Source organism: Phytophthora cinnamomi (genome assembly GCF_018691715.1).
Source record: "Phytophthora cinnamomi strain GKB4 chromosome Unknown Contig50, whole genome shotgun sequence".
In the NCBI taxonomy this organism is placed as follows: domain Eukaryota; phylum Oomycota; class Peronosporomycetes; order Peronosporales; family Peronosporaceae; genus Phytophthora; species Phytophthora cinnamomi.
Window position 1 is genome coordinate 384,551 of NW_027150983.1, and position 139,182 is coordinate 523,732.

A 139,182-nucleotide genomic window follows, 5' to 3' on the forward strand; every position below is an offset into this window, starting at 1 on the left:
TCGATGAGCTGTCCCCTCGTGGTACGTACATTGCCAAAGGCGGACAGGTCATTGAGGGAACCCTCCAGAGCTTACTAGCCAGGGATGGAAAAAAAAATTATTCGTAGCACAAACAGATTAAAAAAATGCTACGCTTGGAACACCCACAATATGTAGAAGCGAATGTTTGGTACCTAGGTGAGCAGCACTTGCGTGATGCTTTAGGGGCGATCGCCCAAAATTGTGTACTAAACACAATTGGGGCGAACCCCCCCCCCCCCCCCCCCCCCCCGACCTTTCATTATTGATTTCGAAATGGCTAAGATAAAGACGAGCACGGCCGCGACGACAAAACAGCGGACAAGTAGAGGTAGCTGTGACCTGCGCCGTGAGCATTGTCGAGCCACAATACTAATTTCCTGGTATGGCGCTATGTGTTCAGCGCGTGTTGAATACGCCATGCACTTCACAACTATACAAAACGGTATGTAGGGTGTACTCCCTGAGTATATTCGTGGTCTATCTGGATCTGTGTGTTCTGACGTTTTGCTGGGAGAAAAAGATACCAGTAATGGTGTTGTTGAAGCATCATTGCCATGTCGAAACATCGATTCTACGATGGAAGGCGATCCAGTCATAGAGGCGCTGACGCCAATGGAACCGATGGCGGATCGCCCTGCTCGAGCCCGAGCAGTAAAGCTGGCAAAGCATCTCCGCCGTAAGTAAGAAAGGGGGTATAAAGATGGCTAAATCTTACACATTAAAAATGCTTGCTAATAGGTAAAGAGGTGCATTCTCTGCGTGTCCTTCAAGCCGCATATGCACGCAGCTTTAAGAAAAGCAAGATGTGCGGGGACGAAGACGAGTAGTGGATGTTGTACTTGTCAACGATTGGGGGTGTATTTTCATAATAATCTAACTGCTAATAAAAATGTTGTGGTTGTGGACGTGCAGCCACTGACCGCAATCTCAAACAGTGTTTCACTCGATTTCCATGAGGCGGTCTGCGTTGAGTCCGATTGCTATCTTCGAGCGTGACCGCTTACTCCATGTTGCCCATAAAGAGCTGCCGACAGCGTATTGTCCTGGCGTAGCGTGTGATCTCACCTGAGATCAGATAGCCCTCTTGACTTGCATCGCTGGTGGTGCTGTGTTCTTCAGTAGCGGCCAATTTAGAGCCGGGTCGCCAATTACCTGGCACCCAACTTGTTTACATCTTCGCTATCGTTTTAGTGATTGTCAAAGATCTGAAAGGGAAGTAAACATATCGTCGGCGCGCTCAGAAGTTGGCAAGTCAAGTAGTGGATCAGGCGTGTGTGTGAGGATAGGTAGATTGTGTTACCGTGGTCTCATTGCCGCATTGTGAGCAATCGCTATTTGCTTCATCGCATTGATTGTAGGTAGTGCGGCAAGCTTGGTTTTCTCGACAGCATTCTGAATGCGACGTTCTTCATCTCTAAATATTTGGCAAGTCTCAGTTGAACTCGTCAGTTTGTCCAAAGTCAATGGAGTCGTAAATGCAATGTCTTCGCGAGAGCGAACCCTTGACAAAGCTACGTAAGCAAACGATGTATTGGGAATAGATAGCGAATGGAAAACTATCTTGGGGCAGGTAAGGCCCTGAACTTTATGGATGGTCATTGCATAAGCTAATCGCACTGGTATTCCCTCTCGAAAGACACTTAAATCACTGTTTTTTTGTTCAACTTATTTTTCTTGGTATAATGGGAATAATGTTGGGCACGTCGGGTAAAAACGACGGTCCATTGTACATATCTGTAATCTGCGCCAGTATTATAGGTAATTCATCCGAAGACGGAAAAATGAAGTCAAATATTACTGCATTTGTTCCATTGCAAAGACCTGCACGTTGCTCCATGTTGAAGGTCAATGAGATTGGAGCTCCAACGGCAAGATTTATAGATGCTCCCACGATTCTGTCCCTGTGAGTATTTACGTCTTTTGCTTCCTGCAGAAGAGCATCAATTGATTCTTGTGCAATTGGTCGCTGCTTAGCAAGTCTTTTTAATTGCACGGTGTGTTTTGAGCGAATATGGACAATCGGACAGGAACTGGCCTTTAGGTTACGTGCGTTAGCTTCGTTTACGTCTACATTCATATAAGCTATATGTTTTGCTGTCGCAGCGCAATCAGGCATTTGATTTCTTTTTGAAATATCTAGTGTTAAATAACTCAACATCACACTGTGTGGGACACTTTTGCCGTAGTCGTCGTAATGCCGCAAACCATTCGGGGTCGTCTTTGCCACGGTTTTGGTTAGTCAATCTGCACACATTAGCTATGCCTTCCCAAATCTCGCGCCCCAGTCGCTGAATAGAGTTTTGTATTCGTGCGATTGGTGAGGAAGTGAGTACGGAACTACAGGGTCTAGTTGTGCTGAATCACCAGTAAATATTACATCTCTTCCTCCAAACAATACATGACTACACTTTGGCCAAATCTCTCGGAGCCTCTGGTCAATCCAATAGAGCATTCCACACGATATTACACTGAACTCGTCAATTATAATGAGGTGAACAGAAGAAAGCTCTTGTTGAAGTCGGTTTAGCTTTGCAGCTCCACACTTTAAGGTAGCTAGAGGGACGTATGGAGACGAAAATGTGTTGCGTGAAAACGATGTTAGTTCTAGCGCTGAGCATATTGTACGCACTTTGATATTAAATGCAGCTGTACCTTGATGAGCTAATAATAGCACGCGTTTTGAGTTCGTCCTAGAGGCCGAATGCTAGCCAAAAACGTTGTGGATGTCCTTTACAATGTGTCGAATTAGCCAACTTTTACCAGATCCTCCTTCCCCGTGAATTATCATCTGCAAGGGCTCACAGCAGGAGTTATTAATAAGTGCACGGTAGCGTTTCCGAGATTGAAGCATTGCGAGTGAGAACGGAATCCACTGCGAATCATCCATAGCGTCTTTTGTTTCATCATCAGTACAAATGGGATATATATAGTGGCTACGAGGCGCTTCTGTTCCTGCCATTTTGTTCTGCACACTTCTGCGTTCTCGCTGCTCCTTGGCCCAAGGTTTTACGTAGGCCTTTATAAATGTTTGAGCTTTGATGATATCTTCTGGTGAGTAGCTGCGCTTTGAAGTCCATGATATGCCCTCAGTTTCGGTGTCAAATGGAATAGAATTTGAACATTGAGATGGAATCGATTCGTTCTCAGCACATAGATCACCATCGGTGTCTACCAACACATATTCTGACGCAGGTAGAGTAACTACAGAAGTCTTAACGCCGGCATTTTTCAATACGTCGAGATTATAATGGCGAGACAGCAAAGCGCTGGACTCCTGGTTAATTTCGGTTAATAAACTAGTTTCCTGTTCACGAGAAAATCTGCTCAAGCATTCATCATCAGTTTCAGGAAGGTCTTTCAACTCTCTCCAAGATGTGTGTAAGAATATTCCGCAAAACAGAAGTTAGGATTTGTTGAGTCAGGTGAAATCCATGGAGTTCCTCATACAACATGGGCTTTTGATCTCAGTCTTATGAATCCATTTCCATCAATTCTTCTCCACGTGTCGGAATTGTCCCGCCATGTTGAGATCGCTTTGACAAGTTCATATTTTTCAACAAAAGACGCATATGTCATATCGTCAAAGGGTGGATGGTGAGCAGGGGACCCGAAAATAATATTTATATTTATCATGGGCTTCGAGCCTGGGTAAATTATGGCAAGTGTCGAGGCTGCACCAAACATACTTTATGACCTGCGCGCAAGAAGGTAAATAAATAATTGAGTAATTGGTGTCAATAAGAACACAGAGCCACAGTTTTTTCGCACATTCACGTGAATTGAATGAAGAGCGAAGTTACTAGTGCATGGCCTCATCAACCGTCTTGGCGTCCCAATAGGCAGCGTTTTCTCGTAAGAAAAGAATCATCTCCAAGGTGATTGGCATCAGACCATGACGTTCATGTCCGAACGTGATGCGAGCCACGCTGGTGTCACTACAAGAGGAAACATTGAAAGTGGTCTTGCAGAAGTTTGTAAAGGAACAGCAGAACGACTAGGTGGGCGCTGCAAGAAATAATTTAGGGTTTGGTACACATAAAATTACCTGAAATAATGTGGCCCAACATAAATAACGGGCACATCTAGGCATGATTGAGAAAATAAATAACTTGCTGTTATTTATCAAAATTACTGCAGCGACAATATTATTTTCGGGGGTCCTGATGGTGAGGACGTGCCATGTAAGCAGCCTCGGCGGGCTCGATACGGATATCACAATCTTCAATGTTCCCGCTCCGGATTGCAGTCCATTCGGATGGGTCGATCCGGTAGTAGCGCTGGTTGTGACGCATAATTTTCACGCGGGTTACTTGTCTAGACTTTCCACGTAGTGGCAGTTCTCTGAGAAGGATGTATATGGTCTCTTGAGCACTAACCTCTCGAATAGACAACGTCGCATTGGCAACTCGCTTCAAAATTGCATGGGCAGGTAAATTTGGGTCACAACGCTTGACAGCAGCCGCAATTATTTTCTTAAACCTCAGCGTATCCGGTTCGGCTTTGCTCACGTATGCAGCCGTATATTCAGCTGCGCCATACGCATTGCCAATAAATTGTATATCCATATTTGCGCGCCAAGCCGATAGCAATACAGGTGAATAATTATTGATTGTTGGCACGTCCCTTTTCAAGTGCAATTGAATTGACGGTACTCCATCTTTTGTCATGTCCACCTGAATCGTTGTTTTTGTGTGGAGCTCCTTAGGATAGCCGAATCGGCATACGTTGGACTGCTCCCGACATGACGATCCTGATATACATACATGTTGTTGAACCCGCTGAACAAGACGAGATATGTCACACAAGTGTTCATTCGAATTCGACGGTGGTGCCCTTGCCGATATAATATCTAATTGTTGGCTGTTCTCACGTAAACATGTTGAGCAAGTACATGACATCAGCTCTTTTGGATCCTTTGATAAAACCGATATAACGGAATCTACGTAGTTCGCTAGAAACTCACGTCCAAGTACTGATGTCGAAAGCTGCAGCATATCAGGAGCGTCTTTCACCCACAACAATGCGTGAATATGGGGAGATCCGCGATGCTGGAATTCGATGCGCCAAAAGTAATCAGTTATCTCTCCTAATGGTTTGGCTTTACCACACAGAATATGATAAAAAAAAAGCATTAAATCTTCTGTTAAAATGTCTGGCTGCAATATCTGGATTCTCTATTAGGTACCGTCTTCGTTCTTTAGAACTTATGTTGCGAGCCTGTTCAATTGTTAAGCTTGGGTCGCATGCTCTAAAAAAGTCCGGCCAGACTGTGTCGGCTGCACTTAGTGTGAGGAAGAACGTAGGCCACCGCGACGTCAACACCCTATTACCATGCATACTCATTACATCATCTCGCACATTAGCCCAGTAAAGGCCTGTACCCCTGCCAGATCTAAAAAATGGTTTAAGGGAATCCAGTAGCAGCATAGCCTCATTAATTCCCTCATCCAAACCTTTAGAACTGCCATGCACCTCTGTACTATTGGGAAGACTAATTCTACGGGTCAGACCATCAATTTGCCGTCGTTGAATCAGGTTCAAGCAAAAAAACTTAAAGTTGCGGTGAATAACAAAGCGTCTATCGTGCCATTTCATCAAATGAGCACAATACTCGGCTAGATTATAGTCATAAATTCGACCTTCGACTTCCAACGGGTTATAACCTCCATTTCCGTCCGGAAACAAGGTAGGAAAACAGTTTTGCATTAGCATTCTAGTAGTATACTCATTCATTGGGTCAGTCTGAGAGGGTAAATCTGCTGTCGGGTACACGAGTTGACCCACAGCAGCATTTACAGCTTCTTTCAGTTTTTCAGCCTCAGTTGAAGTGTTGTTCGATTCCGCCCGCAGTTCAAAGGAGTCTTCAATTACGACCTGGGCTTCTGATGGTCTTGCATGTATCATATCTACATCAATAGGTCGTGTCAGTGTGTTTGCTGTTTGGAGTCCCTCATTTAACTGATGCGCAGCGTAGTTACCCTCTCTTGGACCAGGTCGTGTTAAACTGTCGTGCAGTCGCTTGTCTTCATCGTCGCTAAGCTCAACGCTAGGTAAATCATAATCGAAATTATCCAGTGCTGCAAAGTTTTCTTCTGAAATGCAAACGTCTGTGTAGAGCGGATTGTTTGCAATTAGCCACTCCAAAGCTCTTCGAATGAAATAGGGCCGGACCCTCACCAGTAATTCATCCTTCGCATTCTTGGATCGCAGAAGCACAACACCGGACTTGCTTAAAGGTCGAGGTAATAAATGCGTGAGCTCCGACACATCGTTCCAATAGTTTATAGCATTCCCCCGAGTAAATTCCTGTTAGTCTTTAAAAAGATTGACGCACGTAGTAAACGAAATGCCTAATCCGATCAGTCTGCTTTCCATCGAATTTAATTGCTCGAGTTCCACGGGAATTGAACCTATCCAAATACCGCTTGCCCTGCTGAATTTGGGGACTTCATTTTTTCCGTAAAGAAGCATCACAACGACAACATATGTAAATGTAGCAATTACCATCGGCAAGGGGCCGTTATTGCCTCCGGTATGACACCACATTGCCCAGTGTTGTTTCTCAGTGGTGCAAAATACGTTCCTTCCGGTTTGTATAACTTTTTGACTACTCGATTTGACTTTGTTAACTCGCCACAGCCTCCACATATTCTTAAGAATGGCTCATCGATCGCAGTGTAGAAAGCTGCAGTACAACAGGCGTATCCATCAATCCATTAGAGCTGATAATAGTGAATAAGCTTAAATTCGTTACGGTACCTTCAACGTCCATGTCAGCGTCTGAACGACATGTGTCACCATTGCATTGCTTACTGCGCGTACGTTGGTTTGGTACTGGACAATTCTGTGCTTTCTCATTCCGTACAGCAGTAGCAGCGTTACGCTTCTTTCGTTCAAATGTTTCTTTGTCTTCTAGCTCTTCAAGCGTAAGCTGGGAGTGCTTTCGCTTTCTAATAGGAGGCCCTAAGGCCGTTCGTTTAGTGATCATCCTGATCGTATGTCGCGCCACTCTGGCAGCACATGCGGTAGGTTTTGCCATGAATGTCAATTCGAAAATGGCATCTCTACCTACCATACATGCCTGACCAGCTAATCAACGATACGTATAAGCATATCCATCGTCAACGAAACGTATATCCATATCCATCGCACCAACAGCAACGAACGTCCCGATTACACGAACACGAAGCAGCTACATGATGGCGACAATTCGCCACCAATACTGTCAGCGTCCCCACAACTGCAAACATCGCTCGTCGTCTCACGTCCTCGGCCACAGCAACCTCTCTAAACCTGCCGCAAAAGCTTTCAACACAGGCGAGGATTGGCAAAGCCAACTACACCACGATCCTGGCCACTGCAGCGACGACGCGCACCTCACCTTCATGACTGCAGCCCGCGCATCACCCTCCTTGCAGTATCTGAAGTTGAAACGCTTAGGCGTTATTGACCATGTCCATGGCTCCACCGCACCAACAGCAACGAACGTCCCGATTACACTAGCACGAAGAAGCTACATGATGGCGACAATACGCCACCAATACTGTCAGCGTCCCCACAACTGCAAACATCGCTCGTCGTCTCACGTCCTCGGCCACAGCAACCTCTCTAAACCTGCCGCAAAAGCTTTCAACACAGGCGAGGATTGGCAAAGCCAACTACACCACGATCCTGGCCACTGCAGCGACGACGCGCACCTCACCTTCATGGCTGCAGCCCGCGCATCACCCTCCTTGCAGTATCTGAAGTTGAAACGCTTAGGCGTTATTGACCATGTCCATGGCTCCACCGCACCAACAGCAACGAACGTCCCGATTACACTAGCACGAAGTAGCTACATGATGGCGACAATACGCTAGCCAGGATGCCAAGTCAGCACTGCCGATTACACTATACTACGAGATGCACCACTGGAGCTAGAACACACATAATTTATTCAGACTGAATATTCAGACTGAATATCTACTTCTCAATCGAATGCGGAGACCTTCCCGCTGCACGGTCAATAGGAGCGATATTTTCGCACATCATATCAAAGCTGACGTCGGAGCGAATCTTCATGAGATGGTCAGCACAGAATCGACCCTTGACTTCGTGAAACTCACGCCGTCTCTTTTTCTCCGCTGCAAGAGCTGCCACGGTTCTTCGAGCACGCTCCCGTCGAGTTTCCTGTGCTCTCATCAGATATCTCTCCCGAGGAGTGGATGGCTCTCGGTCTTCAAGATCCCACTAAATAAAACTGGGGGGCAGCGCATTCTTGGTCGTCTTAGCTTGACACTGCGTCGTTTGATCGTGGAATGGTGGCAAAGTGTGCTTGGTCACCGCTGAGTGCTTGGGCTTGCTCAGCGCTGAACGAAGCACTTTACGCTTCTTAAACGGTGTAGGTAGCGGGCTTGTCGCGGTGACCCGTTTTGTATTATGTAAACTCCGGCAGTTGGAGCGCGTTGGTGATCCCAGCTCACTAGTAGCCAATACGCCCCGTGTAGGTTCGGCCTCCATACCCTTTACTATACCCACGCAGCGCAATTCAAACAATGAACAAACCCCACCACAGTCACTGTGGCCTCGGCCCAAGCCTTTGTCACGTTGAAACGCCTTAGCGATATCATATCCTTTACTCCACCACACGAATATCACCAAACTAGCACCGACGCGGTGGCGCATATCATGGCTTCTCTTGTACAGCGTGTTGTTGTATAATCTTGCTGCTTGTAAAACAGGCGGGCAGCCGCTAGCATCTCGTCCAACCGCTCCAACAACTTATTCTTCTTCTGCCGGGAGTTCCGGACCATCTCGACCTGCTGGGCATCTAAGTCGCTGTGTCCACAAAGGCGACTTCGGCACAATGTACCGCAGCGCGTAATTACACCTACACCCTTTTTACGTGGCCATAAACTCACACAGGTTTTGCCTGTTATTAAGACCTTTACAAGGGGCTCCAAGCAATGGCTTCAGAATCTAAGAATCGCATTTTTAGGCCATTTCTAAGGTCTCTGAATTGAAAGGTCGTTTTCCTAATAAATAAATCTGCCCCCATGTTTAATGACCACTGGTTCTTAAACCGAAGAGTCGAAACGACCAAAATGTCAAATCCTGGTAATGATCCTATATCAAAATGTTCTTATACACAGGGTTTTTTTCGATTTTTGGCCTCCAGTAGAGAGATTCCTAAATCCTTAATCTATCCCATTTCCAAAACTAATGCACCCATCTCGTAAAAACCTAAATAGGAGTGTAAATGAGAGTCCCATGATTATAGGGGGGGCTTCGCCCCAATTATTCGATGTACAAGCATGCCACTGAAAACAAAACCATCCGCGTAATAAAAATACTTTTTTGGTAAAAAATAAGAAAAGTAAACATTGGGACGAATCTGCCGTGTCGCAATACGAGATGGCGAACCTGCAACACGCCGAGATAGACTACACCTTTGAGGATGTCTACTGGCCATTAACGTGTGCGAACTACATACTGGTACTTCAACTAACGCCAACGTTGACGCCTTCAAGTTGTCGGCTTGTAAGGAGTCTTCTTCTTCATCTTGCAGTCAGCTCATGTGATACCGGTACTACCAAATTAGGTGTTGAGACTCGTCAACGGTCAGCACTTCGAGCTTGTCCGGTTTACTCGGGTCAGTCAAGTGTATTAAACGAACTGGAAAGACGGGTTCGGTGCATGTACGGCATTCGTAGTTGACAGTTTACTAATTGTGGCGGGTACACCAGGTATAATAACTACAGTTTTAGATTACCGTCATAGTAGAGTGAGTGAGTATACGTTACATTTTAGCATCAATTAGCTAGATAGTTTCTGCATGTACTTACTGTAGTCGTTTTGGAAGCAATCGTCAAAGTTCGCAGCGACATTCCGTAAAGTCACCCGTTCATTTGCAAATTTATCGAACAATTCTTCCTGGTGAAGACCAAAACGAATGAAGACAATGCTAAAATCTCCTACGGCCTCGAGTACAACACGCTGCGCATCGATCGGACCACAACGTCTCCCCATCGTGTCGTTTCTAGTTGCTGGTCATGCCACACAGACTCTGTCAGTTCGAACGCGGGACGGTGAAGCTTCACGTTGGCTATTCGCTTCAGTATCACCCCACTGTCCGGTGCAGAATTATCAATGTTGCACCGACGGTCGGTCAGCAAAAAGACTGAGGAAACATCCTTCCTAATCCGTTCATTGGGGATGTACGGATACAAGTCGTCCTCATCCACCGAGTCGATGATAACCATTCCGCAGGGTTGTCCGCCACAGACGTCACTTGCGTCATCAAAGAGCTGCGACAGCATGACACAGTTGAGTTCGGTAGTGACCCCACTCTCACCCGTCGACATGATCCGAGAATTGAAGGTATTGCCGTTGACATCTCCGTAGTCGTCTCGGACCGTAACGTTGCCAAGCCGCTCCGAAATACTGATCTCGGCGTTGTTGAGGCTGAAAATCAGCGACTCGTAGACTTGTTTCAGAGACCGCACCCCCGGGAAGTGGATCGTCTGGGAGATGACGCAGCATATATCACCATCAGCCGTCTCAAAGCGTTCGTCTGAGTGGCGGAGTTCGTCGGAGTTGGTGGTCTGAGTGAGTGCTGTTATATACTCATACGCAGCTCGGAATTTCGTTTCCCGGAGAGCCAAAAGCGTCGCTCTGCGACTCTCCCAGGATTTCCCCAGGCGAATCTGCGAGTGCAGCGGGTGCAGGTTCTGAGCGAAGCCGCTCGTTTGCTAAAACCAAGAGGGTCCGTTAGCATTAGGGCAGCTCTGTGTGTACTTTTGAATACTATGCGCGCTTGTCGTACTTACCAGTAGTGGCAGAATGGCGGATTGGGCGCTGGCAAGATTAAGCTGCTGCTGGCGGATGGCTCTGAAAATGGCGGCATTCTCGGAGCCTAGCCCCGCGATGGGGTTTAGCTGCTTCAGTTGCTCGCGCAGACGTCGCAGCTCCTCGTTCAAGCCCTACAGGAGAGTTACCGTAAGTAATTTTCCCTCAATAAGCAAATGTGGGCGCTGGCGCACCTCGCGCAAAACGTGTGCCGACTTGCGCTTCTTGCTGGGCATTCTCTCGCTGCTGGTGGAGCTGGTGGCGCTCGCTCGGTCGCTCAGTTTGTGGGTGAGCTGAATTTGCGCCTGCATGCAACATGCGATTTGTCACGCTGACTCTTTTTGGCTCATAAGAACCAACCACGTCCACAATTCGCTGTTCTTGCCACTCCAGGCGAGTTTGTCATCGAACGACATTCAGCTACATTCACGCTACATTAGGCGACGTTAGCGTTAAGGCCAGGGTTTGGTAGTCCCCAAGTCATGTTTGTCATTGTGCATTGTGGAACTCACTGTTTCGTCTCTACTTGTCAGAAGCACGCAAAATTGGGGCAAAGGCAGACGCTCTCGATTATTGAAGGCAAGGCTCACTGAGGCTCACGAATGTGAGTTGATGTGAGCCAGCCCCGTTTTAGAGGGTGTGGTGCGGTGGGTTGAATTCGCTCGCGCTGGCGTTGGTGGCCGAGCGCTTGGGTCTTGGCCGTGGAGCTGGCTGCGTCCGACGAGGCGAGTTGGCGACTGCGTGCCGAAGACCCCAAGAGCGTCTGTCGTGAGAATAGCCGCGGCAGCAGTTGGCTGCTGACGCTCGGCTAATCTTGGAGGAAGTTGGCGCTGGCACGCGACCTGGCTGACAGTTGGCGTGGTTATACGAAACCTCTATTTCGCACTCGCTTCGCTCGCTCGAAATTCCCATTTGGCAACACGAAGGCAGTAAAAGAAAACGTAGACAACGCAAAGCAAGTTGCAAAGGCAAGCAATGCTCGGCAAGAAGGGAGCACATACAGACACCAGCGCTGACCTGCACCAGGAGGGTTAGCGATGCTAGTCAGCGTGTCGATGGCAGTCAGATATCGTGCCTAGATCCGGAGAGCGTTGAGGGTGTTGGCTGTGTGTGCGTGGCGGCCTCCACAGTGTTGACCGCAAAACCGGCGGTTGAGCTATCCTCACGGATTTACAGTCTCCGTAAGCGAACTTGCTCAAATCCGCGGTCCGCGTAAATTTTCATCAAATCTCTCGCAATTTACTTGCTCCGAAATAAGTGCCTAAATATACGCCACCAGGACAGGGCCTTCGCCACGTTCAGCATTCAGAACCTGATGTCAGTTTTGTAATACCTGGAGCTGCTAGTACGTGTAGTTCTGTACACTGCACAGTGCATACAGGTGTAGCACTCAGCAACAAGTCGGCTCACGTCACGTCATGACGTGTACCACTCGCGTGATTCTGTCCCATAAAGCACTGTGCTGTGCCGCAGAGAAGCCATGAAGAAGCATAAGTGCACCTACACTGCGCGTCGGGTGCGTGCGTGGTCGATCCCCGCGCCCCCTGGACCTCCATCTTGTAATACTGGCGTTGTGCTGTGCAGGAGGAGACGGAGCAGCTGCGCGAGCAGGTGAAGCGACTGTCGTCGGAGCTGCAGAAGCTCCAGCTGCGCTCGCTCTCGCCCGAGGACGCGGCGCTGCTGGACCCGCTCGTGCAGCACGTCGTGGCCGAGAATGCGTTCATGACGTCGCTGGCCAGGAACCAGCAGCTCAATGTGGCCAGCGCCCAGGCCATGCTGGTCGAGTGCCTCGTAAGTTTGTCATCTTCCTTTTTTATGATAAATTATTCTATGTTGGGGTATTGAGTATGCTTGTGCAGGGGGATCAAGCGTCGCACCCGCTGTACACCAAGATCTGCCTCTCCAAGGACTGGGACGAGCGCCGCAAGACGCTGATGGCAGTTCGCAATGAGAAGTTGAGGAATGCCTACGATTTCCTTATGGCTCCGGGCAGATTCGAGGATCTGGACAAGCCGCACACTTCGGACCACCGATACGAGACGGCAGAGGGCGATCTGTGCTCCGTGCACTTAGAGGCCATGCACTTCCCAGGGGTCGAGTCCCTGGAGAACGTGTGGGAGGCGCTGCTGTTCCACTACAATACCATTGAGATTGGGATCTCCGAGAGACTGGGCCACACGACGGTGAGGGACGACTACGACGCCATCGACGGCAGTGTGTACAGCATTCGCGTCCTATCGAAATCGGAGAACTGCACGCCGGTCGAGAGCAGCATCGTCACGTTCTCGCACTTGTTCACGGAGGATGACAAGGGCTTCGACGGACAAACGTGCGGCATTTTGGCTCTGGACTCGGTCGATGAAGACGAGCTGTACCCGTACTACCCGAAGGAGCGCGTTCGTCTGGACACGTCGGGCGCCATTATCTTGTCAGCCAGCAGACGACCTGCTAAGGATCCAGAAAGCGAAGGTGAGCTGGTGGTGACACTGCGACGAGCAGCGTTCCTGAAACTCTACAACCCCCAGTTCCCCGTGTCGGAAGCTACGCGACAAGAACTGCAGGCAGGCATCGGCCGGTGGGGAGATGTCTTGATGAAGACCATTCGCAGCTACGTGTATTCCGAGCTTTAGTGCCCCTATAGATCAACGTGTTTATTGTCACAAGATTTGGAAGACCTATAATTTCGACGGGAGGAGATTTTGCTATGAGTGGCATCAGCTCTGCACGTAAAATTATTCCGTGCATTGATGAAAGCAGAAATTAAAACGGGTCGGTCAGTCACTTCGAAAATACTGCGCTGTTTACCGTAATATCATCGTGAAGTGGTGCTGTATTTGCGTATATGGGTGTATCAGCAATGGTTACGATGGCGCTAGTGAGGGCAAGGGTGTTCAAATCAAAGCCCGACTCAACCACAGGCGCAATTATTGTAAAGTCCGTGGATGCAGCGCCAACACGCTCAATTATCAGCAAGAGTGCGAGGATTTTACAGTTGTAACATTGTACTAGTAGCGCTTCGAGCGACTCCAAATGCGCAAACTCCAATAAAAATATCAAGACCCTTGGCCGTGTAGGCCAACTCGAATCCGAGCTGATAGTGTTCGTGGAAAAGCTGCTACGTTCGAGTTGGGTTTCCAACAAACAGTGAAAAAACTATCATTGGAGAAACTTTGCTCATAATCTGCAGCTAAAATTGCTTCGGCATAGTCTTGCATAGGAGGGAGGGGGCGACGCTAGTATTGATTCAGAAAAGCATTTCAATGTCCTCGTCGAACTTCCACACGCGCCTAGCAGACGGAAATGTATTCAGTGCGCAACGGTCAAGTTGTGTATTTTATTCTCGTGGAGCTCGACTACGTACTACAGTAGTAGTGCGCAGTACCTTACCGTTGATTCATCGATTGGAGTAGCGGTAGGGTGAAGCCACCAATCCGGTCGATAATCTCCGGTAAACGCTCAATTTTTGCGGCGCTGGTTAACGAGTTTTTATACAAGAAAACAGAAGTGCTCAAGGAAAACCTAAACCTTCGTACATCTTGATCTCATTTCGTTAGCATAAAACAATTCGAAAGATGACAAGATTTGCAAATACCGCAACGACCAGTTCTTCGACGAAATGCCAGAATAACTACGAACTGACTGTTCTACTTCACCATCATTCCGGTCCCAAAAGTTGCTGTATCGAGCTCGAGCTCACTTCAAATTTTTCTCCGTCAGGTGCACTACGCGTTGGCCATGGCTGAGAAACGGTACAAGTCAACGGACACGAGACGCAAGGTTTAGAACTGTTTTTCATCTCCAGGTTATCATGAGAGTATAATGACTTTGCCCTGTTCTCACTACATAGAGAGAGAAGGAAGAACTACAAGAGGAGGTTCGCAGACTGCAATCGGACCTGCAACAACTCCAACCCTCAAGAATTCAGGGAGATATCATTTCGGAAAATGCTTTCCTGTCATCTATCATGCGTCAACATCAACTAGAAATCGCCAGCGTTCACTCCATTTGCAGTCATCCGATGGTACGATCGGTACTTCTCTTGGATCTAAAAATCAAATCTACTAACATGGCATATTCAACAGGAAATGCATCCCCTGTGCTCGCATATCCGCCTGAAAAAAAGTTGGGTCGACCGCAGCAAGACGCTCCTTGCCATCCGCGAACGGAAATTTCGAGCTGCATACGAATACGTTGCCATCCGCAGTCAGCTCACGCCTTGGCACCAGCCACACCTAAGTGACGAGCGCTTCGAAACAGCTGATGGCGATGTCTGCTGCACCCTCTTTCAGACTGTTCAACTCGCAGGCGTGGAATCGCTCAAACAAGTGTACGACGCAGTTGTCTTCAGCTTCGACAACGCTGAGATCAGCATTTCGGAGCGTCTCGGCCACATTACAACTCGATACGACTACGACGGCGGAGATGGCAACATATCCAACGCTCGAATCATCTCAACGAACGAGATCGGCATCTCCACAGAGCTCAACTGCGTCATGTTTTCGCAGTTCTTCGATGGAGACAGTCATATTTACCCAGGTGCTACATCTTGTGGGATAGTAGTCATCGACTCGGTGGATGAAGACGAACTTTACCCGTACGAGTCAAAGGAGCGGATTCGCAAGAATGTATCTTCGGCCGTCGTTGTGACGGCATCTGGTCCGCAGATTGAGGGTACAGATCTGACTGTGACACTCAGACGCGCTACATTTGTCAAGCTTTACCATCCGAGCTTCCAGATTTCAGAGACTGCGTGGCAAGAAGCACAGCAAAATGCTGCTGCATGGGGGCGATATCATGCTCTGAACCACCCGTGGCCTGCTGTACTCGGTTCCGTAGGATATCTTTTACAACATTGATCCCCAACGGATAACTAGCGAGCCTTGAGTCATACAACGTTGCGAGTGATAAACAAGATTCCGACGATGCACTTGCTCTCAGCCTTCCGGTACTCAGCTGGGAAATGAGCAAAGTATTGACAACTCTGTGAGAAGAATGATCGTAATTTACCGCCAGGCCCGGAAGTCTGTATTATGAGTCGATGTGGTAGTGTGATACCCAAGGTAGGTCCTACCGCGAGGATGGAAACCACGAATCCACAGCAATATAAAATCTTTAAGGCTTCTGTTTTCCACCGCGCCTAGAGGTTTCAGCCACGAACATCCCCACTTTACCCATGGTCTGTTCAGTGGGCTTGACAGGTTTCGTGGTCGCAGAAAGTCTCGCTAGCTAGCTGTCGACGAAGCGTGCTGCTTTACCGAAGTATTCACTTGCGTGTTGCGTTCAGGATTCTTCTGAAGAATTTTGAGGGCAGCGAGATTCATCTCGAATAACTTGGTTGCGCTTGGGCCATTTTGGAAAAGTGACTTGAGTGCGTTGAGACCAGGGAAGCTCAGTCGTTCTTCGATCTCCCCATGCTCCTTAAGGTTGCGGTGAAAGCTATCTCCTTCGTCATCGCGCAAATCGACCTTCGTGTCGGATTTTTCGATTGAATCATTGACGATGGCAAATTCTTCGCAACAACCGCAATATTTAGCACGAAAGAGGTGTCCTGCATTGGATGGTGGGTGGAGTCGTTAGATCGGAGTTGGAAGCGGTCAATTCGAAAATGAACTGTTGACAGGCCACTTCGCAACGATCTCTTCACTGTACGGGAGGCCAGTAAAATAACAAATGCATATATTACTTCGTATTTGGTAGATGATTGCAGCAGCCACGCTTAGCGGTAGTACTACAGTGCATGTAGTGAGCTGGTAAGCTTAACGATGTTTAGTCCGTGCGTATTTTGCAGATAAGTCTCCATGTGGTATCCTGAAGAGTTCGGAGCTGATGGCGATGTCGTCTACATAAAGAGGAACCTAAGTAGATAATATTCTAGCCGCGCAGATAGCTCTACTAATTTAGTCACGCTTAGAAGTATCGGAAGTTGCTTAGTCTATCCACTTAGGGCACGCAATACAGTAAGCTACGGATGGATCTCAGCATGACATCGCCCCATCTTGAAGCTTCTTGTTGTGATTCGTGCCAGGCTGCCTCAGAAATCTCAAACTGTGGACGACGGTATTTCACGAAGGCAGCTCGACGCAGCGTCACGGTCAATTCATCACCATTTGTGATCTCAGCGGTCACCACAACAGCCGAAGACACGTCTTTCCTGATGCGTTCACTCGACTTGTACGGGAAAAGTTCGTCTTCATCTACGAACTCAAGTGCTACGATCCCACACGGTATGCCAACAAAATCTTTGTCAGCAGCAGCAAAGGGTTGCGCGAACATGACGCAGTTGATTTCTGTCGAGATGTCGATATCGTTCGTCGAGACAATCCGAGCGTTCGAAATGCTGCCAACCCCACAGTCGTAGTCGTCTCGAGTTGTAACGTGGCCTAGACGCTCGGAAATGCTGATCTCTGCATTGTTGACGCTGAAGACAACTGCGTCGTATACTTGCTTGAGTGATTTCACACCAGGAAGCTCCACACTCTGAAAGAGGACAGCGCAGACGTCGCCACTCGCTGTTTCGAATCGCTCGTCGCTCGAGTACGAAGCCGAAGACGTTGAGTGGGTGCGTGCCGTGATGTACTCGTACGCATCTCGGAACTTTCGCTCCCGAACGCCAAGAAGTGTCCTTCTGCGGTCATGCCAGTTCTTGGTCAGGTGAATGTACGTGCACAGGGGGTGGTGTTCCTGCTCAAAGCATTACCAGAGCGTCAAATTAGACCAGACCAGAGCCGTGAACTTGAACATCCACTGTTTACCCAAGGAGGAGGAAGTGCAGACTGCACACGAGCATTATCAAGCTGCTGGCGGTGGATAGCGGACCTCAGACTATTATTTTCCGATAGCACTTGCTCCAGAGGAGGACGAGGGCATCCAGTCTCGCTCGGAGGCTGCAGATCTCTCACATCGGCCTGGAGTTTTAACTCGCGTCGCAGCTTGCGGACCTCCTCCTTGAGTCCATCAATCTCCTCCTGCACGGCAACACAAGCACTGTCAGACAAACATTGCAGTGGATCACTCCTAATGCCCTGCGCCACACCTTCCGCTTTGTATTCGTCGCCTTGCGCCTCTTCTCGGTCATCGATGAGTGCGCTCTGCTCCTTGCTGTGTGCCTATCTGATGGTGATATCAGCCAGTCAAGCCCCCCCCCGGCATCAAAGTAGATTGTCATGCAATAGGTAGGAAGTACGCCTACATGAAGTCGAGTCGGTGGTGCAGTACAGTACAGCTTCGGGCGTGGATACCGAGTTGTTGGGTGGGGGCGGCGTTCCCGGCTGGTTATCACACCATCCGCTAGGTCACCCGCAGGAAGCCCAAGGCGTCTCAGCTCAGGCAGCGGAGACCAAAGTCCGCTAGAGTTCTACGGCGATGGCGGAGAAGCGACGCAAGTCCACAGTCACTAAGCGGAAGGTAGAGAGAGCAATACGCTTCCAGTTATGAGCACTTCCTGGGGGATATTCGACTGAGACGGTGCTTTGCGTTTGGTGCAGGAGGAGATCAACGACCTCAAAGCTGAGGTCCGCAAGCTGCGGTCCGAGCTGGAGCTTCAAAACGAGTTGAGAGAGCTGCAGGTTGTGCCAGTGAGGACCCCACCACTAGGGCAGGTGGCATCCGAGAATGTAGTGCTGACTGCTGCTATCCACGGGCAGCAGCTCGGTGTCGCTCGGGCGCACTCCACACTGCCACCTCCGTTGGTACGTTGGGTAGATGACTTCTACGATCAAACAAACGGTGATTTGATAGTGTTGCAGTGGATTGAATGCAGGAGCTGCACCCGTTGTGTACGCGCATTTGTCTCAACAAGAGCTGGGAAGAGCGCAGCAGGACTTTCCTGGACATCCGAGAGCAGAAATTTCAAGCTGTGTACGAGTACGTCAAGGCGCGGAGTCAGCTCTCGTCGTCGCATTCGAGTGACGAGCGGTTCGAGACTGCGAAAGGCGACGTGTGCTGCTCCATCTTCCAGACTTTCAGGTTCCCTGGCGTGGAGTCGCTCAAGCAAGTAAATAAAAGAGAAACTAGCGGCGATCATGCGGTGTGCTGGCTTTGTGAAGATGCTGACCCCTGATCAAGCACATTATTTTTACAAGCATTGCAGCCAAATGACCTCCTAGCAGTGGGAGAAATGCGCAGATCGGATTCAGACATGTTAAGGTTTCGGATCGGACATGTTAGAGGAAGGAATAGCAGAGGAATATAACAGCGGAGGACAGCGTGAAGGTGCCGAAGGAAGAGGTCTTGGAGGAGGAATGATGCCCGGAGGTGCTTGTGTATTAGCAGTCAAAAGACGAAGTGAGGGAAGATTATTTCCCGGGTCGTATACCGGTCGGGTCGACCGAATGGGTCGTGTGATTTTGCCGACCATATCATCAGGCCCGATCCATACTAGTTAAGATATCGTGGACTCTGCACGTCGTACAACTCACACGAAAATCATGCATTCAATATATCAGGGAGTCCCTAGTTCATGGCGTCCGCTACGCTCACTACATCTAGCCCCTACCACGACGGTTCAACTGCTGAGCGCGCAGCGATGTCTGGTTAGTACGTTGTGCGCTTCATCTCGGCCACTACACGTTTGCAGCTTGGATCTCATCCTCATCTCCGCACTCACTAGGCTCAAATGAGTAGTTCGGAAACACCTCATCACTTGAGACGTCTTCTCCGTCGTCATGATTGCCTTCATTGCCGTCATTGCCCGTATCTCTAAATTCATCAGTGGAAGAATCGTCACTTTCTTCAAATTCTTCTTCGCTTTCAGAGTCATCACAAGCATCCGCTTTAGAGAAAGACACTGGTTCTGGGAGCTCTATACTTTCCTGAACCGCCCGCTGAGCGTTCTTCCTTCTCTTCGCGTTTAACCTGTTGCCTCTTCTTCGCCTACCTTGAGCTACGTTTGTCAATTTTGCAACATAGTTCTGGGAAATGTCTCTGATGACTCGCACGAAAGTGGCAATGTTGGGGTGCGGAGAAGGGAATGCTTGGTTCAACTCCCTGTTAAACCGCTCAAGCGGGTTGTTGGTCCTGGCCACCAAACTGTTTTCGAGCACAAACACATTCCACGCCTCGACATTGTAGCGATCGAGCCACGTTGCACGGAAATACCCCCAGAACTGCCTCCATTTCGAGCGTGTGTACGTCACGCCGGCCGCAGCACACCTATCACGTATAGTTCGCTTTACCCACCGAATTCCTTGTCGCGGCACTAGCTCTGGGTCGATTACGGTTAGGACGTCTAGAAGTTCTTTCTGCATTGCGATTCGGATCTCTGCCTCTGGGATGTGGTATGTAGTTTTCATCCGTCCTCGCACTGCCTGTTTAAAGTGAAACAGGCAGCCGATCACCTCAGCGTTTGGGAACAGCTTTTCAACCGCGTTGATCAACGGCAGCTCAAAATCACACACAACATCACATGGGTTCAACTTCTCTGCGGTATCTTTGTGAATCAATTCCAGTGTGTCCAGGTACATATATTGTGCCTTTGATGTGCAAAGAACAAAGTAGACCGGAACAAATAAATCGCTTGCTTGATCATGCACCATAAGAACCATGCACTGCTTGAACTCAGTAGGTACACAGCGAAATGTGCCGTCCAAAAACAGGGAAACACCGTTGTATAAGAGGAGCTGCCGCAATTCCGGATGAGCCCAGCCGATAATTCGATCAGGCTTAGAGGTGGGGTCAGACTTTGGTCTTGACTGGTGGAACTGAAAAAAACTCAACGACTTGCCTTCGATCATTGAAAGGGGTGGCACCTCGACGCGTCCGAGAAGGAAGGCCCCATAATGCTTCTGACGAACACGGTAGACACGGCTTTTGACTTGCTCTTCGGTCAAGCCCTTTCGAATCACGTCGTCGTCACGATAAAACTCAGCGCTCACTTGCTGCCACACATCATGGACTGACCTCGTCAAGTCACTGATCGAGTAGTTGTCAACCCAGATCTTCATTGCAGTCGTACAGTCAACCATAGAGGTTGCGGGCACCATGGGTTGCCTGCACGTGTGTGTATTCACCAACTCGTAATCACTCTCAGTAGGCCGAATCGCTAAACGAGCTTTGCACCCCGTGCCACGATATACGCTGCATCGGAAAACGATCTTGCGGCTCGAAGCCCAGCCCCGAGTGTAGGAGAAGCCCCTGTGGTTGATCGTGGTAGACGAATTTTTCGTTGATGCCCTCCTTCCCGGTGGGCTTTCTCGGTTTTGATTCGGATTGTCCTGCCTCGTCATTTTGCTGACTACGCTGCCCGTATAAAGAAATTTGAGAAGTGAGCGTTTAATGTCACTGAGTGCGTACCGCATCATGTTGCGATGATAGCTTCGGATCGTGGATAAGATGGTATTTTCCAGGGTAATATCGGCTGTGCAGATAACAAGACGAGATAAGGTCCAGGTAAGACAGCCATAAGTACGTTTGTGAACAGATTGCAGTCAGATGTTCGTCGCAATTGGTATAACTTCCACCAAAGAGCGAGCCTGAGCCTCAAAGTATCCGATCATCAGCGACCCCATCCACGACCATTAAAACATACGACCCACTTACACAGACGACCTTCTCGACGACCCGACCAGTATACGACCCGGGAAATAGTCTACCGAAGTGAGGACTGGTGGTCCCTGGCGGGGGAGATAATTCCCCTTATTCTGCAACTAAATAAGTGGTCTACATTGTGGGGGACAGCTCTATGAGCGAGTCCCATGTTCTCCTGCAAAGCATCAGCACGTCGGAGATGCTCAACTTTAACAGCCTCTCACACTGAGGAACGTGCGTTGCTTGCTAGGTTGCAGCTTGCTTGAGTTTAGGCAGTATTATTATGACCTTAGCACTTGGCGTGGGCAATTTGTGCTTTCACCGCTGGTGATCTTCTACCCCATGTGCCTAATTTCGCCTGTAGAGTGATATGCCAAAAGTTGTTGTGCTAAATGTTTGGTCATTTAGTTTGAGCGATGGTGGGCTAATCAGGAAACCTTTCTTGTGAAGGAGAAAACCTGTTCACCGATTATGTATGCTCTAAAGTGTTGTGCGTATTGCTCGTGATTGCAGATATTTGCTTTGCGACTGTACTTGGCTAGTCAGGAAAACCTTTCTTGTGAAGGAGAAACCTGTTCACCGATAGTTTGCATGTACTAGATTTTGTAGGTGTCTTTTGCACGTATTCACCTTTTTATTTGTATCTTTGCGGTTTTGAGTGGCTACTCAGGAAAACCCCCTTTTTGTGGTTGGGATAAAACGTGTTCGCCGAGCGTACTGGTAACCTCCTGTTGGGGTCATATATGGTACAGATCTGTTATTGGATCAAACAAACTTGCTCTAGCAGTGAGTAGGCAGTGATCAGGCAGCTCATCCAGGTAAACAAACGTGTATTAATCTCCTCGATTAGGTCTACCTGCTTGCTATAGCACCTCCTCATTCAGCCCACCAGGTTTCTCATCGGACTCCGAAACGCTGTCAGTTGGCAGCTCGACTGCTACAGGCTCCTCATCCTCAGAGTCATTAGCAATGTCATTTGGTATCTCAACCGGCACAGGTAGCTCGATTCGTTCGCGTCGTAGGCGGTGGGCGCGCCCACGAGGAACGTCAGCAAGATGCTGTACATACTGTGCAGATAGCGTTTTAATGACACCCACCAAGCTCGCCACACTAGGGCGAGGCTATGGACATTGACTATTGAGCTCCCTATTAAACCTCTCAAGAGGATTATTCGTCCGCGCAATGAGCTCGTTGTATAGGCAGGCAACATTACAGACACTGACGTCGTAATACGCCAGCCACGTTTGCTGAAAATACCCACAGAACCCTCGCCACTAGCTTTCGAATAGGATGTCCCAGCCTTACCGCAACGCTAGCGACTTGCTCTATCAAACTATGCTCAACGACAGTCAGCATGTCGACGACACCACGTGTCATAGCAATGCAGCACTCCTCCTTGGGAATCAGAAACCTCTGCATAGCGTGTCTGAGCGCCTGCTTAAGGTGAAATAGACACCCCAGCACAATTGCATTGGGAAATTGCGTCTCAATGGCTTCAATTAAGGCGCTCTCAAAGTCGCACACGACTTCGGCAGGCTCTAGTTTCTGATCTGTACCTTTCACTACAAAATGCACCATGTCCAAATCGAATCGCCACTACGAGAAGTACTCAAGACGTAATATACAGGTACAAAACATCCTGAAGCTCTGTCGTGTATCTGATCACAAAGCGGATCTGTACCGTATATGACCCCAACGAGGTTTTACCAGCGTACTTTACTCGAGCTTCTTGCTCGTGGATATTGAACGTTTTGCTCTTGGTTTTGTTTGTGTCTCCTTTCGGAAGTCTCGGTAACTTATTTTGCTACCGATTATCTCCCTTTACATGAATTGTTGAGAGGACGTATCCATCTCAACAGGTAGGCTTATGAGCCTCCCAGTTTCCTCAATCTGGTCAAAGTATTACATTTTCAAGGCTTTGAGCCCCCCAGTGGCTTTAAACTGACAATTGCAGCATAATATTGTTGACAATGTGATTTTATTTAAAAGCTTGTAGATTTTTTCCTTATAGCTCAGCGACTTATATTTCGCTTAGAGTAAATTACTTTGCCATTTGTAGGAGCATGTAGCTCTAGAAGCATGGACTGCATCAACTTAATATCTTCCGTAACAACACAACTGTCCGCTTTAAATGTGCGGGCTCACATCTTTGGGAGGTATTTTATTTGTCTCTCCCTAGTGTCCTTATCGAGATGTTTCTCACTTGTGAATAATTATGCTTATAGCATGCACTAGCGGAAGTCTGAATCCATTGAGAGATGGTCTATTTAGAACCTGACATTTTGTATATGTCTCATGTTTAGGAGTTTAATCCACCGGCAGAGCCTTTGTGGCATTCCTGGATCACCATAATGTGGCGACTCTCGACAGCTATTTTTTTAATGCTTTGGTTGTTCATGGTTCATGCCTTACATGCCGTTGAGATCGGCGCTTTTTGCTTTTGGTTTTTGTGGCGTGGGTATTACAATAGTGGAGACATAGGACAGAGGCTTTGTGTGCTTGTAGTTGAGAGCAATGATTATTTTCCCTTTATTGTGATGTACATCTGTCGCGTTGGGCCCGAAGAGTGTTTGTCGTTGAAGTGGGTGCGAGTGTTGGTCCTGTCGAGAAGCGCGGTAGTTGTGGTCGATGTGCGAGGTAGACGGTTTATTTAATACTGAATTGCTACTGCGAGCCTAACATACATGCCTCGCTGTGCTCCTACGCGAGCACAGGGCTCTCTTTGCGTATTTCTGGGGTTTTCCTTGACTATGTGCTACCCTGCGTCTTTTTGTTTTCTTTTCATTTCTTTTCTACTAAATGCATGTTCCATGTTTCTTTTTCATGTTTCCCTACAAAATGCATGTTCACTGTGACGGCTGACCCTCTCGGGTAGCTGCCACAGGAACTTCAAGCCTCTGGCCGCGAGCAAGCAAGCCAGAGCCTTTGCACCGCATCGCTCTGGCTTGCTTGCTCAGCAGGCCAGAGGTGGGCCTGACAACTCCCCCTGGTTGACTTCGCGTTGGCGGAGTCGATACTCATCCAGGAGTTGACGCCAATGCAAAACGTGCTTGATCTGCGCTTCGCTTTCCCAGGTTGCCTCATGCTCCTTCAACCCATGCCACTTCACGAGTCATTGACGTTTGCGACGTCTAGTTCGTTTCTTGAGCAGCTTCTCCACAACGTAGAGTTCTTCTCCAGTGTCATCGTCCAAGATTAGAGGTACAGCCTTCGGAATCGGTCGATTCGGAAAATCCTCACGATTCGTTTGGTAATGGGTCAGTAACTCCACGTTGAATGTCGGATTAAGACGTTTCATCGTGCGCGGAAGTATCAACTTCGCCACGTTGTCGTTCACCATACGTTCAATCACGAACGGTCCAACCTTCTTAGCCGCTAATTTCGCTTTCTTCAATTCCGTGTTCTTGTTTACGGTTTTCAGCGGTAAGTTCTTCGTGTCGAGCAGCACTAAGTCACCTCTTTTAAAGACAACTTGTCTGCGCTTGCGATCGTAGTACTCCTTTTGTCTTGCTTGAGCTTCTTCCAAATTTTTCTGAGCACGTTCTACGATATCTTGTCGCTCCATCGCAAAGTTCTTCGCGAACTCCGCGAGCGTCACATCATTCTCCGATTCCAGCAGGTCTTTCATCTCCTCTGCCACAATGTTTGACACCTTACGTCCTGTGTCAAGTTCGAATGGCGCGAGCTTCGTAGACGCGTTGACGAGGGTCGAATGCGCATATTCGATAGTCCCTAGGTGCTTAACCCAATCGTCACCGTGATACGAGATCATGCATCTCAATGCATCTTCGAGCACGAGGTTCTGGCGCTCTGTCTGGCCATCTGCCTGAGATCGGTGCGCAGTTGTCATGCTGAGTTTGATACCCATCAACTTCATCAATGACTTCCAAAAGTCCGAGATGAACTTCGAGTCGCGATCACTGATGATGACCTTCGGCAATCCGTGATGCCGAACAACTGCATCAAAGAACACTTTAGCCGTGTCCTTCGCGTCAGCTGTCGAATACGTTGGTGCATACTTCGCTCGCTTGGACAACTTGTCCACTGCAACTAGTATTGCATCAAACCCTTCCGACACTGGCAAACCCGTGATGAAATCCATTGACACCACTTCCCAGCATTCCTTTGGCACTGGTATCGGCATCAGTAGTCCTTTTTTCTTCTGGCTACTGGACTTCCATCGTGCACAAGTCTCACATGTGCGAACGTATTCCCTTACGTCGCGGTCCATTGTCGGCCAGTAGTACCATTGCGCTGCTTTCAGGTACGTACGTCGACTTCCAGGATGCGCGGACGTCTTTCCATCATGAAATTCGATCATGACATTTGTGCGAAGCTCTTTTACCTTCGGCACACAAAGTCGGTAGACAGTTTCGCCTTTCGTCTGTTTGAAAAACAGAAGCCCATTGTGCTTGACGAACTTCTCCTTTCCTGCTCCATTAGACCAATGTTGCTTGAAAGCAGGGTCTGATTCGTATCCTTCCTGAAACGCTCTTTTCATCTCAGGTGCCAAGTGCGGACTTACAAAATGATAGTCGACGCTGTTGACTTGCTGCTGTGCTACGCCAATCGGGCGACCCTCCCCCCGTAAGTTGACATCATCGAGTAACAGGTGAGTATCATCCGTTGACAAGTTGCGCAACACTGCAGACTTAATACGGTGGTCATGAACTGGTGCGGCATTCTTCGCGCATTCGTCGTCGCAGTCATGAACCGTATACGTCACATCCGGAAGAGGTGCTTCTTTCTCCTCTTTGTCTTCCAGTCCATCCGGTGGAGGCCGTGAGAGCGCATCCGCTACAACGTTCATCTTACCTCGCACATGATGCAAACTAAACGTGTATTGCGAAAAGTGCGTCAAAAAGCGAGCCATCTTTGGTGACACTGGTGGGTGATGCAACATCCACGAACACGCTGCGTTATCCGTGTAGACATCGAATGGGCGTCCATGCAGATAGTGTCTCCACTTCTCCGTAGCCACTTTGATAGCTAGTAGCTCCTTCTCATGCGTAGGCCATCCACGCTCATGTTTATCCAACTTCTTCGAATAGAAGGCAATCGGATGATCTGCTCCGTCATACTTCTGTGACAGAACTCCACCAATACAATGTCCTGACGCGTCCGTCGTCACGATAAACGGCCGCTCAAAGTCCGGCAACTTCAGCGTAGGTGCTTGCTGAAGTGCGAGCTTGAGATGCAAATACACGTCCTCCACAGGCTTCGTCCAATTCCATGGGGCATCTCCCTTCGTCAAATCCCTCAACGGACGAGCAATCTCGGCAAAATCACAGATAAATCTGCGATAATATCCTGCCAAACCCAAGAAACTCAACAACTCCTTTCGATTCGTCGGAGTCGGATACTTGGCTGTCGCTTCCGTTTTACGCGGATCAACGCTTACTCCTGCCTGCGAGACAACATGTCCTAGGTGTAGTGGGTCTAACTTGACTCACTACTTTAGCTTACACGTTGCGCAACGTGTATGAGGAAGCGTAAGTACTTAGTAATTACTTAGGTTAATTATATTTGAAGACACAAATTTAAGTTAAGTAAGAAAGGATTCCAAGTGACTTAGATTAGGTAAAATGAGAACTGTATTGTTTGTAAATTGATTTTCCTCTAAAATCCGCTAAAAAGTGTTTATCATCTATGAAAGGGTTGACAGCGGCTGGCTGTCGGAGCTCCGCTAATATGCATGATTCTGATTGGTAGAAAGATGCTGCTTTCTACCAATAGGATCTTTGGGTATGTGTGGACCACTCATTGTGGTGGTCCACTTCAATGTATCCATTGGTGTGTCTTACACCAAGGTGAGAAAGTATCCAAAACTTTTAACAGATAACCTATCTGTTAAATTCACAAGTGGCTTGTAGCCACTTGTGCGTGTAACCCCGTTACATGTATCCTTTCGGAAGTTTTAGTAACTTATTTTGCTACCGATTCTCTCCTTTTACATGATTTGTTGAGAGGACTTAGCCATCTCAACGGGTAGGCTTATGAGCCTCCCAGTTTCCTCAATCTGGTCAAAGTATTACATTTTCAAGGCTTTGAGCCTCCCAGTCGCTTTAGACTGACAATTGCAACATAATATTGTTGACAATGTGGTTTTATTTTAAAGCTTGTAGATTTTTTCCTTACAGCTCAGCAACATATAGTCGCTTAGAGTAAATTACTTTGCCATTTGTAGGAACATGTAGCTCTAGAAGCATGGACTGCATCAACTTAATATCTTCCGTAACAACACAACTGTCCGCTTTAAATGTGCGGAGATCACATCTTTGGGAGGTATTTTATTTGTCTCTCCCTAGTGTCCTTATCGAGATGTTTCTCGTTTGTGAATAATTATGTTTATAGCATGCACTAGCGGAAGTCTGAATCCATTGAGAGATGGTCTATTTAGAACCTGATATTTTGTATATGTCTCATGTTTAGGAGTTTAATCCACCGGCAGAGCCTTTGTGGCATTCCTGGATCACCATAATGTGGCGACTCTCGACAGCTATTTTTTTAATGCTTTGGCTGTTCATGGTTCATGCCTTACATGCCGTTGAGATCGGCGCATTTCGCTTTTGGTTTTTGTGTCGTGGGTATTACAATAGTGGAGACATAGGACAGAGGCTTTGGGTGCTTGTCGTTGAGAGCAATGATTATTTTCCCTTTATTGTGATGTACATCGCAGTATTTCATTTCATGTTATCTCTTTTTTTTTCCAGTATCTGACATTGACAGAGGCTTTGTGTGCTTGTCGTGTATGTTATTGAAATCGTACGCTATCGACAGAGGCTGTGTGTTGCTTGTCGCTCATTGCAAGGGGGTAGATCTTAGTTTTAGTTCATGGACAGAGGCTTCATGATTTTGATTTTGTATTTGGTTTGCTTGTTGTTCATAGTCATGTGATATGTTATTTTGACAGAGGCATTGTGTAGCATGTCATGTAGGCAATTCAATTTATTGACAGAGGCTTCGTGTATGTGAGCTTGTCGTTCATTTTCAGGTAGCAGCAGTATAGATGGACAGGGGCATTGAGTACCATGTCCACTACTATATTCGTGCTGAAGGCCTGTGACTTTGCGATGTCGTGCAAGTCTCTCATGGGCGTATTTACATGGAAGCTCTCTAAGGTAGCTTTCGCATGAAAAAGTGGAAGCAGCGGTATAGTATCTCGCTTTGAAGTACTAGTACATGAGTACGAAAGGCTTGCCTGCTTTGTCAGGCGGTCTTACAGCTCGTAGGGGCTCCGTCTGTGGCCGGCACAGCATGTAGCGCGTTTGGCGCGGAGTCCAGCGCATTTCTACTGGCTCTTATGCATAGCGTGGCAGACGTCCTGCTCAACGCAGCGCAGCAGCACGGTGGCTGGCGCAGTGGGCAACGTGGCCTCACAGCTCGGCAGTAGCCGGCTAGCACGGTATGTGTGTGACTCGTACGGCCCTGTAGCTCAGTGGCTGGCGCAAGGAGGGCAGCATGGCCAAGTAGGGCAGCATGGCCTCGTAAAGGCAGCATGGCCTCGTAGCGGAAGTGGCTTGCCACGTGGCAGCCGTCGAGCAGACGTGGTCCGTCGGGCTTGCTTGACACGTGGCAGCTTCGCGAGGGTCCTCTTGTCAGCGTTGGGCTCATAACATGTTAAAGTTTTGGATCGGTCATGTTAGAGGAAGGAATAGCAGAGGAATATAACAGCGGAGGACAGCGTGAAGGTGCCGAAGGAAGAGGTCTTGGAGGAGGAATGATGCCCGGAAGTGCTTGTGTATTAGCAGTCAAAAGACGGAGTGAGGACTGGTGGTCCCTGGCGGGGGAGATAATCCCCCTTATCCTGCAACTAAATAAGTGGTCTACATTGTACGGGACAGCTCTATGAGCGAGTCCCATGTTCTGCTGCAAAGCATCAGTACGTCGGAGATGCGCAACTTTAACAGCCACTGACGTATGTGCTCCGCGACAGCTATGTGTGAACGCGGCTTTTTACCGAGGTCTATTGTACGTCTCGTGAAGAGATCGATTATCCGCGGAGAATCGCGCCCCTCCACAGCTTTACAGAGCTCGTTAAGGAGCGCGAGCTCGCCCATATCGCACCGCCAGGTCGACATGCTGCACCAGTGCCCCTTTTGCATGAACAGGTGCCCCTTCGCATGAACTGGTACAGTAGATCGATGCTGCCTCAAGTTATGCGAGCGAGGTGCATTCGATCACATGCTGGCTGGCGACGTGAGAAAGTAGGCATCACACAGTTTGCTCAAACGACGACGCAACGCATAGCATCTCATTGTCGCCTGTGCTATTGATATGAGATCTCCGTTCACATCTCCCAAGTTTGCAGTAGACTCATGAGCCTCCAGAACGAGTGAATGGAAAGCGGTCCAACATGTTGTGTTACGCTCAATCTGCCCATACGCGCACTTCATGTTATCCCACAAGTCGCAGTACAAGACGGCAACTGACGAGTGTTGTTCGGTATCTTTTCTTAGTAGCTTTTGCGCGGAGTCCATTGACAGTTCAAACGTAACGTTAGCCACGTGGTCATCTTGGATCTTCGCATCAGCCCGTGTATTTGTCCATCTCTCCAGCATATCAACGACAGTCGAAATTTTCAATCTGTCCTCTGGGTTCTTCGAGCACATCCGTGCGACCAATTCCCACTGGTCGTCCTCGCACTTCGGTCGAGATGGCATCCTGCCACGAGTAGCGTGATATTGCACAGCGATCTTATCGACGAGACGTTCCCACGGCAGGCATCTGGAAAATGGTTTTCCCGTCTGTAGTGCCTCAACAACTCGCAACGCTTCCACGATACACATACCCAAAGAGTACACATCGGACTCGATCGTCGGCTTAGCTCCCATCAAGCACTCCGGAGCCACCCAGTGCCACGCCCCAGAAATCGGGGAAGTCGTCTCGCTGTCTGCCGCGGAACTCAGACCGAAATCGGTCACCTTAGCTTTTAGGTCACGTCCGATGACGATGTTGTTGCCTTTTAGGTCACCATGGACAAAACCGCGCGCATGAAGGTATTGCACGCCTAGAGCAGCCTCGAACAGTTTCGTCCACAGATCATCGGGGTGCTTTCGCAAATACTCGACAAGCGTGCCGTGAGTGGCGTACTCGCACACGAGAAACGGCCTCCCGATGTGGCAGGCCCCAAAGAGCCGAACCACGTGAGGGTGGCTAAACCCAAACCAAGTGTCAGCTTCACGGCGGAACATTGCTCTAGCCTCTGTTCGCTTTTGATCAAAAGATGCTGGCAATAAGCTGTCATAGAAGCTGGTATCATCCGCACTTCCAACTACCTTCGCTATCACGTCCGAATCTAACCATTTCGCTTGCCACACGCTTCCAAAACCACCATCAGCTATATGTTTTCCTTGGACCAACTCGTACCACGGGATAAACCACTCCGGAGTGAGATGAGCTATATTGCCTTCTCCTTCAATCTTCAGCCTATTACCAATCTCCTCATACGCCCTTTTAATTGTCTCCGATTGTTCTTCCGTGTACTTCCCTGGAGCTGTTTCCATCTCTGTTCTCAACGTCTGCAAAAAGGCAGTTTTCTCTTCCACAGACGTCAACTGCTGCAATAGGAGGGCAATATCTGCTATACCGGACACAAAAGCCGAGGCCTGTTCACGGCGTTGCACAAGCCACGACACCTCCATATCTTTCGATATAGACTCCCCGAGAGCTTTCAGGAGAGCATTAACGCGCCAACGGAAGGAGTACATACTGGTCATCGTGGCTCGTGTCGAAGTCAGCCGCAAGGCGCGAGTTTTCTTCTGGCGTCATCGTGATTGTCTGGTAGACGTCAGCGAGGAGAGAATCAAATTGGCTGCGCAAGCGTTCGTTTTGCTTTGATCCCCGAAAGCAATCGTGGATATGTTTGAGTTTGTCGAATAACCAGAGGTGTTCAGCATTATCGCCCCCATTCACACACTCTTGCAACGTTACCCACAGGTCAGTCATTTCACAAGACTCGTAGTCTTCGCAAGAGTGTTGAGGCTCCAGCTCTGGCAGGCAGACATCGACACTCTCTTCAATGGACAAACGTTCCAACTCGGAGACAATGGACGACAAACTGGGCCGATTGTATGGATCTTGGCAGCACATCCGCCACGCCAATTCACGACTCTATCGAACAAAATACGGTTTATTGCTATGAATGAATCGATAGAGATCAGGGCCGAGGTGGAAGAAGTCAAGTTGGTCGTAGGGAACCCTCTTGTGGGGATTTGCGTTCCATCTTAGTTTGCATTTTCTTGCATTTTCTTCATTTGCCTCGCTCCATGGCTTCTTCCGGCTTTCAGCTTCGAGAATACACATTCCAAGTGAATATACATCAGACTCACGCGAAAGTGGGTTCCGTGCCACCACCTCAGGAGCTTGCCACCGCGTCGATCCAATCACAGATTCCACTGTACTCACCTTCTTCGTGGCTCCCGTCAGGCCGAAATTTGACAGCTTCGCCAACCCGTCACTACCAATCAAAATGTTACTGCAACGAAGATCGCCGTGAACAATCCCACGCTCGTGCAGATACTCGAGTCCCAATGCTACATCGTGCAGATATTTCCACAGCAGTGGCGGCTTTACATCACTTGACGGAGACGACGATTTGACATACTGAAGTAACGAGCCTTGACTAGCAGAAGTTCACAGCAGGCCCAGCCTGGCACACGCCATACAACTTCTGTACGTTGGGGTGGCGCAGCTGGTGTCATGCGTGTACCTGCTGTGCCAAAGTGGAATGCGCAGCGTCAGGAATAAATAGCTTTACGACGGCATCAGCATCCAGCCACTTCGCTTGAAAATCACCACCGATAGTTCCTTGTTGGGAGAATTCGCCCAACTCCACTTCGATTGGGGAAATGATGCTACTGCCTGATCGGTCAGAAGTATTGTGACTATCGACCTTCTCCGTATCGTCGGTAGATGTTTGACTTTCAGGTAAAAGAAATGGCATGAGTAGACGGGTAATGCCATAGTATCCGTGATCAGTGGCTAGGCGAGTAGCTGTCTGCCCGTCGTTGGCCTTCGCGTTGGCATTCGCGCCACAGTCGTTCACAAGGAACCGGACGACGTCAAGGTGACCTCCGTAAGCGGCCTTCATCAGCGCTGTGTATCCATTCCTGTTCTTCATGTCCACATCAGCGCCACAGTCGTTCACGAGGAACCGGACGACGTCAAGGTGACCTCCGTAAGCGGCCTTCATCAGCGCTGTGTATCCATTCCTGTTCTTCATGTCCACATCAGCGCCACAGTCATTCACCAGACACCGCACGACGTCAAGGCGACCTCCGTAAGCGCCCAACATCAGCGCTGTGGCTCCATCGATGTCCTTCGCGTTGATATCAACGCCACAGTCGTTCACAAGATACCGTAAAACGTTGAGGCGACCTCTATCAGCAGCCTTCATCAGCTTTTGCCTCGTATCACCGCCGTGGAATAGAAGCCATAGCTCCACGTTTGCCCACTTCCCTCCCCTTGTTTGGCCACTTCGTCCTTCATATCTCCTGGATCGTCGGGATGATTTTCCTATCCTAGTTGCCTAGAAGTCGCAATTTAAGAAGTGAGAGAATGGTGAGAGAGCGCACCCGTCATGGTGGCCAGTCAGCTACACCACTCGTGCGCCTTTCGGAGAGGGGAGAGCGAGCCAGCAATACTCTCCCCGTCCCCCCACAAAAAGCCTCTCTAAATGCTCTACGAGTATCTCCACAGCGGGAGCAAATTGCTGCTGCAAAGAATTTTCGAATAAATTACGTCCAACTCTCTCCACCGCAAGGAGCAAACTAGTCCAGGAGCAAACAAAAACTTTTCGTGACAGCAAACGGAGCCGATTGTCGGTGAAACGCCGTATATAGCACTTTGTGTGTAATCGTAGGAAATATCGCGGCCAAATCGACAAAAATGTGAGTGATAGCGCAAATGAACATATAGAAAGTAGGTATTGTTATAATACTAAGCAATTCTTACTAATATAACTATGCATTCGTCACGAGCATGCTGCTGATCACGGCTGCAAGTAGGGTAGGAACTAGTGTGACTTTTCGCTGCAGAATAAACTAGTTTAACACCTCTAATCCGATCGGAATTCCGGATTCTCCGTTATGTTTAACGTATGAATTAACGTATACCGGAAAATCAGTACAATATATCATGATTCAAGCCCTTTCGCATGACACGTGGTCAAAACGAGTCCACTGATTGGCTAGACTAGGGTGATGTACAGAACAAGAACGGCGCAAAACACTCTGCATTGCAATCTCCCTGCAAAACCGCTATTCCCAACAGCAACGACGGGACAACCAAGGTCTGCCGAAAACGACAATCTCTCTGCAAATCAACTCTCAACTCAATTCTCACTTTAGTTACCCTCCTCCGCCTCCTCCGCTACCTCTGGCCTACGCTTCTTGACGAACCGGATCTTGTGCTGCAAGTGCGGCGGGATGGAAGTCCCATTCTTCCAGCTCTGATGCCACACTTGATCGCACGTGAGAGCGCTGCCGTGCTCCAACCGACGCAGTTTGTTGCAAACCGTTACCCTTCCTTTCTTCTCGCGTGAGCATGTTGCGCAGAAGAAACTTGTCTCGTAGCCCCGCACGCCAGCACCAGCATACGCAGAGCAGACTTTACACAGCCACTGGCGCCGCTTGCTCCCATTCATCTCGACAGTCTTCTCTAGCATGTGTGGAAGGCGTGGTAGTGGCTCCGTTACGAGATCCTCCAAGTCGTCTCCACCAACAAAGTCTTCATTGGTTTGGTTGAGTAGGTCGATGTGGAGGCGCCTCATGAACGCTGCATGTGTGGGAACCGGCTTGCCACGTCGTTGCATCGCGATTTTGTGCACGATGAACGCATTCACCATGGCTAGATCGACCAAGCCGAGAAAAATTGTCTTGTAATACTTTCTCATCCGAATTGCACGCTGGATGGAGTATCGTTGTAGTCGTATTTGATCGTGAACATCTACGCCTCCCATAGCTTGATGGTATTCACGCACCAGCCTAGGGCAGGGAACTGTTGAGACTGAGCCATCGCGCTCCCGTCGAGTGACTTCAGTTAGCTGGGTTGAGCAGCCAGTGCCGAGGAACCGCACGGGCTTGTTGTCCATCCAGGCCAGAGCCACAATCTCAGGATGATCTCGCCAGACACCAATACGATACGTTCCGCGAGGCATCCTCTCCGGTCGCTTCTTCTGCGTGAAATCAATGGCCTTGCACCAGCCTCTGCGATCGTTTCGCATGGTCCCAACGTGGCAATGCCCCATACTGAGTAGCTTGTGTGACAACGGGATGGAAGTGTAGAAGTTGTCTGTGCAGATCAGACGCTGAGCAGGCTGACCTCGGAGCACGTGAAGAAGATTCTTGACCACAGCACGTTGTGCAACAGCATCCTCGTTGATGTTCGCCTTCCCGCAGTAGATTTCAAGCCTAACCGAACAACGAACGCAACACGTTCAGCATCCTCCTGAATAAACTGCGGAACATACTGAAGGTATAACGGATGATCCGTTCAAAACAATTCCGTACCTGGCGCAATACGCGGTCTCGGCGCAGCACGTCAAGTAGAACTTCGTACCCCATTTGTTAGGCTTCATCGGCATGAACTGGCGCATCGGGTTACGGCGGTGCCGCATTGGAACCATCCCTTCATCGAACGAGATGCGAGCCCCCATTCGATACCCGCGGAAGAACGTTTTCTGAAGTGCTTGGAGAACAGGTCTGGTCTTGAAAGCTCGGTCACCACTATCAGCGTGCTTGGCATTGTCGTTGAAGTGGAGGTAACGCGCGACATCGTGAAAGCGGTCGCGACTGATGAATTGCCCGAACGTCCCGCGTGACAGAGCTCCTTCAATCTTGGTGATCCAGTGGCGACTTATACTCTCACGTCGAGGCTCCAGTGATCGTGCAATCAGAAGACCTATGAATCGTACGAGTTGGTGAGGCTGTATCGGGTTCTTGCGCTTCAACTTTGTCCTGTACTCTTCAACAGAGAGCACAATGGTGGAAGGGGTCGTCTCACGTCTTGCACGAGCTCGTGCTCGCATTCCCTGCGCAACCTCGTCGATGCTGTCGGTGCGGTATCTGTTCGTCTCCTTGGCAATCATCCGCCAAAGATCCTTGGGCAGGAAAAAGTAGAAGATTGCTAGCGGGCTCTCTGCATACGCAAGCGCAGCTCTCGTAGGCCCCGACGGACCATCATACAGCGGCATGGGACCGAGAAGAACTTGGGCGGCGTGTTGCTCGTCGAAGGTATCCCATCCATCAGCCTGCAGCTGATCTAACTCCTCATCAGTCAGCTCGAACTCCACTGGAAGTTCATCGACGTCAAGACCTTCGCCTTCTTCGGGCTCATCATCACTTCGGCTCTCTCGCGGAGCTGGAGCACCATTGTCGTCTGTATCAATTTCGTCCTCATCGAGTAGGATGGATTCTTCGTCGCCCTCCGCGTCAGAGTTGAGTTCGAGTAGCCAATCAGCATCATCTGTATCGAGATCGTCCGGTTCGGTGGATGCAAAGAGTTGGTCGCGCTTCAATGCGTCCAAGAATTCATCCGAGTCGAAGTCGTCCTGTGACACAGCCGTCGTGGACAGACGAGCACCAACTTGGTTGACACCCTCTTCTGTAACAACATCTTCAGTCGAAGGCGCCGAATTATCCGTAACGGCGAGTTCAGTCGCAGACGTGACGCCCACTGGATCCTCCGTAACAGCGTGATGCGGAGAATCCACAACTGCTTCAGGCGCCTCCGGAAGTTGTAATGCCACTCCTTCCTGAAGACAAGGCATCGACTCAGTGCTGGCCTCAGCTGGAAGATCCGTAACAGCTCCGTCAGTTAGCAAGACTTTATCAGAAACGTTTAGGCACAAAACCTACAGCTTTTGCGCCTTTTCGAAGCTGTCCGTTTTGTCGCTGCCCGTCGTTTTCCCGTCGAAGCACCCCGTTGGACCGGCACCTGGACGGCAGATTCACTCGTTGCGGCTCTAGCTTCAGGTACAGTTGGCGGCAACGTGCCTTGCGTGCTGGAAACAAACTCCAGCCACCCTTGACGCCGGCAGTAGCGCATCAAGCTGTCCTCACCTACATGTTGAACGATACTCACGTTAGCCCGAAGCATGCATGTATCGGTCCGTCGCCCACGTACCAACGAAAAAGTCGATGCCTTCGGTTCCTTTCAGGTTCCCATTGGGCGGCAGGTATCTCTGGGCGTTACGGAGGCCTGTCGATCTGCGGTACGTCCAGCCCTTCTTGGTCAGCTCGCGCCATATCTGCTGGAAGGACTTCTCGAACGCGAGCACAACAGTCATGAATGATTGTCTCTCGTTCGGCGCTGATTTCGAAATGAAAGCCTGGTAGAGGCCACTCGTCTCTCTGGATATTTATATCTGTTATCCTAACCCCTTCAAGCAAATCTCATGTCTCATTAGACACAGACACTACAACCGGCCTGCTTAAATTTATTTCATACAAACTTCTATATGCGGATTTTAGCTGCGTCAAAACCTGCTGCGGACATCGTTGAATTGTTTCACCTCCATAAATTGGATTCCGGATAATCCGTAATACCGGATTGGAAGGGTTAAAGCGTCGAAAACTAGTTCGAGCCGGTTTTATCTGCGGCGGAAACTCACCGGATTTCAGAGACCTGCGTCTAGGACTACAGACGCATTCTAGACGCAGGAAACGTTATGCAGCTAGCTTTGGGGGTAGAGTAGGACAGGAGAGGACGTTCTAGGACACCGCAAATGAATATGAAAGGTGTGCGATAGTGTATTATTGAGTTAAAGAATTATACGCACTAAACTCGGTTCCTAAACTCGTACGAGTAGTCCAGGACGTGATCCATTTGTTGCACGTGACTCACTTACTTGTCTGCCACGGTGTTGTCCCTTGACAGCAGATCCTCATCATCCTCGTCGCCGTCCGAGCATGAGTCGTCTTCTACTTCGTAGCAATTTCCACTTACCCCGTTACCGTCCACCGCGTCGTCCTCTATGGCGTCCTCCAACTCCAACGGGTCCGAGATCACCTTCTGTTATAGCTTCACGCTGCGCTGATTCCAATATAAGCCGACCAACTTGTTAACCTTCTCAAGGCCAAGCTGGTGTCGCCGATCGGAGTAAATAAACTTGTGTGCATTCCAGCTTCTCTCTGTAGCAGCCGAGGAGGTCGGCACCGTGAAAACCCTGCGCGCAATACGGAGCAAACAGGGTAGATGTTGCGACGCTCGCTCCACCATTCCAATGGAGCAGTGCGAGCTTCATTCTTTCGCCGTTTAGGAATCCAGTCATCTTTAATGTTCCAAAATACTCCCGCTTCATGAAATGCATGCTGTATTTCACCTTCTGGGTATCCAAGTCGTCTTGCACCTTTTTCGATCTGGTTCTCTGTCTGCTCCCGGTCGTCATCGATGAATCCATTGGGGTTCTGGGCAGGATTCAAGAAGTACCCAAGCCCCATGGTCGCTGTGTGCATAAACTCTCATCTCTTCTTAACCAAGCCACGGTTAGCTGCTGCAGTGGTAACCAGAAACGTTGGCTCACAATATAATGTGTTCTCCATCAGATCACGAAATTCCCAGTAGACCAGAGATATACAGCATCGATCCGACTCCATCAAGCCAAGCTTCTTAATAATCGGGCTCAGCAGCTTGATTACTTGTTCACCATTTGCCCAAAATTGTTCATCCTGCACGAACTCGTTTACGCGTTCAAAGGCAATAGCTTTAACCGATTTTGTTGGTTGAATTTCTGCCGCTTCCCTTGCTCTTCTGCTCTTTGTCTTGGTGCGTGTGCTCCTCTTTGTCGAGATCGCACGTGAAATTGTTGGACCGGCTGCCTTCGCCGCTTTTTAGTTCCTTTGTAAGCTTCCATGAATTCGCCGTCATCGAAAACACGGGCGACCGCCTCCCTATTGATATGGTGCGACTCGGGAATTTTTCCGTGGCCACATTCGACTGCCGGACTGGATGGATGCGATGGAGTTTGATTGGTCGCCCTGGATTGGAGTCCAGTGGCGTGCTGTGTGACACGTGGAGAGTGATTGCTTGTGTGGAGATTTGGTACTACCGGTGCTTGCAGTTAGTATGGGCTCACAGGATCGGAGATGTACCCCTGGATGAGCGCTCATATCAGCGAGGAGTAACACATCCTGTCCGTCCGCCGACACCCTCACCGCAAGAGAACTCTAAGGCGTAGAAGTGTAGTCGGAGAACGTATCCCGGCTACAGCCTGCATTGGCTCCGTTCAAGACACTGAAGCAAGATCAAATGGTCCTCCCAACAACATGACCCCGTGCATGAAGCACCTCACAGACGAAGATTCACGGTTAACTGGACTGAATGGTGGCATCTCGGATCGCGACACACTGAATTGCCCAGTGTCATACTGAATCGAGTTGCTTCCCGGATGACCACCCTGGATGGAGACAAGTGAATACCCATCCAGGACAAGCTACCCACGATATTACTATGGAGTTTGTCCCCAGCCTGAATGAGAACAAGTCATACCCGTCGACACTGTATTAGCCGCACGTCGGATGCCGAAGGCCAGTTCGACCGCGAAGGGTCGATGTACCCAGATACCGTTGTCATCAAGTGATGAGTGATGCCGTGAAGAAGGTCGACGTCAACAGATCGAAGCATAGTCAAGTCAAGTCAAGCATACTGAAAGCTTTATTAGAAGTCAACGAAGTGATAGAAAATAGCTAGTCAAACGTAACAACAAACAATAAGTCAATTTGCCGAGAACCACACAAGTCCCCGGGAAGAGCTGCTCTCGACAGAGAAACCAATTTGCCGAGAACCAGACAACCTCCCCCCCCCCGCCGAGAGCAGCTCGACGGACCCGAGGACGACGTCCAGCGCCGCGTGGAGGACAAGCTGCCCGGAACATTGCCCGGGGCCCAAGACGACGGTCGGTTTGAGGCCTCCCCGACGTTGCGAGCGTTGGGTGAGTGGCTTCTCGATTGTTTCAAGCCGAGGCGGGCAAGGACAGGGGTATCGCACCCTGGGGTGATTTGCTCTAGCTTCATAACCAAGTTGCCACGTCCATTCCGGACGTCCATTTCATATTTCCCTACTGTTGTCTCAGGTGGTTGTTAGCGGTTACCCCTGCGACTGAATTGATTTACTGCTGTGTGATAGGACTGTATTTTGTATTGTCTTATGTTTCCCTTACTTAGTGAGGGTGGTGCGCGAACGCTGAGTGCGCATCCAGTACTGACCAGTGTACTGGGTGAAGACTCGATTGTTGACTGGTGTATAGACCCCCCACCCAAGGGTCTCAAAGAATAAGTGGTGGCTGTATATTGTGTGACGTTTAGGTCGGCATTGTATTTCTGTGTGGTTGGTTATTCTGAATTACGGATCTGACTGTGACTCCTACCGTTCGGTCTGATTATACTCCATTCAGGACAGTCCCGTTGCGACTTACATTTATGTATACTCAATTTGTATATTACCAACATGTGGTATCGGGAAATGAAGCCGAAGCCAAAACCCAACGGCGGGACGAGGGACGAAGAAGACTCGAGGCGCCGGCGCTAACTGGCAAGTCACAACCCATCGCCAGTCACTGGACTAAACTCCCCGATCGCTGATTGGCCTAAATAGGTCGATGACGATGACTCGTCGACGGTCCCAAGTCAAGAGCGGGCGGTTGCAGCTTGCTAAGTACGGTGCAAACCTACTGGCAAGATCCGAACCTATGAGTCATCGGCGCCTGTCCCGAGTCGTCGGTGGCGTTTCAGCGGCCGTTTGAGTCGTCGGTAACGCCGCCACGTCGCATAGAAAGCGCCGAAGAGTCGTGAGTTACAACTGGCGGTCCAAAACGGACGCGTTTATACTTGATATTTGTATTGATCGATAGGAAACTTAAGAGAAGACAAGATAAGCCTTCGGGCAACAATAACAGAACAGCTTTTCCTCCCAACCACGCAAGGGCGACACCGGTGCCTGCAGTGAACGACCTGCAGCTCAAGGTAAACCTCGTAGGTAGGATTATGACTGTCGGTGGGCACATCTACTAGTGTAGCGTGTGTTCATCCCTGGCAGGGCCAAGAGTTAGTGGCCGGTGTATTGGTAGCGACGAGTCGTCGCCAGGAACTGGAGGAGCGAGAACGCACTCCATTTATTTCTTCCCGCCGGAGTATAGCTCCGGCACCCTCGTATCACGCCGTAAAAGGCCGGGACCCTTCCTTCTGAGGGCCTGCGAGGTATATTTTGAGTGTGAGAGCGTGCTAGCCTTTGCTCGTGGCTAGTGACGCTGAGGCTTCCGTCGGTCGCCTAGCGGAAGCTCGGTACACAGGGGAAACATCAACCCGGTGCAAGGGAAAGTTCCTGGGCCTTCCGGTTCTAACCCTAACAAGCCCATTGAGTCTTCGGTGACTTGGTGGGTGTTGTTGGTGGGGAAAGTGTGCCTTATATAAATTAGCGCGTGTTCCTACACGACAACTGGTGCCGCGATCCGGGATTGGTGTGACCTTCTGTGTTTCGTGCTACTGCAAGGTCGATCGACTTTACGAGCAACCAAGAAGAAGAAGAAAAAAACGAAAGAAGAAGAAAAAAGACGAAGAAAGAAGAAAATGGCGAAAGGATCACGTTCAGCAGTACCAGCAACTCCTGGCGGAACGCGTGGCGACGACTCGACTGCGGCCCTGATCACGCCGCATCTCGACCCGATTGCTGTACGGACCGTCAGCTTCGACGACTCGATGACTGGATCCGACGCCAAGGACGAAGAAATGGATGAAGACTACGACGATTACCTGGAGGAGAAGGCGCCTGCGCCAGCGGTGGTGACACCCGAGACTCCGGAAGATGCAGTGCTGTCTGCGGGACGCAGCGCGGGCACGCGTTCGTTGTCGCGAAACCTCGCGGTTGAGCATGACGATGACACGCGCTCCGTGACGCGCAACCTCGCGGATGAGCTGGATGATGTGGATGGCCCAGGGCCAGCATATGACGATTTGGAAGACTTTGAAGACGCCGCCGACGACTCGAGGTCACCGGTCCTGACGACTCAAGTGACCGAGCAAACCTCCGGTAACCGGCCGCCACTCAACGGTGACACTCCGGCGGCCAACAAGGTTCTCGGTCGACTTTACGAAGAGATGAAGAAGAGCGACTGGGGTGAGCTATTCGAGCCAACGATGACTCGCCAAGCGGTTTGGGCCGATTTGTGTCACGAGTTGGCTCGCCCAGTGAGTTCCGTAACAATCGAACAAGTGGTGAAGGAAACTGAACGATTTCTGAAAGCATTGAGGCTTCGGCCTCTGGAGCACCCTTCGCCGTCGACTCTGGAGTGCTGGGTGCCGGCCGAAGCGGCGCGGATCTCTGGAAATGGAGGAAACGACTCCGCACAGCCTTCGGCGTGAACTCGTTCACTCAGGACGACTCGCGGAAGACTCGTGCGGCTCGCGAAGTGGTCGACCCGGCTAGCGTACCGCTGCCGACGACTCCGAAGAGGGCAATCCGCGAAAACCCCAGCCGAAAACCCACCGGAGGGGTGTTTAGCGTGTCAGGGGAGCGATCCCCGTACTTTCAAGACTCCCACATGGTGACTCCACCAACTACGGGCAACTCAGACCGCGCTGGACACACCACCGATGACTCAAAATCGGCCAAGGGCACGAAAAGCAGTTCAGGACGGATCATGATCCGCCGCAGTGGGCCCACCGACGACTCGTCGGACGAAGAAGCGGACTTTAACGGCGATGGAAGAGCGCAGATGGGCGAGTGTCTGCGCCAAATCCGTGAGGTGACCGAATCCGAGTTGCTTAACGCAACTCCGAGGATCGAGGTGGCAACGCATCGCCCACTGGGGCAGATCAAAGCATTCTCGGGCACCAGGAACAAGAGCGAGAACTCGATGCAATGGCTTCGCGCCTTTGTCTACGAGATGAAAGGAACGCGAGCATCGCCCAACGAATGGTGCATGCCCTTCGAGCTGAGTCTTCGGGACGGCGCCCTACATTGGTACCGACAACTGCCCAAGAAGACCAAACGAACGTGGAGCCTCTTAAGCGAAGCTTTCATCAAATACTATTGCTCCCAGTTCAGCCAGTCAACAGAGACTCGTTACTACTCAGCCAAGCGCGAAGACAAGGAACATGTTTGCGACTATCTAAACCGGCTCAATGGCTATGCCAGGAACGCCGGAATTCGGTTTGAGAACAACGGCCGCAAAGCACGCGACCACGTCAAGCGGTTCCGCGAGACTTGCGGCGACCGAGGACTCGAACAGCGCCTGTGCCACCTGCGCATCTCAGATATACATGAGTTGGAAGAGATGATCCAAGAGATACTGAAGATTGACGAGCGCAATTCGTCCCGCGAGTCGTCGCTGCCTCACTCTCGAGCTCGGGATGCCTCCCGACGACGTGATGACAGACGTCGCGATGGCTCGCGCCGTCACGAGCACTCGGAAGACACTCGCCAACGTGATGACCGCCGCCGCGACGACTCGCGAGATGCTTACAACCGTCGCGACCGACGCGAACGAGATTATGAGCGTCGTCGCGGCGACTCACGCAATATGCCTCGCGTGAGCCTAGCTGAAGCATCTGTCGCGGACATCGTCGCTGAACTTCATGAACGGGACACGCGGGACACGCGGGACACGCGGAGCGAGCTGCACCAACAATGCCACAGATATGATGGCGACAGCAACAGCGAAGATGGAAGTGAGCACGGCAGCGACGACTCACAACGTTGCGGCGAAGACTGGGGTGATAGCTATTCGTCAGACGGAAGCGACCACTACCTTGCGGCAGTCAATGACAACGAACAACGTGTCGCCGCTGAAGGCACGCCCGGCCAGCCAACTGACAACCCTGGGGTGACTCAGCGGGGCGCAGCCAAGGCCGGGACAATCGGCTCCAGAACCGCGGTTACCCCGACGAGAAACCTCGCCAGTATGGGCCGTGGGAGGCCTGCGGGGCCCTCTATCACTCGGCGCACCACTACCGACGTCGGTGCAAGCTGTGCGAACAAGTGCACGACGCCGGAAAATGTGAAGTGTTCCAAGAAATCACCAAGATCATTAAGTCCAAGGTGGACAAGAAAGACCTCACACCCGAGCTCCAAGAACTCCTGTTTTCTGACCATTTAAACTAGGCAGCCCGCCAACTACGACTGGGTTGGTCCCAATCGGGCTGCCACAGTTAGCCGAACCCGCAATTGAAGCCGAGTGCATCTTTGTATTTGTGGGCGAGTGCGAATGGACGAAGACTGAACAAGACAACGACAGGAAAACGACGGAATTGGAAAAGGAGAGAGGCGACTGCCTCGGTGGAGGTGTCTGTTGTGAAGAGGACGATAACGATGAGGTGGGAGATACCGCCGAAGACTGGCTGACGAGCGCAATACAAGAAGACTCGCGCCGACGACTCGTTCCAGAAGTGCGACTCTTAGCTGGAGAACGGATGGGATGGTGGTCGGCGCAGAAATTTGACAAGCGCGTAAGGATGCGGACACTGGTGAACGGAGCCGTGAACGACTCGCGCACGAGGATATTGCTGGACACTGGAGCAAACGTCAGTGTCATCTCGGAGAAAACTGCCAAGCGACTGAAACTCCGCGAAGTAGTGGGGCATGGACGTTGCATGGATGTACAAGGAATCACCAAGGGCAAGATGATGACGACTCGCCGAGCGAAGGTGAAAGTCACCCTTGGATGGGAGCGCGTTTATGTTTTTGAAGTCTGGATAATGAATCACTGCACCGGGGTAGAAGTGGTGCTTGGCACCGACTTTATGATCCCGGCCGGTATCCGACTGGACCTCCTAAACGCGACGGCCAAGCTTCCCGACGAAGTAATGATCCCGCTGATCAAGACTCAAAACATGATGGACGAGGCCGAAGGAAGCCACGTCGCGTACGGTCCGACGGAATCAATGTAAATACCGGGCCATGAATGGGACGAGTTCAAACTACAGCGGCGACAACCCGAGCCGACGACCCACGTGCCTTGGATTCGCCGAACTGAGACGTTCATCCCGACTGTCACCAGGTTCTACAAGGGACGTCCGGTCAGGATTCGACTTACCAACGCCACGGATAGGTTGGCGAGTTGTCCGGTGCACTTCCCGGTGATAGTCTGGGTTCCGATTGGGTCGCTGGTGAAGACTGAAGGCTACGTGCGGCAAGATTCCGCAAAAACAAGGAGTGGCAGGTACTCGCATACGCTGCCGCCCGAGACAAGACACTACTCAAGTGGGAGGCTGAACTCTACCAACAATGGTTGGCCAAGCAGCCTCCAGCGGTAGAACAAGTGAGCTACCCGACACCCAAAGGTATCTTGCAGCGACCTGATGAAGACTCGGCCGAGGAACCACCCGTCAACGGTGAACGTGACAGTGCCGACGACTCGTCGGTGACGGATTACTCAGAATGGATAGCGGAGGAACATCACCGACGACTCGACGCTACTGCCGGCGACTCGACGGGGGTGACGACGACTGACGCTGAAGCCATGACTCCAGATGCAGCTGGACCAGGACTGGAGACTGCTGAGTCGACGGTGCGCTGCGACGAAGACCAAGGACTAGAGTGCAGTCCGAAGAGGCATCCACCGATGACTCAGACTGCATCTAGCCGAGACGCCGGAGACATTTCAACGACTCTCGACCAGACGTTCATTGCAGTAATGCGCGTACTGGCCACGGAAGGTACCGACGCCAGAAACGACGAGACGACTGAACACCCGGCAGCGGACATCGAACTAGAGGACTACGCGCATGAATAAGCATTCCTCCCCGATTTATCGGAAACAGCACCGACAACGCTCGACTACTCGGCGGTGAACGTCAAGAATCCCGAGTTGTCGGCAGACCAACAAGAGAGCCTAATCGAAGTGCTCCGACGCCATGAAAGTATCATGATTACAAGCGGGAATGCACTCTCACCACCAGCATATGGCGTTGTCTGCGACATAGATGTGCAGGGGCACGCGCCGATCAAACAGCGGGCCCGACGGATCCCATTCAAGTATCTCAAAAAATTGTACGAACTACTCAAAGGACTGCTCACGGCAGGGCTCATCGCGTTCTCGGACAGCCCGTGGGCCTCGCCAATCGTCATTGTCCTCACGAAGAATGACCAAGACATCCGCCTCTGCATCGACTACAAGATGGTCAACGCGGTAACGGCGATCCTGGAGTACGCCAGGGCCACTCGTCGACGACTTGCTCACGGACCTGGAGACTTACCTGTGGTTCTGCTCGCTCGACGCGGCCAGCGGATCCTGGGCCATCCTGATGACTCTACGTGCGCGCAAGATTTCGGCATTTGTGTGTCCTCTGGGGCACTTCGAGTGGCTACGAATGCCTTTCGGCCTCAAGAATGCGCCGATGATCAACCAATGGATAATAGACAACGCGTTGTGGGGATTTGTGCAACCGAAGGGCGGCTGGAACGCCTTTGCAGCAAAGATGAAGGCCGCCGAAGACTAGGCAGAGCACTGCCGACGACTCGAGTCGTCCCTTCGCCTACCAGGCACTACAGCGACGACTCGAACCAAGTTTGCAGCTGCCCGCGATGACTCGAAGACGGCTGAACCCATTACTATGCTCATTAACAGCCCAGAAGCCGATATGTTTACGACCAACGAAGCTGACGAGTCGTCGCTGGTGCCTGTGTTCGACCGGCGATCCTTCGTGGACGATATCTGTTTCGGTGGCGAAGACTTCGACAGTTGTTTGGCGACGCTGGATCGGCTCCTCAGTCGTTTTGTAGAGTGCCGGATCAGCGTCAGCTTTACCAAGAGTATTTTCGTGCAAGGCCGCGTCGACTTCCTGTCCCATGAAGTGCCAAAAGACGGCATTCGGCCCGATCCGAAGAAGTTGGACGCGATCACTAAGCTGTCTTTCTCACGAACGAAGAAGGGAATGCATCTTTCCTAGGAGCGCTGAACTATTACAGCCGCTTCATCGAAGACTTCGCTGTCTACGGCGCGGCGCTGTACCAGCTGAAGGAAGACGATTTCGCACCAGTGGGTGACCTCACAGTTGACCGCCGGAGTTTCCGAGCTCTCCAAGACAAGGTTGCGGCAGCGCCGATACTCCGCCACTTCGACCGCACCAAGGAAGTGCACGTCATGCTGTTCGCAAATGAATGGGCATTGAGCTCCACGCTGCTACAGCTGCATGATGACAAGTTGCACCCTGTTCGCTTCTGCGGACTTGTATTGAACGATGCCGAGATGATCTATCATGCGGCGGAGAAAGAGGTGCTAGCGTTGTTGCTACTACTGAAGACTTGCTACACTCAGTTGGCGGGGCGGACAATACGAGTCTACACTCGCTTCTCCACATTGGAATGGATTACCAAGTCGAAGTCACTCTTTGTGTAGTGGGTCTAACTTGACTCACTACTTTAGCTTACACGTTGCGCAACGTATATGAGGAAGCGTAAGTACTTAGTAATTACTTAGGTTAATTATATTTGAATACACAAATATAAGTTAAGTAAGATAGGATTCCAAGTGACTTAGATTAGGTAAAATGAGAACTGTATTGTTTGTAAATTGATTTTCCTCTAAAATCCGCTAAAAAGTGTTTATCATCTATGAAAGGGTTGGCAGCGGCTGGCTGTCAGAGCCCCGCTAATATGCATGACTCTGATTGGTAGAAAGATGCTGCTTTCTACCAATAGGATCTTTTGGGTATGTGTGGACCACTCATTGTGGTGGTCCACTTCAATGTATCCATTGGTGTGTCTTACACCAAGGTGAGGAAGTATCCAAAACTTTTAACAGATAACCTATCTGTTAAATTCACAAGTGGCTTGCAGCCACTTGTACGTGTAACCCCGTTACACCATCCCCCCCTTATGGTTAGACGCGCGGGGTCCCCGCACGTCAATCTTTTGGAATTGACCATACGTCAATTCTCCGCGTTTGGAGAAGAAATCCGCGCTCATTCAACGATGAGCGCGCCTCAGAAGAAGTCTTCTAAGTCGGTGGGGAGTCATCTCTCCATCGACGACTACTTCGATCGCCAGAAGGCGAAGTACGGCGACGTCATCGACTTCGACGACGACGATGAAGATATGGAGGGCGAGGAAGACTCGCCCTCAAAACGCAAAGACTCAGTGTCGAGCGAATCGCTCGACCCTCACGCCAAGAACGTTCGTCCGCGTGAAGGGGACGAATCGGACGCTTCGAGCTCGAAGCGTTCGCGAACTGAAAGCGATACCCCACTCGCTTCCGCTGGGGCTCTCAGTACTCCGCGCGCTGCAGCAGCAGCGCGCGATCCATGGATGCCGTCCGCGTGGACCGGTATGGGAACTCGGTACCTCCGAATGAGGTGCCGCTGTACGTATGCAGCGCCATCAAAGATGACACTGTGGCTGCCGAGCTGCACTTTGATGCGGAAACGCATCAAAGGCGCGATTACTACATCGGACTCTTTCATGAGCTCCGATGGTTTCAAAGCAAGAAGACCTCTTCTCGCAGCAAAGTGCCCGAATGGCAGGCACTTTGTCAAAGCTGGAACGCCTTTGTTGAAAACTTCAACAAGAGGCCGAGAGCTTACCGTGATCGGATTAAGCAAGCGCGTGATCGCTTCGAGACGTACTCGAAGCGTGGAAAGCTGGAGCAACTTCATGTTGCTGCTGAGGAGGCAAATGTGCCGTGCGCTGTGCCCGAGGGCTTTCAGTGCACGAAGTGCTTTCCAGGCGCGGTTCGCTTGAGCGACCGCGGCCTGAACGGGTACACGTCGTTCCGTGTGCCCGAGAGTCTCAAAGAGCTCCGTGCTAAGTTCTTAGCACGTGAGGGTTCGGGCGCTAGCGATGATCGCAGCGCTCGTGTAACTTCCGCTGCGCCAGCGCGTACTGCTCTTCGTACGCCCTCACCATTTCCGGAACGTCCTCCAGCAAGACGTTCCGCGGCTCCCATGTATCTCGATGGGGAGGAAATCCTCTCCAACGAATACGAAAACGAGCCCCTTGAAGGTTCGTTTTCGGGATACTATGGTCAACAATCCGCTCAACAATCCAGCGGGTTGAGCCGCGGGCGTCACGGATCGGCGGTGGCGGGGGTGGGAACACGCCCCGGGTATGATCAGCCCCGGGCTGATCAGTATGCGCCTCTCCACGACCGGGTGACCGTCGTGGAGCGTCTGCAGGGTGCTGAGTTCGCCGCCCTGAAACAGGAGCTGGCGAACCAGAAGGCCCAAGTCGCGGCGGTCTCGCAGACTGCCTCGAACATCCAGGTCGAGCTGGGGACCCAGATGAAGGGGTTGCTCCAGCGCGTCCGCGCGCTGGAGGAGAGGCTGCTCGTCGCCGAGGCCAAGTCCTCCACTTCTGCCTCGGCTCCTGCCGAGGCTTCGGGTCAGCCGAGCTAGATGGCTCGTGCTGCAGGTATGGCTTCAGCTGTCCGACGTAAAAGGTCGGATGGAGGCGCATGCTAGACGGTATGTCTAGCGTGTATGCGTTGCCGTGCCGTGCCAACACAGTGAACGGCCCGATGAAGCGCGGAGCAAGCTTGCTTGCTCCGAAATCCGAAACTGCATGTCTAGGCAGGTTTTGTGTAGCTAACAAAACTAATGAACCAACTTTAAATTCATTTGTGTTGCCTCTGCCCGCATTGTCTGCGTTCAGCTTCTGTTGATCAACAGAAGCTGCTATTGTGTCTTGGACAAACCGAATCACGGCTTGTCTTTTGGTGATGAAACTGATTGCATCCGAGCTGAAGTCATTCAGCTCGCTCTCCGCTAGAGGCCCGGCCTCTGCGTGGTCTTTGCGGTGTCTGCGCCCTGCGCAGACCCGTGGTCTTTGTCCTTGTTGCTGGGGGAGTTTGCGCCCTGCGCAGACTCATGTGGTTTGCTCGTTGTTACAGCTGACACTGTGCAAGTGTCAGCGGTTTTCTGCGGCTGCTGTATTGCAGTCGTAGGTCCTCCCCCACTTAAAGTGGGAGCCATCACTCCGAGTAAACTCGGTAGACGTGGATGTCGCATGGCGTTCACGTAGAACGGTGTATGCCCTGTCGAGGCATGCCCGGAGTTATTGATGGCAAAGTCTGCCATCGATAAGCACTCGCTCCAGTATTGGAACGAGTGAGCGTAGCTCTTCAACATATCGACGAGCACGCGATTCACGCGCTCGGTTTGACCGTCCGTCTGCGGATGATCCGCAGTCGACATGGAAAGCTGGCTCCCAAGAAGTGTAAACACTTCTTGCCACAAGTGCGCTGTGAAGCGCGGGTCTCTGTCCGACACGATGTCGGTCGGCATGCCATGGTGTTTGAACACCATGTGGACGAACAGACGGGCCGTCTGCTTCGCGGTCACTGCTGCCGGCACCGCAGCAAGATGTACCATCTTCCTGAAGCGGTCGACGAAGACCACAACACCGGTGTTCCCTCCGCTGTCCGGGGGAAGACCAAAGATGAAGTCCAAAGACATGGACTTCTAACACTCCGACGGAGTCGGTAGTGATAGTAGTGGAGCCTGCGCGAATGGCGCAGGCTTTACGCGTTGGCATACCTCGCAAGCACGGATGTACTTGCGCACCCACTGATACTGGTGGTGCCAGTAGAAGCCGCGCGTGAGAAGGACGTATGTCTTCTCACGTCCGAGATGTCCCGCAGTCGGGGCGTCATGATATTCGTACATGATCCTGAGTCGCAGGTCATGGTCATTCGGTACGACAACGCGATCCGCGTTGTCGTCGACTGCATTGTAAAGATGCAGTCCGTCGTGCACACGAAAGCGGTGTGCACGCGCTCGAAGGTGCTTGGGCAGCTTCTGACGGGACTTGTCAGAAGGCGCTGTGCCATAGGCCAGCAAGAGCTTCGCGTCCGCGTCGTGCGCGTACGCGGCCTGCACATCATCCAACAGAGATGATGTGGGTTTGCTCGATCGCATGACGTCAATGGCATTGACGTCAGCAGCTTCTGCGTAGTCCGGCCGACGTGATAACGCGTCGGCCACTACATTCAATCTTCCGGGTTTGTATTCGACCCGGAAGTTATACTCCGCAAAGAATGAAAGCCATCTCGCCATTCTTTGTGATATGTGTGGCGACTTCACTGCGGTGCGCAGTGAAGCATGGTCGGTGTAGACCACAAATGGTCTACTTCCAAGCAAATACACTCGGAACTTTGCGAGTGCGTACTTCATGGCAAGGCGTTCCTTGTCATGCACCGGATAATTGCGCTCAGCTGGCTTCAGCTGACGTGATTGGTAGTAGACGGCACGATCACGGCCCTCGTGATCGTGCTGCATCAACGCGCATCCGATCGCGAAGTCGGATGCGTCACACACAACGTGAAATGGGCGATCTTGGTCAGATACTGCCAAGATCGGTGCCTCAGTCAAGCCCCGCTTGACTGCATCGAATGCCTTTTGGCAATCGGGTGTCCAATTCCACACAGCTTCTTTCTTAATAAGCTGTGACAGCGGGCGGATCTTGCCCGCATAATCCTCCACATACTTGCACAAGTACGTGGCCAAGCCAAGGAACTGCCTCAGTTCCTTGACACTTGAAGGCGTTGGCCATTCATTGATCACTCTGACCTTTTCCGGGTCAGGGCGAACACCATTCTTCCCTACGAGACACCCGAGGACGGGTATCTCGCTCGCCCCGAAGATGCACTTTTTCAGGTTTGCGTAGAGCTTATGCTTTCGCATAAGCTCAAGTAGCTTCCGGAGATGCACCCTGTGCATCTCTACGTCGGTCTTCTCGTCCACAGCCCGGCTGTGGATGAATACATCATCGAAGTAGCTCGGTGCGAAGTCGCGCACCGAGCGCAACAAGTGCGTCACGCACCTATTGAAAGTCGCAGGGGCGTTCTTAAGCCCTGTGGCATTACTAGCCACTCCCAGAGCATGCCGCTTGGCGTGCTCACTGCCGTGAGAGGGATGTCGCTCTCACGCATTAGGATTTGGTAAAATCCATCTCGCAAGTCGAGAGCACTGTAAACGGTGCTCCCGGCCATCGAATCGATGATAACATCTTTTCGCGGTATCGGCGTCTGCGCCGGTACCGTCGCATCGTTCAGCTTATGGAACGATGCGCCATCCACCCTGTGGCTTTTTGACACAAAACATCGGAGCACTGTGCGGGGACTTTGATTCCCGCACTTGTCCTGCTTTGCGACGACTTTCAAAGAAGTCGTCGATCGCTTTTACTTGCTCTCGCGGCAGTGGCCACTGCCGCGTGACACAGTACTTCGTGCCCGGCACGAGATCAATCTCGTGCTGAATGCCCTTATCCTGCGGAAGCTCCGCAGGAATCTCTTCCTGGAGTACGTCTTTGTACTCCCTCAACAGTTCGTAATAGGGACTCGACTTTAACGAGTCCCAACCTTGTTCCTCGAAGCGCTCTCGCTTCGTCTTCGCACTGAGAGTGTCTTCACTCTCAGTGATACTTCCCATGAAGAGCTGTGTCAGCTCTTCGCTCTCGCTCTCCGTTCTTTCGCTGTCCGAAAGAACGCAGACTTGCTCGATGCGTCCATCGTGCAAGTCGCGCGTGAAGCGCTTCCAACTCATGGCTGGGAACGAAGTCAACTCCGACGCCGTCGTCGGAGGACTAGCGAGTTCCATCTCACGATACTGGAATCCAGTATCAGTGCGCGTCAAGACGCTTAGCGTCTCGACATCCGGTGTCACCGCCGCAGTCTGCCCAGGGGACTGCTCTTGTTGCGTCTCGGTCCCGGACCGAGACTTGCGCAGCGTTTTCCGCTTGCGCCGTCTTCTTGTTGTGCGGAGCCGGGCTCCGCACAGTTGTTCTTCTGATCCAGGCCCGGCCGTGGACAGTTGTTCGCCGGCGGACTCTGTCTGCGGGCGCGCGATATCAAGCCCGGCTTGATCGCATGGCCCTTCGTCGTGCAGCCCGGCTGCACGACAGCATGCAAATTGCGTCAGTGCGGTACGTTTGCAACCGCCCGCACTGTTTGCAGCGTCAACTCCCGGAGTTGACACGCCTTCGTCACCTCGACGCCAGTTATTGGCGTAGCCCCTCATCACCGGGGGTGCGTCGACTCCCGGAGTCGACGGGTCGTCGTCGACCTGACCTCTTCGGGTCAGGGTCTGTCCCATGCGTACTTGAACGCGAGTGTTGGTTCCCGGAACCAACACATCTTTTTCTTCCGACGTCGGCAGCATTGCCGACGTGGGTCTCACTTGTGCGCGCCCTCGCGCACTTCTTGGGCACTCCGGGACAGCAGCATAAAGCGCTGTCTCGACTGGTGAGCCGCGTGCACCTGCTGGTGCGTGCGCTGCGGTAACAGGGCCATCGCTCTCTGTTCCGCTATCGCGTCCGAAGCGCACGAGCGTGCGCTTCTTCCAGTCTATCACCGGATCATGCCGTGCAAGCCACGGCATGCCCATTACCACGTCGAACTTATCGTCCAGGTCCAGGACGATAAAGTGTTCGACAAACACTCGTTGTTTGTACGAGAAGCGCACGATCACGACGCGCTTCTCGGTCTTTACGATGGCACCTGTTGCCAGTCGTACCTCCAGAAGACTTCGAGGTGTATCTACCTCCTCGAAGTCAAGTCTCGACAGGCTTCGTAGTCGAACAAAGTTGTTCGACGCGCCGGAATCTACCAAAGCTCGAAGAGAGTCACTCGCTCTCTTCGAGTAAGCCTTCAAGATGACTAGGTTTGGCCTGTCATCTTGTTTCTTGCAGTGAGAGCTGGTCTCACTGGGGGCTGCAGTCCTCAGTGTCGCGTGCCCGATGTCGGCACGCGTGACCGCATTACCAGTAGGGCGCCCCGCGCCTACTGGATGTTCGCGTTTTTTGACGGCCACCTCCAGGGGGCATGGGAGCTGTACACTCCCGTGCAAAGTGACCGATCCTTCCGCAACGGAAGCATCGCACGTTATCTCCCTGCTGCTGGTAACCAGCAGTTGTTGCGTTCGAGAGGTCCATTGGTTCCGGACCTCCCGTCCCCGCTACCGGGCGTGGTTGCGGCCTCGGCACGTTCACATGCAGTTTAGCCTGCCGCAGGCTAAACTCTTCTTGCATGGCAAGGGTGATTGCAGCTTCGAGAGTACTCAGGTACTCTCGGAAGAGATAGGTCTTCACGGGCCCATCTCTGAGCCCCTTCATGAACGTGACGACCTTGGTCGCCTCGTCAATCGGGTTAGTCACGATATTTGATACCAAATATCGTGCGCGCTGCGCGTAAGCATGGACGTCATGCTTACCCTGCTGAAGGTCGAGGAACTCCGCCCTCGACCGGAACTCGTTTTGCGGGGGCTCAAACACTTGTTTGAGCTCCTCTTTGAACACTTCGTACGTGCTGAAGCACGTAGGATCGGAGAGTCGGCGTCCATACGCCCAACTCCTTGCGCGTCCGCCAAGGCAGGACATGGCGAACGCGACCTTCGACAGCGGGTCGACGATGCGTCGAGCCGCTATGGCTGTGTCGAGCTCGACAAGCCATCGGAGGAGAGGCTCGCCCTCTCTTCCCACGTAATTGCTTACGTTCAACTTTAATGGTTGAGCACGCGGTGTCGTCCCTGACGACGCCGTCACTGAGGAAGCAGCATCTCGCTGCTCCTTCATGATGAACCCCAGAGCAACACCATGTTGCTCCGTCGGCGATAGCGTACGCAGCATTGTAGCTATCGCCGCTTCTCCAATGACTGTTGACAGTCGTTGGAGGGCTTCCCACTCTGGGTCAGACAGGTGGGGGCAGTCTGCGCGTGCAACATGCGTTGCAGGCGTATTGGAGCTCTCCATGGGCACCTCTGTGCTCATGGGGTTCTCGGCTCCGCGTTCGTACACCGCGTACGAACGTCAAGCAGTCGGTCGTTGGACGGACTACAAAGTGCTACCAGGTGTAGTGGGTCTAACTTGACTCACTACTTCAGCTTACACGTTGCGCAACGTATATGAGGAAGCGTAAGTACTTAGTAATTACTTAGGTTAATTATATTTGAATACACAAATATAATTTAAATCAGATAAGACTCCAAGTAGCTAGTTTAAGGTAAAATGAGAACTGTATTGTTTGTAACTTGGTCTTCCTCTAAAATCCGCTAAAAACTGTTTATCATCTATGAAAGGGGTTGACAGCGGCTGGCTGTCAGAGCCCCGCTAATATGCATGACTCTGATTGGTAGAAAGATGCTGCTTTCTACCAATAGGATCTTTGGGTATGTGTGGACCACTCATTGTGGTGGTCCACTTCAATGTATCCATTGGTGTGTCTTACACCAAGGTGAGGAAGTATCCAAAACTTTTAACAGATAACCTATCTGTTAAATTCACAAGTGGCTTGCAGCCACTTGTACGTGTAACCCCGTTACACTTTGGGAGAGCTGTACAATTCGCGATATTGCTCTCCCCGTGGCACCTGATCGTCCAACGAGTCAAGGAGAAGGACTGTGCCTTCACCCAGCTGCTCCAGTCGACGGTGATCAACTTCGTGGATCTCGATGACTCACTGGAACTGGTTGCCCCGCCGACTAAAGGCTCACCGACGACTCGCATGGACCCGAATTTGCTTTATGCACGCCTACCGACGACTCACACAGGCTTCATGGTCTCTTTCGATGGGTCAGCGAATACTGAGAAGTACGGTGATTACGGCAGTTGCTCATGGATCTTGTGGAGCCTTCCGGAGTGGAGAATAGTTATTGCAGCGAACGCTTACACCGAGAAAACCACGGTCAACATCGCCGAGTACACCGGTATGATCAACGGCGTTCTCGCCGCGATCGAACACGGCGCCGAAGACTTAGTGGTCGTGGGAGACTCGAGACTCGCGATCCAGCAATCCCTAGGGTGATAGTTTGCCGGAAGGAATCACTGATGGCACAGCTGAATCATCACAAGGAGATCACGGCACGATTGCGGTCAGTCAAATACCTGCACGTGGTACGCGAATACAATGCTGCCGCGGACTCGTTGGCAACAGAAGCCTTGGAGTCAAAAGTTTCCAAGGTCATTTTGAGTGAAACCCGGAAAGCAGAGTTGACCGGACTCAATCGGATACAAGAAGTGATCTACGAGTCGCCGCCGCAAGGATAAGAAGCACAAAACCTGGTTCCAGGAGGCTCTCTTCAAATTCTGAGCGGCGTCTCAACCGTGAAACGCAAGAAATTTGCTGATTTCGTACGTCCAGAACCTGGAATGCTACTGGCGATGCCTCGGGCGCAGACCAAGAGCAAGAAAAAACATGTCCGATTCACACACGACAAGCCGAAGCTACCGCCGAAGACTCGCCCTAACCGGAAACCTCCTGAGATTCAACCCCCAGAAACGACTCAAGCTCCACCAGCAGCTCCTAACGCACAAGACATTGATCCTGTGAAAGTCCAAGAAGAGAGACGAAGACGCATAGATGCTGCACCAGACGAAGAATTACGACGGGCTAACCTGAAGACCTTGCTACGTGGAGATGTTGAGAAACTTGGATACCGAGCCGCCAGAGATGCATGGAAAATCTCAGATAAGTTCGTGTTGTCGGAGGACAATTTGCTACACTACATGGGAACGAGTCGTCGGCGTGACGCTGAGTCGCAAGAGGAAATCTCGCTGCGTCTGGTGGTACCCACCACGATGATTCAAGATGTGCTTCAGAATTGTCATGACTCGCTGGAAGGTGGCCATCAGGGTGTGGTGAGAACCTACCAGCGAGTCAAGCGAGATTACTATTGGTTGGGACTCTACACCGACGTGGAGAAGCACGTGAGATCGTGCCCCGATTGCAGCACCAGCAAGAGCCGCCCCCAATTGAAAGGATACTCTCCTGGCAACGTGCTGGCGGAACGGCCTTTCCAGATAGTGTCTATGGACTTTGTGATACCACTGCCGAAGACTCGGAGGGGCAACACAGCCCTGCTGCTCTTCCAGTGTTCTTTCACGGGTTTCATCATTGCGAAAGCCATGGCGGATACGAGCGCACGCAAGGCGGCACAAGCATTCGAAGAATGCAAATACCGACGATTCGGTGCGCCATCACTCATCCGCCATGACCGCGACCCACGGTTCATGAGCGAAGTGTTCCAAGCGTTTGCAGAAATGATGCACTCAAGGTCCCGAGCAACGCTGAGTTACCGGCCGCAAGCCAACGGTCAGCAAGAACGGTCAGTCAAAACTGTAATGCAATCCGTCAAGGTATACGCCGAAGACCCGCTCCAACAAGACTGGGACGAGATCGTGGAGCGCTTAGTCTTCGCCATCAACAACTCACAAGACACGACTCGAAAGGAAACACCATTCTACTTGGTGCACGGGTGGGATGCCCAGTCAACGCTGAAAGCCATGTCATCCTCGCTCCGACACGGCACGCCGAAGCAGTCAGACACACTGGCGTGGCGCCGCGAGGTCAACAGACAACAGCAGATTGCTATGGAGATGGCCAGGGAATACCAAGCCACCGATAAGACTCGCAGAGCCCGGGAACACAACGCCAAACTCAGCAGGAAAGAGAAGACGATACTGGCAAAGACTCGGGATCACGAGTCGTCGGCGGCGGCACAAGACCAACCGTCTACGGGACAAGACACCCCCGTCACAAGTCACCTGTCGCTCCAACCAAGTACGCATGTGCCACCGACGACTCGCGAGTCGTCGGCGGATGCCCCAAACCAACCGTTTGTGGGACAGGGGGACATGTCTCTCGGGACAGGGTGGATCCACCGAAGACTGGCGGAATTGAGCCGATTGCAGGGCGAAAATCAATGCTGCCGGTCCCGTTTGATGTCGGCAGCAGGGTCTGGTTGAACATGGAGAGAGTCAAGCCCAGCCTTACCAAGAAACTGGCACACCGGTGGCATGGACCCTTCCGGACCAAAAAGAAGATCGAAGACTATGCCTTCGAACTCGAGTTACCGGACCGCCGTGGATACCGATTCTACCCAGTCGTCCATACCTCCCGACTGAAGCTGGTTGATGAGTTTGGAGATCGACCGAAGACTCGTCTCGCGCCCGGACTCGTCGACGACACGCGACTAGACTTTGACGAAGAACTGCTCCCTGAAGACAGTTGGGAGCCAGATCACGTGGCAGGAGAGTATGAAGTTGAAGCCATCCTCGACGACCGTGTGCCGTTGTCCACGGGAACTGAAAGAGCAGTACGCGAGTTTAGAGTCAAATGGGTCGGCTACGATGAACCAACGTGGGAGCCAGCCGCTAGTCTTTCTTGCGGAGGGCTCTTCTATGATTACCTGCGGTGAAAACGAAGTGAACAGCGCCTGCAGATGGTTCAAGTCGCCGACGAAGACTAGGTGGCTATGAGTCACCACAATGATGACCTGTAATTGGGGCAACGCAGCCCAAGACCACAGACGAAAATAGCTACTGCGGCATTATCTTTTGCATTTAAAGAACAAAACGCTACCAAGACGGCCAGCTAACTCAACGGCAACTCAGAAGCGGGACTAGAAATGAAAACCAAATGGATAGAAGACGCTGCCGACGACTCGCTTGAACCCGACTTCAACTCAATCAGGATCGGAGGCAACAGCTGCCCGAGCCAAGACACCAAGCAAGCTCGAGTCATCGGAGTCACCAGCAGCATCCAGAGCTTGTCCTCCCGGAACAGACGCAGCATTTGGCGAAGACTCAGACGCAACAGGAACACGAGCATCACCAAACTCGGCCCCCATTCTGAGCTCAATTCACCCGGCTGCAGCGACGAACTTGGAACAACTCGACGACCAATATCGGTGCGCGAAGAACCAGCCAGGACAAAGAGCGGAGCCGACGGGTTGCATGGGACGAACGTGGTGTTGTAGGGGTGCTGCTCCGGCACATCGATCCAGCCGTTCCGCCAAGGCTCCGCAGCATCCAGGGCCGCGATCTCGCTCATCCAGTCGACAGTCTTGGTCTCCCAAGGCAAGTATTCCAGAGAATACCCGGGCATGGTCGGCTCGAGCATGAACTCGGGCTTCACCTCCGAGAAACCCAGATCTTGACTGCTGCTCCACTTCCAGATGTACGGGACCACCCTGGCGCGGAGACGGTCGCTGCGTTTGTTGCGCTCGACCATGTACCTCGACCAGGCAGCTTTCAAAGCATCCAAGTCCTTCCTCGTCCGAGTCTTCCGCGCGGCAGTCCAGTCCATCATGTCCAAGTCAGCGGCAACTGCGGAGAACGTAGTCTCCATTGCCTTCGGAAGGATCCAGTGATCACGCTCCTAAAGCGAGAAACCAAGGTCGACGTTGTCCGAGTCGCCGCTCCCACGAAAATTGCTCCAGTACCCCCATCACTCGAGTCATCGGCGAAGCCCGCTGGGACACCTTGGAGTCGGGATCAAACTCTGAGGTGTCAAAAAGACACGCTTGACACGGAAGTCGCCGGCGAAGCTTCTGCCACGGATGATCAGGGTTTTTGTAGTCCGCGAATGCCGCGATGCCTTCAGGACTGGAAATAATTCGGAGATCCCGGGGCACCGGTGCGGGCAACCGAGCATTCAGCATCTGGGTCCAGCACTTGAGAGCCCCAGGACGCGTAAAAGGCGGATCGATGTACGGCACAGCCCACTTGGCCACTTGCTTGGAAAATCGGACGAGGGGTAACTGGTCCCGCGCCGGCGACGGTACCACAGGAAGACGCCGGGGGCTGGAATCTGACCCAGGAGTGGACGACGAAGTGGCGACGACTCGGCTGCTTCCGGAAGACGCAGACTGGCGTGGAACGGAAGAACGACGGGGTTGTCGACGGTGACTCGTGTGAGTCTTCGGTGGAACAGGAGGTGTTTTCTTAGGCTCCACGCCAGCACCTGAGATAGCTCCCGACGACTCGGAACCTGGGAGCTCCAAGAGGGAAGAAGATTGAGGGACGCCCACCGATAACTCAATCACTGATCCAACGACCAAATTCTCCACCTCCGAACCAGCGTCTGGAAACCATTCGAGAGAAGTGCCAGAATCAACGTGAACTTGCTCGGAAGGAGGAGAAATAGTGCTCGACGAGACAGCATCTTCATCCGATGACTCCACCACACAAGAAGGCTTGCGGGAAGGAACAACGGGTGAGCTGTCCGACGAAGACTTGGCAGCGGCCCCGGAGAAGACGGCGCGAGCGGGCGGACCAGTAGATCGCTGAGAACGAGCCCATCGCCCCTTGGGTTTCCGCCTCGACTTGCCCTTGGACGACGAAGCCCCGGAAGCACTCGGGGCTTGCACTGCCAACGCGGACAGAGACTCCGCAGCCGCAGGAACACTTCCGGAAGACTCGACAACCTCCACCTCCATTTCCAAGTGCTCACCATCTTGAGAAGAAGTCCGAGAATCACCAGGAGCTGTCACCGAAGACTCACGGCTACCACCTCGACGAGAAAAAGACGTGCGAGAGCCACGGACAGCAGAAACGGAGTCTCCGGTGGGGCGGCGAGGTCTCTTGCCCGGGCGACTGGCGGACGGACTGCGACGGAGTGACGAGGAACGGACCCGCTTTTGCGACGCCGAACGAGAAACAGAGCTCGACCGACCACGAACATGATGAGAACCGGCTTCCCTTTGCGAGAAACGCTTGCGTGAGCGACCAATCTGCGCAGCGCGTAAAGCCCGGTCCGCTTCGATATCGGCAGCACGAGTTCCCGGCGTTGTCTTGTTCGCCTCAGCCGACCGCTCCTCCGACGACAACTCAACATGAGCGTCCGATTCCAGGAAAACAGCGTGGGCCAAGTCAACGGCAATGGCATCCTCGGTGCGAGACGGATCCGGATTAGCCAGCATGTCCTTGAGGACCCGCCGAGTCTCGTGGCTAATGTCCAGCAGGTCCCAGTTCAACTCGCCAGTCGACAAACCAGGAAAGCATGAGTCATCGCCAGAATCAGAACACAAGCCAGCACATCCAGCGACTCAACGACCAGTACGAACCTTCAGAGATCAGCACAAGGACGTCTGGATCCATGTCTTCAAACTTGCCATGCGCCCGAAGAGTCCTGTTGGCGCGCGTGAGCCGCTTCACCTGCTCTTGAAGGTCTTCATGTTGGCGCTGGAGGCGAGTCGACGACGAGTCATCGCCGGCATCCAAGCGAGCCAGAAGATCGTGAAGCCGCTTGCTCTGCGCAGTCGACGACGCCACGGCAGCCTTGAAAGCCGTCTGCTCGCGAGTGAGCTGGAGAGCCAGACGCTTGCACTCGTCGTCAGCAGCTCTAACGCGGTTCTCCAAGCGGGCGGCTGTCTCGGTGTGCGCATCCACGGCTCCACGAAGACTCTCCATCTCCTGGAGGTAGTGAGCCTCCTAGACCCGCAGACGCTTGACCTCCTTCTTGGAGTGCTCGAGTTCCGCGCGCGCTTGCTTGAGGAACACCATGGTGTTCTCGTGCTTGAACGACTCCTTCATCGCCGAGTTTTCGGCGGCAGCACGCGCAGCTTCAGGAGTGCAACTGGCCTCGCATCACGGCCAAGTCCAGGTTGATGTCATCGTGAACTCCCATGTTGGGCTGAGCCGCCGCCACCACGTCTTCCAGCGAGCGAGCAGCGGCCAAGCGAGAGCCCACGCGGCGGTCCCCACGAATATTGGGACCCTGGTGCAGGGTGACATTGAGACGACCGATGAGATCCAGCCGAGGACCCAACACCGCGATCCCGCGCTCCGACGCCTCAGCACTGGCTTCCATGACGATTTGCTCAAGGGCCTCACGCGACACCGTGATCAGCGAGTCGTCGGTGGTGGAACGACTGGCCTCAGCGCTCGAAGTAGAGCACCGAGCAGCTAGCTGTGACGACTGGATCGCAACCGAGTCGCCGGCAGCACTACCAACGGGCACATCAACCAGAGAAGTGTCCTGCAAGACAAGAAACAAAGGCAATAATCGTGAAGGTAAGCGAGAGCAGCTCAAGATCAAGGTGCCAGTCAACGAGACGTACCGAAGGAGCAGCAGGAGAGGTGGCCAGTGACGCGGACGACTCAGCGGAAGCCTCCAGCGAAGCTTGGCTCGGCGTATCGCCAACAGCGAGTGAGCTCAGCTCCGGATATGACAAGACAACCTGGGAAGCAGACGCACAAAGCCGCCAAGCATCAGCATCTCACGTGAAGCTGACAGAAAGTGAGAAGACGGCAGGAAACTCACCGTGACCGAACTGGCCGTCGACTCAGCAGCGCTCTCATCCTCAGACACCGCCGACTGCGAGGGAGCAGGAGCAGCAGGCGAACTACCAGCACCAAGCGAGCTTCCTCGACCTGGCGAAGACTGACCAAGATACCAAGATCCGGGTTAGAAGTGAAGACGGCGAGAGAACACGAAGAAGACGGCTTACGTGGAGCGAAGACCGAGACACACCGAGAGCCGTGAGGGCCGAGTTCACGGCGGACTGGGCAGCGCACGAAGAACCAACCATGGCACAGGAGCACCCCGACGCTCACCAGCACGCGGCTGGAGTCGCGGTGGGGGCAGTTGTGGTATCGGGAAATGAAGCCGAAGCCAAAACCCAAAGGCGGGACGAGGGACGAAGAAGATTCGAGGCGCCGGCGCTAACTGGCAAGTCACAACCCATCGCCAGTCATTGGACTAAACTCCCCGATCGCTGATTGGCCTAAATAGGTCGATGACGATGACTCGTCGACGGTCCCAAGTCAAGAGCGGGCGGTTGCAGCTTGCTAAGTACGGTGCGAACCTACTGGCAAGATCCAAACCTATGAGTCATCGGCGCCTGTCCCAAGTCGTCGGTGGCGTTTCAGCGGCCGTTTGAGTCGTCGGTAACGCCGCCACGTCGCATGAGAAAGCGCCGAAGAGTCGTGAGTTACAACTGGCGGTCCAAAACGGACGCGTTTATACTTGATATTGTATTGATCGATAGGAAACTTAAGAGAAGACAAGATAAGCCTTCGGGCAACAATAACAGAACAGCTTTTCCTCCCAACCACGCAAGGGCGACACCGGTGCCTGCAGTGAACGACCTGCAGCTCAAGGTAAACCTCGTAGATAGGATTATGACTGTCGGTGGGCACATCTACTAGTGTAGCGTGTGTTCATCCCTGGCAGGGCCAAGAGTTAGTGGCCGGTGTATTGGTAGCGACGAGTCGTCGCCAGGAACTGGAGGAGCGAGAACGCACTCCATTTATTTCTTCCCGCCGGAGTATAGCTCCGGCACCCTCGTATCACGCCGTAAAAGGCCGGGACCCTTCCTTCTGAGGGCCTGCGAGGTATATTTTGAGTGTGAGAGCGTGCTAGCCTTTGCTCGTGGCTAGTGACGCTGAGGCTTCCGTCGGTCGACTAGCGGAAGCTCGGTACACAGGGGAAACATCAACCCGATGCAAGGGAAAGTTCCTGGGCCTTCCGGTTCTAACCCTAACAAGCCCATTGAGTCTTCGGTGACTTGGTGGGTGTTGTTGGTGGGGAAAGTGTGCCTTATATAAATTAGCGCGTGTTCCTACACGACAAACAACTTCAGGTGGCAAATCTGGTCCGCCACGGTTAAACGTACCGACAGGGGTTGACACAAGGACACACGCCAATACAGGATCCCCCGATAGTAGTCCTGATCCCGTTCCAGTTCCGACTCATTCAGTGTGTTAGTGACTGGATCGTGGTGACAGACACCAAAGGTGCTCCGTATCTGGAATCCGTTCCACATCACAGCACTTGCACTATACACTGGACGGTAAAGGCGTTCACTCGCCTCGCCTCACTATTCCGAATCACGTTCACCTGGCATTGATACGAGGAATACCAACGCGTAGCAACGGACACTGAAAAGAGTGACTATACGCTTTGGCGCTACTATCGAGAGCAATGGCCCGCTTCTCTTCCTTGAATCGAGCAAGAAGCTGCGGCCTTTTCGTGAAGTGCGTGGTAATCACCTCAGCACCAGCCACTACTTGTTGTACATCCTCCAACTTTGACACATCTTGAAGAAGTAGGTTGATGGTGCACACGACTGGTGCTGCTGCTGTTGCTGCTCAACGTCGCGTGGAGGTGGATCAGAAACTCCACTTTGTCGTTGTTTTCTCAGTGCTGATTCCGCTGCTCGATCAATCATCAAGCGCCGTCTCTTGTTCTTTTCCACCAACGTGTACCACTACACTTTTCCAAGTGACGCTCAAGCTTCGGGTACTTGGGGTTCGCTATGACGGTGCCACACCGCTCACACGCCACATCACCATTATCCCTGTCATTAAAAAGATCCCAGACTTCACTTCGAGGACGGTCTCCGGGGCGTGGCATTGCTGCTCCATTGAAATGATGGATTAGAGTACCCCATCGCCAGCAATCCCACCGCCGCTGGCTCACATTCCGGTCTTCAGTAGCTGTAGCGCGCACTCCACGCGGTTGAATTTGTAGCTGCTTGCGCTGGGAGAGTTTAAGTTGGAGTGCGCGCGGGTTGAGGAGTGAATGTCCCGAATCGTACTTAGTAGTCGGATTCCGTACTTAAGACGAATAGCCGAGTGTTCGCCGGCACAAACTAGATACAACCGGTTATATCTAGGTTTGAAACTACCGGCGAAAACTACACCTTTTCTCAAGCAAACTGATCATTTTTTCAAGCAAAGCGGTTGATTGAGGTGTTCCTAAAAAAAACTAAAATAAGGTTTTTCACGCAAAGTGGTTTGGTGCCGTATTTTTCCCAACCAAAGTGGTTCGGTGGCGGGAAAGAAAACCAACCACTGGGTGCTTGCATTGCTGTTCAACGCCACCGCGCCGTTGCCTTCATTCGTGAATTCACCACTCCGTCCGAAACCCTTCACCAAGACAATGGCCCCGCAGTCCTCACCCTCGACCCCTCAGACGCCCCCTCCGATCTCACGCGAGGTCAAGCCGTTCGAGCGCGCCATCGCCAAGAAGCGCGTTCTTGACGCATACCTGGCGGGCCAAGACTGGCTCGGCGTCGCTGCCAGTAATGCCGTGTCTGTCAGTACTGCCAGTCGCATTACTGCGAAGGGTAGTATTAAGCAGCAGCCCCTCGGCGGAGTGCGGAGCGTGTGCATCAAGATGACGGTCGAGGTCATGTCCAAGCTCGAGGAGTACCTGGACGAGCAGGCGGACATGACCATGGCCGGCATGAAGGAGCGGTTGCTCAGCGACGTGTAGGCCGAGGTGAGCATATTCTCCATCCACCGCGCTCTCCATGGGATGATGTACACGGTGAAGGGACTCCGGATCGAGAAGGCCACCATGAACAACGATGTGAACAAGACGAAGCGCAAGGAGTTCGCCATCGCGCTGAACAATCACGTGTCCGCGGGCGGCATGATTGTTTATCACGATGAAACAAATTTTAACATCTACCTAGCGCAACCAGGGCTGGGCGCGCACAGGCGAGCGCGCGGTGGTAACGCTGCCGCCATCCAAGGGCAAGAATCGGCACGTGCAGTGGGGCGTGGCGCCCGGCAACGGACTCGCGCTGCTTCGCACGCACGAAAGCTCCATCCGCATGAAGGGGAACGCGCGTTTCGTTGCGGACCTGTTTGTCGCTGCCCTCAACTCGGACGAGTACAAGGAGTGCTGGGTGGGCAAGAAGATCGTCGTGGTTACCGACAATGCCCCCGCCCACAGCCAGGTGGAGACACTGGCACGTGAGTAGCTTGTAGCTGATGGAATCGTCAACAGCAACAAGCTGGTCATCCTGCGTCTTACGCCGTACAGCCCGATGTGCAATGCCATCGAGGGCTGCTTCAATGCACTGAAGGCGAGCCTGAAATAGCATCTTGCAGTCAAGCGGCACGAGCTGCTCTTGCGAGGCGAGTACGACTCGCTGGCTTCCCACAGAATGGCACCCATGAAGGAGGCCGTGGAACTGAGTAAGATGATCTTGACTCAGCGCTTGGTCTGGCGCATGGAGCGACACTGCTTTAGAAGCATTTTCCTAGCCGATCGCAGCGGGGACATGGAGCTCTGTAAGTAGCTTAAGTACGAACCACTTTGCTTGGTAAAAATATATCAGAAAACCACTTAGCCTGGCAATTGACCATTTTACTTGAAAAAAAAAACGATCAGTTTGCTTGAGAAAAGGTGTAAACACACACTAGTAGGAACACTGCCTCTCTGTGGCAGTAACTAATAGCGACGGCTTTTCACACATCGCAGACCAGCCTTACCGCATTGCCACCACCATTCCTGCCTCCGTTTTACAGCAATCCACTCCTTGTTGCCTCTAATCCGCACAATTTACCTCTAATCCGCACATGATTAGACCAGAGCCCGTCGAGGAGGTCGGTCAGTTGGCAATTCCCCCAAGACCAGCAGCATTACCAGGCCTCTCAAAATTAGGCAGTATGTGAAGGGAAAGTGCAAAATTCCTAATCCTATTTTTTCAAAATACCTAATTGCGGATATGCCTGAAACCACCCTAGCTCGCAGTCTATCCGCGTCGCTGCCTGTGCATTCACCTTTCGGCGCTCTCCACCTCCTAGCACGAATGGGGAAGACAAAAGGATCAAGGCGAGGGTCTAAGAAGGGTGCTCGTGGAGACCAACAGACCGCACCACAGCCTAAAGTCACTGGTGCAAACCGCTGTGTCAACACTGCCCTTGTGCAAACTAAAATCACCCCTCTTCAGCAGCGACAAAAATGACTCGAGATTGACCAGGAAACTATTGATCGCGTGCCAGAAACACCAAAAGATGTGATGAATTGCAACGATCTCCAGTTTCGCAATCTCATTGAGACGCACAAGGCTCGGTTGACCGCTGCGTATGGTCCGACAGCAAGTCATGACATTTGGAAGCAGACATGATATGATCGAGCGATACAAGGTCGACACTTCTTTTCATCACCGCGTTGACAGTATTGATCGATCTTCGTTTCTTGATGCGTGGTCTGATGTGGACTGCGAGGGCAATTACACGTTACTGTTCGCATTCGTCGCTGGAGTGGCGGCGATATCGCCCGGCACTCACTCAGTTGAGAGTGAGTTCAGCGTCTTGAAGCAAGTCAAGAACCCGCAGAGAACAGCTCTAACCAACTATGCAATGGAAGGCCAACTCCAGTCGCTGCAGTACTTCTTTTGCTCGATCTAGCTGGACGCGTCGCTAGGAAGGAGTCCATGTAGCTAAGACAATTCACTTGAATCAAGTATACCACCTGCATGCCTAACTTGGATTTTGAGCCGTTTGTATCGAACTACTTAAGAACTACATATTCAGAATTTTTCCCAAAATGCCTAATCGAGGTCAAATTAGGTAGGTAGGTAGGTAGGTATTTCTGCCTAATTTGGAGAGGCGCAGCAGGAGATCGAGCGGCTGGAGAGCCAGGTGGCCGTGCTCAAGACGCGCTCGCTGCCGCCCGAGGAGGCGGCCAAGGCCGACCCGGTGCTGCAGCGCCGCGAGGCCGAGAACGCGGCGCTCACGAGCGTCTTGCGCCACCAGCAGCTGCACGTGGCCAACGCGCAGTCGCTGCTGTCGCGCTGCCTCGGGGACCAGCACACGCACCCGCTGTACACGCGCATCCGGCTGTCCAAGGACTGGCCGGAGCGCCGCGCCACGCTGCGCAGCGTCCGCGCCGAGAAGCTGCGCAACGCCTACGAGTACATCGCGGCGCGCAGCAGCCACGCGCAGCCGGAGAAGATGCAGCTCTCGGACGAGCGCTTCGAGTCGGCGCAGGGCGACCTGTGCTGCGTGCGCTTCGAGACGGTGCACTTCCGGGGCGTCGAGTCGCTCGAGCAGGTCTACAACGCGCTCGTCTTCTACCTGACCAACATGGAGATCAGCATCTCGGAGCGGCTGGGCCACATCACGGTGAGAGACGACTACGACTCGATCGAGGGCACGGCGTACAACTCGAGGATCGCGTCCACGGAGGACTGCGGCGTCACGACCGAGATGAACGCCGTGTCCTTCCCGCAGCTCTTCGCCAAGGACGAGCTGGGCGCGGGCGTCGGGCCCTGCGCGGTCATGGCCAGCGACTGCGTGGACGAGGACGAGCTGTACCCGTACAACCCGAGAGAGCGCGTGAGGAAAGACGTGTCGGGAGCGGTGGTGCTCACGGTGAGCAGGAGGAAGGTGAGGCACAAGGGGAGGAGGCAGATTGGCACGGACACCGTTGCGGGCGAGGAGGAGACGGAGCTCGTGGTCACGATGCGACGTGCGGCATTCGTGAAGCTGCATCGACCACAGTTCCCCGTGTCGCCCTTTGCGCTGCAGGAGCTGCACGAGGGTATTGCACGGTGGGGCGACGTCATGCTCAAGACCGTGCGTAGTGTGGTCTATACGACTCCGTAGTAGCGTCGGTGCGCTGGTAGCAAATAGGTGCGAGGAACCGTGTAAGATTGGATTAACCTTTATTGGCTCGTTGCTGAGTTTGCTTGGTTGCAGTGTTTCTAGTCGCGTAGGTGTCGGTGCAGAGCCTAACCAAAGCGTCGATCGGGCGGGGTAATATACACGCATGTTTGTATGAATGCCCGCATTGACGATCTTCCTCGTCTCAGCCGAACGTTTTCGAATGCAGGACCGTGGCTTAGTTGGTCCCACCGGCATCACCAGCTTGGATTGCTGGTAAGGTAGCGAGTTGAATAGTCCGACAATCGACAGCGCCGCAACCGCTTTTAACCAGGGTTTAAGCTACAATGACGCGCGCGTTCGTCAAGGTCTAGCTTGTGCGTGTAGTACTTGAAGTCGGATCACTCGGACGAAGATACCAACTGCTGCTGGGGCTCACATTTCATTTTACAGAGAGTGGAAGTCCAGCGACTGACGGCCGAGCTGGCGGTGCTCACTACTCTGATATTATCTCGCGACGAAGCAGAGCTGGCAGAGCTGATGCTGCAACGTACTGTGCTGTTTGCAATCGCGAGAAGTCAACAATTCCGAGTGGCAAAGGTGCAGTCAGTCTTGGCGCAGTACATGGTGCGTGCGTCACCCTCTTCGTCATGTAAGGTTTTAAGAGGCACAATGTGGCCTAACTATTGATATGTGGCTGCGCGTATCAGAGCGAACAGGACTGGAATCCCCTGTACACGAGTATTTGTCTCGGCCAGGCGTGGGCTGAACGACGCGCTACACTTTTGGAAATCCGACCGCAGAAGCTGGAGAATGCCTACAAGTACGTCACGGCCGCTTGTCCGTTGGAGGATTCAATGATGCCGCAGCACTCTGATGAACGCTTTGAGACCTTAGAGGGGGATGCGTGCTGTTCTCACGTGGAGGTGGTTCATTTCGCTGGTCGCTCTATCCAGCAAGTGTTTAATGCGCTCAAGTTCTACCTTGACAATGCGGAGATTATTGTGTCCGAGCGACTCGGTCACATCACAGTGCGCGAAGACTATGACGAGATCGAAAACGTCGCTTACAACATTCAAATATTATCAAGGAATAGCCACGGCATTCGTGTCGAGAACAATGTCGTAGGCTTCGCGAGTATGTGTGATGGGACAAGCAACGGATATATCCCGGAGCCCCGCGCTGTCATCGCCATCGACTCAGTAGATCAGGACGCGCTGCACCCATATGTTACGAGTGAACGTGTTCGAAGAGAGATGTCGGTTGCTATCTTGCTGACAGCGAGAGATCTAACATTCAAGCCGGATACCAGCTATTCAAGAGCGCCGAGATGCAGTAACGGGGCCAAATTGGTAGTAACTATGCGCCGGGTTATGTTTTTGAAGCTGCATCGACCAGAGTTTCCTTTGTCCAACGTTGCTCTACTGGAATTGCAGTCGGAGCTTGCGCAGTGGAGCGACTTAATGATGAAGACAATGCGTGATGTGCTGAGCACGCCTCCTTCGTAACCTCAGCGCTTGCAAAAGGGCTACCCACCCATTCAGAGAATCAATTTTTCGAGAACACCAAGATATGATACTATTTGGCTTCAAAACGTTGGATGAACTTGAATATGATTGACTTGTGAGATCGCAAGAGTGGGGAGTCACGTTTGTGGGATGGGTCCATGTGGCGAAATGCAAGAACGTCGAACCACGTATCCGTTTTAGCGCACTTGATGCTATGCTGGCAGGGTCGATGATTTCCCACTGCTGATTCGGGTTGTTTGCCGAGCAGCCGTACAACTGCACTTTGTTTTCTGCGAAGGATCCTGGCCGAGGCAGAAACCCATGTGTGCAGTGTGCTGGTCGCGTTGTCGAACTTCCACCTCTGGCTCGCCTCATCGCTCATACAGCGGTACAGGTGCGCATCACCACCGTCCAGGACTGGCACGCATCCAGGCAGTAGTCGCTGCTCTTGGGGCGCACCTGCTGCGTTTTTGAGTCAAGAACGCACCCAGTCACTGGATCTGTCCGACATGTGCGCAGCTTGCCACCGTTCTCCGAGAGTATCAACTTCGTACGGCTATTGCGAATAGCGCGCGGGTCCTTCCAGTCGAATTTAAGATAGAGAAGGAGTTGTCGATATCACCTTCTCATGTTGTTGGACCATGGCCGCCGTGAGTGGTGTCTTGAACGCGTCTGTCATCGCTTTCGCAATTTCAACGAAAAGCAATCCGTCTAATCTCAGTTGAACCAAGCATGTTTCCATCTGCGGCATCCAGTCAACTCGGGCTTGATTCCACGCTCCTTTCGCCACTGACGTATGCGCTCCGCGACAGCTATCTGTGAACGCGGCTTTTTACCGAGGTCTATTGCACGTCTCGTGAAGAGATGGATTATCCGCGGAGAATTTCGCCCCTCCACAGCTTTACAGAGCTCGTTAAGGAGCGCGAGCTCGCCCATATCCCACCGCCAGGTCGACATGATGCACCAGTACCCCTTTTTCATGAACCGGTGCCCCTTTTGCATGAACGGGTACAGTAGATCGATGCTGCCTCAAGTTATGCGAGCGAGGTGCATTCGATCACATGCTGGCTTGCGACGTGAGAAAGTAGGCATCACACAGTTTGCTCAAACGACGACGCAACGCATAGCATCTCATTGTCGCCTGTGCTATTGATATGAGATCCCCTTTCACAGCTCCCAAGTTTGCAGTGGACTCATGAGCCTCCAGAACGAGTGAATGGAAAGCGGTCCAACATGCTGTGTTACGCTCAATCTGCCCATACGCGCACTTCATGTTATCCCACAAGTCGCAGTACAAGACGGCAACTGACGAGTGTTGTTCGGTATCTTTTCTTAGTAGCTTTCGCGCGGAGTCCATTGACTGTTCAAACATAACGTTAGCCACGTGGTCATATTGGATCTTCGCATCAGTCCGTGTATTTGTCCATCTCTCCAGCATGTCAACGACAGTCGAAATTTTCAATCTGTCCTTTGGGTTCTTCGAGCACATCCGTGCGACCAACTCCCACTGGTCGTCCTCGCACTTCGGTCGAGATGGCATCCTGCCACGAATAGCGTGATATCGCACAGCGACATTATCGACGAGACCTTCCCGCGGCAGGCATCTGGAAAATGGTTTTCCCGTCTGTAGTGCCGCAACAACTCGCAACGCTTCCACGATACACATACCCAAAGAGTACACATCGGACTCGATCGTCGGCTTAGCTCCCATCAAGCACTCCGGAGCCACCCAGTGCCACGCCCCTGAAATCGGGGAAGTCGTCTCGCTGTCTGCTGCAGAACTCAGACCGAAATCGATCACCTTAGCTTTTAGGTCACGTCCGATGACGATGTTGTTGCCTTTTAGGTCACCATGGACAAAACCGCGCGCATGAAGGTATTGCACGCCTAGAGCAGCCTCGAACAGTTTCGTCCACAGCTCATCGGGGTGCTTTCGCAAATACTCGACAAGCGTGCCGTGAGTGGCGTACTCGCACACGAAAAACGGCCTCCCGATGTGGCAGGCCCCAAAGAGCCGAACCACGTGAGGGTGGCTAAACCCAAACCAAGTGTCAGCTTCACGGCGGAACATTGCTCTAGCCTCTGTTCGCTTTGGATCAAATGATGCTGACAATAAGCTGTCGTAGAAGCTGGTATCATCCGCACTTCCAACTACCTTCACTATCACGTCCGAATCTAACCATTTCGCTTGCCACACGCTTCCAAAACCACCATCAGCTATATGTTTTCCTTGGACCAACTCGTACCACGGGATAAACCACTCCGGAGTGAGATGAGCTATATTGCCTTCTCCTTCAATCTTCAGCCTATTATCAATCTCCTCATACGCCCTTTTAATTGTCTCCGATTGTTCTTCCGTGTACTTGCCTGGAGCTGTTTCCATCTCTGTTCTCAACGTCTGCAAAAAGGCAGTTTTCTCTTCCACAGACGTCAACTGCTGCAATAGGAGGGCAATATCCGCTATACCTGACACAAAAGCCGAGGCCTGTTCACGGCGTTGCACAAGCCACGACACCTCCATATCTTCCGATATAGACTCCCCGAGAGCTTTCAGGAGAGCATTAACGCGCCAACGGAAGGAGTACATACTGGTCATCGTGGCTCGTGTCGAAGTCAGCCGCAAGGCGCGAGTTTCCTCTGGCGTCATCGTGATTGTCTGGTAGACATCAGCGAAGAGAGAATCAAATTGGCTGCGCAAGCGTTCGTTTTGCTTTGATCCCCGAAAGCAATCGCGCATATGTTTGAGTTTGTCGAATAACCAGAGGTGTTCAACATTATTGCCCTCGTTCACACACTCTTGCAACGTTAGCCACCGCTCAGTCATTTCACAAGACTCGTAGTCTTCGAAAGAGTGTTGAGGCTCCAGCTCTGGCTGGCAGACATCGGCACTCTCTTCAATGGACAAACGTTCCAACTCGGAGACAATGGACGACAAACTGGGCCGATTGTATGGATCTTGGCAGCACATCCGCCACACCAATTCACGACTCTGTCGAACAAAATACGGTTTATTTCTTTGAATGAATTGATCGCTATCAGGGCTGGGTTGCAAGTAGTCAAATTGGTCGTAGGGAACCCTCTTGTGGGGACCTGCGTTCCATTTTAGTTTGTATTTCCTTGCATATTCTTCATTTTTTTCGCTCCATGGCTTCTTCCGGCTTTCAGCTTCGAGAATACACATTCCAAGTGAATATACATCAGACTCACGCGAAAGTGGGTTCCGTTCCACCACCTCAGGAGCTTGCCACCGTGTCGATCTAATCACATATTCCGCTGTACTCACCTTCTTCGTAGCTCCCGCCAGGCCGAAATTTGACAACTTCGCCAACCCATCACTACCAATCAAGATGTTACTGCAACGAAGATCGCCGTGAACAATCCCACGCTCGTGCAGATACTCGAGTCCCAACGCCGCCCCGTGCAGATATTTCCACAGCAGTGGCGGCTTTACATCACTTGACGGAGACGACGATTTGACATACTGAAGTAACGAGCCTTGACTAGCAAATTCACACACAAAGAAGTTCACAGCAGGCCCAGCCTGGCACACGCCATACAGCTTCTGTACGTTGGGATGGCGCAGCTGGTGCCATGCGTGTACCTGCTGTGCCAAAGTGAAATGCGAAGCGTCAGGAATAAATAGCTTTACGACGACATCAGCATCCAGCCACTTCGCTTGAAAATCACCACCGATAGTTCCCTGTTGGGAGAATTCGCCCAACTCCACTTCGATTGGGGAAATGAAGCTACTGCCTGATCGGTCAGAAGGATTGTGACTATCGACCTTCCCAGTATCGTCGGTAGATGTTTGACTTTCAGGTAAAATAAATGGCATAAGTAGACGGGTAATGTCATAGTAACCGTGATCATTGGCTAGGCGAGTAGCTGTCTGCCCGTCGTTGGCCTTCGCGTTGACATCAGCGCCACAGTCGTTCACCAGATACCGCACGACGTCAAGGCGACCGTTTTCGACGGCCTCCATCAGCGCTGTGTCTCCATTGTTGTTCTTCGCGTTGACATCCGCACCACAGTCGTTCACAAGGAACCGGACGACGTCAACGTGACCTCCGTCAGCGGCCTTCATCAGCGCTGTGCCTCCATTGTTGTTCTTCGCGTTGACATCCGCGCCACAGTCGTCCACAAGGAACCGGACGACGTCAAGGTGACCTCCGTCAGCGGCCTTCATCAGCACTGTGTCTCCATTATTGTTCTTCGCGTTGACATCCGCGCCACAGTCGTCCACAAGGAACCGGACGACGTCAAGGTGACCTCCGTCAGCGGCCGACATCAGCGCTGTGTCTCCATTATTGTTCGTCGCGTTGACATCCGCGCCAAAGTCGTTCACCAGACACCGCGCGACGTCAAGGTGACCTTCGTAAGCGGCCTTCATCAGCGCTGTGTATCCATAATTGTTCGTCGCGTTGAAATCCGCGCCAAAGTCGTCCACAAGGAACCGGACGACGTCAAGGTGACCTCCGTCAGCGGCCTTCATCAGCACTGTGTCTCCATTATTGTTCTTCGCGTTGACATCCGCGCCACAGTCATCCACAAGGAACCGGACGACGTCAAGGTGACCTCCGTAAGCGGCCTTCATCAGCGCTGTGTCTCCAATATTGTTTGTTGCGTTGGCATCCGTGCCACAGTCGTCCACAAGGAACCGCATGACGTCAAGGTGACCTCCGTCAGCGGCCTTCATCAGCACTGTGTCTCCATTATTGTTCTTCGCGTTGACATCCGCGCCAAAGTCGTTCACCAGACACCGCGCGGCGTCAAGGTGACCTTCGTAAGCGGCCTTCATCAGCGCTGTGTATCCATAATTGTTCTTCGCGTTGACATCCGCGCCACAGTCGTCCACAAGGAACCGGATGACGTCAAGGTGACCTCCGTCAGCGGCCGACATCAGCGCTGTGTCTCCATTATTGTTCGTCGCGTTGACATCCGCGCCAAAGTCGTTCACCAGACACCGCGCGACGTCAAGGTGACCTTCGTAAGCGGCCTTCATCAGCGCTGTGTATCCATAATTGTTCGTCGCGTTGACATCCGCGCTACAGTCGTTCACCAGATACCGCGCGACGTCAAGGTGACCTTCGTAAGCGGCCTCCAGCAGCGCTGTGTATCCATAATTGTTCGTTGCGTTGACATCCGCGCCAAAGTCGTCCACAAGGAACCGGACGACGTCAAGGTGACCTCCGTCAGCGGCCTTCATCAGCGCTGTGTCTCCATTATTGTTCGTCGCGTTGGCATCCGCGCCACAGTCGTCCACAAGGAACCGGACGACGTCAAGGTGACCTCCGTAAGCGGCCTCCATCAGCGCTGTGTATCCATTATTGTTCGTCGCGTTGACATCCGCGCCACAGTCGTCCACAAGGAACCGGACGACGTCAAGGTGACCTCCGTAAGCGGCCTTCATCAGCGCTGTGTCTCCATTATTGTTTGTTGCGTTGGCATCCGCGCCACAGTCGTTCACCAGACACCGCACGACGTCAAGGTGACCTCCGTAAGCGGCCTCCATCAGCGCTGTGTATCCATTATTGTTTTTCACGTTGATATCAGCGCCACAGTCGTCCACAAGGAACCGGACGACGTCAAGGTGACCTCCGTCAGCGGCCGACATCAGCGCTGTGTCTCCATTATTGTTCGTCGCGTTGACATCCGCGCCAAAGTCGTTCACCAGACACCGCGCGACGTCAAGGTGACCTTCGTAAGCGGCCTTCATCAGCGCTGTGTATCCATAATTGTTCGTCGCGTTGAAATCCGCGCCAAAGTCGTCCACAAGGAACCGGACGACGTCAAGGTGACCTCCGTCAGCGGCCTTCATCAGCACTGTGTCTCCATTATTGTTCTTCGCGTTGACATCCGCGCCACAGTCATCCACAAGGAACCGGACGACGTCAAGGTGACCTCCGTAAGCGGCCTTCATCAGCGCTGTGTCTCCAATATTGTTTGTTGCGTTGGCATCCGTGCCACAGTCGTCCACAAGGAACCGCATGACGTCAAGGTGACCTCCGTCAGCGGCCTTCATCAGCACTGTGTCTCCATTATTGTTTGTTGCGTTGACATCCGCGCTACAGTCGTTCACGAGGAACCGGACAACGTCAAGGTGACCTCCGTAAGCGGCCGACATCAGCGCTGTGTCTCCATTATTGTTCGTCGCGTTGACATCCGCGCCAAAGTCGTTCACCAGACACCGCAAAACGTCGAGGCGACCTCTATCAGCAGCCTTCATCAGCTTTTGCCTCGTATCACCGCCGTGGAATAGAAGCCATAGCTTCACGTTTGCCCACTTGCCTCCCCTTGTTTGGCCACTTTGTCCTTCATATCTACTGGATCGTCGGGATGATTTTCCCATCCTAGTTGTCTAGAAGTCGCAATTTAAGAAGTGAGAGAATGGTGAGAGAGCGCACCCATGGTGGCCAGTCGCCACGCACTGGCTACACAACTCGTGCACCTTTCGGAGAGGGGAGAACGAGCCAGCAATACTCTCCCCGTCCCCCCACAAAAAGCCTCTCTAAATGCTCTATGAGTATCTCCACAGCGGGAGCAAATTGCTGCTGCAAAGATTTTTCGAATAAATTACGTTCAACTCTCTCCACCGCAAGGAGCAAACTAGTCTAGGAGCAAACAAAAACTTTTCGTTGCAGCAAACGGAGCCGATTGTCGGTGAAACGTAGGCCGTATATAGCACTTTGTGTGTAATCGTAGGAAATATCGCGGCCAAATCGACAAAAATGTGAGTGATAGCGCAAATGAACATATAGAAAGTAGGTAGTGTTATAATACTAAGCAATTCTTATTAGTATAACTATACATTCGTCACGAGCATACTGCTGATCACGGCTGCAGGTAGGGTAGGAACTAGTGTGAGTTTTCGCTGCAGAATAAACTAGTTTAAAGCGTCGAAAACTAGTTCGAGCCGGTTTTATCTGCGGCGGAAACTCACCGAATTTCAGAGACCTGCGTCTAGGACTACAGACGCATTCTAGACGCAGGAAACGTTATGCAGCTAGCTTTGGGGGTAGAGTAGGACAGGAGAGGACGTTCTAGGACTCCGCAAATGAATATGAAAGGTGTGTGATAGTGTATTATTGAGTTAAAGAATATACGCACTAAACTCGGTTCCTAAACTCGTAAGAGTTGTCCGGACGTGATCCATTTGTTGCACGTGACTCACTTGCTTGTCTGCCACGGTGTTGTTTCTTGACAGCAGATCCTCATCATCCTCGTCGTCGCCCAAGCATGAGTCGTCTTCTACTTCGTAGCAAATTCCACTTACCCCGTTACCGTCCACCGCGTCGTCCTCTATGGCGTCCTCCAACTCCGACGGGTCCGAGATCACCTTCTGTAATAGCTTCACGCTGCGCTGATTCCAGTATAAGCCGACCAACTTGTTAACCTTCTCAAGGCCAAGCTGGTGTCGCCGATCACTCCAGCTTCTCTCTGTAGCAGCCGAGGAGGTCGGCATCGTGAAAACCCTGCGCGCAATACGGAACAAACAGGGTAGGTTTTGCAACGCCCGCTCCACCATTCCAATGGAGCAGTGCGAGCGTCATTCTTTCGCCGTTTAGGAGCCCAGTCGGCTTTAATGTCCCAAAATACTCCCGCTTCATGAAATGCATGCTGTATTTCACCTTCTGGGTATCCAAGTCGTCTTGCCACTTTTTCGATCCGGTTCTTTGTCTGCTCCCGGTCGTCATCGATGAATCCATTGAGGTTCTGGGCAGGATCCAAGAAGTACTCAAGCCCCATGGTCTCTGTGTGAACAAACTCTCATCTCTTCTTCACCACGCCACGGTTAGCTGCTGCAGTGGTAACCAGAAACTTTGGCTCACAAAATAATGTGTTCTCCATCAGGTCACGAAATGCCCAGTAGACAAGAGATATACAGCATCGATCCGACTCCATCAAACCAAGCTTCTTAATAATCGGGCTCAGCAGCTTGAATACTTGTTCACCTTTTGCCCAAAATTGTTCATCCTGCACGAACTTGTTTACGCGTTCAAAGGCAATAGCTTTAACAGATTTCGTTGGTTGAATTTCTGCCGCTTCCCTTGCTATTCTGCTCTTCTTCTTGGTGCGTGTGCTCCTCTTTGTCGAGATCGCACGTGAAATTGTTGGACCGGCTGCCTTCGCCGCTTTTTAGTTCCTTTGTAAGCTTCCATGAATTCGTCGTCATCGAAAACACGGGCGACCGCCTCCCTATTGACATGATGCGGCTCGGGACTTTTTCCCGTGGCCACATCCGACTGCCGGACTGGATGGATGCGGTGGAGTTTGATTGGTCGCCCTGGATTGGAGTCCAGTGGGGTGCTGTGTGACACGTGGAGAGTGATTGCTTGTGTGGAGATTTGGTACTACCGGTGCTTGCAGTTAGTATGGGCTCACAGGACGGAGATGAGCGCTCATATTCAGCGAGGAGTAACACATCCTGCCCGTCCGCCGACACCCTCACCGCAGGAGAAGTCTAAGGCGTAGAAGTGTAGTCGGAGAACGTATCCCGGCTACAGCCTGCATTGGCTCCGTTCAAGACACTGAAGCAAGACCAAATGGTCCTCCTAACAACATGACCCGTGCATGAAGCACCTCACAGACGAAGATTCACGGTTAACTGGACTGGATGGTGGCATCTCGGATCGCGACACACTTAAATACCCAGTGTCATACTGAATCGAGTTGATCCCCGGATGACCACCCTGGATGGAGACAAGTGAATACCCATCCAGGACAAGCTTCCCACGATATTACTATGGAGTTTGTCGCCAGCCTGAATGAGACCAAGTCATACCCGTCGACACTGTATTAGCCGCACGTCGAATGCCGAACGCCAGTTCGACCGCGAAGGGTCGATGTACCCAGATACCGTTGTCATCAAGTGATGAGTGATGCCGTGAAGAAGGTCGACGTCAACAGATCGAAGCATAGTCAAGTCAAGTCAAGCATACTGAAAGCTTTATTAGAAGTCAATGAAGTGATAGAAGATAGCTAGTCAAACGTAACAACAAACAAGAAGTCAATTTGCCGAGAACCACACAAGCCCCCCCCCCCCCCCCCCCGCCGAGAGCAGCTCGACGGACCCGAGGACGACGTCCAGCGCCGCGTGGAGGACAAGCTGCCCGGAACATTTCCCGGGGTCACAAGACGACGGTCGGTTTGAGGCCTCCCCGACGTTACGAGCGTTGGGTGAGTGGCTTCTCGATTGTTTCAAGCCGAGGCTGGCAAGGACTGGGATATCGCACCCTGGGTGATCTGCTCTAGCTTCATAACCAAGTTGCCACGTCCATTCCGGACGTCCATTTCATATTTCCCTACTGTTGTCTCAGGTGGTTGTTAGCGGTTACCCCTGCGACTGAATTGATTTACTGCTGTGTGATAGGACTGTATTTTGTATTGTCTTATGTTTCCCTTACTTAGTGAGGGTGGTGCGCGAACGCTGAGTGCGCATCCAGTACTGACCGGTGTACTGGGTGAAGACTCGATTGTTGACTAGTGTATAACCCCCCCCACACACACACACCCAAGGGTCTCAAAGAATAAGTGGTGGCTGTATATTGTGTGACGTTTAGCTCGGCATTGTATTTCTGTATTTCTATTTGGTTAGTTATTCTGAATTACGGGTCTGACTGTGACTCCTACCATTCAGTCTGATCGTACTCCATTCCGGACAGTCCCGTTGCGACTTACATTTCTATATACTCAATTTGTATATTACCAACAACTTCAGGTGGCAAATCCGGTCCGCCAAAGTTAAACGTACCGACAGGGGTTGACACAAGGATACACGCCAATACTGGATCCCCCGATCTAGTAGTCCTGATCCCGTTCCAATTCCGACTCATTCAGTGTGTTGGTGACTGAATCGTGGTGACAAGACACCAAAGGTACTCCGCGGGGTGGAATTCCATTTCCACTTTCCCCCACGGCACTCGCACTATACACTGGACGATAAAGGCGTTCACCCGCCTCACCTCACTATTCCGAATCACGTTCACCTGGCATTGATACGAGGAATACCAACGCGTAGCAACGGACACTGAAAAGAGTGACTATACGCTTTGACGCTAATATCGAGAGCAATGGCCCGCTTCTCTTCCTTAAATCGCGCAAGAAGCTGCGGCCTTTTCGTGAAGTATGTGGTAATCACCTCAGCACCAGCCACTACTTGTTGTACACCCTCCAACTTTGACACATCTTGAAGAAGTAGGTTGATGGTGCACACGACTGGTGCTGCTGCTGTTGCTGCTCAACGTCGCGTGGAGGTGGATCAGAAATTCCACTTTGTCGTTGTTTTCTCAGTGCTGATCTCGCTGCTCGATCTATCATCAAGCGCCGTTTCTTGTTCTTTTCCACCAACGTGTACCACTACACTTTTCCAAGTGGCGCTCAAGCTTCGGGCACGTGGGGTTCGCTATGGCGGTGCCACACCGCTTACACGCCACATCATCATTATCCCTGTCATTAAAAAGATCCCAGACTTCACTTCGAAGACGGCCTCCGGGGTGTGGCATTTGTGACGAGGTCCGAGCCAATTCTAGGCCAGGACCCATCAGTCAGGAGCCCAAACCCTATCACGTTCCGGCCACATGTCACTTGAAACGTGGAATTTCTTGACCCAAGTCTGGTTTTTGTACATCCTTCAAGTTGTGCTGGCTACATCTGGAAACTGAGCTCTGCGAGCGTCGAGTTGCAGTGACTCCAGATCCCCAGGTCTGAGGTTTGAATTCGGTCTGAGGTCTGAGGTCTGAGAATCGCTCTAGAGGCCACAGATCTGAGGTTCCAGGCCTTGAATCGGACTCTGGGCGGAGAACTGAGCCCTAGCCGTCTGGGTCTGTGATTTGAAGCCCCATGGTTGCTTAAGTCTCAGACCCCAGGTCTCAGATTGGTGACCTCACAGTTTGGAATGCCCGGAGTTCTGAGACCTGAGAGTGATGGCAAAAGTCTGAGACTTTGTGATTTGGAGTTCGGTCTGAGGTTTGTCTGTGGACCAGACCCTAAGATGTGCAGCTGGGGTCTGGGAAGAGGGCGTGGCGTGCGGCGTCTGATTTCATCTCGGCTCTGGGGTGCCACAGCTGAGATATGGAGTCAACATCGTAATTTTGCCCCCAGCTCAGATTTCCAGACTCAGAGTCCCAGAAGTTGAACCAAAACTGAGACTCGTCAAATTGGTTGGACAGCCGGGATATGGAATCAACATCGTAATTTTGCCCCCAGCTCAAATTCCCAGCCTCAGAGTCCCAGAATTCGAGCCAGAATTGAGACATGTCAAATCGGTTGGACAGCCGGGATATGGAATCAACATCGTATTTTTGCCCCCAGCTCAGGTTTTCAGCCCGGCAGTCCCTCAACTTGTGCCAAAACTGAGACACGGTGATTGTGGGCGCAAGTTGGTGTCTGGATGCACGATGTTCGTGAGGTTAAAGTGGAAACTGGTGAAAGACAGCTGACGCTCCGAGCCTAGGACGTGACTAAAAGTCTACGGCGTGTCTGAAGGTCGCTCTGAAGGGTCGCCCCGTGGTGGCTTTTCGGCCCCTGGTGTCGGGCACACAAGATTCGGCCTGACCAGTCGCCTATGGATTTGGGCCAACGGGAGCCACAGAATCTTGGCGTCATCCGGATTACACCTGATTTGTACCCAGAGTAATCAGTGTAATCAGGTGATGACAGACCAAGTCCGCCCAACCCGGCCACAAGATCCTAGCGTAATCAGGATATCACTGATTTGCACCCAGGTGCAATCAGTGTAATCAAGTGATGACTGACACAGACAGGCCAATGGAAGGGCGCCAAGGCAGCGACGCGCATTCACGGGCGCCGCCAAGCCAGTAGCTTAGTGGGTGTCTCACCCTTTTTCAAGGTGTACCCAGGCGATGTTTGCACCCTTACTTGGTAGGCCCTTTGTATGTGCATGTGCATGATAATAATCAGAGTTTGTTTTGCCCCGAAGACCGCAAGCTGCGGAGTTCGTCTTGCGCCGACGGGCGTGTTGCTTCACAGGGACCAAGTCCCTGCCCCCGGCGGCGCGCGCAAGGTCAAGTGGAGTCGCTACGAGTGTTCTACGGTCAAGCTCAGCTAACTCCAAATAAATTCAAGTTCAACAACCAAGCCTTTTCGTGTTTCGGCCCGGTTTGCCTTCGTTGTTGTATTTCCACACGCGGGACATTGGTTTTGCTGGGTTTTCGTGCTGGTTGGCTGGTTTCCTGGCGGTGCTCATATTTTCGGGCGGAAGGTGCTCCGCTCTGAGGTTTCGGCAGAGCAACACCTGGGATAGTGGTTTCTGGGGTTGCTAGTGGTATCCGTGTGGCGCGAATAGTCTGGGATAGTGGTTCCCAGCTTCGCTGTGTCGCCTACATCAAGGCGTGGTGCGCGGAAGTCCCAGGGTGCAGAGCGAGAACCCTGGATCAAGGCAGGCTCAGATCGAGCCAACTCTCGGGGCCACTCTGGTCTGAGGGGCGAGTGAAGACCGTTGTGCGGCTCTCAGTCTGAGCCGCCGGAGGAAGTGTCGTGACTGAAAGCGACTCAAAGCCGGAGTCGCTGAGCAAGGAGGAGGCTGTTAAGGCCCAGAGTCCAAGGGCCTGAGAAGAGAAGTGGACTAAGTGTGTGTGGAGTGAACGTGTTTATATTCAAGAAAACGGGGCACAGCGGACTCAGCACGTGCGTACAAGGGCCTTCCAAGCAAGGAGCAAGCTTCGTCTGGGGGCATCTGGGAACTGTCGAGTTCGGAGGCAGCTGGTGTGGCCGACGCAAGTCTGGGCCCACAGCGTAGCCTTAGGAAGAACCAAGTCAAGGGATTGCAAGAGTGAGGAACACACGCCTCACCCAGCTTGGGATCTGAGATCTAATCTCAGATTCTGAGTTGAGTGGTCTGAGATCGAGGTCTAGCCGCGAGGCTATTCCCTGATTTTGGAGCCCGCATCGTCACACATTGCTGCTACATCGAAATGATGGACTAGAGCACCCCATCCCCAGCAATCCCACCGCCGCTGGCTCACCTTCCGGTCTTCAGTAGCTGTAGCGCGTACTTCACGCGCTTGAATTTGTAGCTGCTTGCGCTGGGAGAGTTTAAGTTGGAGTGCGCGCGGGTTGAGGAGTGAATGTCCCGAATCGTACTTAGTAGTCGGGTTCCGTACTTAAGACGAATAGCCGAGTGTTCGCCGGCACAAACTAGATACAACCGGTTATATCTAGGTTTGAAACTACCGGCGAAAACTAAACCGGCGAAAACTACACCTTTTCTCAAGCAAACGGATCGTTTTTTCAAGCAAAGCGGTTGATTGAGGTGTTTCTAAAAAACCCTAAAATAAGGTTTTTCAAGCAAAGTGGTTTGGCGCCATATTTTTCCCAACCAAAGTGGTTCGGTGGGGGGAAGAAAACCAACCACTGGGTGCTTGCATTGCTGTTCGCCGCCACCGCGCCGTTGCCTTCATTCGCGAATTCACCACTCCGTCCGAAGCCCTTCACCAAGACAATGGCCCCGCAGTCCTCACCCTCGACCCCTCAGACGCCCCCTCCGATCTCACGCGAGGTCAAGCCGTTCGAGCGCGCCAGCGCCAAGAAGGGCGTTCTTGACGCATACCTGGCGGGCCAAGACTGGCTCGGCGTCGCTGCCAGTAATGCCGTGTCTGTCAGTACTGCCAGTCGCATTACTGCGAAGGGCAGTGTTGAGCAGCAGCCCCGCGGCGGAGTGCGGAGCGTGTGCATCAAGATGACGGTCGAGGTCCTGTCCAAGATCGAGGAGTACCTGGACGAACAGGGGGACATCACCATGGCCGGCATGGAGGAGCGGTTGCTCAGCGACGTGTCAGCCGAGGTGAGCATATTCTCCATCCACCGCGCTCTCCATGGGATGATGTACACGGTGAAGGGACTCCGGATCGAGAAGGCCACCATGAACAACGATGTGAACAAAACGAAGCGCAAGGAGTTCGCTATCGCGCTGAACAAGCACGTGTCCGCGGCGACATGATTGTTTATCATGATGAAACAAATTTTAACATCTACCTAGCGCGCAACCAGGGTTGGGCACGCACAGGCGAGTGCGCGGTGGTAACGCTGCCGCCATCCAAGGGCAAGAATCTGCACGTGCAGTGCGGCGTGGCGCCCGGCAACGGACTCGCGCTGCTTCGCACGCACGAAGGCTCCATCCGCATGGAGGAGAACGCGCATTTTGTTGCGGACCTGTTTGTCACCGCCCTCAACTCGGACGAGTACAAGGAGTGCTGGGTGGGCAAAAAGATCGTCGTGGTTTCCGACAATGCCCCCGCCCACAGCCAGGTGTAGACACTGGCACGTGAGCAGCTTGTAGCTGAATGGAATCGTCAACAGCAACAAGCTGGTCATCCTGCGTCTTGCGCCGCACAGCCCGATGTGCAATGTCATCGAGGGCTGCTTCAATGCACTGAAGGGGAGCATGAAATAGCATCTTGCAGTCAAGCGTCACGAGCTGCTCTTGCGAGGCGAGTACGACTCGCTGGCTTCGCACAGAATGGCACTCATGAAGGAGGCCGTGGAACTGAGTAAGATGATCTTGACTCAGCGCTTGGTCTACCGCATGGATCGACACTACTTTAAAAGCATTTTCCTAGCCGAGCGCGGCGAGGACATGGAGCTCGGTAAGTAGCGTAAGTACGAACCACTTTGCTTGGTAAAAATATATCAGAAAACCACTTAGCCTGGCAATTGACCATTTTTCTTGAAAAAAAAGAAGATCAGTTTGCTTGAGAAAAGGTGAAAACACACACTAGTAGGAACACTGCCTCTCTGTGGCAGTAGGTAATAGTGACGGCTTTTCACACGTCGCAGACCAGCCTTACCGCATTGCCACCACCATTCCTGCCTCCGTTTTACAGCAATCCACTCCTTGTTGCTCTAATCCGCACAATTTACCTCTAATCCGCACATGATTAGACCAGAGCCCGTCGAGGGCGGCCAAGGCCGACCCGGTGCTGCAGCGCCGCGAGGCCGAGAACGCGGTGCTCACGAGCGTCTTGCGCCACCAGCAGCTGCACGTGGCCAACGCGCAGTCGCTGCTGTCGCGCTGCCTCGGGGACCAGCACACGCACCCGCTGTACACGCGCATCCGGCTGTCCAAGGACTGGCCGGAGCGCCGCGCCACGCTGCGCAGCGTCCGCGCCGAGAAGCTGCGCAACGCCTACGAGTACATCGCGGCGCGCAGCAGCCACGCGCAGCCGGAGAAGATGCAGCTCTCGGACGAGCGCTTCGAGTCGGCGCAGGGCGACCTGTGCTGCGTGCGCTTCGAGACGGTGCACTTCCGGGGCGTCGAGTCGCTCGAGCAGGTCTACAACGCGCTCGTCTTCTACCTGACCAACATGGAGATCAGCATCTCGGAGCGGCTGGGCCACATCACGGTGAGAGACGACTACGACTCGATCGAGGGCACGGCGTACAACTCGAGGATCGCGTCCACGGAGGACTGCGGCGTCACGACCGAGATGAACGCCGTGTCCTTCCCGCAGCTCTTCGCCAAGGACGAGCTGGGCGCGGGCGTCGGGCCCTGCGCGGTCATGGCCAGCGACTGCGTGGACGAGGACGAGCTGTACCCGTACAACCCGAGAGAGCGCGTGAGGAAAGACGTGTCGGGAGCGGTGGTGCTCACGGTGAGCAGGAGGAAGGTGAGGCACAAGGGGAGGAGGCAGATTGGCACGGCCACCGTTGCAGGCGAGGAGGAGACGGAGCTCGTGGTCACGATGCGACGTGCGGCATTCGTGAAGCTGCATCGACCACAGTTCCCCGTGTCGCCCTTTGCGCTGCAGGAGCTGCACGAGGGTATTGCGCGGTGGGGCGACGTCATGCTCAAGACCGTGCGTAGCGTGGTGTATACGACTCCGTAGTAGCGTCAGTGCGCTGGTAGCAAATAGGTGCGAGGAACCGTGTAAGATTGGATTAACCTTTATTGGCTCGATGCTGGGTTTGCTTGGTTGCAGTGTTTCTAGTCGTGTAGGTGTCGGTGCAGAGCCTAACCAAAGCGTCGATCGGGCGGGGCAATATACACGCATGTTTGTGTGAATGCCCGCATTGACGATCTTCCTCGTCTCAGCCGAACGTTTTCGAATGCAGGAACGACGTTGAACGTCGTTCCTGAGGATGCCGGTGGGACCAACTAAGCCACGTTCCGAACGTGGCTTAGTTGGTCCCACCGGCATCACCAGCTTGGATTGCTGGTAAGGTAGCGAGTTGAATAGTCCGACAATCGACAGCGCCGCAACCGCTTTTAACCGGGGTTTAAGCTACAATGACGCGCGCGTTCGTCAAGGTCAAGCTTGTGCGTGTAGTACTTGAAGTCGGATCACTCTAACGAAGATACCCAACTGCTGCTGGGGCTCACATTTCATTTTGCATCCGACCACGGACGCTGATCCCCTAAAAAAATGCCGATGAGTACGTACGCGATGCGCAGGGTACGGGTGTTATCGTAGAGAGTATTTACCGCCATACCCGCTGCGTGGTTAACGCTTTGTGAATTCCTGCTTCGTGTGACGTCTACGCAGGAAGAGATCAAGCGCCTGAGAGTGGAAGTCCAGCGACTGACGGCCGAGCTGGCGGTGCTCACTATTCCGATAATATCTCGCGACGAAGCAGAGCTGGCAGAGCTGATGCTGCAACGTACTGTGCTGTTAGCAATCGCGAGAAGTCAACAATCCGAGTGGCAACGGTGCAGTCAGTCTTGGCGCAGTACAAGGTGCGTGCGTCACCGTCTTCGTCATGTAAGGTTTTAAGAGGCACAATGTGGCCTAACTATTGATATGTGGCTGTGCGTATTAGAGCGAACTGGACTGGAATCCCCTGTACACGAGTATTTGTCTCGGCAAGGCGTGGGCTGAACGACGCGCTACACTTTTGGAAATCCGACCGCAGAAGTTGGAGAATGCCTACAAGTACGTCACGGCCGCTTGTCCGTTGGAGGATTCAATGATGCCACTGCACTCTGATGAACGCTTTGAGAGCTTAGAGGGGGATGCGTGCTGTTCTCACGTGGAGGTGATTCATTTCGCTGGTCGCTCTATCCAGCAAGTGTTTAATGCGCTCAAGTTCTACCTTGATAATGCGGAGATTATTGTCAGAGCGACTCGGTCACATCACAGTGCGCGAAGACTACGACGAGATCGAAAACTTCGCTTACAACATTCGAATATTATCAAGGAATAGCCACGGCATTCGTGTCGGGAACAATGTCGTAGGCTTCGCGAGTATGTGTGGTGGGACAAGCAACGGATATATCCCGGAACCCCGCGCTGTCATCGCCATCGACTCAGTAGATCAGGACGCGCTGCACCCATACGTTACGAGTGAACGTGTTCGAAGAGAGATATCGGTTGCTATCTTGCTGACAGCAAGAGATCTAACATTCAAGACGGATACCAGTTATTCAAGAGCGCCGAGATAAAGTAACGGGACCGAATTGGTCGTAACTATGCGCCGGGTTATGTTTTTGAAGCTGCATCGACCAGAATTTCCTGTGTCCAAAATTGCTCTACAGGAATTGCAGTCGGAGCTTGCGCAGTGGAGCGAGTTAATGATGAAGACAATGCGTGATGTGCTGAGCACGCCTCCTACGTAACATCAGCGCTTGCAAAAGGGCTACCCACCCATTCAGAGAATCAATTTTTCGAGAACATCAAGGTATGATACTATTTGGCTTCAAAACGTTGGATGAACTTGAATATGACTGACTTGTGAGATCGCAAGAGTGGGGAGTCACGTTTGTGGGATGGGTCCATGTGGCGAAATGCAAGAACCTCGAACCAGGTATCCGTTTTAGCGCACTTGATGCTATGCTGGCAGGGTCGATGATTTCCCACTGCTGATTCGGATTGTTTGTCGAGCAGCCGTACAACTGCACCTTGTTTTCTGCGAAGGATCCTGGCCGAGGCAGAAACCTATGTGTGCAGTGTGCTGGTCGCGTTGTCGAACGCCCACCTCTGGCTCGCCTCATCGCTCATACAGTGGTACACGTGCGCGTCACCACCGTCCAGGGCTGGCACGCATCCAGGTAGCAGTCGCTGCTCTTGGGGCGCACCTGCTGCGCTTTTGAGTCAAGAACGCACCCAGTCACTGGATCTGTCCGACATGTGTGCAGCTTGCCACCGTTCTCCGAGAGTATCAACTTCGTACGGCTATTGCGAATAGCGCGCGGGTCCTTCCAGTCGAATTTACGATAGAGAAGGAGTTGCCGATATCACCTTCTCATGTTGTTGGACCATGGACGCCGTGAGTGGTGTCTTGAACGCGTCTGTCATCGCTTTCGCAATTTCAACGAAAAGCAATCCGTCTAATCTCAGTTGAACCAAGCATGTTTCCATCTGCGGCATCCAGTCAACTCGGGCTTGATTCCACGCTCCTTTCGCCACTGACGTATGCGCTCCGCGACAGCTATCTGTGAACGCGGCTTTTTACCGAGGTCTATTGTACGTCTCGTGAAGAGATCGATTATCCGCGGAGAATCTCGCCCCTCCACAGCTTTACAGAGCTCGTTAAGGAGCGCGAGCTCGCCCATATCCCACCGCCAGGTCGACATGATGCACCAGTGCCCCTTTTGCATGAACAGGTGCCCCTTTTGCATGAACTGGTACAGTAGATCGATGCTGCCTCAAGTTATGCGAGCGAGGTGCATTCGATCACATGCGGGCTTGCGACGTGAGAAAGTAGGCATCACACAGTTTGCTCAAACGACGACGCAACGCATAGCATCTCATTGTCGCCTGTGCTATTGATATGAGATCCCCTTTTACAGCTCCCAAGTTTGCAGTGGACTCATGAGCCTCCAGAACGAGGGAATGGAAAGCGGTCCAACATGCTGTGTTACGCTCAATCTGCCCATACGCGCACTTCATGTTATCCCACAAGTTGCAGTACAAGACGGCAACTGACGAGTGTTGTTCGGTATCTTTTCTTAGTAGCTTTTGCGCGGAGTCCATTGACAGTTCAAACGTAACGTTAGCCACATGGTCATCTTGGATCTTCGCATCAGTCCGTGTATTTGTCCATCTCTCCAGCATATCAACGACAGTCGAAATTTTCAATCTGTCCTCTGGGTTCTTCGAGCACATCCGTGCGACCAACTCCCACTGGTCGTCCTCGCACTTCGGTCGAGATGGCATCCTGCCACGAGTAGCGTGATATCGCACAGCGAACTTATCGACGAGACCTTCCCGCGGCAGGCATCTGGAAAATGGTTTTCCCGTTTGTAGTGCCTCAACAACTCGCAACGCTTCCACGATACACATACCCAAAGAGTACACATCGGACTCGATCGTCGGCTTAGCTCCCATCAAGCACTCCGGAGCCACCCAGTGCCACGCCCCAGAAATCGGGGAAGTAGTCTCGCTGTCTGCCGCGGAACTCAGACCGAAATCGATCACCTTAGCTTTTAGGTCACGTCCGATGACGATGTTGTTGCCTTTTAGGTCACCATGGACAAAACCACGCGCATGAAGGTATTGCACGCCTAGAGCAGCCTCGAACAGTTTCGTCCACAGCTCATCGGGGTGCTTTCGCAAATACTCGACAAGCGTGCCGTGAGTGGCGTACTCGCACACGAAAAACGGCCTCCCGATGTGGCAGGCACCAAAGAGCCGAACCACGTGAGGGTGGCTAAACCCAAACCAAGTGTCAGCTTCACGGCGGAACATTGCTCTAGCCTCTGTTCGCTTTTGATCAAAAGATGCTGACAACAAGCTGTCATAGAAGCTGGTATCACCCGCACTTCCAACTACCTTCACTATCACGTCCGAATCTAACCATTTCGCTTGCCACACGCTTCCAAAGCCACCATCAGCTATATGTTTTCCTTGGACCAACTCGTACCACGGGATAAACCACTCCGGAGTGAGATGAGCTATATTGCCTTCTCCTTCAATCTTCAGCCTATTATCAATCTCCTCATACGCCCTTTTAATTGTCTCCGATTGTTCTTCCGTGTACTTGCCTGGAGCTGTTTCCATCTCTGTTCTCAACGTCTGCAAAAAGGCAGTTTTCTCTTCCACAGACGTCAACTGCTGCAATAGGAGGGCAATATCTGCTATACCTGACACAAAAGCCGAGGCCTGTTCACGGCGTTGCACAAGCCACGACACCTCCATATCTTCCGATATAGACTCCCCGAGAGCTTTCAGGAGAGCATTCACGCGCCAACGGAAGGAGTACATACTGGTCATCGTGGCTCGTGTCGAAGTCAGCCGCAAGGCGCGAGTTTCCTCTGGCGTCATCGTGATTGTCTGGTAGACGTCAGCGAGGAGAGAATCAAATTGGCTGCGCAAGCGTTCGTTTTGCTTTGATCCCCGAAAGCAATCGTGGATATGTTTGAGTTCGTTGAATAACCAGAGGTGTTCATCATTATCGCCCTCGTTCACACACTCTTGCAACGTTAGCCACCGCTCAGTCATTTCACAAGACTCGTAGTCTTCGAAAGAGTGTTGAGGCTCCAGGTCCGGCTGGCAGACATCGATACTCTCTTCAATGGACAAACGTTCCAACTCGGAGACAATGGACGACAAACTGGGCCGATTGTATGGATCTTGGCAGCACATCCGCCACACCAATTCACGACTCTGTCGAACAAAATACGGTTTATTGCTATGAGTGAATCGATAGCGATCAGGGCCCGGTTGCAAGGAGTCAAGTTGGTCGTTGGGAACGCTCTGGTGGGGATCTGCGTTCCATCCTAGTTTGCATTTCCTTGCATTTTCTTCATTTTCTTCGCTCCATGGCTTCTTCCGGCTTTCAGCTTCGAGAATACACATTCCAAGTGAATATACATCAGACTCACGCGAAAGTGGGTTCCGTGCCACCACCTCAGGAGCTTGCCACCGCGTCGATCCAATCACAGATTCCACTGTACTCACCTTCTTCGTGGCCCCCGTCAGGCCGAAATTTGACAGCTTCGCCAACCCATCACTACCAATCAAGATGTTACTGCAACGAAGATCGCCGTGAACAATCCCACGCTCGTGCAGATACGCGAGTCCCAACGCCGCCCCGTGCAGATATTTCCACAGCAGTGGCGGCTTTACTTCACTTGACGGAGACGACGATTCGACATACTGAAGTAACGAGCCTTGACTAGCAAATTCACACACAAAGAAGTTCACAGCAGGCCCAGCCTGGCACACGCCATACAACTTCTGTACGTTGGGATGGCGCAGCTGGTGCCATGCGTGTACCTGCTGTGCCAAAGTGGAATGCGAAGCGTCAGGAATAAATAGTTTTACGACGGCATCAGCATCCAGCCACTTCGCTTGAAAATCACCACCGATAGTTCCTTGTTGGGAGAATTCGCCCAACTCCACTTCGATTGGGGAAATGATGCTACTGCCTGATGGGTCAGAAGTATTGTGACTATCGACCTTCCCAGTATCGTCGGTAGATGTTTGACTTTCAGGTAAAATAAATGGCATAAGTAGACGGGTAATGTCATAGTATCCGTGATCATTGGCTAGGCGAGTAGCTGTCTGCCCGTCGTTGGCCTTCGCGTTGACATCAGCGCCGCAGTCGTTCACGAGCCACCGCACGACATCAAAGTGCCCTTTATCAGCGGCCGACATCAGCGCTGTGCCTCCATTATTGTTCTTCTCGTTGACTTCCGCGCCACAGTCGTTCACGAGTATCCGCACGACGTGAAGACGCCCGTTTTGAGCGGCCATCATCAGCGCTGTGTACCCATTCGTGTCCTTCGCGTTGACATCAGCGCCACAGTCGTTCACAAGATACCGCAAAACGTCGAGGCGACCGCTTTGAGCGGCCTTCATCAGCGCTGTGTATCTATACTTGTTCTCCACGTTCACATCAGCGCCACATTCGTTCACCAGACACCGCACGACGTGAAGACGCCCGTTTTGAGCGGCCATCATCAGCGCTGTGTACCCATTCCTGTTCTTCACGTTGACACCAGCGCCACAGTCGTTCACCAGACAGCGCACGACGTCAAGACGACCGTTTTGAGCGGCCTCCATCAGCGATGTATATCCATACCCGCTCTCCACGTCCACATCAGCGCCACAGTCGTTCACCAGACACCGCACGACGTCAAGGCGACCGTTTTCAATGGCCTTCATCAGCGCTGTGTATCCATACTTGTTCTCCACGTTCACATCAGCGCCACATTCGTTCACCAGACACGGCAAGACGTCTAGGTGAACTGTACAAGCAGCCAACATCAGAGCCGTGTCTCCATCGATCTTCTTCGCGTTGACATCCGCGCCACAGTCGTTCACGAAGAACCGGACGACGTCAATATGACCTCCGTAAGCGGCCGACATCAGCGCTGTGTCTCCATCGATGTTCTTCTCGTTGACTTCCGCGCCACAGTCGTTCACGAGTATCCGCACGACGTGAAGACGCCCGTTTTGAGCGGCCATCATCAGCGCTGTGTACCCATTCCTGTTCTTCACGTTGACATCAGCGCCACAGTCGTTCACCAGACACCGCACGACGTCAAGGCGACCTCTATCAGCAGCCTTCATCAGCTTTTGCCTCGTATCACCGCCGTGGAATAGAAGCCATAGCTTCACGTTTGCCCACTTGCCTCCCTCTGTTTGGCCACTTCGTCCTTCATATCTACTGGATCGTCGGGATGGTTTTCCCATCCTAGTTGCCTAGAAGTCGCAATTTAAGAAGTGAGAGAATGGTGAGAGAGCGCACCCGTCATGGTGGCCAGTCGCCACGCACGGGCTACACCACTCGTGCGCCTTTTGGGGAGGGGAGAACGAGCCAGCAATACCCTCCAAACAAAAAGCCTCTCTAAGAGCATTCCCACCAGTCGTGTAAAAACCAAGTCAAAGTTAGGTCAAACTGAGGGTACAAAAGATCCGCCGAGAGAAAAATTCGCACCCGTCGCGGCGATAAGTAAGTCCAATCTTTTTCAGCGAGGGAGAGGGTAGTCGGTAGTGGAGATGGAAGACATACCAGTAAACGCTCTTGCGCAGGCGAGCGCGCAGGGTGGCTTCCTTGACATCCTCAGTTGGATTGTGAAGATGACGACGATGAGCTTATCGCCCAACAACTTCTGTTCCCAGCGTCTCGATCTAGCTCTCGTGATACGACAGTGAAACGCGGCGGTTCTCGGCCAGGAAAGAGTAAAAACAAAGAGCGGGACTTTGAGACGCGCTATAGGCGCTTTATGAAGCAGTATTTTGATGAAACCCAGTCACGCAGCTGATGTATTTCCCGATAGACCTCTGCATCACGCCGAACCGCGGTTGAAGGCTCGTCCAAGCTCGTGGCTTCAGGTCTTCCTCTGCGATCGCATTGGCAATGCGCTCTGAGCTCTTCACCCTTTGATGCGCGTCTGGAAGGTTTCTGCCGACTGAGTAATTCCAACTGATGCATCTGTGGACAGGTGAACATACGATTTAGCCAGCTCCAGGTTCTCCAGGTTCTCCAGGTTCTCCAGGTCCTGATAGCTTTTCCCCCGACGGTTTTTTTCCTGTGCCATTTCGAAGCTGCCCCGCTACCTGAAGCGTCGCTTGAGAAGTGACCATCCCCCAGCTATCCATTTGCAATATTTGACAGAAGGATCGCTGGAAGATGGCCGCTGATGAAATTTGTTTTGGTTTTAGTCGAACCGGTGCGAGCGCGAAAAACTATCCAAAAGCTATTTGATGGTTAAAAATGACTTTTGGTCGGGTGACCGTACCGGTCGAGCTATCCAGCCCACAAATGCCAAATTTGGCTACAGGTGGCGCCAATGTATCCCAAATGCCAAACAAAAAATTAGCTTTCCGATCCCAGAGCTATTTCTACGGCCAAATTTGGCCTGTCCTCTCTGCGTGCGCCACGCCACGGTTGGGGAAATCTGGCGGTGTTTAGTTTAGAGGCGGGACGCCGCCCTCAGGCCGGCCCGACGGGCAGGGCTGAAGCCCCTCGAAAATGGGGCGGCCAACCGCGTCTTCACTGAAGTACTAACGGAGACCTCGACCTGCTAACGATCTTGCTGGCGACTCCGGCCACGGCTTCGGAGCATAGCCTCGTGTAAAGCTTGAACGAGTCTGAGGCCCGCCGGCCGTGAAGCTGGATTGTCAAGGCATCGATCACAGCTCGATACATATTTGTGGCGCCGCCTGCTCTCAGTGAATGGGTGCCGTAGCGCTTGGGGTCCTCGCCGATGGCCGCTGCGGCGCTCTGGATCGCCAAAAGGAAGATGGAAGCAAACCAGACACAGACCCCCCCCCCCCAAAGAGCCTGGTCCACACGATCGCGGAGATCCAACGCTCGGAACGCTTCTTCGAGGAGGGATACCGACTCCGGTGCTTTCTGGGAGCTTGGAGCGTCGTGGCGGGCGATGCCCTTGAGGAGCATGCGAATCTGTGGCTGATCAATAGGGAAGGCGTGACCCGCCGTGAGGATGAAGTGACGAATGCCGAGCAGATTCGTCTGGACGGTGGAGCCTCGAACCGCGTGGCCGGACCCGAAGCCGTTCAGCGCTGTGTCCATGACGAACTCGGATATCGCGTGCACTGGGTCTATGCTGGTGTCGCCGAGCCACTGATCGAAACCGCGCTTGGCCGACCATGCACACCAGAACGCGAAAGCGCGGGCGTAGCGCTTGTGGGAGGAGGCTGCAACCGAGTGTTCTCGTAGATGCTGCGCCAGGCGCGCTTGAGCTCCTCGACGCTCGTTGGAGGTGTCGCGTGTGTCCACTCGTGGGTTGCCTGGTGGAATCGCGTAGCTAAAGCCGAATCCTCCCAGCGCCGCGAGCCGGCGACTGCGGTCGTGTTGTCTGTCCCGGGGATATTGGAGGCAGAGATGCGTAGGCCGAGCTACAGTTCCCATAGCCCGAGGAGCCGGATTAATGTCTGCGCTCTGGGGTTGCGAGACGCCATCTTGGACTCGGTAATGGACGTGCAGAGGCTGGGTCAGGATGGCCTGCTCCCGCTACGCTGGCCCCCACGCCTGGATTGCAAACACGCATGCTAGTAGCTCGCGGTAGTTGATATCAAACGCGTTGGCGGCGCCTTTTTTGAAAGCGTCGACTGCGGCGCGCTCGGACACTGAGAAGCGGTAGGTGAGCGCAAGCCGGAGTGATGGAACGACGGCAAACAACCCTTGGGCTGACGCGTCAGTGAACACAACGAAGTCGGGATCGGGAAGGGCGTCGAAAAATTCGAGCCGGACGCCGTTGAGCGACGGGTCGCGAAGGATGTGCCACCACCAAAATTAGGCCCTGGCGCATATCTGGCGTGACAGAGACGAAGGCATGTCGGTGCAGGATCGCCTCGCCCACCCGAAGACGCTAGAGGAAGGCCTGGGCTGGGCGTACGCACGTCGCCACGTGGCGAAGGGAGCCGAGGAGGGACCGCAAGGCGTAGGGGGACAGCCGGGTCGCGTTGTAGGCGTTGGCCACAAGGTGCTGGGCCTTGGCGATTTTGTAGGGTGGCATGGCGACCGTCTCGCGCACAGTGTCGAAATTGAGGCCTAGTACCTTTTGGCGTGTCCGCCAGCCTGTGAACTTGTCTTCATTGACGGTGCCGGGGCCCAAGACAGCAGTCATGGCGTACCGGAGCGAGCGGTCAGCGTCAGCACAGTGGGTACCGGTGTTGGTCACAATGTTCACGTGGTCGTCGACCCAGTGGTAGCTGTAGAATCCGGAGGGGTGGGCGGCGTCGACGTTGTTGCCGTGGACGAACGCAACCGCCCCTCCCAAAACGCTGTATGTGCCGGCATAGCCTGTCCAGCCGAAAGCAGCGGAGAGATCAATGACGATAGCGTTGTCCTCCGGAATGTATCCGGCGAATAGGTGCACGCACTCGCTGTGCGTGCACGCGTTGCGATACACCACCGCCACATCTCCCGCCATTACCTGGACCTCGTGGCTAGGGTCGGCGCGTTTGCACCGCAGTAACTCGCGGGCTAAGCTGGAGCAGTGATCGTACGATGGTGTTGGCACGTCGGATGGGTCCGTATGGCTGTTGACGATACACCTGAAGAGGTCTTGCTCCATCCTAATGTTCTTGCGGAGCACCTTTATTCGCTCTGACGCGGAGGGATGGTTTCTGGGGAAACAGCTCTGGCGCGGCAGCGGTTCGCGTAACCGTACCCGGACACCCTCAGCCACAATGCGCAGCAGCCTATCCAAGTGAATGTAGCCCCTGCACTGGTGCCGCAGGACCGCAGGAACGAGAGCCTTGTTGGGCCGGTAGTCGTCGGTGGTCTGTCCGCGAACGAGCTCGACGAACGCTGGCAGCGACGGTCGGGCTCGCCGTACGTACTCGGACATCGCGGTCTGGAGCGCCGTGTTCAGCCCGAGCGCGCGTCCGGCGGTTGCCTCCGGGACCGGATCCGGGAACGTGACGCCAACGCAGCCGAACGCGGCTGCGATTGTTGCGCGGCGGACGCGCTCCCACGAGCGCGACCTTTTGACGCCTGATGTGTGCAAGCGGTCGAAGGTGGCAGGGCATGGGGCGCTGCGGTAAAAATTGTCATGGTCGGTGCCGCTGGGGGCAGTGACCGACATGGGTAGTGTGGTGGCGGCAGCTGGGGCCGGCGCTGTCTCGACACTGGACAGGGAAGCACACGCCTCGGTGGCATGGACCGCGCCCTGGGCGAACGGCCCCCCACCGGTAGGCGTGGAAGGGGAGTTCTCGGTGGCAAGGCCCGCGATCGTGGCGCGGGGCCTCTCACTGGCAGAACTCGCGTCGTGAACCGGGGGCTGTGCCCGTACAGTGTGGCGCGGGTGGTGCGCCACGGTGGCATACCTCGGCGACAACAGGCTCTCACCGGCAGGCACGCGAAGGGGTGCCCCCGAGTGGGGGCTGACGCACGTCGCTGAAGAAACTGTGACGAGGCGCCTGGCTGTATCCGTTGGGAGACGGGGCTGGAACGCCATCGCGCCGGAATGCGACTCACAATGGCCCGAAGCATGCAATCTATTTGAGTTACAGCTGGGGTCTGGGTAACTAAGCGCTGGTGTGTCAGCGGCACCTCGTCCGCCTCAGCGGCGGCGGGGGCGGCGCGTGGCCCCACCTCCGGTGCCACCGAAGCGCTCCGTAATGTAGGTTGTCAGCTCGGAGGGGAGCGGGTCCCCCCACTCGTGTGTCCTGTCTCTGGAGGCGCACTGGGCGCGGGTGCCCCCTGAGCACATTCCCCCAGCAAATTACTTCAAGCATGGTTCGACGCCGGCGGTGTTGCGCGGGATCAGCGCCCAGATGTGCGTAGGGATGCTGCTTGGGCGGCTACGCTGATTATTCGTCGGTGGAGTGCGGAAGCGGTGCCGGACGGTGGCTGGCCGGGCTGCGCTCGGCTACTGTGGCTGCTGCCACCGGGGCGGTTGGCCAGCTCCCGCAGTGTCAGCGCGTGTAAGGCCATAGACCATGCAGTGGAGTTGAAGGCGATCCGGCCGACCGCCTCCGAGAAGTCGCGCCACCAATATGGCGCGTCGCTGGAGAGATGGAGAAAGGCGGCACCGAGAAGCTGGTTGACCCCATGGAGGGTGCGTTGCACCCGGCTCGGCGAGTGACCTGGGTCTGCGTCCATGTTGGCGACGACAAACCCGCGCACGCGGTACAGAGCGTGGGTCATAGGATCGTACTACTGCGCGTTCGCAAACGTAGACAGGCCTTGGATGGCGCCGAGCAGGTCGTAGTACGACGTGCAGGGAGGGGCCGCTGGCGGGGCCGCTTGAAAGTCTAGAGCAAAGTGCACATCGGAAGACCCAGCCGCGAGCAGCGCCTCCTGGTCAGCGCGGTGAAAGTGCATGACGGAGATCCCGTATCGCCCAAAGCGGGCACCGCGTAAGGCTGCTAACACCGGGGCCGCGTCTAGAAACGTTAGACAGGCCAGACTCCGCCATCGCAGCACGCACGAGGTGGGTGTCTCGTTCTGTCCCTCGGGCGATAGCAGGTGGGGGTAGAGCCGATACGCGGCCAGAATATAAACGGACGCCGGGCGGAAGTCCCCGCGTGCGCGACTTGCCGGCGTCGCGAAGTGTGCAGCACGGAGCTCGCGGACGGCGGGCGGAGGTAGCGCGCCACGGTGGTTAGGCTGCGACCACGACGCGAACGCGGTGCTCAGTGTTGGTTGACCGCCGCCCGGCAGCCCCTCCGTTTGGGCCAGATTCGAGTCCCCGCCCAGGAGATGGGCAAGGTCGCGAAGTAATTGTGCCACCCGCCCGCTGGGTGCCGAGGAGCAGTCGCGCACGTCGGCGCATGATGCTTGGCGGGCGGTCGTCTGGGCGGTAACCGGGAGGCCACTAGCGGGCGCTACTTCCCGGGCCGCGCCGGGTTCAGCGCGCAGCTCACCGTGAAAGCGTCTTAAGAAAGCGGAAGGGTCGAAGGGGTCGCTTGCACATGACATCCGGACTCCAGGCGAGTCAGAGACGGGCTCAAGACCCCGCGGCTCGGGACGCGCGAAGGTCGCATTTCCCATTACACCAGGCCGGGAGGACTCCGGTGTCGAAACGTCCGACTCGCTGTCGCTGTCAGAGTAAACCGTCAGGACGGGCGGCGCCACGGGTGGTGCCGTCGAGGCGGTAGGCGCGTCGAGGACTGCAGTGGACGCGCCGGTCGCTGTCGGCGAGATGGACTCCGTGGATGCCGTAGGCTTAGCTACAGCGGGAGATTTGGCTGCGGGCCACTTAGGGCGGCGGCGTGCTGGCGATTTGGCGGAGGCTCGCGACTTGGACCTGCGGACGGGCTGGGCAGACCCGCGAGCTGCCGCGGCGGCCGCTTCGGTTGGATCGGTGGTCGCCGCGGCTGCGTCCGCGAAGGTGCTGGAGTCCGGTGCGGACGTGCCAGCTGGAGCGAGCGACTCCGCGGGCTCTGGGCGTACTGGAGAACCAGGTTCCTCCGTCGTCGGCGGCGCTGGAGTTACGTCGACGATGCGGCGCAGACGACGACGGCGCACGACTGCCGCGTGCTGACGCGGGCGGGAGCCGCCGGTGCAGGCGACGGTGGGGTGGGCTGTGTCGCCGCGGGCGCGGAGGAGGCCGGTGTTGCTGATACACCAGCAGAAATGAGGCCCGCGCGATCCAGACTCGGGGGCGTCGGTGCCACGGGCGGCAAAGCGGACGGCTCCGGTGGCGCCGAGGAAGCGATGGGCGAAGTTGATGAAGCCGACATGAGGGGAGCTAGTGACTTAGGGGGGCTGGTCGAGCGCTTGGTCGCGAGGAAAACCGGAAATGTGGAGGCGCTGCGTGCATCGGGTCATGCAGCGCCTGTAGTGGGTCTAACTTGACTCACTACTTTGCTTACACGTTGCGCTACGTGTATGAGGAAGCGTAAGTACTTAGTAATGACTTAGGTTAATTATATTTGAATACATAAATATAATTTAAATCAGATAAGACTCCAAGTGACTTAGATTAGGTAAAATGAGAACTGTATTGTTTGTGAATTGATCTTCCTCCTAAATCTGCTAAAACTGTTTATCATCTATGAAAGGGGTTGACAGCGGCTGGCTGTCAGAGCCCCGCTAATATGCACGTCTCTAATTCGTAGAAAGATGCTGCTTTCTACCAATAGGATCTTTGGATAGGTGTGGACCACTCATTGTGGTGGCCCACTTCAATGTATCCATTGGTGTGACTTACACCAAGGTGAGGAAGTATCTAAAACTTTTAACAGATATCTTACCTGTTAAAATCATAAGTGGCTTGTAGCCACTTGTGCGTGTAACCCCGTTACACCATCCCCCCCTTAAGGTTAGACGCGCGGGGTCTCCGCACGTCAATCTTCTGAATTGGTCATTCGTCAATTCTCCGCGTTTGGAGAAGAAATCCGCGCTCATTCAACGATGAGCGCGCCCCACAAGAAGAACCCGAAGGCGGTGGAGAGTCATCTCTCCATCGATGACTACTTCGAACGCCAGAAGGCGAAGTATGGCGACGTCGTCGACTTCGACGACGACGATAAAGACATGGAGGACGAGGAGGACTCGTCCTCAAAGCGCAAAGATTCAGTGTCGAGCGAATCGTTCGACCCCCACGCTAATAACATTCGCCCGCGTGAAGGGGACGAATCGGACGCTTCGAGTTCGAAGCGTTCGCGAACTGAGAGTGATACCCCACTCGCTTCCGCTGGGGCTCTTAGTTCTCCGCGCGCTGCGCCTGCAGCGCGCGATCCGTGGATGCCGTCCGCGTCCGAGATCACGGACCGGTATGGGAACTCGGTACCTCCGAATGAGGTGCCGCTGTACGTGTGCAGCGCCATCAAAGATGACGTCGTGGCTGCCGAGCTGCACTTTGATGCGGAGACGCATCAAATGCGCGATTATTACAGCGGACTCTTCCATGATCTCCGATGGTTTCAAAGCAAGAAGACATCTTCTCGCAGCAAAGTGCCCGAGTGGCAGGCACTTTGTCAAAGTTGGAATGCCTTTGTTGATAACTTCAACAAGAAACCGAGTGCTTACCGTGATCGGATTAAGCAAGCGCGTGATCGCTTCGAGACGTACTCGAAGCGTGGAAAGTTGGAGCAACTCCACGTTGCTGTCAGGAGGCTAACGTACTGTGCGCTGTGCCCGAGGGCTTTCAGTGCGCGAAGTGCTTCCCAGGCGCGGTCCGCTTGAGCGACCGCGACCTGAACGGGTACACGTCATTCCGTGTGCCCGAGAGTCTCAAAGAGCTCCGTGCTAAGTTCTTAGCAGGTGAGGGTTCGGGCGCTAGCGATGATCGCAGCGCTCGTATTACTTTCGCTGCCCCAGCGCGTACTGCTCCTCGTACGCCCTCACCATTTCCGGAACGTCCTCCAGCAAGACGTTCCGCGGCTCCCATGTATCTTGATGGGGAGGAAATCATCTCCAACGAATACGAAAACGAGCCCCTTGAGGGTTCGTTTTCGGGATACTATGTTCAACAATTCGCTCAACAATCCAGCGGGTTGAGCCGCGGGCGTCACGGATCGGCGGTGGCGGGGGTGGGAACACACCCCGGGTATGATCAGCCCCGGGCTGATCAGTACACGTCTCTCGACGACCGGGTGACCGCCGTGGAGCGTCTGCAGGGCGCTGAGTTCGCCGCCCTGAAGCGGTAACTGGCGAATCAGAAGGCCCAAGTCGCGGCGGTCTGGCAGATCGCCTCGAATATCCAGATCGAATTGGGGACCCAGATGAAGGGGTTGCTCTAGCGCGTCCGCGCACTGGAGGAGCGGCTGTTCGTCGCCGAGGCTAATGCCTCCGCTTCTGCCTCGGCTCCTGCCGCGGCTTCGGGTCAGCCGAGCTAGATGGATCGTGCTGCAGGTATGGCTTCAGCCGTCCGACGTAAAAGGTCGGATGGAGGCGCATGCTAGACGGTATGTCTAGCGTGTATGCGTTGCCGTGCCGTGCCAACACAGTGAACGGCCCGATGAAGCGCGGAGCAAGCTTACTTGCTCCGAAATCCGAAACTGCATGTTTAGGCAGGTTTTGAGTAGCTAACAAAACCAATGAACTAACTTTGAATTCATTTGGGTTGCCTCTGCCCACATTGTCTGCGTTCAGCTTCTGTTGGTCAAAAGAAGCTGCTATTGCATCTTGGACAAACCGAATCACGGCTTGTATTTTGGTGATGAAGTTGATTGGATCCGAGCTGAAGTCATTCAGCTCGCTCTGCGCTAGAGGCCCGGCCTCTGCGTGGTTCTTCGCGGTGTCTGCGCCCTGCCCAGACTCATGTGGTTTGTTCATTGTTGCAGCTGATACGGTGCAAGTGTCAGCGGTTTTCTGCGGCTGCTGCATGGCAGTCGTAGATCCTCCCACACTTAAAGTGGGAGCCATCACTCCGAGTAAACTCGGTAGACGTGGATGCCGCATGGCATTCACGTAGAACGGTGTATACCCGGTCGAGGCATGCACTGAGTTATTGATGGCAAACTCTGCCATCGATAAGCACTCGCTCCAGTATTGGAACGAGTGAGCGTAGCTCTTCAACATATCGATGAGCACGCGATTCACGCGCTCGGTTTGACCGTCCGTCTGCGGATGATCCGCCGTCGACATTGAAAGTTGGCTCCCAAGAAGTGTAAACACTTCTTGCCACAGGTGCGCTGTGAAGCGCCGGTCTCTGTCCGACACGATGTCGGTCGGCATACCATGGTGTTTGAACACCATGTCGACGAACAGACGGGCCGTCTGTTTCGCGGCCACCTCCACCGGCACTGCAGCAAGATATACCATCTTGCTGAAGCGGTCGACGAAGACCACAACACCGGTATTCCCTCCGCTGTCCGGGGGAAGACCAAAGATGAAGTCCAAAGACATGGACTTCCAACTCTCCGACGGAGTCGGCAGTGATTGTAAAGGAGCCTGCGCGAATGGCGCAGGCTTTACGCGTTGGCATACCTCGTAAGCACGGATGTACTTGCGCACCCACTTATACTGGTGGTGCCAGTAGAAGTCGTGCGTGAGAAGGACGTATGTCTTCTCACGTCCGAGATGTCCCGCAGTCGGGGCATCGTGATATTCGTACATGATCCTGAGTCGCAGGTCATCATCATTCGGCACGACAACGCGGTCCGCGTTGTCGTCGACCACATTATAGAGGAGCAGTCCGTCGTGCACCCGATATCGGTGTGCGCGCGCACGAAGGTGCTTGGGCAACTTCTGATGAGCCTTGTCAGAAGGTGCTGTGCCATAGGCCAACAAGAGTTTCGCGTCCGCGCCCGACGCGGACGCGGCTTTCACATCGTCCAGCAGAGACGATGTGGGTTTGATCGATCGCGTGACGTCAATGGTATTGACGTCAGCAGCTTCTGCGTAGTCTGGCCGACGTGATAACGCGTCGGCCACCACATTCAATCTTCCGGGTTTGTATTCGACCCGGAAGTTATACTCCGCAAAGAATGAGAGCCATCTCGCCATTCTTTGTGATATGTGTGGCGACTTCACTGCGGTGCGCAGTGATGCATTGTCGGTGTAGACCACAAATGGTCTACTCCCAAGCAAATACACTCGGAACTTTGCGAGTGCATACTTCATGACAAGGAGTTCCTTGTCATGCACCGGATAGTTGCGCTCAGCTGGCTTCAGCTGACGCGATTGGTAGTAGACGACACGATCACGGCCCTCGTGATCGTGCTGCATCAACGCACATCCGATCGCGAAGTCGGATGCGCCACATACGACGTGGAATGGGCGGTCTTGGTCAGCCACTGCCAAGATCGGCGCCTCAGTCAAGCCCCGCTTGACTGCATCGAATACCTTTTGGCAATCGGTTGTCCAATTCCACACAGCTTCCTTCTTAAGAAGCTGTGACAGCGAGCGGACCTTGCCCGCGTAATCCTCCACGTACTTGCACAAGTATGTGGCCAAGCCAAGGAACTGCCTCAGTTCCTTGACACTTGAAGTCGTTGGCCATTCGTTAATCACTCTGACCTTTTCCGGGTCAGGGCGAACACCATTTTTCCCTACGAGACACCCGAGGACGGGTATCTCGCTCGCCGCGAAGATACACTTCTTCAGGTTCGCGTAGAGCTTATGCTTTCGCATAAGCTCAAGTAGCTTCCGGAGATGCACCCTGTGCATCTCAATGTCGGTCTTCCCGTCCACAGCCCGGCTGTGGATGAACACATCATCGAAGTAGCTCTGTGCGAAGTCGCGCACCGAGCGCAACAAGTGCGTCACGCACCTGTTGAAAGTCGCAGGGGCGTTCTTAAACCCCTGTAGCATCACTAGCCATTCCCAGAGCATGCCGCTTGGCGTGCTCACTGCCGTGAGAGGGATATCGCTCTCGCGCATTAGGATCTGGTAGAATCCGTCTCGCAAGTCGAGAGCACTGTAAACGGTGCTCCCGACCATCGAATCGATGATAACATCTTTTCGCGGTATCGGCGTCTGCGCCGGTACCGTCGCATCGTTCAGCTTGTTATACGCATGAACGATGCGCCATCCGCCCTGTGGCTTTTTGACACGCACTGTGCGGGGACTTCGATTCCCGCACTTGTCCAGCTTTGCGACGACTTTCAAAGAAGTAGTCGATCGCCTTCACTTGAGCTCGCGGCAGTGGCCTCTGCCGCGTGACACAGTACTTTGTGCCCGGCACGAGATCAATCTCGTGCTGAATGCCCTTATCCTGCGGAAGCTCCGCAGGAATCTTCCGGGAGTACGTCTTTGTACTCCCTCAGTAATTCGTAATAGGGACTCGACTTCAGCGAGTCCCAACCTCGTTCCTCGAAGCGTTCTTGCTTCGTCTTCGCACTGAGAGTGTCTTCACTCTCAGTGGTACTTCCCATGAAGAGCTGCCTCAGCTCTTCGCATCTCGCTCTCCGTTCTTTCACTGTCCGAAAGAACGCAGACCTGCTCGATGCGTCCATCGTGCAGGTCGCGTGTGAGCGCTTCCAGCTCATGGCTGGAAGCGAAGTCAACTCCGACGCCCTCGTCGGAGGACTAGCGAGTTCCATCTCACGATACTGGAATCCAGTATCGGTGCGCGTCAAGACGCTTAGCGTCTCGACATCCGGCGTCACCGCCTCAGTCTGCCCAGCAGACTGCTCTTGATGCGTCTCGGTCCCGGACCGAGACTTGCGCAGCGTTCTCCGCTTGCGCCGTCTTCTTGTTGTGCGGAGCCGGGCTCCGCACAGTTGTTCTTCTGGTCCAGGCCCGGCCGTGGACAGTTGTTCGCCGGCGGACCCTGTCCGCGGGCGCGCGGTATCAAGCCCGGCTTGACCGCATTTTCCTTCGTGCAGCCCGGCTGCACGGTAATGTGTCCTTTCGCCGGCAGACCCTGTCTGCGGGCGCGCGATATCAAGCCCGACTTGATCGCATGGCGCTTCGTCGTGCAGCCCGGCTGCACGACAGCATGCAAATTGTGTCAGTGCGGTACGTTTGCAACTGTCCGCACTGTTTGCAGCGTCAACTCCCGGAGTTGACACGCCTTCGTCACCTCGACGCCATTCATTGGCGGAGCCCCTCATGACCGAGGGTGCATCAGCTCCCGGAGCCGACGCGTCGTCGTCGACCTGACCTCTTCGGGTCAGGGACTGTCCCTTGCACACTTGAACGTGGGTGTTGGTTCCCGGAACCAGCACGTCTGTTTCTTCTGACGTCGGCAGCATTGCCGTCGTGGGTCTCACTTGTGCGCGCCCTCGCGCACTTCCTGGGCACTCCGGGACAGCAGCATTAAGCGCTGTCTCGACTGGTAAGCCGCGCGCACCAGCTGGTGCGTGCGCTGCGGTAACAGGGCCATCGCTCTCTGTTCCGCTGTCGCGGCCGAAGCGCACGAGCGTGCGCTTCTTCCAGTCTATCACCGGATCATGCCGTGACTTGCACGGCATGCCCATTACCACGTCGAACTTATCGCCCAGGTCCAGGACGATAAAGTGTTCGACAAACACTCGTTGTTTGTGCGAGAAGCGCACGTTCACGACGCGCTTCTCGATCTTCACGATGGCACCTCTCGCCAGTCGAACTTCTAGAAGACTTCGAGGTACATTTACCTCCTCGAAGTCAAGTCTCGACAGGCTTCGTAGTCGAACAAAGTTGTTCGACGCGCCTGAGTCTACCAAAGCTCGAAGAGAGTCACTCGCTCTCTTCGAGTAAACCTTCAAGATGACTAGGTTCGGCCTGTCATCTTGTTTCTTGCAGTGAGAGCTAGTCTCACTGGGGGCAGCAGTCCTCAGTGTCGCGTGCCCGACGTCGGCACGCGCGACTGCATTACCAGTAGGGCGCCCCGCGCCTACTGTATGTTCGCGTTTTTTGTTGGTCCGCGGCGATGCCTAGCATCGCCACGACGGCCACCTCCAGGGGGCATGGGAGCTGTGCACTCCCGTGCAAAGTGACCGATCCTTCCGCAACGGAAGCATTCCGCATTGCCTCCTTGCTGCTGGTAGCCAGCAGTTGTTGCGTTCGAGAGGTCCATTGGTTCTGGACCTCCCGTCCTCGCTACCGGGCGCGGTTGCGGCCTCGGTACATTTGCATGGAGTTTAGCCTGCCGCAGGCTAAACTCTTCTTGCATGGCAAGGGTGATTGCAGCTTCGAGAGTACTCGGGTACTCTCGGAAGAGATAGGTCTTCACTGGCCGATCTCTAAGTCCTTTCATGAACGTGGCGACGTTAGTCGCCTCGTCAATTGGATTAGTCACGATATTTGATACCAAGTATCGTGCGCGCTGCGCGTAAGCATGCTTACCCTGCTGAAGGTCGAGGAACTCCGCCCTCGACCGGAACTCGTTTTGCGGGGGCTCAAACGCTTGTTTGAGCTCCTCTTTGAACACTTCGTACGTGCTGAAGCACGTAGGATCGGAGAGTCGGCGTCCATACGCCCAACTCCTTGCGCGTCCGCCAAGGCAGGACATGGCGAACGCGACCTTCGACAGCGGGGCGACGATGCGTCGAACCGCTATGGCTGTGTCGAGCTCGACAAGCCACCGGAGGAGAGGCTCGCCCTCTCTTCCCACGTAATTGCTTACGCTCAATTTTAATGATTGAGCACGCGGTGCCGTCCCTGACGACGCCGTCACTGAGGAAGCAGCATCACGCTGCTCCTTCATGATGAACCCCAGAGCAACACCATGTTGCTCTGTCGGCGATAGCGTACGCAGCATCGTAGCTATCGCCGCCTCCCCAATGACTGTTGACAGTCGTTGGAGGGCCTCCCACTCTGTATCTGACAGGTGGGGGCAGTCCGCGCGTGCAACATGCGTTGCAGGCGTGTTGGAGCTCTCCATGGGCACCTCCGTGCTCATGTGGTTCTCGGCTCCGCGTTCGTACACCCTGTACGAACGTCACGTAGGCGGTCGTTGGACGGACTACAAAGTGCTACCAGGTGTAGTGGGCCTACTTTGGCTCACTACTTTAGCTTACACGTCGCGCTACGTGTATGAGGAAGGGTAGGAGTTTATTAATAATTTGAATTAATTATACTTGAGTCCACAAGTATAATATAAATCAAATAAAACACCAAGTAGCTAGTTCAAGGTAAAATGAGAACTGTATTGTTTGTTAATTGATCTTCCTCCTAAATCTGCTAAAACTGTTTATCATCTATGAAAGGGGTTGACAGCGGCTGGCTGTCAGAGCCGCATCAAAGTGCAGCTCGGCAGCCACGGCGTCATCTTTGATGGCGCTGCATACGTACAGCGGCACCTCATTCGGAGGTACCGAGTTCCCATACCGGTCCGAGATCTCGGACGTGGACGGCATCCACGGATCGCGCGCTGCAGGCGAAGCGCGCGGAGAGCCTTGAGCTTTGAAATCACGCGCTGCAGCAGCAGCGCGCGGAGTACTGAGAGCCCCAGCGGAAGTGAGTGGGGTATCGCTCTCAGTTCGCGAACGCTTCGAACTCGAAGCGTCCGATTCGTCCCCTTCACGCGGGCGAATGTTCTTAGCGTGGGGGTCGAGCGACTCGCTCGACACGGAGTCTTTCCGCTTGAGGACGAGTCCTTCTCGTCTTCCATATCTTCATCGTCGTCGACTTCGGCGACGACGTCGCCATACTTCGTCTTCTGGCACTCGAAGTAGTCATCGATGGAGAGATGACTCTCCATCGCCTTCGCGTCCTTCTTTTCTTGGGGTGTGCTCATCATTGAATGAGCGCGGGTTTCTTCTCCAAACGCGGAGAATTGACGAACGGTCAATTCAGAGATTGACCCCGCGCGTCTAACCTCAAGGGGGGATGGTGTAACGGGGTTACACGCACAAGGGGCTACAAGCCACTTGTGATTTTAACAGATAAAATATCTGTTAAAAGTTTTAGATACTTCCTCACCTTGGTGTAAGCCACACCAATGGATACATTGAAGTGGGCCCCCTCAATGAGTGGCCCACACCTACCCAAATATCCTATTGGTAGAAAGCAGCATCTTTCTACCAATTAGAGACGTGCATATTAGCGGGGCTCTGACAGCCAGCCGCTGTCAATCCCTTTCATAGATGATAAACAGTGTTTAGCAGATTTAGGAGGAAGATCAATTTACAAACAATACAGTTCTCATTTTACCTAAACCAAGTCACTTGGAGTCTTTATTTGATTTATATTATACTTGTGTACTCAAGTATAATCAATTTAAATTATTAATAAACTCCTACGCTTCCTCATACACGTAGCGCGACGTGTAAACAAAGGTAGTGAGTCAAATTAGACCCACTACAAGGTGGTCAACAGTTTCGGACAGAAATCGTCCAAACTCAGCTTCGGTAACGTGATCGAGGTGAGTCTCGAAAAACGGAAGAAAAACTTCACGGAGTTGCTCGGTCAAGCAAGTAATCTTGTACTGCAAGTGGGTAGCAGCACGAATCGTGAAAGCACGATGAACGGCTTGTTCAATGGTGAGAATGCGACTGTTTTGCTGATCAACGGCCCACTCACGAACGTACGCTTAGGCATAGACTGAAAAATAACCCGAAGCTAACGCCAAAGCTCAAAATATTAGCAAAATTTTCAGGAAACAGCTGAAATTCACGCGATTTGTTTGCGATGTCCCAATTCGGAATTACATGGAAGCTGAGGTTTAGGCAACTGGTGATTGGCTGAGTCAAACTGCAATTACACTAAAACAATGCGAAAAAGTCCAAAAAATAACAAATGAACACTTAAACAACACTACTTAGCGCTAATTTAGGCATTGAAGCTTGGACTTGGACTTGGCGTTTTCTGGTTGTTTCCTTGGATAAGTGGCTCTTCCTTTTGATCCTCTTCGTAGAACCTGTTGCGTGTGCTCTCGTTAAGGTGACGATCAAATATAGTAGTGAGAGTGTTATGAAGACGCACTACTTGTATACTTAAGAGGCGACAATCTTCTCGAAAAAGTATACGCTCAGACTCGGCGCGAAAACACTCTTCCTGATCTTGCAGGTGGTGAGTTAAACTTGCAAGACGGTTGACTGAGTCTAACCCCTTGAGACGAAGTCGATCAACTGCTTCTAGGCTAGGGTGAGGGTTTGAATAGAGATTTTTTGGTTTTTGTTTGTTCACCTTGGTCATTCAAGGCCAAGTCAAACCCAGTTTTCCGCTATAAACTAGGCTTACGTGCGGGAAGGTGACTAGTGAAGCGAAAAGCGTTAAACTAGTCTAGCACTTCAGATTAACTAACCGTTAGCGAATACAGCTTGTACTCCCACTTCCGACACCTCCTAGAAAAAATATCCTTAATAATACGTTATCAGATTAAACAGGGATGCTTAGCGCGCGTCCACTACTCGCCGTAGACTGGCTTCTGAGCGCTGTGGCCCCCTTCCGAGGGAGCAATGGGACGCTGGCTGACGATCGAGAACAAGCGAGAGCTGATTGACAAGAGCGCAGCGGAGCCTGGCATGACCCATTCAGAGCTAGCGCGGTGGTCCAAGCGAGCATTCCGCTTGCGCAAAGCCCCAGCCCGCAACACAGTATCTGACATACTAAAGAACGCAAGCACTATCAAGAAACCAGAGTACGGTGAGGGCAAACGGCGTAAGCCGCTAAAGGTAAAGTCGCCTGCTTTAGAAAAGAATTTAAAGGAGTGGGTGGGTAGCGTAGAAGCGAGGGGGCTGTGTCTTAACCGCAAAGCTATCACTAGGAAGGCCGAGCAGATTCGAGAAGATGTAGGCGGGCCTGCGCTCGATGTCGGACTCTCCGTTGGCTGGCTGACCGGGTTTCTCAAGCGGCACAAGCTACGCTACAGACCGCGACACGGCGAGGCTGGCTCTGCTGACGCCGACGAAGTGAGAGAAGGACGCCATGCCATCCAGGAGATCACCGACTGCTACGACGCCCACGACACCTACCACCTATCTGCAGCCTCTGGACGCCGGTGCTATTGCGTCCTTCAAGGCACGCTTTAGGTCATTACAGATTGACCACGGGATCGAAAGGTTTGAGGCTGATGCAAATGTTAATGGGCAGTCTGCATACAAAATAGACCAGCTTCAGGCGATGCAATGGAGCTCGCTGTTGTGGTCGTCTACGGAGGCCAAGACGGTGGCGCACTGTTGGCAAAAGACTGGTCTTGCGACTCCCCTTCGTGGAAACGACGAGCCGGACGAAGACGGCGAGGACGAGGGCGTTGAAGAGGGCGATGCCGACGGCGAGATTGTCGATCTGATGCTCAAAGTGGCGTCAATTAGTCTGTAGTGGCTAAATCCTGCAATCATTTTTCATGTACATGAAAAATACACAACAGCTGGTGTCGGAAGTGGTAGTACTACCTCTAAGTGCAAATACACTTGGCGGTACAAACGCTTTTCGCTAGCCGTTAAGTTTTGCGTAACCGACATTAACGCTTTTCGCTAGTCGGTTACGCATAACTAACCTGACGCTACAGTAGCAGTTAAGCGGAAAAAAAGCGAACCCCTAACCCTGAGGCTGTTGCAGTCGAGTGATAGCGAGTCGATCTGTCAATCTTCTGACCACTTGCCCGGCGAAAACTGACCGACGGAGTGCTACCAGTTATAAGGCTGAGGCGAAGAACTTGTATGCAGAGGCCGTGAGGAAAGGTAGACCGCTATGCTCGAAGCGTGTAGGCAGTTGGAGGTAAAATGTGAAGTGAGATTATTTTGGTTAAGGCCCTGTGGCCGGCCGTCTGGACAGTGTCCATGGCGGAACTAAAACAAATGAATTTGATTGGTCAATTCACTTCAAGTTGAAGTGGATTGACGTGCACCAAACTGGAGGTTAATACGACCAACAGAGGTAACGCACCACTTGTGCGTGTTTCACTACTTGGCTTCTTGTTTTTGCCTAATATGAATGAATGTACCATAGAGTGATGGTGGGCAAGCAATGCTTACGCCCCCGCCTTGCTCTTGAAATTAAAGGGCCGCGACGTGCTCGCCACCGAGCACGTCTCCTTCCTTACATCCCTCCTCCCCCTCTCGAAATGCTCTAAGTATATCTCCACAGCAGGAGCAAATTGCTGCTGCAAAGATTTTTCGAATAAATTACCTCCAACTCTCTCCACTGCAAGGAGCAAACTACCAAATTTCTCGATGAGCTGTCCCCTCGTGGTACATTGTCAAAGGGGGACAGGTCATCGAGGGAACCCTCCACAGCTTACTAGCCAGGGCTGGAAAAAAAATATTCGTAGCATAAACGGGTAAAAAATGTTACGCTTGGAACACCCACAATATGTAGAAACGAACGTTTGGTACTTATTCGATGTACAAGCATACCGCTGAAAACAAAACCATCCGCGTAAAAAAAATACTTTTTTGGTAAAAATAAGAAAAGTAAACATTGGGACGAATCTGCCGTGTCGCAATACGAGATGGCGAACCTGCAACACGCCGAGATAGATTACACCTTTGAGGATGTCTACTGGCCATTAATGTGTGCGAACTGCATACTGGTACTTCAACTAACGACAACGTTGACGCCTTCAAGTTGTCGGCTTGTAAGGACTCTTCTTCTTCATCTTGCAGTCAGCTCATGGATACCGATCCTACCAAATTAGGTGTTGAGACTCGTCAACGGTCAGCACTTCGAGCTTGTCCGGTTTACTCGGGTCAGTCAAGTGTATTAAACGAACTGGAAAGACGGGTTCGGTGCATGTACGGCATTCGTAGTTGACAGTTTACTAATTGTGGCGGGTACACCAGGTATAATAACTACAGTTTTAGATTACCGTCATAGTAGAGTGAGTGAGTATACGTTACATTTTAGCATCAATTAGCTAGATAGTTTCTGCATGTACTTACTGTAGTCGTTTTGGAAGCAATCGTCAAAGTTCGCAGCGATATTCCGTAAAGCCACCCGTTCATTTGCAAATTTATCGAACAATTCTTCCTGGTGAAGACCAAAACGAATGAAGACAATGCTAAAATCTCCTACGGCCTCGAGTACAACACGCTGCGCATCGATCGGACCACAACGTCTCCCCATCGTGTCGTTTCTAGTTGCTGGTCATGCCACACAGACTCTGACAGTTCGAACGCGGGACGGTGAAGCTTCACGTTGGCTATTCGCTTCAGTATCACCCCACTGTCCGGGCCAGAATTATCAATGTTGCACCGACGGTCGGTCAACAAAAAGACTGAGGAAACATCCTTCCTAATCCGTTCATTGGGGATGTACGGATACAAGTCGTCCTCATCCACCGAGTCGATGATAACCATTCCGCAGGGTTGTCCGCCACAGACGTCACTTGCGTCATCAAAGAGCTGCGACAGCATGACACAGTTGAGTTCGGTAGTGATCCCACTCTCACCCGTGGACATGATCCGAGAATTGAAGGTATTGCCGTTGACATCGCCGTAGTCGTCTCGGACCGTAACGTTGCCAAGCCGCTCCGAAATACTGATCTCGGCGTTGTTGAGGCTGAAAATCAGCGACTCGTAGACTTGTTTCAGAGACCGCACCCCCGGGAAGTGGATCGTCTGGGAAATGACGCAGCATATATCACCACCAGCCGTCTCAAAACGTTCGTCTGAGTGGCGGAGTTCGTCGGAGTTGGTGGTCTGAGTGAGTGCTGTTATATACTCATACGCAGCTCGGAATTTCGTTTCCCGGAAAGCCAAAAGCGTCGCTCTGCGGCTCTCCCAGGATTTTCCCAGGCGAATCTGCGAGTGCAGCGGGTGCAGGTTCTGAGCGAAGCCGCTCGTTTGCTAAAACCAAGAGGGTCCGTTAGCATTAGGGCTGCTCTGTGTGTACTTTTGAATACTATGCGCGCTTGTCGTTCTTACCAGTAGTGGCAGAATGGCGGATTGAGCGCTGGCAAGATTAAGCTGCTGCTGGCGGATGGCTCTGAAAATGGCGGCATTTTCGGAGCCTAGCCCTGCGATGGGGTTTAGCTGCTTCAGTTGCTCGCGCAGACGTCGCAGCTCCTCGTTCAAGCCCTACAGGAGAGTTACCGTAAGTAGTTTTACCTCAGTACGTAAATGTGGGCGCTGGCGCACCTCGCGCACAACGTGTGCCGACTTGCGCTTCTTGCTGGGCATTCTCTCGCTGCTGGTGGAGTTGGTGGCGCTCGCTCGGTCGCTCGTTTGTGGGTGAGCTGAATTTGCGCCTGCATGCAACATGCGATTTGTCACGCTGACTCTTTTTGGCTCATAAGAGCCAACCACGTCCACAATTTGCTGTGCTTGCCACTCCAGGCGAGTTTGTCATCGAACGACATTCAGCTACATTCACGCTACATTAGGCGACGTTAGCGTTAAGGCCAGGGTTGGTAGTCCTCAAGTCATGTTTGTCATTGTGCATTGTGGAACTCACTGTTTGGCAACACGAAGGCAGTAAAAGAAAACGTAGACAACGCAAAGCAAGTTGCAAAGGCAAGCAATGCTCGGCAAGAAGGGAGCACATACAGACACCAGCGCTGACCTGCATCAGGAGGGTTAGCGATGCTAGTCAGCGTGTCGATGGCAGTCAGATATCGTGCCTAGATCCGGAGAGCGTTGAGGGTGTTGGCTGTGTGTGCGTGGCGGCCACCACAGTGTTGACCGCAAAACCGGCGATTGAGCTATCCTCATGGATTTACATAGTCTCCGTAAGCGAACTTGCTCAAATCCGCGGTCCGCGTAAATTTTCATCAAATCTCTCGCAATTCACTTACACTAGTGGAGCACAGCAGGCTCTGAAATAAGTGCCTAAATATACGCCACCAGGACAGGGCCTTCACCACGTTCAGCATTCAGAACCTGATGTCAGTTTTGTAATACCTGGAGCTGCTATTACGTGTAGTACTGTACACTGCACAGTGCATACAGGTGTAGCAAGTCGGCTCACGTCACGTCATGACGTGTACCACTCGCGTGATTCTGTCCCATAAAGCACTGTGCTGTGCCGCAGAGAAGCCATGAAGAAGCAGAAGTGCACCTACACTGCGCGTCGGGTGCGTGCGTGGTCGATCCCCGCGCCCCCTGGACCTCCATCTTGTAATACTGGCGTTGTGCTGTGCAGGAGGAGACGGAGCAGCTGCGCGAGCAGGTGAAGCGACTGTCGTCGGAGCTGCAGAAGCTCCAGCTGCGCTCGCTCTCGCCCGAGGACGCGGCGCTGCTGGACCCGCTCGTGCAGCACGTCGTGGCCGAGAATGCGCTCATGACGTCGCTGGCCAGGAACCAGCAGCTCAATGTGGCCAGCGCCCAGGCCATGCTGGTCGAGTGCCTCGTAAGTTTGTCATCTTCCTTTTTTATGATAAATTATTCTATGTTGGGGTATTGAGTATGCTTGTGCAGGGGGATCAAGCGTCGCACCCGCTGTACACCAAGATCTGCCTCTCCAAGGACTGGGACGAGCGCCGCAAGACGCTGATGGCAGTTCGCAATGAGAAGTTGAGGAATGCCTACGATTTCCTCATGGCTCCGGGCAGATTCGAGGATCCGGACAAGCCGCACACTTCGGACCACCGATACGAGACGGCAGAGGGCGATCTGTGCTCCGTGCACTTGGAGGCCATGCACTTTCCAGGGGTCGAGTCCCTGGAGAAGGTGTGGGAGGCGCTGCTGTTCCACTACAATACCATTGAGATTGGGATCTCCGAGAGACTGGGCCACACGACGGTGAGGGACGACTACGACGCCATCGACGGCAGTGTGTACAGCATTCGCGTCCTATCGAAATCGGGGAACTGCACGCCGGTCGAGAGCAGCATCGTCACGTTCTCGCACTTGTTCGCGGAGGATGACAAGGGCTTCGGCGGACGAACGTGCGGCATTTTGGCTCTGGACTCGGTCGATGAAGACGAGCTGTACCCGTACTACCCGAAGGAGCGCGTTCGTCTGGACACGTCGGGCGCCATTATCTTGTCAGCCAGCAGACGACCTGCTAAGGATCCAGAAAGCGAAGGTGAGCTGGTGGTGACACTGCGACGAGCAGCGTTCCTGAAACTCTACAACCCCCAGTTCCCCGTGTCGGAAGCTACGCGACAAGAACTGCAGGCAGGCATCGGCTGGTGGGGAGATGTCTTGATGAAGACCATTCGCAGCTACGTGTATTCCGAGCTTTAGTGCCCCTATAGATCAACGTGTTTATTGTCACAAGATTTGGAAGACCTATAATTTCGACGGGAGGAGATTTTGCTATGAGTGGCATCAGCTCTGCACGTAAAATTATTCCGTGCATTGATGAAAGCAGAAATTAAAACGGGTCGGTCAGTCACTTCGAAAATACTGCGCTGTTTACCGTAATATCATCGTGAAGTGGTGCTGTATTTGCGTATATGGGTGTATCAGCAGTGGTTACGATGGCGCTAGTGAGGGCAAGGGTGTTCAAATCAAAGCCCGACTCAACCACAGGCGCAATTATTGTAAAGTCCGTGGATGCAGCGCCAACACGCTCAATTATCAGCAAGAGTGCGAGGATTTTACAGTTGTAACATTGTACTAGTAGCGCTTCGAGCGACTCCAAATGCGCAAACTCCATAAAAATATCAAGACCCTTGGCCGTGTAGGCCAACTCGAATCCGAGCTGATAGTGTTCGTGGAAAAGCTGCTACGTTCGAGTTGGGTTTCCAACAAACAGTGAAAAAACTATCATTGGAGAAACTTTGCTCATAATCTGCAGCTAAAATTGCTTCGGCATAGTCTTGCATAGGAGGGAGGGGGCGACGCTAGTATTGATTCAGAAAAGCATTTCAATGTCCTCGTCGAACTTCCACACGCGCCTAGCAGACGGAAATGTATTCAGTGCGCAACGGTCAAGTTGTGTATTTTATTCTCGTGGAGCTCGACTATGTACTCCAGTAGTAGTGCGCAGTACCTTACCGTTGATTCATCGATTGGAGTAGCGGTAGGGTGAAGCCACCAATCCGGTCGATAATCTCCGGTAAACGCTCAATTTTTGCGGCGCTGGTTAACGAGTTTTTATACAAGAAAACAGACGTGCTCAAGGAAAACCTAAACCTTCGTACATCTTGATCTCATTTCGTTAGCATAAAACAATTCGAAAGATGACAAGATTTGCAAATACCGCAACGACCAGTTCTTCGACGAAATGCCAGAATTACTACGAACTGACTGTTCCACTTCACCATCATTCCGGTCCCAAAAGTTGCTGTATCGAGCTCGAGCTCACTTCAAATTTTTCTCCGTCAGGTGCACTACGCGTTGGCCATGGCTGAGAAACGGTACAAGTCAACGGACACGAGACGCAAGGTTTAGAACTGCTTTTCATCCCCAGGTTATCATGAGAGTATAATGACTTTGCCCTGTTCTCACTACATAGAGAGAGAAGGAAGAACTACAAGAGGAGGTTCGCAGACTGCAATCGGACCTGCAACAACTCCAACCCTCAAGAATTCAGGGAGATATCATTTCGGAAAATGCTTTCCTGTCATCTATCATGCGTCAACATCAACTAGAAATCGCCAGCGTTCACTCCATTTGCAGTCATCCGATGGTACGATCGGTACTTCTCTTGGATCTAAAAATCAAATCTACTAACATGGCATATTCAACAGGAAATGCATCCCCTGTGCTCGCATATCCGCCTGAAAAAAAGTTGGTTCGACCGCAGCAAGACGCTCCTTGCCATCCGCGAACGGAAATTTCGAGCTGCATACGAATACGTTGCCATCCGCAGTCAGCTCACGCCTTGGCACCAGCCACACCTAAGTGACGAGCGCTTCGAAACAGCTGATGGCGATGTCTGCTGCACCCTCTTTCAGACTGTTCAACTCGCAGGCGTGGAATCGCTCAAACAAGTGTACGACGCAGTTGTCTTCAGCTTCGACAACGCTGAGATCAGCATTTCGGAGCGTCTCGGCCACATTACAACTCGATACGACTACGACGGCGGAGATGGCAACATATCCAACGCTCGAATCATCTCAACGAACGAGATCGGCATCTCCACAGAGCTCAACTGCGTCATGTTTTCGCAGTTCTTCGATGGAGACAGTCATATTTACCCAGGTGCTACATCTTGTGGGATAGTAGTCATCGACTCGGTGGATGAAGACGAACTTTACCCGTACGAGTCAAAGGAGCGGATTCGCAAGAATGTATCTTCGGCCGTCGTTGTGACGGCATCTGGTCCGCAGATTGAGGGTACAGATCTGACTGTGACACTCAGACGCGCTACATTTGTCAAGCTTTACCATCCGAGCTTCCAGATTTCAGAGACTGCGTGGCAAGAAGCACAGCAAAATGCTGCTGCATGGGGCGATATCATGCTCAGAACCACCCGTGGCCTGCTGTACTCGGTTCCGTAGGATATCTTTTACAACATTGATCCCCAACGGATAACTAGCGAGCCTTGAGTCATACAACGTTGCGAGTGATAAACAAGATTCCGACGATGCACTTGCTCTCAGCCTTCCGGTACTCAGCTGGGAAATGAGCAAAGTATTGACAACTCTGTGAGAAGAATGATCGTAATTTACCGCCAGGCCCGGAAGTCTGTATTATGAGTCGATGTGGTAGTGTGATACCCAAGGTAGGTCCTACCGCGAGGATGGAAACCACGAATCCACAGCAATATAAAATCTTTAAGGCTTCTGTTTTCCACCGCGCCTAGAGGTTTCAGCCACGAACATCCCCACTTTACCCATGGTCTGTTCAGTGGGCTTGACAGGTTTCGTGATCGCAGAAAGTCTCGCTAGCTAGCTGTCGACGAAGCGTGCTGCTTTACCGAAGTATTCACTTGCGTGTTGCGTTCAGGATTCTTCTGAAGAATTTTGAGGGCAGCGAGATTCATCTCGAATAACTTGGTTGCGCTTGGGCCATTTTGGAAAAGTGACTTGAGTGCGTTGAGACCAGGGAAGCTCAGTCGTTCTTCGATCTCCCCATGCTCCTTAAGGTTGCGGTGAAAGCTATCTCCTTCGTCATCGCGCAAATCGACCTTCGTGTCGGATTTTTCGATTGAATCCTTGACGATGGCAAATTCTTCGCAACAACCGCAATATTTAGCACGAAAGAGGTGTCCTGCATTGGATGGTGGGTGGAGTCGTTAGATCGGAGTTGGAAGCGGTCAATTCGAAAATGAACTGTTGACAGGCCACTTCGCAACGATCTCTTCACTGTACGGGAGGCCAGTAAAATAACAAATGCATATATTACTTCGTATTTGGTAGATGATTGCAGCAGCCACGCTTAGCGGTAGTACTACAGTGCATGTAGTGAGCTGGTAAGCTTAACGATGTTTAGTCCGTGCGTATTTTGCAGATAAGTCTCCATGTGGTATCCTGAAGAGTTCGGAGCTGATGGCGATGTCGTCTGCATAAAGAGGAACCTAAGTAGACAATATTCTAGCCGCGCAGATAGCTCTACTAATTTAGTCACGCTTAGAAGTATCGGAAGTTGCTTAGTCTATCCACTTAGGGCACGCAATACAGTAAGCTACGGATGGATCTCAGCATGACATCGCCCCATCTTGAAGCTTCTTGTTGTGATTCGTGCCAGGCTGCCTCAGAAATCTCAAACTGTGGACGCCGGTATTTCACGAAGGCAGCTCGACGCAGCGTCACGGTCAATTCATCACCATTTGTGATCTCAGCGGTCACCACAACAGCCGAAGACACGTCTTTCCTGATGCGTTCACTCGACTTGTACGGGAAAAGTTCGTCTTCATCTACGAACTCAAGTGCTACGATCCCACACGGTATGCCAACAAAATCTTTGTCAGCAGCAGCAAAGGGTTGCGCGAACATGACGCAGTTGATTTCTGTCGAGATGCCGATATCGTTCGTCGAGACAATCCGAGCGTTCGAAATGCTGCCAACCCCACAGTCGTAGTCGTCTCGAGTTGTAACGTGGCCTAGACGCTCGGAAATGCTGATCTCTGCATTGTTGACGCTGAAGACAACTGCGTCGTATACTTGCTTGAGTGATTTCACACCAGGAAGCTCCACACTCTGAAAGAGGACAGCGCAGACGTCGCCACTCGCTGTTTCGAATCGCTCGTCGCTCGAGTACGAAGCCGAAGACGTTGAGTGGGTGCGTGCCGTGATATACTCGTACGCATCTCGGAACTTTCGCTCCCGAACGCCAAGAAGTGTCCTTCTGCGGTCATGCCAGTTCTTGGTCAGGTGAATGTACGTGCACAAGGGGTGGTGTTCCTGCTCAAAGCATTACCAGAGCGTCAAATTAGACCAGACCAGAGCCGTGAGCTTGAACATCCACTGTTAACCCAAGGAGGAGGAAGTGCAGACTGCACACGAGCATTATCAAGCTGCTGGCGGTGGATAGCGGACCTCAGACCATTATTTTCCGATAGCACTTGCTCCAGAGGAGGACGAGGGCATCCAGTCTCGCTCGGAGGCTGCAGATCTCTCACATCGGCCTGGAGTTTTAACTCGCGTCGCAGCTTGCGGACCTTCTCCTTGAGTCCATCAATCTCCTCCTGCACGGCAACACAAGCACTGTCAGACAAACATTGCAGTGGATCACTCCTAATGCCCTGCGCCACACCTTCCGCTTTGTATTCGTCGCCTTACGCCTCTTCTCGGCCATCGATGAGTGCGCTCTGCTCCTTGCTGTGTACCTATCTGGTGGTGCTATCAGCCAGTCAAGCCCCCCCGGCATCAAAGTGGATTGTCATGCAATAGGTAGGAAGTACGCCTACATGAAGTCGAGTCGGTGGTGCAGTACAGTACAGCTTCGGGCGTGGATTGGGAGCCCATACCGAGTTGTTGGGTGGGGGCGGCGTTCCCGGCTGGTTATCACACCATCCGCTAGGTCTCCCGCAGGAAGCCCAAGGCGTCTCAGCTCAGGCAGCGGAGACCAAAGTCCGCTAGAGTTCTACGGCGATGGCGGAGAAGCGACGCAAGTCCACAGTCACTAAGCGGAAGGTAGAGAGAGCAATACGCTTCCAGTTATGAGCACTTCCTGGGGGATATTCGACTGAGACGGTGCTTTGCGTTTGGTGCAGGAGGAGATCAACGACCTCAAAGCTGAGGTCCGCAAGCTGCGGTCCGAGCTGGAGCTTCAAAACGAGTTGAGAGAGCTGCAGGTTGTGCCAGTGAGGACCCAACCACTAGGGCAGGTGGCGTCCGAGAATGTAGTGCTGACTGCTGCTATCCACGGGCAGCAGCTCGGTGTCGCTCGGGCGCACTCCACACTGCCACCTCCGTTGGTACGTTGGGTAGATGACTTCTACGATCAAACAAACGGGTGATTTGATAGTGTTGCAGTGGATTGAATGCAGGAGCTGCACCCGTTGTGTACGCGCATTTGTCTCAACAAGAGCTGGGAAGAGCGCAGCAGGACTTTCCTGGACATCCGAGAGCAGAAATTTCAAGCTGTGTACGAGTACGTCAAGGCGCGGAGTCAGCTCTCGTCGTCGCATTCGAGTGACGAGCGGTTCGAGACTGCGAAAGGCGACGTGTGCTGCTCCATCTTCCAGACTTTCAGGTTCCCTGGCGTGGAGTCGCTCAAGCAAGTAAATAAAAGAGAAACTAGCGGCGATCATGCGGTGTGCTGGCTTTGTGAAGATGCTGACCCCTGATCAAGCACATTATTTTTACAAGCATTGCAGCCAAATGACCTCCTAGCAGTGGGAGAAATGCGCAGATCGGATTCAGACATGTTAAGGTTTCGGATCGGATATGTTAGAGGAAGGAATAGCAGAGGAATATAACAGCGGAGGACAGCGTGAAGGTGCCGAAGGAAGAGGTCTTGGAGGAGGAATGATGCCCGGAGGTGCTTGTGTATTAGCAGTCAAAAGACGAAGTGAGGACTGGTGGTCCCTGGCGGGGGAGATAATTCCCCTTATTCTGCAACTAAATAAGTGGTCTACATTGCGGGGGACAGCTCTATGAGCGAGTCCCATGTTCTCCTGCAAAGCATCAGCACGTCGGAGATGCTCAACTTTAACAGCCTCTCTCATTGAGGAACGTGCGTTGCTTGCTAGGTTGCAGCTTGCTTGAGTTTAGGCAGTATTATTATGACCTTAGCACTTGGCGTGGGCAATTTGTGCTTTCACCGATGGTGATCTTCTACCCCATGTGCCTAATTTCGCCTGTAGAGTGATATGCCAAAAGTTGTTGTGCTAAATGTTTGGTCATTTAGTTTGAGCGATGGTGGGCTAATCAGGAAACCTTTCTTGTGAAGGAGAAAACCTGTTCACCGATTATGTATGCTCTAAAGTGTTGTGCGTATTGCTCGTGATTGCAGATATTTGCTTTGCGACTGTACTTGGCTAGTCAGGAAAACCTTTCTTGCGAAGGAGAAACCTGTTCACCGATAGTTTGCATGTACGGTAGGTGTCTTTTGCACGTATTCACCTTTTTATTTGTATCTTTGCGGTTTTGAGTGGCTACTCAGGAAAACCCCTTTTTGTGGTTGGGATAAAACGTGTTCGCCGAGCGTACTGGTAACCTCCTGTTGGGGTCATATATGGTACAGATCTGTTATTGGATCAAACAAACTTGCTCTAGCAGTGAGTAGGCAGTGATCAGGCAGCTCATCCAGGTAAACAAACGTGTATTAATCTCCTCGATTAGGTCTACCTGCTTGCTATAGCACCTCCTCATTCAGCCCGCCAGGTTCCTCATCGGGTTCCGAAACGCTGTCAGACGGCAGCTCGACTGCTACAGGCTCCTCATCCTCAGAGTCATTGGCAATGTCATTTGGTATCTCAACCGGCACAGGTAGCTCGATTCGTTCGCGTCGTAGGCGGTGGGCGCGCCCACGAGGAACGTCAGCAAGATGCTGTACATACTGTGCAGATAGCGTTTTAATGACACCCACAAAGCTCGCCACACTAGGGCGAGGCTATGGAAATTGACTATTGAGCTCCCTATTAAACCTCTCAAGAGGATTATTCGTCCGCGCAATGAGCTCGTTGTATAGGCAGGCAACATTACAGACACTGACGTCGTAATACGCCAGCCACGTTTGCTGAAAATACCCACAGAACTCTCGCCACATAGCTTTCGAATAGGATGTCCCAGCCTTACCGCAACGCTAGCGACTTGCTCTATCAAACTATGCTCAACGACAGTCAGCATGTCGACGACACCACGTGTCATAGCAATGCAGCACTCCTCCTTAGGAATCAGAAACCTCTGCATAGCGTGTCTGAGCGCCTGCTTAAGGTGAAATAGACACCCCAGCACAATTGCATTGGGAAATTGCGTCTCAATGGCTTCAATTAAGGCGCTCTCAAAGTCGCACACGACTTCGGCAGGCTCTAGTTTCTGATCTGTACCTTTCACTACAAAATGCACCATGTCCAAATCAAATCGCCACTACGAGAAGTACTCAAGACGTAGTGAACAGGTACAAAACATCCTGATGCTCTGTCGTGTATCTGATCACAAAGCGGATCTGTACCGTATATGACCCCAACGAGGTTTTACCAGCGTATTTTACTCGAGCTTCTTGCTCGTGGATATTGAACATTTTGCTCTTGGTTTTGTTTGTGTCTCCTTTCGGAAGTCTCGGTAACTTATTTTGCTACCGATTCTCTCCTTTTACATGAATTGTTGAGAGGACATAGCCATCTCAACAGGTAGGCTTATGAGCCTCCCAGTTTCCTCAATATGGTCAAAGTATTACATTTTCAAGGCTTTGAGCCTCCCACTGGCTTTAGACTGACAATTGCAGCATAATATTGTTGACAATGTGATTTTATTTAAAAGCTTGTAGATTTTTTCCGTACAGCTCAGCGACTTATATTTCGCTTAGAGTAAATTACTTTGCCATTTGTAGGAGCATGTAGCTCTAGAAGCATGGACTGCATCAACTTAATATCTTCCGTAGCAACACAGCTTTCCGCTTTAAATGTGCGGGCTCACATCTTTGGGAGGTATTCGATTTTCTCTCCCTAGTGTCCTTATCGAGATGTTTCTCATTTGTGAATAATTATGCTTATAGCATGCACTAGCGGAAGTATGTGTGCGACTGAATCCATTGAGAGATGGTCTATTTAGAACCTGACATTTTGTATATGTCTCATGTTTAGGAGTTTAATCCACCGGCAGAGCCCTTGTGGCATTCCTGGATCACCATAATGTGGCGACTCTCGACGGCTATTTTTTATAATGCTTTGGTTGTTCATGGTTCATGCCTTACATGCCGTTGAGATCGGTGCATTTCGCTTTTGGTTTTTGTGTCGTGGGTATTACAATAGTGGAGACATAGGACAGAGGCTTTGTGTGCTTGTCGTTGAGAGCAATGATTATTTTCCCTTTATTATGATGTACATCGAAGTATTTCATTTCATGTTATCTCTTTTTTTTTCAGTATCTGACATTGACAGAGGCTTTGTGTGCTTGTCGTGTATGTTATTGAAATCGTACGCTATCGACAGAGGCTGTGTGTTGCTTGTCGCTCATTGCTAGGGGGTAGATCTTAGTTTTAGTTCATGGACAGAGGCTTCATGATTTTGATTTTATATTTGGTTTGCTTGTTGTTCATAGTCATGTGATATGTTATTTTGACAGAGGCATTGTGTAGCATGTCATGTAGGCAATTCAATTTATTGACAGAGGCTTCGTGTATGTGAGCTTGTCGTTCGTTTTCAGGTAGCAGCAGTATAGATGGACAGGGGCATTGAGTAGCATGTCCACTACTATATTCGTGCTGAAGGCCTGTGACTTTGCGATGTCGTGCAAGTCTCTCATGGGCGTATTTACATGGAAGCTCTCTAAGGTAGCTTTCGCATGAAAAAGTGGAAGCAGCGGTATAATAGCTCGCTCTGAAGTACTAGTACATGAGTACGAAAGGCTTGCCTGCCTTGTCAGGCGGTCTTACAGCTCATAGGGGCTCAGTCTGTGGCCGGCACAGCATGGAGCGCGTTTGGCGCGGAGTCCAGCGCATTTCTACTGGCTCTTATGCATAGCGTGGCAGACGTCCTGCTCAACGCAGCGCAGCAGCACGGTGGCTGGCGCAGTGGACAACGTGGCCTCACAGCTCGGCAGTAGCCGGCTAGCACGGTATGTGTGTGACTCGTACGGCCCTGTAGCTCAGTGGCTGGCGCAAGGAGGGCAGCATGGCCGAGTAGGGCAGCATGGCCTCGTAAAGGCAGCATGGCCTCGTAGCGGAAGTGGCTTGCCACGTGGCAGCCGTCGAGCAGACGTGGTCCGTCGGACTTGCTTGACACGTGGCAGCTTCGCGCGGGTCCTCTTGTCAGCATTGGGCTCATAACCTGTTAAAGTTTTGGATCGGTCATGTTAGAGGAAGGAATAGCAGAGGAATATAACAGCGGAGGACAGCGTGAAGGTGCCGAAGGAAGAGGTCTTGGAGGAGGAATGATGCCCGGAGGTGCTTGTGTATTAGCAGTCAAAAGACGAAGTGAGGACTGGTGGTCCCTGGCGGGGGAGATAATTCCCCTTATTTTGCAACTAAATAAGTGGTCTACATTGTGGGGGACAGCTCTATGAGCGAGTCCCATGTTCTGCTGTAAAGCATCAGTACGTCGGAGATGCGCAACTTTAAGAGGGTCTTTGTTTGGTGAACGGTCAATCAGCCAATAGCAGTCATTCGCGCGCGGGCGGCGAAGATGTCGAGCGGCGGCGAGGACTCGGATTCGAGCCAGCCGGCTGATGGCTCTGCAGTCTTCCCGGCCCCCTCTGCGCAGCAAGACTTGAGTGGAGCTCTCGACTGGAGTGCGACTCTCGGGTCTGGGTGGCTGGCACAGCCATCTCTGCAGGAGCAGGCGCCGTCCATGCAAAACGATAGCACGACGCAGGAGCATCTGGTGGGGGCTCCGCGCATGCAGACAGATTCATTGCAGGAAGGCACGTCCGTGCAGGAGGAACAGGAGGATCCACCTCCACAGCGAAAGGCGCGCCGGGAGGGGCCAAAACGTGGCTGCCCACCCAAAGGCAAGGGCAAGGCGCCTTTTGTGTGGACGGAAGACCGGATTGAGCACCTACTTAAGATTCGCTTCAGGGCACTACAAGACCGCTTTGACAATGCAAAATCAAATCAGCAAGTAAAGGAACGCTGGGATTTGCTAACTGCAGCAGTTGGTACTAAGATCGGTGAGAACATCGACAGCGAGCAATGCAAGAACAAGGTAGAGAGCAAACAGTCTATGCTTTTTGTTTGATATCATAACTCACTACTTGTATTATGTTTTCTTGGTAGCTCAAGCACATGAAGCGTCTCTGGGATGCCTACAATAACGACTCGCAGCAAACGGGAAACGCTGGTCCTCTTGATGATCCACCCTGCCTTGGTCTCATGAGAGATCTCTGGGCCGACAAAGATGGCTTCAGCTCCGAGCCGTTTATTTCCTCATGTCCTAGTTCAACATCTGCGGCACGCCGAGCTTCGACAGATGATGGTGCGACGACGGTAAATCGGGTCAGTGAGGTGGGCACGGACACACCACCACCGATCAGCAGCCCGAACAGCAGCCCGAGCATTGGAGTGCCATCACGTCAACCATGCGTGTCTCCGTCGGTACGACAACAACATCGCCTGCACCCCCGAAAACAGCACATGCTTCGCGCCAGAGCACCAAAAACACGAAACAGCCGCGGTAAAAAGCAAAGACGCAAGGTGAACATGTCCTCAAAGGAATGGAACTTTTGTCTAGCAGCATTGCTAAAGTGGCGTCATCGATTTCGCATACTAATGATAAGACTCCAAGCGATGATGCTTCTGCCAGCTCGCGTGTTATGGAGAAGCTATTGAACAGCAACAGCAGCAAACGCAGATATCAACTCAACTACTACAGCAGCAACAGCTGCAATCAGAGGCTATGCAGCAAATGCTAGCACAGCTAGCCAAAATCAGTGACAAATTATCGAGTAATCAGTGACATAATAGCGTTGCGCTTGGAAACTGCTATAGCGCGTAATGTTGTCGCGGAGACGGGTCCAAAATCAACTTCATCATCGGGAGGTTCACGAACAATTTCAATTTGGGTATCGTCAGCTAGCATTTCGAACAGATTGTGAAGCACAGCGGTTGCAGCAATCAGTCGGCATGCTTTCTTTACATCTTTCTCGCTCATAACTGTCATCAATTTACGAAATCTCCCTTTCCATTTTCCGAAAGCACATTCCACCGTCATTCTAGTGCTTGAGTGAAGGAAATTAAAGCGACTTTGCATCCGAGAAAGCTGACCACCCTCCTCGCGCTCGAGAAACGGGGTAATAAGCCAGGGATAAAGCATGTATCCGGAGTCTCCTAATAAATGAGTTTCAATTGGCATATTCTCACGAAATCGACGGCTTGATGGCGCATATTTCCACATTGTTTTGTCAGACCACGAACCGGGATACATGTCAATCGCCATGAACTTCTGATCAGCATCAACAATCCCTTGTACATTAATCGCCGGGTAGTTCTTCCTACAGTAAAATCCGTTAAAGTCGGCAGGTCTCTGAATAGCGATGAGAGACCCGTCAACAGCGCCAACCACACCAGGAAAACCTCTCTTACACCTGAACTGCTGCTCAATTCGTCTCCACTCTGCCATGGTATCAGGAAATCTTACAACCTCACTCAAAAGATCTGCTAGAAACTCTGTTAGGTCGTCAACAGCCTCAAAAAGGACAGACTCGTTCATTCCCATTGCGTCTCCAATGGTACGATAGCTTGCCGAGGACGCTAAAAAATTGAGCACTCCGGCCACATTTTTGGAAAAACTGTGCTCCCTCGCTGTGAGATTTTTAAACTCGAAGTTTCTGGAATTCAAAAAGCTGACGAGCGCCACAAAGGTCTTCTTGCTGCATCGCAAGTTCCGCGGGAACCACTCATTCTCCTCGTCCTTTGCTAGCAACCTCTCAAAGTCCAACCTCGTCGCAGTGAAAATGTTTGTCTTCGGTGCTCTGTCAGTCACTAATACCGCAGCAAGAGCTGCTACAGCAGCGGCAGTGCACACACTCAGTGCGGCGGCCATCGTGCTCATGGATGTAGCGATCCGGATTAACCAGACTATTTTCCGACTTAACTACCTCGCCGAGGTAGTTAAGTCGTAACCGTATGGTGAAGCAGCTTGAGCCAATCAGGAGCTCGTCGAATTAACCCTTTAACTACTGGTCCAGTTAGAGGTCCACTGAGACCTCTACAAAGCGGCAATCCAACGCCCGTATTGGTCAATATTCACTACGGTTGCGGGACAGGCCACTGCAGGTCGCGGTAGAGGTCCATACAGACCTCTACCGTGTGCTAGCCAGGCCATTCGTTTGAGCCTCGTTGAGCGCGCGGCCAGCAGTATAAGCGCCATTCAGGTTTTTGGCGAGCTCCGAGCATGGCAAACAGGTTTAGCGGGGGATGGGAAGAACTCGAAAGCCAGCAGCAGTTCCGCATCGACGACATCGCCGTCGACTCGCTTGTCGATGAATGGGATAGATTGGTGCACGACGAGCCTCAGCTTGATGAACTTCAGCTAGACGAAGAAACTCAGCTGGATGACGAGTTTCAGCTTGACGGTTTTGCTCCGCAGAGCGGCGAACAACCGCTAGACGACTACGACGTGCAGCTTGATAGCGATGGCGTCAGTATGACAAGCACACCAGGCCCACAATACGTCGACAGTCATGCAAAAGCCGCCACTCCAACGAACCAGCACGTACTCAGCAGCTTCACCGACTTACTCACGGCCCCCAGCAACATGGGGTCGCCTCAAACACCCCGAACGGCTAACCAGCACAGCCGTTTCGAACCCAGCAGCCTTGGAAGAGCGTACATGCAGTCACTGAACATGCAAAGCGGGCTTCATGTTGCAGCAGAAGCGAAAGTTGCTAAAGCTTACCGTGATAATGCTGAGTACGGCCTTTTCGCTTTGTTTCTCACCGCTGAATTCCGGCACAGCTTGAAGACGTGGACATCAGACATTCTAGCAACGCGAGGACAGCAAAAGCTCACAGACAGTCAATTCAACGCATATTTGGGCCTGGAAATTGCAATGAGTATATGCCCGCTCAATGATATCACGGAGTATTGGTCCGAAGCTCGTTTTCTTGGTCAGCCAGCTTTTGCGGAGACAATGCCAAGGACAAGGTTTCAAAACATTCGGTCAGCTTTACGATTTCATTCTTCTGAAGACCCAACGCTTGACAAACTTCGTGATCCTTTGTGGCACAGTCGAACAATTCTTGCGCATTTTCAGAAGCGATTCGCTGAGTTTGCTATTCCTACCGGTGTGAGTAGCATTGATGAGATGACAGTACCAACAAAAGCCCGCTCGAAAGCCCGCACATATATGCCAACAAAGCCTGATAAGTATGGAGTGCGGTTTTACGCCGTCGTCGGATGGGATTCTCTTTACGTGCACACGCTATGGGATAATGCTTCGGGGAATACGCAGCCTACAACACCGGCTCAACGTTACACGCAGCAGTTTCCAACATTGCGCACCTCTCTCTACAATACACTTCGCCGTGAAGACGTTCCTGTTGCTGCTAATTCGGCGACGGCTTTGTGGTTGGCTATGGTTGGGCACCAAACCAAGATACTGCAATCTCCTACAGGATACCGACTTGTCGTGTCCGACAATTTCTACACACGACATACATTTGCTAGAGCTATTCTCGCGTTTACCGACGGCGAGGTGCACACAACTGGAACCGTGCGCCTGAATTTGGTCGACAAATTCAACAAACCAGCCGTAGAAGAAGCTGTGCAGCGTGTGGCGGAGGCAGAGAGAGGTCAATGGGAGTTTGTCGCGGCGGTGGAGCCAGAACCGGGTTGGAAAAAGCAAGAGGCCGAGCACCAAAAAACCCAAAAGGGTTTCCCGAAGTCGCGGAAAACCAAATTCGAGCCGAGGCTGCAAGTAGCAAACCGAGCCGGGTACATCATCTACAAAGATCGAAAAGTCGTCATCTTCTACAGCAACGACCTACGTGCAACGCCATCATCGAGAACACTAAGCTGCACTTCTGCCGAGGCTGTGGAATGCTGCCACGGTCTGTATCCAATTCAGCGCTGGACAGATGATTGCATGCTTCATCGAAAAACTTTCATGGCTCCAACTGTCATAGCGGTATACAACCGCTTCATGAACGGCGTTGATCGTGTAGATCAACTACGCTCAACGAATCCAAATAGACGTCGCGAGAAGCGGTTAGACATGACCCTCTTTACGTGGCTACTCGATATTGCGTTGATCAATGCATACGCACTGCTGAAGCGATCGACCGATCAAGTGCCGACACTACGCGAGTTCAAGCGCAAAATTGCGGACACTCTGAGTCGAAACGAAAAAGCGCTTCGGCGCCAGCAGTCACGCCGACAGAAGAAGCGACAGCGTGAGACGATCGATGACGTTGTTGGTGCGGACACCTCGATGCATATCATTACACCCAACTCAACCAGGCACAGCAATGGCAAACTCAAATGCTATTTGTGTAGCCTAAGAGGGATCTCGAAGAAATCCAAGTACGGCTGCACGAAGTGCGAGAGGGGCTTTCACGTCGAATGCTTCAGCGCCTTCCACTATCAAGACGTATTCAAAGCGCGGTCGCCTGCACTTCGCGAGGCACTGGAGGCTGTATGCAGAGCAACGACCGATGACCCTGTAGCATTTACACGCAAACGTTTGAACAGGTCAATCACTAGCGTAGATGAGTTAGCGCTGCCATCAGCATGACAATGTACTTACATCCATTTTGTCCGGCCAAAGCTGCTGCAGCTTGCTGCTAATGCAAGCAGGAATATCGCCGTTCATGTTGCCATTCTTCCGGTAAAGATACATGCGCTGGAGAGCAAGCCTGACAGCACGATTCCGCCGTCGTCTTCGCCACAGTTTCAGCAGCAGTCGCTGCCCTGCATCCTTCAGCTCGCCGCCGTAGTGCTGCTAGTCGCACCCAAGCGCACCACACCGTCCACACGCGTCTGTGCTGTCTTGCATTCAGCTACGTTCCTACCGAGAAGTGGGGGAGGGGAGAAACAAGTTTGAAGGGGATGTTGTCTGGGAGGCCGCCAGCCACTCACTATTGGTTCAAAAATTCAAAATGCGCCAATATGGTTCGCGCAGGTAGAGGTCCATGTGGACCCCAAAGATTTGGTCCGGTAGTTAAAGGGTTAAGACTCCATTTAACTTAACCAGACTGAAAACTGAAAAAAAGACGCCCTAACAGCCACTGACGTATGTGCTCCGCGACAGCTATCTGTGAACGCGGCTTTTTACCGAGGTCTATTGTACGTCTCGTGAAGAGATCGATTATCCGCGCAGAATCGCGCCCCTCCACAGCTTTACAGAGCTCGTTAAGGAGCGCGAGCTCGCCCATATCCCACCGCCAGGTCGACATGCTGCACCAGTGCCCCTTTTGCATGAACAGGTGCCCCTTTGCATGAACTGGTACAGTAGATCGATGCTGCCTCAAGTTATGCGAGCGAGGTGCATTCGATCACATGCTGGCTTGCGACGTGAGAAAGTAGGCATCACACAGTTTGCTCAAACGACGACGCAACGCATAGCATCTCATTGTCGCCTGTACTATTGATATGAGATCCCCTTTCACATCTCCCAAGTTTGCAGTAGACTCATGAGCCTCCAGAACGAGTGAATGGAAAGCGGTCCAACATGCTGTGTTACGCTTAATCTGCCCATACGCGCACTTCACGTTATCCCACAAGTTGCAGTACAAGACGGCAACTGACGAGTGTTGTTCGGTATCTTTTCTTAGTAGCTTTTGCGCGGAGTCCATTGACTGTTCAAACGTAACGTTAGCCGCGTGGTCATCTTGGATCTTCGCATCAGTCCGTGTATTTGTCCATCTCTCCAGCATATCAACGACAGTCGAAATCTTCAATCTGTCCTTTGGGTTACATCCGTGCGACCAACTCCCACTGGTCGTCCTCGCACTTCGGTCGAGATGGCATCCTGTCACGAGTAGCGTGATATTGCACAACGATCTTATCGACGAGACTTTCCCACGGCAGGCATCTGGAAAATGGTTTTCCCGTCTGTAATGCCGCAACCACTCGCAACGCTTCCACGATACACATACCCAAAGAGTACACATCGGACTCGATCGTCGGCTTAGCTCCCATCAAGCACTCCGGAGCCACCCAGTGCCACGCGCCAGAAATCGGGGAAGTCGTCTCGCTGTCTGCCGCGGAACTCAGACCGAAATCGGTCACCTTAGCTTTTAGGTCACGTCCGATGACGATGTTGTTGCCTTTTAGGTCACCATGGACAAAACCGCGCGCATGAAGGTATTGCACACCTAGAGCAGCCTCGAACAGTTTCGTCCACAGCTCATCGGGGTGCTTTCGCAAATACTCGACAAGCGTGCCGTGAGCGGCGTACTCGCACACGAAAAACGGCCTCCCGATGTGGCAGACCCCAAAGAGCCGAACCACGTGAGGGTGGCTAAACCCAAACCAAATGTCAGCTTCACGGCGGAACATTGCTCTAGCCTCTGTTCGCTTTTGATCAAAAGATGCTGGCAATAAGCTGTCATAGAAGCTGGTATCACCCGCACTTCCAACTATCTTCACTACCACGTCCGAATCTAACCATTTCGCTTGCCACACGCTTCCAAAACCACCATCAGCTATATGTTTTCCTTGGACCAACTCGTACCACGGGATAAACCACTCCGGAGTGAGATGAGCTATATTGCCTTCTCCTTCAATCTTCAGCCTATTATCAATCTCCTCATACGCCCTTTTAATTGTCTCCGATTGTTCTTCCGTGTACTTGCCTGGAGCTGTTTCCATCTCTGTTCTCAACGTCTGCAAAAAGGCAGTTTTCTCTTCCACAGACGTCAACTGCTGCAATAGGAGGGCAATATCTGCTATACCGGACACAAAAGCCGAGGCCTGTTCACGGCGTTGCACAAGCCACGACACCTCCATATCTTCCGATATAGACTCCCCGAGAGCTTTCAGGAGAGCATTAACGCGCCAACGGAAGGAGTACATACTGGTCATCGTGGCTCGTGTCGAAGTCAGCCGCAAGGCGCGAGTTTCGTCTGGCGTCATCGTGATTGTCTGGTAGACGTCAGCGAGGAGAGAATCAAATTGGCTGCGCAAGCGTTCGTTTTGCTTTGATCCCCGAAAGCAATCGTGGACATGTTTGAGTTTGTCGAATAACCAGAGGTGTTCAGCATTATTGCCCTCGTTCACACACTCTTGCAACGTTACCCACCGCTCAGTCATTTCACAAGACTCGTAGTCTTCGAAAGAGTGTTGAGGGTCCAGCTCTGGCAGGCAGACATCGCCACTCTCTTCAATGGACAAACGTTCCAACTCGGAGACAATGGACGACAAACTGGGCCGATTGTATGGATCTTGGCAGCACATCCGCCACACCAATTCACGACTCTGTCGAACAAAATACGGTTTATTTTTTTGAGTGAATCGATAGCGATCAGGGCCGGGTTGCAAGATGTCAAATAGGTCGTAGGGAACCCTCTTGTGGGGATCTGCGTTCCATCTTAGTTTGCATTTCCTTGCATTTTCTTCATTTTCTTCGCTCCATGGCTTCTTCCGGCTTTCAGCTTCGAGAATACACATTCCAAGTGAATATACATCAGACTCACGCGAAAGTGGGTTCCGTTCCACCACCTCAGGAGCTTGCCACCGCGTCGATCCAATCACAGATTCCACTGTACTCACCTTCTTCGTGGCTCCCGTCAGGCCGAAATTTGACAGCTTCGCCAACCCATCACTACCAATCAAGATGTTACTGCAACGAAGATCGCCGTGAACAATCCCACGCTCGTGCAGATACGCGAGTCCCAATGCTACCTCGTGCAGATATTTCCACAGCAATGGCGGGTTTACATCACTTGACGGAGACGACGATTTGACATACTGAAGTAACGATCCTTGACTAGCAAATTCACACACAAAGAAGTTCACAGCAGGCCCAGCCTGGCACACGCCATACAACTTCTGTACGTTGGGGTGGCGCAGCTGGTGCCATGCATGTACCTGCTGTGCCAAAGTGGAATGCGAAGCATCAGGAATAAATAATAGTTTTATGACGGCATCAGCATCCAGCCACTTCGCTTGAAAATCACCACCGATAGTTCCTTGTTGGGAGAATTCGCCCAACTCCACTTCGATTGGGGAAATGATGCTACTGCCTGATCGGTCAGAAGTATTGTGACTATCGACCTTCTCCGTATCGTCGGTAGATGTTTGACTTTCAGGTAAAAGAAATGGCATAAGGAGACGGGTAATGCCATAGTATCCGTGATCAGTGGCTAGGCGAGCAGCTGTCTGCCCGTCGTTGGCCTTCGCGTTGACATTCGCGCCACAGTCGTTCACGAGGAACCGCAAGAAGTCAAGGTGACCTCCGTCAGCGGCCGACATCAGCGCTGTGCCTCCAAACCTGTCCTCCACGTGCACATCAGCGCCACAGTCGTTCACCAGACACCGCACGACGTCAAGGCGACCTCCGTAAGCGCCCAACATCAGCGCTGTGGCTCCATCGATGTCCTTCGCGTTGACATCAACGCCACAGTCGTTCACAAGATGCCGCAAAACGTTGAGGCGAACTCTATCAGCAGCCTTCATCAGCTTTTGCCTCGTATCACCGCGGTGTAATGGAAGCCATAGCTCCACGTTTGCCCACTTGCCTCCCCTTGCTTGGCCACTACGTCCTTCATATCTACTGGATCGTCGGGATGATTTTCCCATCCTAGTTGCCTAGAAGTCGCAATTTAAGAAGTGAGAGAATGGTGAGAGAGCGCACCCGTCATGGTGGCCAGTCGCCACGCACGGGCTACACCACTCGTGCGCCTTTCGGAGAGGGGAGAACGAGCCAGCAATACTCTTCCCGTCCCCCCACAAAAAGCCTCTCTAAATGCTCCACGAGTATTTCCACAGCGGGAGCAAATTGCTGCTGCAAAGAATTTTCGAATAAATTACGTCCAACTCTCTCCACCGCAAGGAGCAAACTAGTCCAGGAGCAAACAAAAACTTTTCGTGACAGCAAACGTAGCCGATTGTCGGTGAAACGAAGGCCGTATATAGCACTTTGTGTGTAATCGTAGGAAATATCGCGGCCAAATCGACAAAAATGTGAGTGATAGCGCAAATAAACATATAGAGAGTAGGTATTGTTATAATACTAAGCAATTCTTATTAATATAACTATGCATTCGTCACGAGCATGCTGCTGATCACGGCTGCAAGTAGGGTAGGAACTAGTGTGACTTTTCGCTGCAGAATAAACTAGTTTAAAGCGGCGGAAACTCACCGGATTTCAGAGACCTGTGTGTAGGACTACAGACGCATTCTAGACGCAGGAAACGTTATGCAGCTAGCTTTGGGGGTAGAGTAGGACAGGAGAGGACGTTCTAGGACACCGCTAATGAATATGAAAGGTGTGTGATAGTGTATTATTGAGTTAAAGAATTATACGCACTAAACTCGGTTCCTAAACTCGTACGAGTAGTCCAGGACGTGATCCATTTGTTACACGTGACTCACTTGCTTGTCTGCCACGGTGTTGTCCCTTGACAGCAGATCCTCATCATTCTCGTCGTCGTCCGAGCATGAGTCGTCTTCTGCTTCGTAGCAATTTCCACTTACCCCGTTACCGTCCACCGCGTCGTCCTCTATGGCGCCCTCCAACTTCGACGGGTCCGAAATCACCTTCTGTAATAGCTTCACGCTGCGCTGATTCCAATATAACCCGACCAACTTGTTAACCTTCTCAAGACCAAGCTGATGTCGCCGATCACTCCAGCTTCTCTCTGTAGCAGCCGAGGAGGTCGGCATCGTGAAAACCCTGCGCACAATACGGAACAAACAGGGTAGGTTTTGCGACGCTCGCTCCACCATTCCAATGGAGCAGTGCGAGCTTCATTCTTTCGCCGTTTAGGAGTCCAGTCGGCTTTAATGTTCCAAAATACTCCCGCTTCATGAAATGCATGCTGTATTTCACCTTCTGGGTATCCAAGTCGTCTTGCAACTTTTTCGATCTGGTTCTTTGTCTGCTCTCGGTCGTCATCGATGAATCCATTGGGGTTCTGGGCAGGATCCAAGAAGCACCCAAGCCCCATGGTCGCTGTGTGAACAAACTCTCATCTCTTCTTAACCAAACCACGGTTAGCTGCTGCAGTGGTAACCAGAAACTTTGGCTCACAATATAATGTGTTCTCCATCAGATCACGAAATGCCCAGTAGACCAGAGATATACAGCATCGATCCGACTCCATCAAGCCAAGCTTCTTAATAATCGGGCTCAGCAGCTTGATTACTTGTTCACCTTTCGCCCAAAATTGTTCAACCTGTACGAACTCGTTTACGCGTTCAAAGGCAATAGCTTTAACAGATTTTGTCGGTTGAATTTCTGCCGCTTCCCTTGCTCTTCTGCTCTTCTTCTTGGTGCGTGTGCTCCTATTTCTCGAGATCACACGTGCAATTGTTGGACCGGCTGCCTTCGCCGCTTTTTAGTTCCTTTGTAAGCTTCCATGAATTCGCCGTCATCGAAAACACGGGCGACCGCCTCCCTATTGATATGGTGCGACTCGGGAATTTTTCCGTGGCCACATTCGACTGCTGGACTGGATGGATGTGATGGAGTTTGATTGGTCGCCCTGGATTGGAGTCCAGTGGGGTGCTGTGTGACACGTGGAGAGTGATTGCTTGTGTGAAGATTTGGTACTACCGGTGCTTCCAGTTAGTATGAGTTCACAGGATCGGAGATGTACCCCTGGATGAGCGCTCATATTCAGCGAGGAGTAACACATCCTGTCCGTCCGCCGACACCTTCACCGCAGGGAAAGCCTAAGGCGTAGAAGTGTAGTCGGAGAACGTATCCCGGCTACAGACTGCATTGGCTCCGTTCAAGACACTGAAGCAAGACGAAATGGTCCTCCCAACAACATGACCCCATGCATGAAGCACCTCACAGACGAAGATTCACGGTTAACTGGACTGAATGGTGGCATCTCGGATCGCGACACACTGAATTGCCCAGTGTCATACTGAATCGAGTTGCTTCCCGGATGACCACCCTGGATGGAGACAAGTGAATACCCATCCAGGACAAGCTACCCACGATATTACTATGGAGTTTGTCCCCAGCCTGAATTAGACCAAGTCATACCCGTCGACACTATATTAGCCGCACGTCGGATGCCGAAGGCCAGTTCGACCGCGAAGGGTCGATGTACCCAGATACCGCTGTCATCAAGTGATGAGCGATGCCGTGAAGAAAGTCGACGTCAACAGATCGAAGCATAGTCAAGTCAAATCAAGCATACTGAAAGCTTTATTAGAAGTCAACGAAGTGATAGAAGATAGCTAGTCAAACGTAACAACAAACAAGAAGTCAATTTGCCGTGAACCACACAAGTCCCCGGGAAGAGCTGCTCTCGACAGAGAAACCAATTTGCCGAGAACCACACAAGTCCCCCCCCCCTCCTGCCGAGAGCAGCTCGACGGACCCGAGGACGACGTCCAGCGCCGCGTGGAGGTCAAGCTGCCCGGAACATTGCCCGGGGGCCCAAGACGACGGTCGGTTTGAGGCCTCCCCGACGTTGCGAGCGTTGGGTGAGTGGCTTCTCGATGGTTTCAAGCCGAGGCGGGCAAGGACTAGGGTATCGCACCATGGGGTGATCTGCTCTAGCTTCATAACCAAGTTGCCACGTCCATTTCATATTTCTCTACTGTTGTCTCAGGTGGTTGTTAGCGGTTACCCCTGCGACTGAATTGATTTACTGCTGTGTGATAGGACTGTATTTTGTATTGTATTATGTTTCCCTTACTTAGTGAGGGTGGTGCGCGAACGCTGAGTGCGCATCCAGTACTGACCAGTGTACTGGGTGAAGACTCGATTGTTGGCTGGTGTATAGACCCCCCACCCAAGGGTCTCAAAGAATAAGTGGTGGCTGCATATTGTGTGACGTTTAGCTCGGCATTGTATTTCTGTATTTCTGTGTGGTTGGTTATTCTGAGTTACGGGTCTGACTGTGACTCCTACCATTCAGTCTGATCGTACTCCATTCCGGACAGTCCCGTTGCGACTTACATTTATGTATACTCAATTTGTATATTACCAACATGTGGTATCGGGAAATGAAGCCGAAGCCAAAACCCAAAGGCGGGACGAGGGACGAAGAAGTTTCGAGGCGCCGGCGCTAACTGGCAAGTCACAACCCATCGCCAGTCACTGGACTAAACTCCCCGATCGCTGATTGGCCTAAATAGGTCGATGGCGATGACTCGTCGACGGTCCCAAGTCAAGAGCGGGCGGTTGCAGCTTGCTAAGTACGGTGCGAACCTACTGGCAAGATCCGAACCTATGAGTCATCGGCGCCTGTCCCCAGTCGTCGGTGGCGTTTCAGCGGCCGTTTGAGTCGTCGGTAACGCCGCCACGTCGCAGAGAAAGCACCGAAGAGTCGTGAGTTACAACTGGCGGTCCAAAATGGACGCGTTTATACTTGATATTTGTATTGATCGATAGGAAACTTAAGAGAAGACAAGATAAGCCTTCGGGCAGCAATAACAGAACAGCTTTTCCTCCCAACCACGCAAGGGCGACACCGGTGCCTGCAGTGAACGACCTGCAGCTCAAGGTAAACCTGGTAGGTAGGATTATGACTGTCGGTGGGCACATCTACTAGTGTAGAGTGTGTTCATCCCTGGCAGGGCCAAGAGTTAGTGGCCGGTGTATTGGTAGCGACGAGTCGTCGCCAGGAACTGGAGGAGCGAGAACGCACTCCATTTATTTCTTCCCACCGGAGTATAGCTCCGGCACCCTCGTATCACGCCGTAAAAGGCCGGGACCCTTCCTTCTGAGGGCCTGCGAGGTATATTTTGAGTGTGAGAGCGTGCTAGCCTTTGCTCGTGGCTAGTGACGCTGAGTCTTCCGTCGGTCGACTAGCGGAAGCTCGGTACACAGGGGAAACGTCAATCCGGTGCAAGGGAAAGTTCCTGGGCCTTCCGGTTCTAATTCTAACAAGCCCATTGAGTCTTCGGTGACTTGGTGGGTTTTGTTGGTGGGGAAAGTGTGCCTTATATAAATTAGCGCGTGTTCCTACACGACAACTGGTGCCGCGACCCGGGTTTGGTGTGACCTTCTGTGTTTCGTGCTACTGCAAGGTCGATCGACTTTACGAGCAACCAAGAAGAAGAAAAAGAACATGAAAAAGAAGAAAAAAAGAAAGAAGAAAATGGCGAAAGGATCACGTTCAGCAGTACCAGCAACTCCGATGAAGACTGGCGAAACGCGTGACGACGACTCGACTGCGGCCCTGATCACACCGCATCTCGACCCGATTGCTGAGCGGACCGTCAGCTTCGACGACTCGATGACTGGATCCGACGCCAAGGACGAAGAAATGGATGAAGACTACGACGATTACCTGGAGGAGAAGGCGCCTGCGCCAGCGGTGGTGACACCCGAGACTCCGGAAGATGCAGTGCTGTCTGCGGGACGCAGCGCGGGCAAGCGTTCGTTGTCGCGAAACCTCGCGGTTGAGCTTGACGATGACACGCGCTCCGTGACGCGCAACCTCGCGGATGAACTGGATGATGTGGATGACCCAGGGCCAGCGTATGACGATTTGGAAGACTTTGAAGACGCCGCCGACGACTCGAGGTCACCGGTCCTGACGACTCAAGTGACCGAGCAAACCTCCGGTAACCGGCCGCCACTCAACGGTGACACGCCGGCGGCCAACAAGGTTCTCGGTCGACTTTACGAAGAGATGAAGAAGAGCGACTGGGGTGAGCTATTCGAGCCAACGATGACTCGCCAAGCGGTTTGGGCTGATTTGTGTCACGAGTTGGCTCGCCCAGTTAGTTCCGTAACAATCGAACAAGTGGTGAAGGAAACCGAACGATTTCTGAAAGCATTGGGGCTTCGGCCTCTGGAGCACCCTTCGCCGTCGACTCTGGAGTGCTGGGTGCCGGCCGAAGCGGCGCGGAGCTCTGGAAATGGAAGATACGACTCCGCACAGCCTTCGGCGTGAACTCGTTCACTCAGGACGACTCGCGGAAGACTCGTGCTGTAGTGGGTCTAACTTGACTCACTACTTTAGCTTACACGTTGCGCAACGTGTATGAGGAAGCGTAAGTACTTAGTAATTACTTAGGTTAATTATATTTGAATACACAAATATAAGTTAACTTAGACAAGACTCCAAGTAGCTAGTTTAAGGTAAAATGAGAACTGTATTGTTTGTGAATTGATCTTCCTCTAAAATCTGCTAAAAACTGTTTATCATCTATGAAAGGGTTGACAGCGGCTGGCTGTCAGAGCCCCGCTAATATGCACGTCTCTGATTGGTAGAAAGATGCTGCTTTCTACCAATAGGATCTTTGGGTATGTGTGGACCACTCATTGTGGTGGTCCACTTCTATGTATTCATTGGTGTGACTTACACCAAGGTGAGGAAGTATCTAAAACTTTAACAGATATCCTATCTGTTAAATTCACAAGTGGCTTGCAGCCACTTGTACGTGTAACCCCGTTACACCATCCCCCCTTAAGGTTAGACGCGCGGGGTCTCCGCACGTCAATCTTCGGAATTGACCATTCGTCAATTCTCCGCGTTTGGAGAAGAAATCCGCGCTCATTCAACGATGAGCGCGCCTCAGAAGAAGTCTTCAAAGTCGGTGGGGAGTCATCTCTCCATCGACGACTACTTCGAACGCCAGAAGGCGAAGTACGGCGACGTCGTCGACTTCGACGACGACGAGGAAGATATGGAGGGCGAGGAAAACTCACCCTCAAAGCGCAAAGACTCAGTGTCGAGCGAATCGCTCGACCCTCACGCCAAGAACGTTCGCCCGCGTGAAGGGGACGAATCGGACCCTTCGTGTTCGAAGCGTTCGCGTACTGAGAGCGATACCCCACTCGCTTCCGCTGGGGCTCTCAGTACTCCGCGCGCTGCTGCTGCAGCGCGTGATGTCAAAGCTCAAGGCTCTCCGCGCGCCGCGCCTGCAGCGCGCGATCCATGGATGCCGTCCGCGTCCGAGATCACGGACCGGTATGGGAACTCGGTACCTCCGAATGAAGTGCCGCTGTACGTATGCAGCGCCATCAAAGATGACACTGTGGCTGCCGAGCTGCATTTTGATGCGGAAACGCATCAAAGGCGCGATTACTACATCGGACTCTTTCATGAGCTCCGATGGTTTCAAAGCAAGAAGACATCTTCTCGCAGCAAAGTGTCCGAGTGGCAGGCACTTTGTCAAAGTTGGAACGCCTTTGTTGAAAACTTCAACAAGAGGCCGAGTGCTTACCGTGATCGGATTAAGCAAGCGCGTGATCGCTTCGAGACGTACTCGAAGCGTGGAAAGTTGGAGCAACTCCACGTTGCTGCGGAGGAGGCAAATGTGCCGTGCGCTGTGCCCGAGGGCTTTCAGTGCACGAAGTGCTCCCCAGGCGCGGTCCGCTTGAGCGACCGCGACCTGAATGGGTACACGTCATTCCGTGTGCCCGAAAGTCTCGAAGAGCTCCGTGCTAAGTTCTTAGCACGTGAGGGTTCGGGCGCTAGAGATGACCGCAGAGCTCGTATTACTTCCGCTGCGCCAGCGCGTACTGCTCCTCGTACGCCCTCACCATTTCCGGAACGTCCTCCAGCAAGACGTTCCGCGGCTCCCATGTATCTCGATGGGGAGGAAATCCTCTCCAACGAATACGAAAACGAGCCCCTTGAGGGTTCGTTTTCGGGATACTA

General features: G+C 52.5%; 23 protein-coding genes across 24 annotated transcripts; 12 read left to right on the plus strand and 11 right to left on the minus strand.

Annotated features, from left to right (window-relative positions):
- Positions 1-294: 294 nt before the first annotated feature.
- IUM83_06538 (uncharacterized protein) lies at positions 295-848 on the plus strand (the record flags this gene model as incomplete). The annotated part of the gene is made up of 4 exons (XM_067930759.1): positions 295-349; positions 422-463; positions 542-697; positions 760-848. The coding sequence occupies 4 exons, from the start codon at positions 295-297 to the stop codon at positions 846-848; spliced, it is 342 nt and encodes a 113-aa protein (XP_067789743.1).
- An 8,818-nt stretch (positions 849-9,666) lies between these two features.
- Positions 9,667-11,084, minus strand: IUM83_06539 (uncharacterized protein; the record flags this gene model as incomplete). Its single annotated transcript, XM_067930760.1, has 5 exons — positions 9,667-9,755; positions 9,846-10,046; positions 10,682-10,751; positions 10,830-10,982; positions 11,043-11,084. 5 exons carry the CDS (start codon positions 11,082-11,084, stop codon positions 9,667-9,669), a joined length of 555 nt encoding a protein of 184 aa, XP_067789744.1.
- A 1,244-nt stretch (positions 11,085-12,328) lies between these two features.
- IUM83_06540 (uncharacterized protein) lies at positions 12,329-14,964 on the plus strand (the record flags this gene model as incomplete). Its single annotated transcript, XM_067930761.1, has 7 exons — positions 12,329-12,364; positions 12,433-12,639; positions 12,708-12,788; positions 14,566-14,625; positions 14,696-14,722; positions 14,832-14,869; positions 14,931-14,964. 7 exons carry the CDS (start codon positions 12,329-12,331, stop codon positions 14,962-14,964), a joined length of 483 nt encoding a protein of 160 aa, XP_067789710.1.
- Positions 14,965-15,797: 833 nt separating this feature from the next.
- Positions 15,798-18,065, minus strand: IUM83_06541 (uncharacterized protein; the record flags this gene model as incomplete). The annotated part of the gene is made up of 6 exons (XM_067930762.1): positions 15,798-15,801; positions 17,510-17,529; positions 17,601-17,645; positions 17,748-17,813; positions 17,882-17,958; positions 18,038-18,065. 6 exons carry the CDS (start codon positions 18,063-18,065, stop codon positions 15,798-15,800), a joined length of 240 nt encoding a protein of 79 aa, XP_067789871.1.
- A 145-nt stretch (positions 18,066-18,210) lies between these two features.
- IUM83_06542 (uncharacterized protein) lies at positions 18,211-28,845 on the plus strand (the record flags this gene model as incomplete). The annotated part of the gene is made up of 3 exons (XM_067930763.1): positions 18,211-18,252; positions 18,333-18,536; positions 28,807-28,845. 3 exons carry the CDS (start codon positions 18,211-18,213, stop codon positions 28,843-28,845), a joined length of 285 nt encoding a protein of 94 aa, XP_067789872.1.
- A 5,829-nt stretch (positions 28,846-34,674) lies between these two features.
- IUM83_06543 (uncharacterized protein) lies at positions 34,675-36,661 on the minus strand (the record flags this gene model as incomplete). Its single annotated transcript, XM_067930764.1, has 3 exons — positions 34,675-34,784; positions 35,377-36,162; positions 36,499-36,661. The coding sequence occupies 3 exons, from the start codon at positions 36,659-36,661 to the stop codon at positions 34,675-34,677; spliced, it is 1,059 nt and encodes a 352-aa protein (XP_067789720.1).
- A 4,276-nt stretch (positions 36,662-40,937) lies between these two features.
- Positions 40,938-41,729, plus strand: IUM83_06544 (Eukaryotic/viral aspartic protease; the record flags this gene model as incomplete). Its single annotated transcript, XM_067930765.1, has 1 exon — positions 40,938-41,729. One exon carries the CDS (start codon positions 40,938-40,940, stop codon positions 41,727-41,729), a length of 792 nt encoding a protein of 263 aa, XP_067789692.1.
- A 179-nt stretch (positions 41,730-41,908) lies between these two features.
- On the plus strand, positions 41,909-43,470 carry IUM83_06545 (uncharacterized protein; the record flags this gene model as incomplete). Its single annotated transcript, XM_067930766.1, has 2 exons — positions 41,909-43,145; positions 43,202-43,470. 2 exons carry the CDS (start codon positions 41,909-41,911, stop codon positions 43,468-43,470), a joined length of 1,506 nt encoding a protein of 501 aa, XP_067789718.1.
- A 350-nt stretch (positions 43,471-43,820) lies between these two features.
- IUM83_06546 (Eukaryotic/viral aspartic protease) lies at positions 43,821-45,100 on the plus strand (the record flags this gene model as incomplete). Its single annotated transcript, XM_067930767.1, has 2 exons — positions 43,821-44,230; positions 44,503-45,100. The coding sequence occupies 2 exons, from the start codon at positions 43,821-43,823 to the stop codon at positions 45,098-45,100; spliced, it is 1,008 nt and encodes a 335-aa protein (XP_067789693.1).
- Positions 45,101-45,947: 847 nt separating this feature from the next.
- Positions 45,948-46,705, plus strand: IUM83_06547 (reverse transcriptase; the record flags this gene model as incomplete). Its single annotated transcript, XM_067930768.1, has 2 exons — positions 45,948-46,195; positions 46,276-46,705. The coding sequence occupies 2 exons, from the start codon at positions 45,948-45,950 to the stop codon at positions 46,703-46,705; spliced, it is 678 nt and encodes a 225-aa protein (XP_067789868.1).
- Positions 46,706-47,280: 575 nt separating this feature from the next.
- On the plus strand, positions 47,281-48,698 carry IUM83_06548 (uncharacterized protein; the record flags this gene model as incomplete). The annotated part of the gene is made up of 2 exons (XM_067930769.1): positions 47,281-47,481; positions 47,577-48,698. The coding sequence occupies 2 exons, from the start codon at positions 47,281-47,283 to the stop codon at positions 48,696-48,698; spliced, it is 1,323 nt and encodes a 440-aa protein (XP_067789690.1).
- A 369-nt stretch (positions 48,699-49,067) lies between these two features.
- Positions 49,068-50,294, minus strand: IUM83_06549 (reverse transcriptase; the record flags this gene model as incomplete). The annotated part of the gene is made up of 2 exons (XM_067930770.1): positions 49,068-49,763; positions 49,839-50,294. The coding sequence occupies 2 exons, from the start codon at positions 50,292-50,294 to the stop codon at positions 49,068-49,070; spliced, it is 1,152 nt and encodes a 383-aa protein (XP_067789875.1).
- Positions 50,295-51,356: 1,062 nt separating this feature from the next.
- IUM83_06550 (reverse transcriptase) lies at positions 51,357-54,066 on the minus strand (the record flags this gene model as incomplete). Its single annotated transcript, XM_067930771.1, has 3 exons — positions 51,357-52,192; positions 52,289-52,903; positions 53,244-54,066. 3 exons carry the CDS (start codon positions 54,064-54,066, stop codon positions 51,357-51,359), a joined length of 2,274 nt encoding a protein of 757 aa, XP_067789849.1.
- Positions 54,067-57,667: 3,601 nt separating this feature from the next.
- On the minus strand, positions 57,668-58,423 carry IUM83_06551 (uncharacterized protein; the record flags this gene model as incomplete). Its single annotated transcript, XM_067930772.1, has 1 exon — positions 57,668-58,423. One exon carries the CDS (start codon positions 58,421-58,423, stop codon positions 57,668-57,670), a length of 756 nt encoding a protein of 251 aa, XP_067789813.1.
- Positions 58,424-60,093: 1,670 nt separating this feature from the next.
- On the minus strand, positions 60,094-60,486 carry IUM83_06552 (uncharacterized protein; the record flags this gene model as incomplete). Its single annotated transcript, XM_067930773.1, has 1 exon — positions 60,094-60,486. One exon carries the CDS (start codon positions 60,484-60,486, stop codon positions 60,094-60,096), a length of 393 nt encoding a protein of 130 aa, XP_067789726.1.
- Positions 60,487-60,640: 154 nt separating this feature from the next.
- On the minus strand, positions 60,641-61,607 carry IUM83_06553 (uncharacterized protein; the record flags this gene model as incomplete). The annotated part of the gene is made up of 4 exons (XM_067930774.1): positions 60,641-61,054; positions 61,137-61,256; positions 61,340-61,459; positions 61,527-61,607. The coding sequence occupies 4 exons, from the start codon at positions 61,605-61,607 to the stop codon at positions 60,641-60,643; spliced, it is 735 nt and encodes a 244-aa protein (XP_067789722.1).
- Positions 61,608-63,961: 2,354 nt separating this feature from the next.
- IUM83_06554 (Transposase) lies at positions 63,962-64,297 on the plus strand (the record flags this gene model as incomplete). The annotated part of the gene is made up of 1 exon (XM_067930775.1): positions 63,962-64,297. The coding sequence occupies one exon, from the start codon at positions 63,962-63,964 to the stop codon at positions 64,295-64,297; it is 336 nt and encodes a 111-aa protein (XP_067789727.1).
- Positions 64,298-64,339: 42 nt separating this feature from the next.
- IUM83_06555 (Transposase) lies at positions 64,340-64,790 on the plus strand (the record flags this gene model as incomplete). Its single annotated transcript, XM_067930776.1, has 2 exons — positions 64,340-64,441; positions 64,500-64,790. 2 exons carry the CDS (start codon positions 64,340-64,342, stop codon positions 64,788-64,790), a joined length of 393 nt encoding a protein of 130 aa, XP_067789833.1.
- A 29,377-nt stretch (positions 64,791-94,167) lies between these two features.
- IUM83_06556 (uncharacterized protein) lies at positions 94,168-95,388 on the minus strand (the record flags this gene model as incomplete). Its single annotated transcript, XM_067930777.1, has 1 exon — positions 94,168-95,388. The coding sequence occupies one exon, from the start codon at positions 95,386-95,388 to the stop codon at positions 94,168-94,170; it is 1,221 nt and encodes a 406-aa protein (XP_067789723.1).
- Positions 95,389-96,461: 1,073 nt separating this feature from the next.
- Positions 96,462-111,685, minus strand: IUM83_06557 (Serine/threonine-protein kinase Nek2; the record flags this gene model as incomplete). Its single annotated transcript, XM_067930778.1, has 4 exons — positions 96,462-97,866; positions 111,234-111,352; positions 111,431-111,583; positions 111,644-111,685. The coding sequence occupies 4 exons, from the start codon at positions 111,683-111,685 to the stop codon at positions 96,462-96,464; spliced, it is 1,719 nt and encodes a 572-aa protein (XP_067789724.1).
- Positions 111,686-112,542: 857 nt separating this feature from the next.
- On the plus strand, positions 112,543-114,844 carry IUM83_06558 (uncharacterized protein; the record flags this gene model as incomplete). Its single annotated transcript, XM_067930779.1, has 4 exons — positions 112,543-112,578; positions 112,647-112,853; positions 112,922-113,002; positions 114,779-114,844. The coding sequence occupies 4 exons, from the start codon at positions 112,543-112,545 to the stop codon at positions 114,842-114,844; spliced, it is 390 nt and encodes a 129-aa protein (XP_067789728.1).
- Positions 114,845-116,009: 1,165 nt separating this feature from the next.
- On the minus strand, positions 116,010-118,305 carry IUM83_06559 (uncharacterized protein; the record flags this gene model as incomplete). Of its 2 annotated transcripts, none has more annotated exons than XM_067930780.1 (5): positions 116,010-116,013; positions 117,722-117,741; positions 117,813-118,025; positions 118,094-118,170; positions 118,248-118,305. In XM_067930780.1, 5 exons carry the CDS (start codon positions 118,303-118,305, stop codon positions 116,010-116,012), a joined length of 372 nt encoding a protein of 123 aa, XP_067789854.1. The 2 variants fall into 2 exon arrangements, with proteins under 2 accessions (XP_067789854.1, XP_067789853.1); XM_067930781.1 differs by having other exon boundaries at positions 118,094-118,179.
- Positions 118,306-123,128: 4,823 nt separating this feature from the next.
- IUM83_06560 (uncharacterized protein) lies at positions 123,129-125,562 on the plus strand (the record flags this gene model as incomplete). Its single annotated transcript, XM_067930782.1, has 3 exons — positions 123,129-123,647; positions 123,719-123,917; positions 125,420-125,562. The coding sequence occupies 3 exons, from the start codon at positions 123,129-123,131 to the stop codon at positions 125,560-125,562; spliced, it is 861 nt and encodes a 286-aa protein (XP_067789730.1).
- Positions 125,563-139,182: the final 13,620 nt, after the last annotated feature.